The sequence below is a fragment of the Prionailurus viverrinus genome, chromosome C1 (genome assembly GCF_022837055.1).
Source record: "Prionailurus viverrinus isolate Anna chromosome C1, UM_Priviv_1.0, whole genome shotgun sequence".
NCBI classification, from domain to species: domain Eukaryota; kingdom Metazoa; phylum Chordata; class Mammalia; order Carnivora; family Felidae; genus Prionailurus; species Prionailurus viverrinus.
Genome location: NC_062568.1, coordinates 177,179,631 through 177,302,492, shown reverse-complemented (window position 1 = coordinate 177,302,492; position 122,862 = coordinate 177,179,631). Strand labels below are relative to the sequence as shown.

The 122,862-nt window shown below is 42.7% G+C and overlaps 2 protein-coding genes and 2 pseudogenes across 3 annotated transcripts; 1 reads left to right on the top strand and 3 right to left on the bottom strand.

Annotated features, from left to right (window-relative positions):
* Positions 1 to 1,540: 1,540 nt before the first annotated feature.
* Positions 1,541 to 20,434, bottom strand: LOC125172296 (cytochrome P450 4A11-like; annotated as a pseudogene).
* Positions 20,435 to 22,639: 2,205 nt separating this feature from the next.
* LOC125172298 (cytochrome P450 4A11-like) lies at positions 22,640 to 33,070 on the bottom strand. Of its 2 annotated transcripts, none has more exons than XM_047870119.1 (12): positions 32,861 to 33,070; positions 30,063 to 30,204; positions 29,360 to 29,404; positions 28,548 to 28,675; positions 27,506 to 27,630; positions 26,982 to 27,136; positions 26,429 to 26,535; positions 26,152 to 26,342; positions 25,922 to 26,055; positions 24,567 to 24,631; positions 24,342 to 24,418; positions 22,640 to 22,938 (listed from the first exon to the last, which is right to left on the bottom strand). In XM_047870119.1, the coding sequence occupies exons 1-12, from the start codon at positions 33,053 to 33,055 to the stop codon at positions 22,770 to 22,772; spliced, it is 1,533 nt and encodes a 510-aa protein (XP_047726075.1). In that variant the 5' UTR covers positions 33,056 to 33,070; the 3' UTR covers positions 22,640 to 22,769. The 2 variants fall into 2 exon arrangements, with proteins under 2 accessions (XP_047726075.1, XP_047726074.1); XM_047870118.1 differs by having other exon boundaries at positions 26,982 to 27,040; positions 32,861 to 33,055.
* A 6,342-nt stretch (positions 33,071 to 39,412) lies between these two features.
* Positions 39,413 to 43,018, bottom strand: LOC125171761 (cytochrome P450 4A7-like; annotated as a pseudogene).
* Positions 43,019 to 65,041: 22,023 nt separating this feature from the next.
* LOC125172293 (cytochrome P450 4X1-like) lies at positions 65,042 to 115,848 on the top strand. The gene is made up of 13 exons (XM_047870113.1): positions 65,042 to 65,218; positions 73,201 to 73,342; positions 74,796 to 74,840; positions 76,226 to 76,353; positions 78,305 to 78,432; positions 78,516 to 78,670; positions 85,556 to 85,662; positions 86,244 to 86,434; positions 89,629 to 89,762; positions 91,058 to 91,122; positions 93,402 to 93,484; positions 94,294 to 94,476; positions 115,808 to 115,848. Exons 1-12 carry the CDS (start codon positions 65,042 to 65,044, stop codon positions 94,460 to 94,462), a joined length of 1,524 nt encoding a protein of 507 aa, XP_047726069.1. The 3' UTR covers positions 94,463 to 94,476; positions 115,808 to 115,848.
* The last annotated feature ends 7,014 nt before the right edge of the window (positions 115,849 to 122,862 follow it).

Here is a 122,862-nt window from a genome sequence, read left to right as displayed (position 1 = left end):
AGATGGGAGTGGGATAGATACCACTCATTATTACCCTAGTGACCCACTTAGCATCATTTTAGGTACTTGTTGCTGCAACATGTGCACTGCTGGCCTAGTTCTCCAGGTTCCAAAGGCAGGAGTGCTTCCACCAGGACACACAAGATAGACTACATTGAACTGCATGTGAACATATCTCCTGGCCAGTTTGGGCTCCTCATGGGTCTGAATCAAAAGCAGTTATCGTACTGGATTGATCCTGGTTGCCAAGGGGGAAATTGGTAGTTTCCTTACGGATGAAGATGAGAATTATGCTCTGAGTAGAGGAAGTACATGGGGCATCTCTTAGAACTACCATGCCCTGTCATTAAAGTAAACTGAAAAATGCCACTGCCCAGTTGAGGCAGGGCTAGTTATGGCCCGGATCCTTCAAGAAGGAAGGTTTGGGTCACCTTACCAGGCCAAAAACCACAGCTGCCTGGTGTGCTTCCCGAGGGCAAAGAAAATATGGAATGGGTGATGGAAGAAGGTAGTTATAAATACTAGCTATGGTCATGTCACAGGTTGTACAAATGAGTGTATTGTTTCTAGAACTTTTCCTTATTCAGTGGGAATATGATTCTACATGTGTGCACCTGTGTGTCAGATTGTTTTTTTCCTTTTCTTACATCCTCCACATGAAGGGCAACACTTTGTATCATAGTATTCAAGACACAGATTTCAGGGAGAAGAAAAAATACCCTCCAATGACTTTGCTTGGCAGTTGCGAACAAGGGTCAACACACTATCAATTATATGAAGGACACTTGGTGGAAGGGTGACTTTATTACAGCTAGTAGGCAGATTAGGTATGGTATCAGAAAATGTGTGAATGCCAAGTGGACAACAATTGGACTGTGGAGGCTAGTTTTGTAGGTTGACTTGCATTGGCTGTAGTACTAGTAATTCAGTTCAATTAGGTATTGCACAAAAATTTTATAGATATGGTTGACATCTCTAATCAATTGAATTTAAGAAGAGGGTATTTCCTTGATAAATGGGGAGGCCTAATCCCCTCACTGAAAGGCCTTCAGAGCAGACTTTTAGAAGGTGGAAAATGCAAGAGAAGAGGTTCTCCCTAAGAGCTTCTGCAACACCTGGTTGTGGCCCCGTGAGACCCTTTTCAGATTTCTAATCTCCTGAACTACAGGACGATCAATTTGTGCTCTCTTAAGGGATTAAGTTTGTACAATTGGGTAAAGTAGCAAGAGAAAGCCTTACAGGGACAGACCAGCAGACAGGAAGGAAAAATGACAAGAGGGCAGGCATGTTGGGGACAGGTGCATAATCAAGAGTTACACGCACAGTCAGAGCTGCAGCTGGGTAGGAGGAGGGTAGCAGAAAACGAGTAGAAATCTTGGAAAATGGTGAGACAGAGAAGGGCAGACACTCTGATGGGCAAGAGGAGGAGATCATGGAGGCTGGCAGGGGTCCGGACAGAAGACAGGAGATAGGAGAGACAGAGAGGAAGACAGGATGGCAGGCAGGAGGGCCTCAGGGATCATCCCTGTCTGCACATGTTTTAGAGGAGCTTCTTGAGATGCAGGTGGATCCCATTCTTGGACCTCAACACAATTCTTGGCCAGGGAACAGGGACCCTGGAAGGATCTGGTGCCAGCTCAAAGTGGAGCAGGGTCAGGACCACCGCCACCTTCATCTCGCTCATGGCAAACTGCTTCCCGATGCAGTTCCTGGGTCAGGGAGGGAAAAGGAAATGAGAAGTGGCCTCAATCCCCTTGCTGGGAACAGCACATGCAGGGCCCTCCTGCATGGGCCCGGCCCCAATCCCTTTCCTTCCCGGACACACACACATCTCGACCCAAGCCTTGCTTCACACTCTGCCCCTGACCTTTGACAAAGCCGACAGTCTTCCAGGACTCCTACTCCTACCTCTGCTGCCAGCAGGCCTGAAATCCTCTTACAAGGGGGTCAGCTCCCTGAGCCGCCCAGGCAAGTCAAGTGATCACTGCAAGAGGTAATCATAGGTTGTTTGCTTTCTTCATAAGCCATTTTTGGTTTCACAAGGTGGAGGTACTCTAAAGGGAGACTGGGTCACATATCAGGCCCTAACCAGTGGGTGGGGACAGCTATAGGGACCCAGGTCCTCAGAGAAAGGACAAGATGGAATTGTGTAAGGAAGTCAGAATGGCAACAGGGAAACATCCTGGACATGCAAGATCTTAGCAATGCTCAACATGCTACACCATCTGCCTTCCAGTTTGGGTCCAGACTCTAGTCTTCCCCTCGACCCCTCTGTCAACCAGCTGCTGTAGATTCCAATTGTACTGCACAAATGTCCTTGTCCTTGCCTTCCATCTCTCAGCCTCCTCACCTGGGCTTCTCTGTCTCTTGCCTCCCCTTCCCTCTCCTGCAGCCCCATCCAGCTCAGACTCTCCCAGGCCCTCCATCACAGTTACGGCATGTCCACGTGCCTCAGCTGGCATCAAATCCCTCTCTGGCTTGTTGCCTTACTCACCTGTCACCTGTCTCCTGTCCAGCTCCGCCCACCAGCTCAGCTCCTGTTGATTAGATCCTTGAGAATGCCCTCCCCCCACCTCTGCCTGCCACATGCTCAACGCTAAGAGCAATGACAGCCCACCCTCACCCCCTCTGCTGGCTGCACATCTGTACTCATGGACCCAGCATCACACTGGTGTTTTTCACTCAGGAACACATGACTCCAGAACAGGAAAGTGCCAGATACATGTAACGTCACACAGTTTGTTCGATGTCAATGATGGAGTGAAAGAATGAATGAACAAATGATGTCTCCTTTGAGTGGAAGCATTTATCTCTGGTCTGTGGACTCTTGGAGGCCAGGGCAGTACCTTTCCGCTGTGTTCCCAACTCCCAACACAGGACTTGGCACCAGGAGACAGGCTTAATAAGTAGTCTCATAATTGAATGATGTTTATTGAACTGAAAAAATACCTGAATGGAATAAAATATGAGTGACCATTAGGTCTGAGCTAGGAATGAAGCCGTCTAGCCCTCTCCTGTCTCTGCTGGCAGCCACACGTCTTCCTCTAATGTCTAGGCTCAAATCCTGCAGCCAGTATCTGGAAAAATAGTTTGCTTAAAGCCTATTTTGTGAAAGTGGATTTACTATTTGAAGAAAAGAACTTGTGTCTAGGAACTACTTACAAGGTTTATGGAGGTTACTATTTTGAGGACCATTTCAGCAGCATTGGAGGATTTCACAGCAGCCACTCTGGAGAATAGTCACCCAGCTCCACAGCCACTTCAAGTCTGCCTTATGTTTTACACACCAAGAACTTTGCAGATGCCATGTACAAATGTGTCATCGACAAAAGAGTGGCTCCTCAAAAGCAGTGGGTTGTCCTCATTTTATGCTTTTTTTTTTTTTTACCATTTTTGGCTATGTAGGTTCTAGGACTATGACGTATAAATCCAATTCACACAAAGAATTTTGCCAACTGGGAAAGTTGTCATGGTTATGTGAAATCAATGGGCAGTAAACATTTTGTTGGATTAGACTGAAAAAAAAAAGAGAAGACAGGTATTGATGTGGACTGTGTTGAAATGGCTACTCTAAATGTTCATGTATATGATTTAACCACTGAAAACAAGAATCCACGGGTTACCCAAACACAGGCAAACATCACTGATACAGTGAATGGCAGATCAGTGAATTAGGTACACAAGATAGTGGGCTGGACAGACAATATGGGAAGAGAGAAATCATCTTTTGAGATACCAGTAACTGAGAAAAGCAAATATCTGAAATATTTTAATTCTGAGAGGTCATCCTTCTAAAGTGAGGAAAGCACAAGAATACACAAAACTTCGGCACACCAGGACACTGAACTATGGTTGGTATTAAGAGCAGTGGGACAAAGTCACCATGGCAGGCTGTGTTACCACCTTTCTTTTGAACATGGAGACACAACACCTCTTTCCCAAACACACAATCACACAATGCCAATAACGGCAGACACCACAGATGAACAGAAGAGGTCACAACACGAAATACATGCGCAGTGACACCCCCACTCAAGTGCAACTATCTCACCTTGATCCTCCTCGGAAGGGCAAGAGAGCATCGCTGTGTTGAGCAGAACATGGTCCAAACTGCAAGAGTCAAACACCTGCAGAGGGTGCACCAGGGCCAGGACAGGTGTGGTCAAACCCCTCCTTTCTATCAACCAACCACCACACAGACCACCAGAGGTGGGCCAGTGAGATGGAGGTGTCTGGAGAGATCATCCCATCCTCTCCTCCCACGGCCATCCTACCTCTGGATTTGGCCACACCTCTGGGTTGTGGTGAAGGGCATAAATGGAGAGGAAGACTAAGAATCCTATGGGATAGACAACAGAAGACTGACCATACCAATGCCACAAGGAACCATGAGCATGCACAAACAGCTGGGCAGTCACAATGAGAGACACTTCTCATCACTCTGAGTGGATTGACTGTGTTGAAAGGGATGTGGGGCTTACATGGCAAAGCATGTGTGCACAGATTACTAGAAAACCAGGACCAGCCTGGGAAGCAGGAAAGAACTAGTGGCTTACTTTTTGGAGCAACTCAAGTGACAGACAACTCACATTTATCAAATGCAATCTATGAGCCCTTGGGGAACATGCATGAACTTATCCACCCTCACAACAATCATCCAACGAAGGTGCTCATATCCCTTATGTTCTCATGAAGCACATGCACCTCGGATAGGCTAAGCTACTTGCCTATGACCACACAGCTAGAATGTGGCAGGGTTGGAGGATTGGCCTCCAACCATGGCTGAGATCTCAGATATGATCTTCAGCTGCTCTCTGCCATCAACCTGAGGCCTCCCCAGAGACTGGACCGTTTGAACTATGACAGTGAATTCTCTAGTCTCTCTCATTAGCCTAGATCCCATAAGGAAAGACCGCATCTCCCCCTGCCCCACCTGACTGTCTTTCAAGCACTCACATCTCAGGGAATTAGAATATTAGGGCAAAACCCAAAGCCACATTCAGAGGCTGCCATTTGTTTATTGAGCTTCTGCTGGATTTAAACTCTGTGCAAAGCGCATCATATACCTCACCCAAACTGCAAAGGAAGCATTAATTTTGAGGTGGAAACTAGTCTCAAAGACTTTCAGGAACTGTCCTAGGACGTATAGATTTCCGACCTCCCATATGTTCTTATGTAGTGAGTGTGGTGACGTTCATACCTTTGGGTAAGTAGCGTCCATCAGGGAAGGTGATGGGCTTGCTGAGCTCTCTTCTGACGCCTGGAACTGGCGGATAGAGTCGCAATGCCTCATTGATGCACATGGTGGGGTAGGGGATCTGGTCTAGGTGATCCCTGAAACAAAACTATCCTGAAGGACAGGCTAGACCCTGGCAAGCAGGGAATTCTCTAGTTGAGCGGGCAGGGCTCTCCCATCTCATGAGCACTCACCAGGTGATGGAGGTGCCGTCCCCCAGGAGACTCTGGATCTCCTCCCAGCATGTCTCTTGATGCTCAGCGTGTGTGGCCAGGGCATAGAAGCTCCAGGAGATGCCACTGGCTGTGGTGTCATGGCCCCCATACATGAGCGTGTCCACTTTGGCATGGAGGCCCTTATCAGAAAGCTGCTCCCGATGACATGAATAGACACTTTCCCAAAGAAGACATCCAGATGGCCACAGGCACGTGACAAGATGCTCAACATCACTCATCATCAGGGAAATACAAATCAAAATCATACGGAGATACCACCTCACACCTGACAGGGTGGCTAAAATTGACAACTCAGGAAACAACAGATGTTGGTGAGGATATGGAGAATCGGAAACCCTCTTGCACTGTTCTGGGAATGCAAACTGGTGCAGCCATTCTGGAAAACAGTGTGGAGGTTCCTCAAACAAATAAAAATAGAACTACCCTACAACCCAGCAATTGCACTACTAGGAGTTTATCCAAAGCATACAGGAATGCTGATTCATAGCGGCACTTGTACCCCAATGTTTATAGCAGCACTTTCAACAATAGCCAAATATGGAAAGAGCCCAAATGTCCATCAACTAATGAATGGATAAAGAAGATGTGGTTTAGGGGTGCCTCGGTGCCTCAGTCGTTTAAGCATTAGACTTTAGCTCAGGCCATGATCTCACAGTCCGTGAGTTCGAGCCCCGCATCGGACTCTGTGCTGACAGCTCAGAGTCTGGAGCCTGCCTCAGATTCTGTGTCTCCCTCTCTCTCTCTCTACCCTTCCCCTGCTCACACTCTCGCTCTGTCTCTCAAAAATAAATAAATGTTGAGTGTCAGGTCTCGACTGGGGAGGAAGATGGTGGCGTAGGAGGACACTGGGCTCACCGCGTCCTGCTGATCACTTAGATTCCACCCACACCTGCCTAATTAACCCAGAAAATCACCAGAAGACTAGCTAGAAGCTAGAAGAAAACCACTAGAAGACCAGAAGATTCTCCAGAGCCAAGCGTAGACGAGAGGCCCACAGAAGAGGGTAGGAAGGATGGAGAGGTGGTGCGTGCTACACGGACTGGCAGGAGGGAGCCGGGGTGGAGGGGCAGCCCGCCAGCAAAGCAGAGCCCCCGAGTCTGGCTTACAAAAGCAGAGGGGCTGGACGGAGTGTGTTCTGACAGCAAGCGGGACTTAATATCTGGAAGGTTATAAGTTAATGGCTCTGCTCGGAGAGCGGGAGGGCTGGAGGACAACAGGAGGGAGAGTTGTTGAGCCCCGGAGACAGAGCTCAGCTTGGCGGGGAACAAAGACGCTCGCCAGCGCCATCTCCCTCACCCATCCCCCAGGCAAAATCCCAAAGGGGACCATTTCCTGTCAGGGAACTTGCTTGCACCACACAAACACCCAACGCTGTGCTTCTGCGGATCCATCCCTCCGGCGGCAGGTCTGACTCCCTCCCGGTGCTGCAGGGCCCCTCCCGAAGCGGATCACCGAAGAAAAAGCGAGCTGAGCCTACCCCTCCCACCCCTGTGCAACTTGCTGATCCACCCCAGCTAATACGACAGATCCTCAGCACCACAAGCCTGGCAGTGTGCAAGTAGCCCAGATGGGCCACACCACCCCACAGTGAATCCCACTCTTAGGAGAAGGGAAGAGAAGGTACACACCAGTCTGACTGTGGCCCCAGCGGTGGGCTAGGGGCAGACATCAGGTCGGACTGCAGCCCCACCCACCAATGCAAGTTATTCAAGACAGCACAAGAGAAGTGCCCTGCAGTTCTGCACCACTCCAGGGACTATCCAAAATGACGAAACGGAAGAATTCCCCTCAAAAGAATCTCCAGGAAATAACGACAGCTAACGAACTGATCAAAAAGGATTTAAACAATATAACAGAAAGTGAATTTAGAATAATAGTCATAAAATTAATCGCTGGGCTTGAAAACAGTATAGAGGACAGCAGAGAATCTATTGCTACAGAGATCAAGGGACTAAGGAACAGCCAGGGGGAGCTAAAAAATGCTATCAATGAGCTGCAAAATAAATTGGAGACAACCACGGCTCGGATTGAAGAGGCAGAAGAGAGAATAGGTGAACTAGAAGATAAAATTATGGAAAAAGAGGAAGCTGAGAAAAAGAGAGATAAAAAAATCCAGGAGTATGAGGGGAAAATTAGAGAACTAAGTGATGCACTAAAGAAAAATAATCTACGCATAATTGGTATTCCAGAGGAGGAAGAGAGAGGGAAAGGTGCTGAAGGTGTACTTGAAGAAATCATAGCTGAGAACTTCCCTGATCTGGGGAAGGAAAAAGGCATTGAAACCCAAGAGGCACAGAGAACTCCCTTCAGACGTAACTTGAATCGATCTTCTGCACAACATATCATAGTGAAACTGGCAAAATACAAGGATAAAGAGAAAATTCTGAAAGCAGCTAGGGATAAATGTGCTCTAACATATAAAGGGAGACCGATAAGACTCATGACCGATCCCTCTACTGAAACTTGGCAGGCCAGAAAGGAATGGCAGGAGATCTTCAATGTGATGAACAGAAAAAATATGCAGCCGAGAATCCTTTATCCAGCAAATCGGTCATTTACAATAGAAGGAGAGATAAAGGTCTTCCCAAACAAACAAAAACTGAAGGAATTTGTCACCACTAAAGCAGCCCTACAAGAGATCCTAAGGGGGATCCTGTGAGACAAAGTACCAGAGACATCGCTACAAGCATGAAACCTACAGACATCACAATGACTCTAAACTCATATCTTTCTATAATAACACTGAATGTAAAAGGACTAAATGCACCAACCAAAAGACATAGGGTATCAGAATGGATTAAAAAAAAAAAAACAAGACCGATCTATTTGCTGTCTACAAGAGACTCATTTTAGATCTGAGGACACCTTTAGATTGAAAGTGAGGGGATGGAGAACTATTTATCATGCTACTGGAAGTCAAAAGAGAGCTGGAGTAGCCATACTTATATCAGACAAACTAGACTTTATTTTTTTTTTTTTAAATTTTTTTTTCAATGTTTATTTATTTTTGGGACAGAGAGAGACAGAGCATGAACGGGGGAGGGGCCGAGAGAGAGGGAGACACAGAATCGGAAACAGGCTCCAGGTTCTGAGCCATCGGCCCAGAGCCTGATGCGGGGCTCGAACTCACGGACTGCGAGATCGTGACCTGGCTGAAGTCGGACGCTTAACCGACTGCGCCACCCAGGCGCCCCAAACAAACTAGACTTTAAATTAAAGGCTGTAACAAGAGATGAAGAAAGGCATTATATAAGAATCACAGGGTCTATCCATCAGGAAGAGCTAACAATTATAAAAGTCTATGCGCCGAATATGGGAGCCCCCAAATATACAAAACAATTACTCACAAACATAAGCAATCTTATTGATAAGAATGTGGTAATTGCAGGGGACTTTAACACCCCACCCACAACAATGGATAGATCATCTAGACACAGGATCAATAAAGAAACAAGGGCCCTGAATGATACATGATACATTGGATCAGATGGACTTGACAGATATATTTAGAACTCTGCATCCCAAAGCAACAGAATATACTTTTTTCTTGAGTGCACATGGAACATTCTCCAAGATAGATCACATACTGGGTCACAAAACGGCCCTTCAAAAGTATACAAGAATTGAGATCATACTATGCATACTTTCAGACCACAATGCTATGAAGCTTGAAATCAAGCACAGGAAAAAGTCTGGAAAGCCTCCAAAAACATGGAGGGTAAAGAACACCCCACTAAAGAACAAATGGGTCAACCAGGCAATTAGAGAATAAATTAAAAAATATATGGAAACAAACGAAAATGAAAATACAACAATCCAAACGCTTTGGGATGCAGCGAAGGCAGTCCTGAGAGGAAAATACATTGCAATCCAGGCCTATCTCAAGAAACAAGAAAAATCCAAAATACAAAATCTAACAGCACACCTAAAGGAAATAGAAGCAGAACAGCAAAGACATCCTAAACCCAGCAGAAGAAGAGAAATAATAACGATTAGAGCAGAAATAAACAATATAGAATCTAAAAAACTGCAGAGCAGATCAATGAAACCAAGAGTTGGTTTTTTGAAAAAATAAACAAAATTGATAAACCTCTATCCAGGCTTCTCAAAAAGAAAAGGGAGATGACCCAAATGGATAAAATCATGAATGAAAATGGATTATTACAACCAATCCCTCAGAAATACAAGCAATTATCAGGGAATACTATGAAAAACTATATGCCAACAAACTGAACAACCTGGAGGAAATGCACAAATTCCTAAACACCCACACACTTCCAAAACTCAATCAGGAGAAAATAGAAAGCTTGAACAGACCCATAACCAGTGAAGAAATTGAATCAGTTATCAAAAATCTCCTAACAAATAAGAGTCCAGGACCAGGCGGCTTCCCAGGGGAGTTCTACCAGACGTTTAAAGCAGAGGTAATACCTATCCTTCTCAAGCTATTCCAAAAAAATAGAAAGGGAAGGAAAACTTCCAGACTCATTCTATGAAGCCAGTATTACTTTAATTCCTCAACCAGAGACGCAGTAAAAAAAGAGAACTATAGGCCAATATCCCTGATGAATATGGATGCAAAAATTCTCAATAAGATACTAGCAAATTGAATTCAACAGCATATAAAAAGAATTATTCACCATGATCAAGTAGGATTCATTCCTGGGATGCAGGGCTGGTTCAACATTCGCAAATCAATCAACGTGATACATCACATTAATAAAAGAAAAGATAAGAACCATATGATCTTGTCAATCGATGCAGAAAAAGAATTTGACAAAATTCAGCATCCTTTCTTAATAAAAACCTCGAGAAAGTCGGGATAGAAGGAACATAATTAAACATCATAAAAGCCATTCATGAAAAGCCCACAGCTAACATCATTCTCAATGGGGAGAAACTGAGAGCTTTCTCCCTGAGATGAGGAACACGACAGGGGTGTCCACTCTCACCGCTGTTGTTTCACATAGTGTTGGAAGTGCTAGCATCAGCAATCAGACAACAAAAGGAAATCAAAGGCATCCAAATTGGCAAAGATGAAGTTAAGCTTTCACTTTTTGCAGATGACATGATATTATACATGGAAAATCCGATAGACTCCACCAAAAGTCTGCTAGAACTGACACATGAATTCAGCAAAGTCACAGGATATAATATCAATGTACATAAATCAGTTGCATTCTTATACACTAACAATGAAGCAACAGAAAGACAAATAAAGAAACTGATCCCATTCACAATTTCACCAAGAAGCATAGAATACCTAGGAATAAATCTAGCCAAAGATGTACAAGATCTGTATGCTGAAAACTAAAGAAAGCTTATGAAGGAAATTGAAGAAGATATAAAGAAATGGAAAAACATTCCGTGCTCATGGGTTGGAAGAATAAATATTGTCAAAATGTCAATACTACCCAAAGCTATCTACACATTCAATGCAATCCCAATCAAAATTGCACCAGCCTTCTTCTCAAAGCTAGAACAAACAATCCTAAAATTCATATGGAACCACAAAAGGCCCCGAATAGCCAAAGGAATTTTGAAGAAGAAGACCAAAGCAGGAGGCATCACAATCCCAGACTTTAACCTTTACTACAAAGCTGTAATCATCAAGACAGCAATGGTATTGGCACAAAAACAGACACATAGACCAGTGGAATAGAATAGAAACCCCAGAACTAGACCCACAAAAGTATGGCCAACTAATCTTTGACAAAGCAGGAAAGAACATCCAACGGAAAAAAGACAGTCTCTTTAACAAATGGTGCTGGGAGAACTGGACAGCAACATGCAGAAGGTTGAAACTAGACCACTTTCTGACACCATTCACAAAAATAAACTCAAAATGGATAAAGGACCTGAATGTGAGACAGGAAACCATCAAAACCCTAGAGGAGAAAGCAGGAAAAGACCTCTGTGACCTCAGCCGTAGCAATTTCTTACTTGACACAACCCCAAAGGCAAGGGAATTAAAAGCAAAAATGAACTATTGGGACCTCATGAAGATAAAAAGCTTCTGCACAGCAAAGGAAACAACCAACAAAACTAAAAGGCAACCAATGGAATGGGAAAAGATATTTGCAAATGACATATCGGACAAAGGGCTAGTATACAAAATCTATAAAGAGCTCACCAAACTCCACATCCGAAAAACAAATAATCCAGTGAAGAAATGGGCAGAAAACATGAATAGACACTTCTCTAAAGAAGACATGCGGATGGCCAATAGGCACGTGAAAAGATGCTCAACGTCGCTCCTCATCGGGGAAATACAATTCGAAACCACACTCAGATATCACCTCACGCCAGTCAGAGTGGCCAAAATGAACAAATCAGGAGACTATAGATGCTGGAGAGGATGTGGAGAAACGGGAACCCTCTTGCACTGTTGGTGGGAATGCAAACTGGTGCAGCCACTCTGGAAAACAGGAGGTTCCTCAAAAAATTAAAAATAGACCTACCCTATGACCCAGCAATAACACTGCTAGGAATTTACCCAAGGGATACAGGAGTACTGATGCATAGGGGCACTTGTACCCCAATGTTTATAGCAGCATTCTCAACAATAGCCAAATTATGAAAAGAGCCTAAGTGTCCATCAACTGATGAATGGATAAAGAAATTGTGGTTTATATACACAATGGAGTACTACGTGGCAATGAGAAAGGATGAAATATGGCCCTTTGTAGCAATGTGGACAGAACTGGAGAGTGTTATGCTAAGTGAAATAAGCCATCCAGAGAAAGGCAGATAGCATCGTTTTCACTCTTATGTGAATCCTGAGAAACTTAACAGGAACCCATGGGGGAGGGGAAGGAAAAAAAAAGAGAGAGAGAGATTAGAGTGGGAGAGAGCCAAGCATAAGAGACTCTTAAAAAATGAGAACAAACTGAGGGTTGATTGGGGGGTGGGAGGGAGGGGAGGTTGGGTGATGGGTATTGAAGAGGGCATCTTTTGGGATGAGCACTGGGTGTTGTATGGAACCAATTTGACAATAAATTTCATATATTTTAATTAATTAATTAATTAATTAATTAACGTTAAAAATTTTTAAAAAGAAATGTGGTTTATATATACAGTGGAATCCTACTTGGCAATGAGAAAGAATGAAGTCCTGCCACTTGCAACAACATGGATGGAACTCTAGGGTGTTTTGCTAAGTGAAATAAGTCCCTCAGAGAAAGATATCGTATGTTGTCACTCATACGTGGAACTGGAAAAACTTAACAGAAGACCATGGGGGAAGGGAAGGGGAAAAAATAGTTTCAAACAGAGAGGGAGGCAAATCCATAAGAGACTGTTAAATACAGAGAACAAACAGGGTTGATGGGGGTGGGGCGCTGGGGAGAGGGTGAAATGGGTGATGAGCATTGAGGAAGGCACTTGTTGGCATGAGCACTGGGTGTTGTATGTAAACAATGAATCATGGGACTCTACCCCCAAAACCAAGAGCACACTGTATGCACTATATGTTAGCTAACTTGACGATAAATTATATATAAAAGAATTAAAGGAAAGCAGCCTCCATCTTCCATGAGGGAAGGGGAGGTGAAAAGGCAGGGTTTGCCCCACTCCTCCAAGCTTGTGGGCAAAGCCTCAGGCCTCCCCTGTTCACACTCACTTTGGCAAAGAGGAGGATGTCTAGGAAATCCGAGTGCCTCTTGCTCCTGACCTTCTCCAGCTCTCCCTCTTCCTGCAGCTGACCCTCCATCAGCTGGATCACTCAGTCTGTCCCAGAACAGAGTCCCAGGCAGAGCTGAGAGCTCTGGGTGCCCAGACACAGCTACCCCCCTTGGCCCACCTGCCCCCAGCTGTCCCAGCCTGGGTGCCAGCTGGATCAGGAGGAGAGTGGTAATGGGTGTGCATGTCAGGGTGAGAGCTGTAGCACCATATGCTTGCGGTCAGGTCACCCCTCAACAGGAAAGCCCAGGGAGGCTCTGCTTGAATGCTGCTGGCAGGGGGTCTCATTCAATCTTCACCCACGTGCTGACACATGTCAGCTCCTGCACAGCACTGGCATCCTAACACCTGCACCGGGGGGGGCACCCAGTGTGGGTGTGTCCCAGCCCCTGGAGCGGCCGTGGGGCAACAGGGCTCTGCCTGAGTGTTTGGGGCCAGTCCCTTTGGGATGTGTCCGATGAAGTGGGGGAGCTGCCCAGGGATCAGAGTCCAACCTGTGTGTTGGCAGGCCTGCTGGTTCCAGCAGCCTTCAGGCATCAGCTTGTTGATGATGCTATTCTGGTGGAAAGCATTCCTCTTTTGGGGGGTGGGAGGGAGTGGTAAGGTTTCTAACATCCCCAGTTGCCTGGAGGTAGGACTGGGAGATCCTGAATGGGGAGGATACAGAAGGGCCTTGATCGAAGGAGACATCTGCCCTGGAGTGGATTGGGCCTGTAGATGGAGGGTTCCTCAATCAGTGGGACAGGCAACCAGAGGCATTCACCATTACTGTCTTATGCCCTCGAGACCCTCAGTCCTTTATGAGTGATATGGACAGCCAGGCTTCTCCCTATGCCAGGGATCAGGGATCTGTGCCTAATGAAGGCTTGATGTGGGCTGGATTTGACTGTGGCGTGGGGCTTTCTGCAGAATGTGACTGTTTGAGCTGGGAAACACCCAAGCTGCCCTACCTACCTCTCAGGATAAGTCCACACCAGATGGTAGGAAATAGGACCTGGCAGCTGAGAATTTCACTGACCTGTCTGCTTGCTGGCTGCTGTGGTAGCTGAAGGCACACCTCCTAATGGTGTCCAAGGTCATTAAGTAGACATATCCAAAGTTCTCCACATATGAATTCAGTTTGATGAGGTCCTCCCATTTGTCCTGTGGTGGAGGGACCCATTAATCCTCTACTCCTCCAGAAGGCCCATGCTGACAAGGCTAGGCTCTCTCTCTGTCTCTCCAAATATTCTGATGAGATGTCCTCTCTTTCTAAAGTGGATGTATTTTCAGCAAAGTAGGAACTTATAGCAAGTAAGTGTTTGTAATGTGGTGAGTATTTTCTTGGGAATTTTTGTTGTATAATTAATCACAATCTCTTATAACTTAGGAGCAAGTGATGGTGCTAACCACCTTTTTGCAGACCAGAAAACTTTGTTTCCCAGGCACAAAGGGGAAATCTTTTCTGTCCTTTTGATCTAGAGACAAGAAACAAGTGAAGTCCCACATTAGAGAGCAAGTGTCAGGGGAGGAGAAAGGCTAAGAAGCCAGTACTGGTGTTCCTAAGGAAGGGATATCAGGGACCTAGAATCCTTTTGTTCAACAAAAGTCAGCTGAGTACAGTTAGTGAGAAATATGGTCCTGCTCAGAGGCAATATTATGGCATGACCCAGCCCTGGTCTCCATTTCCTTCTATGGAATGTCTAAAACCCATGTAGCAGAAGCCTTCAGCGCTAGCCCAGAGCCCACCTCAGTGACATCCTGGGGTGTTCACCTGCCACTGAAGCTACCACTGCCCAGGCCAGCCAGGGCCACTTGTCCTGTCATCCAGGGAGATCAACTGCTTTTCCTGTGCAAACCAAAGACATGAAATGAGAGAAGGGACCCTGGATCCACCATGGCTCTCTTTTCTGTGGGCAATGAACACAGAGTGGAGGCAAGCTGGTGTCTGGGTACTTTTCTGTCCCATATACTCTTCAGGACCTCTGTCTCATAGTAAGGTATAAGTGCATGATTTCAGGGGCTATGCCTGATGGATGTCTCCAGGACACACCTGCCTGAAAGTGGACTCTGTGATCTGTGCTGTGGGTGTGAGTGTGCAAGTGAGTGAGGGCCGGACTTACCAGCACCATGCAGACACAGTCGGACATGAGCCCCACGTAGGGCTTCAGGATGTCATAGTGGAAGGCTGGGGTCAGCACCCACTAGTGCTGGAACCACCTCTGCCCTTTCAACAGGAGCAAACCGTACCCTGGGCCACAATGGGGGTGTGTGGGCGGAGGTACTCCCAAGAGTTGTCCAGGGAATGTAGGAAGAACACAAGGTGTGAGAAGAAGGGCATCTTGGGCAATGCAGGTAGGCCAGTGTATGTCGGGAAGGTGACTTCACAAATGCTGGCTCACAGCAAGTGGTCATGACAGCTGAGAGATCAAGGTGGAAACTGAGTGGGGTGCCAGTCCTAGAAGGACTATGGTGAAAAGTCAGGCTAAGATCATTCTATCACTGCAAAGTGATGTGGAAGAGGTTGAGCTGCAGGAGGGCTCTCCCCACCATAAGAAAGTGTTTTATCAGCAAGGATCGGAGAGAATGTGGCTCCATTTAGAGTTGAGGGGTGTGAGTGACTGTGGTGCCGGTCAGCTCTTGTTTAATCTGGGCCGAATGGGTAGGTGTTGGCAAACCTAACCAGAAGGTGGACTGTAGTCCTGGTTAAATATACTTACCTATCCAGGGAGCCAGAAATCTGTAATACCTTGACACTTTGGATGAAAGTTAAGAGGGGCATTACAGGAAACTGGAGTGGAACAAGGAAGGCAGCTTGGGCAAGGCCATTGTCACTGGTCCCATCATGAGGATTGTCACCCGGCAGTTTGTGTCCAGCCACCTCCCACATGCCACCCAAACCCAATTCTCTTTCTTTCCTGATAGTCGTTGTGGGCTCAGGTCAGACTCTATGTCCACAGCACAGCCCCCCGGGAACAGGTGGGTGGATTGGGCAAAAACAAAGGCTTTGTTTTGCTGCCAAAGAAAAACCAAATCTCGTTTTTTCTATAAGTTGTGGTGGCTCGCCCATCCCATTACTCACCATAGACAACCGTCAGAGGTGCCAAAGCCAAGTCATCTTGTGTAGGAAATTGTCTTTCACTTCTGAAATCATTAAAGTTTGACTAAGAAAGGAAAGAAAGAATTCTAGAAGATGAGAAGGAAGGAAGGAGGGAAGGAAAGAAGGAAGGAATGAAGGAAGGAAGGGGAGGAGGGAGGGAAGAATAAGAAGAGGAGAGAAGAGAAGAGGAAGAGAAAAAGAAAAGAAAAGAGGAGAGAAGGGAAGGGAAAAGAAGGAAAAGAAGGAGAGGAGAGGAGAGGAGAGGATACTGTTTCAGAGTTCCGTTTCAGTAATTATTGGGCCTCATGCTGTCATGTGCACTGGGTGGATGCTTGGCAGAGGGTCAGGTGTTGATAGCTGACCCTCCAGTCTCTTCTGCAATTTCAAAGACCCAAGGGCATGTATCCAAGAGGCAAGAGCTGCTTCAACAGGTGTAAGGGTGTCTTCTCGCCAGATCACCCCAGGATCACATTCATGTAGTCAGGGTCATAGACCATGAGCTCCACCTATGTTCCCCACAGCCAGTGAGGACAGGCACATGGGAATTTCTCTACCCATTTCTGTAGGCATTGCAGATCATCTTCTTTTTGGAACTGTCACCAAAGGAAAGATAACTCAGTAAACCCTTTCGTCTGGCTCCAGGGTTAGAGTTGGGGTTAAGGGCTGGTGGACACAGGGAGAGAGTTCTGGATCTAGCTGCAGAATGAAGTGTTCAGAACTGTGTCTTATGTGGCACAAAAACCAGACACTCAGATCAACGGAACAGAATAAAGAACCCAGAAATGGACCCACAAACATATGGCCAACTAATCTTTGACAAAGCAGGAAAAAATATCCAATGGAATAAAGACAGCCTCTTCAGCAACTGGTGCTGGGAAAACTGGACAGCGACACGCAGAAAAAAGAACCTGGACCACTTTCTTACCTCATACATAAAAATAAACTCAAAATGGATGAAAGACCTAAATGTAACAGAGGAAGCTATCAAAATCCTTGAGGAGAAAGCAGGCAAAAACCTCTTTGACCTTGGCTGCAGCAACTTCTTACTCATCACGTCTCCAGAGGCAAGGGAAACAAAAACAAAAATGAACTATTGGGACCTCATCAAGATAAAAAGCTTCTGCACAGTGAAGGAACACTCAGCAAAACTAAAAGACAACAGACAGAATGGGAGACGATAGTTGCAAATGACATATCGTATAAAAGGTTAGTATCCAAAATCTATAAAGAACTTAAACTCAACACCCAAAAACCAAATAATCCAGTGAAGAAATGGGCAAAAGACATGAATAGACACTTCTCCAAAGAAGACATTGGATGGCCAACCGACACATAAAAAAATGCTCAACATCACTCATCGTCCGGGAAGTACAAATCAAAACCACAATGAGATACCACCTCACACCTGTCAGAATGGCTAACATTAACAACTCAGACAACAACATATGTGGGCAAGGATGTGGAGAAAGAGGATCTGTTTTGCATTGCTGGTGGGAATGCTAGCCGGTGCAGCCACTCTGGAAAACAACATGGAGGTTCCTCAAAAAATTAAAAATAGAACTACCCTACGACCCAGCAATTGCACTACTAGGTATTTATCCCACGGATACAGGTGTGCTGTTTCAAAGGGGCACGTGCCCCTCAAAGTTTGTAGCTGCACTATCAACAATAGCCAAAGTATGGAAAGAGCCCAAATGTCCATCAATGGATGAATGGATAAAGAAGATGTGGTATATATACACAATGGAGTATTACTTGGCAACCAAAAAGAATGAAATCTTGCCATTTGCATCTACATGAATAGAACTAAAAGATATTATGCTAAGTGAAATTAGTCAGAGAAAGACAGATATCATATGATTTCACTCATCTGAGGACTTTAAGACACAGAACAGATGAACACAAGGGAAGGGAAACAAAAATAATATAAAAACAGGGAGGGGACAAAACATAAGAGACTCTTAAATATGGAGAACAAACAGAGGGTTCCTGGAGGGGTTGTGGGAGGGGGGATGGGCTAAATGGGTAAAGGTCATTAGGAATCTACTCCTGAAATCAATATTGCACTATATGCTAGCTAACTTGGATATAAATTAAAAAAAAAAAAAAAAAGAGCTGTGTCCTATGACCTGGCCTCTGATCCAGACACTGCTGGCTGTCCAAGGTTGGCCCTAAGGCCAGGTTCTGTCCTATTGTCAAGTAGAGTTAGGAGGCCTGACAATGATGTGCCTACAGAAACTTGCCGAGGATTGACTCCATGGTGTACAAAACTTTTGGAAGTCATTGGTACAACATTGGCATGAAAAATATATGACAACTTCTATCACTTGGTAACCAATTTGTCATATCATTATATTATTTGGAGCATGAAATGGTTTATATTTTAAAATTAAATTTATGTATTAACTTTAGTTTGCCATATTACTTTCAATAGTATCCAGCATGCATGTAAATGTTTGTTAGCATTGCATAGTGTTTGGGAGGTATATAGCTAAGTGAAAACTAAATAAATACAAAACTGTGTGCATGATGTAGTTTTACATATTGAATATGCACACAGTTGTTAGGTCTGGATATATAGAGATAAAAATGATACTGTTCTATGGTTTTGATATTTGAGGGTTTTATCTCACTTTCACCTTGTAATAAAAAGAAACTTGTGTGAGCTTCCACCGTCTGCAGTAGTATCCTTCATCTCCTCAGTGGGGATTACAAAAGTCTTTGCTTTCTGACTTCGCTTTCTCTACTTTGCCTCCTGCCACACTGACCATTCCAGCAGCCCTGTTGCTCCTTCCCTGAAGATGCTGTTACTGTTGCTCCTCACACCTGCCCTGCAACACCTGCTTACATTTCCTGTCCTTTGTACACACTCTTTCCTCTACCTGGAGGGCCCTTCTACTTTGCCACAGAGCAACTGCCACTCCTCAGCTCTCAACACTCTGCTTTGCTCTCCACTTCTGGAATTCACATAGGCAATTGTTCCTGGACGTGTTCCCGTAGGCAACTCCCCTTATTTCTACCACATCTATGTAACTCAAGCAACTCTCTGCTACATTGGCATCTAATTTCTGCCTGCTCCCCACTGACAATCAGGATTTCCTAGTGCTGAGGTGACCTGTGCTACTGTAGGGCAGGTTCCTTCACTCAGCACATGTTACCGGAGCATTTACTATGTGCACGGCACTGGTTTAAACACTGAATTAGGATATAGCCATAGATCTTACCTGTTTGAAGCTTCTGCTGTACTTGAGGAGACAGACAGAGTAAGTGGCCATGACAGTAGATTATTAATGTGATAAAGGGAAACCCAAGTGTCTGGGGAAGCTTTGGGCACTCAGAATTGGACATTAGAAAGCCCTTCCTCATGCATTTGCTCGTTCAAGTCATTGACCAACACCGTATTGGGTTACAAAGATGAATTAGAGGTGGTCTCTCCTACAAGGAGCTCACAACTCTGACACTGCAGACAAAAATAGCGGAGTCAGGTCAGCCCTGCTTTATTAGAAGGACAGTCCAGGGGAAAAAGAGTTGTCCTCTCCACTCTTGAGATGCCCAGAAAAACATCTTGGAGGCGGCTTGGGGATGGACTTTGGCAGATGGCCATATGAGGGACAAGATCTATCCAGGGAGAAGGGAAAGTGTGAGCAGAGCCATTGAAGGGGAATGCACAGGCAGGGGGAGACAATGAATGACTAGGGTACAGGAGGAGGTTAGGAAGGAGAAGGGAGAGAGCAGTGTTGGAGCACCAGTATGGCATAGGAACTGTTTCCAGTTCTCCACTTTATGTTCAAGCTACTAGAATGAAGGTGACTCCTTCTCTAAGGAAAGGCAGACATCAGACTCCTACCATTGAACAATCCACAAAACCTTGTTGAGACCCTCACCATGTGGGTCGTTCCTTTGCTCTGGGCACCCTTCACCACCAGCTAGTGCTGTCAGTGCTGGGTGGGTATTGCTGCTCTTGCTGGCCCAGCCTGCCCTCCCATCTCTGGTCCAGCCCCTTCCTACCTCCTGGATGTGCCCAAAGAGCCAGTGGGAAGGAGGGGACGGGAAGCACTAGACCGCTTTGAGCAGCCACTGCCTGGGCAGGTAGAGCTTTGCTGCCTTGAGTAACAGCAGAGCCAGGCTTAGCAGAGAGGCCACTGGCAGGAGCCCAGAGACACTGCCCAGGGGTCTGGTGAGACTCAGCATAGAGACACTCATGGTGCAGGGACTGCTGGATTGCTGGCTGTTCCTGTCTGTCCCTGACAATGTCTGTCTTCCCCTGAGCACCCCAGCCCCATCACTGCAGGGAGGATTGCCCTGCCCACCTGGAGGGAGGGCAAAGGGAGAGGGCAGAGCTTTGACAGAGCTTTCAGAGTTCATTAACTGTGAGGATCCACCTTGGGAAACAGTGGGAGGAAAGCTTTCTCAGCAGACAGTGACGGTGGCTGGCAAACTCCCACTTGCCCTTCTCCCAATTAGTCATCCAATATTTCAGGAGCACCTCCTAAGTGTCAGGTGTACTAAGTGCCACAACACAGCTGCTTGAAAACAGACATGAGCCCTGACAGCAATAAGAGCACAGTCCAGTTACCAAGTTGAGAATGTGTGCCTTGGTTGGATTATTATCCCTTTTCAGAGAGCAGTCTTACAGGGGGCTAATGTGAGATGGCCACAGGAGAACCACTATCAAGAGCGTCAGCTGAGATTAGAATCAGGGGTTCTCCCGACCACTTGCCTCATCTGCCTCAGCAATGTTCCCCATGCTTGTCACTGTCTACCCACCAGTTTTGCCTGGGGCTGACTGTGCTGGCAGACAGAGCACCAGCCTTAGACTCAGATGCCCAACCCTAGGGCACACTCATGATCTAGGAAGCCAGTGACTTAGACTCCCTGAACTTCAGTTTCTCCTTCTGTAATGTGGCATAATCGTCCCTTTCCCAAGTTGCTCCCAGGAATGCACATTCATGCAGTCACTCATGCACTCAGCCAATGTTCTTGAGCTCACAGTCTAAAGGGTAAAAGTAGAGAACTAACATTATAGGAAAACACAATAAAGCCTGTACTGAAAGAGTGAAGTGTAGGCCGGGCCCCACGAGGGAAGGAGAAAAAAAACAGGAGAGTGGGAGCTTTAAGGGTGAATAGGAGTTCACCAGGTGGAGTGCTAGAGAAGGGGATGGGCGCTAAAGGCTCATGGAAAGCCTATGAAAGCATATCTGATGGGGACAACTTAATCTCTTACTTGTTCCTGCTTCTCTTCCCCAAAGTCAACTCTAGGCCCAAAATTCAGAAAAATAAAAACAAAATATCTTCATGAGGATTTCTTTAGAAGGTACCTCCATGAGTCCCCCTTTCCTTCTGCCCTGTTCCTCACCCATCTCACTAACTCCAAAGTCCTTCTCTTTTGCCCAACCTCGTGACAGGAGATTCATTACACAACACACAGCACTGAACTTCTTAGCTCTCTCCCTTAATTCTGGGCTCCTGTCCAAACCCAGGGAGAGGTAACCACTTTACCCATTCCTCTCAACCTTGTCCCAGTTCTCTGTTTACTTCCCATCTCTCTCTGATCCCGGCCCAGAGAATTTGACCCTATTCCTTCCCTTACTTGGCCCTGCACCAGCTTTGCACCTAGCATACCAGGAACTCTTGTGGAGGGAGGTTGGAAGTGGGATACTTGGGGTGGAATTCTGGGCGTCACTCTGTCTTTCCTCCCCGAATCCTCGATTTCCTCTATATAGTTGGGTGCATATACTTGTAAATAGCTAACATTTAGTGAGTGCTTACCATGCTCTAGGCACTGAGCAAAGAACGTTATATATTTAAACGCACAACTACTCTAACACAGTTTTTTTTAATGTTTATTTATTTTTGAAAGAGAGAGAGACAGAGACAGAGAGAGAGAGAAAGCCAGGGCGGGGGAGGCAGAGAAAATGGGAGACAGGATTGGAAGTGTGATCTGCTCTGACAGTAGAGAGCCCGATGTGGGCTTCAAATTCAGGAAACATGAGATCATGATCTGAGCCACAGTCAGATGCTTAACCAGCTGAGCAACCCAGGTGCCCCAACCCGTAACAGATTTTTTCAAATAAATCTCAAAATCTGAACGAGAACACCAAGGCACCCAGAGCTTAGTTGCCTTTCCAGGGTCAATATACTGGTAAGAGGGAGAGCCAGTGTTCAAAGCCAGGCAGTCTGGCCCCAGTCCCTTAAGGGGCTAAGTTTATGTCATTTGGGAAACCAGCTAGACAAACAGTACAGGACAGACCAGCGCACAGGAAGACTAACGACAGGAGAGGCCAGACAGGCTAGAGGACAGGTGCGTAATTGAGAGTTACACGCCCAGTCAGGGCTACAGCCAAGTAGGAGGAGGGTAACAGAAAACTAGTAGGAGTCTTGGAAAAGGGTGAGACAGAGAAGGGCAGACAGTCTGATGGGAAAGAGGGGGAGATCATGGAGGTTGTGAGGGAGGCAGAAGACAGGGGACGGGAGACACAGACAGGAAGACAGGATGGCAGGCAGGAGGTTCTCGGGCTCATCCTTGTCTGCACAGATTTTAGAGGAGCTTCCTGAGATGCAGGTGGATCCCATTCTTGGACCTCAACACAATTCTTGGCCAGGGAACAGGGACCCTGGAAGGATCTGGCGCCAGCTCAAAGCGGAGCAGGGTCAGGGCCACCGCCACCTTCATCTCGTTCATGGCAAACTGCTTCCCGATGCAGTTCCTGGGTCAGGGAGGGAAAAGGAAATGAGAAGTGGCCCCAATCCCCTTGCTGGGAACAGCACATGCAGGGCCCTCCTGCATGGGCCCGGCCCCAATCCCTTTCCTTCCCGGACACACACACATCTCGACCCAAGCCTTGCTTCACACTCTGCCCCTGACCTTTGACAAAGCCGACAGTCTTCCAGGACTAACTCCTACTCCTACCTCTGCTGTCAGCAGGCCTAAGATCCTTTTACAAGAGGGTCACCTCCCTGAGCCACACAGGCAAGTAATGTGATTTCTGGCAGTGTTGTCTGGCCCTCTTCTGTCTCCACTGGCAGCCACACATCTTCCACCAACATCTAAGAGGAAGGACTCATTCCCAGGGAGAAACCAAATCCTAGAGCCAATACCTGCAAACATAATCGGCTCTAAGCCCGTTCTGTGAAAGTGGATTCACTATTTGAAGAATTGATAGATTTATGTATTCAGAAAAAAACTTGTTTCTAGTAACTCTTGGAAAGTTTCCTGAAGTTACTATTTAGAGGACAATTTCAGCAGCATCGGAGGATTTCACAGCAGCCACTCTGGAGAACAGTCACCCAGCTCCACGGCCCCTTCAAGTCTGCTTTATGTTTTATACTCCAGGAAACTTTCAAATACCATGTGTCATGTATGAAACAGAGGCTTTTCTCTCAAAAGCAGTTTAATGTCTTCATTTGCATACATTTGCCCACTCAGCGTTGGACTGAGTGTAATGTTAATGTGTGTAGAGCCCAGACCATATATACTGATTTGACAACTGGGAAAATTGTCAAGTACATGACCATTACCATGTATTCAAGAATTCTTGTGGGTAGATGCAAACATAACAGCCACACAGATTAGTCGAATACTTCATGGAACCCTTAAGAGGCTACAGTAACCATCCCCACGTATGACTTAAATATTTGAGATATGCAAGGCAGCTGAGAATGGACACACAGGCAAAGAAGTCAGTGGTTCAGTGCGGGGACAGAATGGCGAGTTGAGTAGGAAAGGCTGGCTTGAGAATGTGCACAAAAGAAGTCTATTGATTCCATCCAGACTTTGAAATCAACAGCAGTTGAAAATTAACATGTGAGAAAATCTATTGCGCAAAGTCCTACTCATACAGTGAATCAAATACCAGAATGCAGTGAGCTTTGGATCAGCCACTGACACTGAATTGTAGCTACAGGTTAGGTATGAGCGATGGGTCAAAGTCTCCAGGTCATGTGGTGCTTACCAACTTTCTTTTGTAAATAGACAGGGATACACCTTTTTCCTAGCACAGAGACACGCAACGGCATATCTGTAGGCACCCATATTAACATAGGAAGTCACAAACATCAGGTGTATACCCAGAAAACCGCCCCCAATCCCATCTTGGTACAAGTAACTCACCTTGCTCCTCCTGAGAAGGGCAAGAAAGCATGGCTGTGTCGGGCAGAACCCGGTGCAAACCGTGAAGGGTCAAACTCCTGCAGAGGGAGCACCAGGACTAGGACAGGTGTGGTCAAGCCCCTCCTTCCTATCAACCAGCCACCAGATGGACCACCCAGAGATGGGACAGGAGGATGCATTGGTCTGGAGAGCTCATCCCAGCCCCTCCTCCCAAGGCCATCATACCTCTGGGTTTGGCCACACATTCGGGTTGTGGTGAAGGGCATAAATGGAGAGGGACACCTGGAATCCTGTGGGAGACAAGAGAGAAGACGGATCATATCCACGCCACGAGGAGTCATGTGCATGCACAAACAGCCTGGAAGCCACAGTGAAAGCCACTGCTCATCATTGTGAGTGGAATGACTGTGTTGCAAGAGAGATGGGGTGGACCAGGAAAGCACCCGTACACTCATTACGAGGGAACCATGCCTGGGCTGAGAAGTAGGAAAGAACAGGAGGCTTACTTTTTGGAACAACTCAAGTGACAGAAAACTCACATTTATCAAGTAGCATCCATAGGCCCTTGGGTAATATGCACGAACTCATTCAATCCTCACAACAACCCTCCAGTGAAGGCACTCATGTCTCCATTGTCCATATCAGGCACCTAGAGTCTCAGAGAGGCTAAGCTACTTGCCTATATCCACACAGCTAGGATGTGGCAGGCCTGGAGTTCAGATCAGAGGTGAGCCAACGGTGGCCTCCAACCATGACTGGGTTCTCAGATCTGGTCATCAGGTACTCTCTGCCACCAATCTGAGGGCTCCCCACTGACTGGACTGTCAAAATAATGACAGTGGATTCCCTGATCTGCTTCAATGACTCGACCCCACAGGGAAGGAAAAACAGCTCTGTCTGGCCCAGAGGTATTTTCTCTCTAGCCATCAAATCTCTGGATATTAGAAGTTTATGCTAATTTTGAAGCCCCTTGCTGAAGTCAACACCTCCTTTTAGAGAAGATGCAATGTATTGAGTCGTTTTTATTTTAACTGATATGTATATAGTTGTTTGCATTTGTCACAAAGGGGTTATCCAAATGTCATGTCAAATCTTCAGGATACTCAAATAGATACGACAGTGAAGACAGAATTGGTCCATGAGTTTAGACTTGGAGTCAGGAACTGGAGTATGCAGTTTTAAATCAGAGAATGTCAGTGCCTTCAGTGGGAATGCTGTAGCGTCACAAAACAATGGGATCTCATGGTAATAGACTGTTTTTGTTGGATAAGTTTGGAAACTTAGGATTCTGTTCTTTTGAGATCTTAGAATTGAGATGCACCTTACAGGTTATTTGGGAGAATAAACCGAAATAGAATATATTCTCCATAGATAGGAAGGGGAAGTAACCTTTATGACACTTTGGCAGTGCTCTGGCTCTGTGTCAGGCATTTTCTATCCTCATCCAAACTAAAGATTAAGTGTCCATTTATGAATGAAAGATGACCAGAGTGATTGAGAACTGTCACATGACATGTGGACCACTGACGTCCCATGTGTTCCTGCAGAGTGTTGCTGTGTGAGTGTGGTGACCTTCATACCTTTGGGTAAGGAACGTCCATCAGGGAAAGTGATGGGCTTGTTGAGCACTCTGCCAATGCCTGGAATTGGTGGATAGAGTCGCAGTGCCTCTTTAATGCACATGGTGGTGTAAGGCATCTGGTCTAGGTGGTCCCTGAAACGAAGCTACCCTGAAGGACAGGCAAGACTCTGCCAAGCAGGAAATTCTCCAGTTGAGTGGGCTGGGCAATCCCATCTCGTGAGCACTCACCAGGTGATGGAGGTACCATCCCCCAGGAGACTCTGGACTTCCTCCCGGCACCTCTGCTGATGCTCAGGGTGCGTGGCCAGGGCATAGAGGATCCAGGAGATGCCACTGGCTGTGGTGTCATGGCCCTCAAACATGAACGTGTCCACTTCGGCACGGAGGTCCTTGTCAGACAAGCTGCTGCCGTCCTCCATCTGGGAAGACATGGTGACACAGCAGGATTTGTCTCCCTCCGCCAAGCTTGTGGGCAAAGCCTCATGCCTCCCCTGCTCACACTCACTCTGGCAAAGAGGAGGATGTCCAGGAAGTCCAAGTGCCTCTTGCTCCTGACCTTCTCCAGAGCTCCCTCCTCCTGCAGCTGAGCCTTCTTCAGCTTGATCACTCGGTCTGTCCCAGAACAGTGTTCCCTGGCAGAGCTGAGAGCTCTGGGTGCCCAGATACAGCTACCCCCTTGGCCCACCTACCCCCAGCTGTCCCAGCCTGGGTGCCATTTGGATCAGGAGGAGAGTGGTAATAGGTGTACGTGTCAGGGTGAGAGCTGTAGCACCATGTGCTTGCGGGTTGGGTCGCCACTCAACAGCACATCCCAGAGAGACATTGTTTGAATGCCTTTGGCAGGGAGTTTCATTCAACCTTTACCCACATGATGACAAATATCAGCTCAGGCACAGCACTGGCATCCTAAAACCTGCACCAGGGGGGTACCCAGTGTGGGTGTGTCCCAACCTCTGGAGGGGCCTTGGAGGGACAGAGCTCTGCCTGAGTGTTTGGGGCCAATCCCTTTGGGATGTCTCTGAAGAAGGAGGCGAGCTGCCTAGGGGCTAGAGTCCAACCTGTATGTTGATGGGCAATCTGGCAGGCCCGGTGGTTCCAACGGCCTTCAGGGGTCAGCCTATAAATGATGTCATCCTGGTGGAAAACATTCCTCACTCGGGAAAAAAACAGGTTGCTCAGGTCTTGAATGGCCTGGATGTAGGACTGGGAGATCCTGAATGGGAAGGATGCAAAAGGACCTAAATGGTGGCAGGCATCTGCCCTGGAGTGGATTGGGGCTGTGGGTGAGGGTTCCTCAATCAGTGGGACAGGTATCCGAGGCATTCACCATTTCTTTCTTATGCTCTTGAGACCCTCAGCCCTTTGCGAGGGACATAGACAGCCAAGTTTTTCCCTGTGGCAAGGATCAGGGATCTGTGCCTAATGAAGGTGTGGTGTGGGCTGAATTTGACTGTGGCCTGGAGCTCTCTGCACAATGTTGCTGTTGTTGATGGGAAACACCCAAGCTGCCTTACCTACCTCCCAGGATAAGTCCATGCCAGTTGGTAGGAAATAGGGCCTGGTGCCTGAGAATTTCACTGACCTGTCTGCTTGGTGGCTGCCCTGGTAGCTGAAGGCGCACTTCATAATGGTGTCCAAGGTCATCAAGGAGACATGCTCAAAGATCTCCACATATGAGTTCTGTCTGATGAGGTCCTCCCATTTGTCCTGTGATGTAGGGACACATTAATCCTCTACTCCTCCAGAAGGCCCATGCTGACAATGCTAGACTCTCTCTTCTGATGGGATGTCCTCTCTTTCTAAAGTGGCTGTGTTTTTAGCATTTTAGGAAATATAGCAAATAAGTGTTTGTAATGTGATGAGTATTTTCACAGAAACTTTTGCTATGTAATTAATCATGATCTCTCTTAACTTAGGAGCAAGTTATGGCACTAACCACCTTTTAGAAGAACACAAAATGTTTCTAAGGGTCAAAAGGTGGACGTTTTCTGCCGTTTGGTCTACACAAAAGAAACAAGTCAAGTCCCACGTTAGGGAGCAAGCGTCAAGGCAGGAGAAAGGCTAAGGGATCAGTACCAGGATTCCTAAGGAAGGGATATCAGGGACCACATTTCCTTTTGTTCATCAAATGTCAGCTGAGCACAGTTAGTGAGAAATAAGATTCTGCCCAGAGGTGGTATGATGGTGCAACCCAGACCTGGGGGTTGAGACCTGGTCTCCATTTCCCTCCATGGAGTGGCTAAAATCCATGCAGAAACCTTCAGCCCCAGCCCAGAGCCCATGTCAGTGACATCCTGAAGCTGCTACTGCCAGGCCAGCCAGGGTCACTTGTCCTGTTGTCCAGGGGGATTGACTGCTCTTCCTATCCAAGCCAAAGACATCAAGTGGGGAGGAGAATGGACCCTGGATCCACCATGACTCTCTCTTTTGTTGGCAATGAGCACAGAGTGGAGGCAAGCTTGTGCCTGGAACTTTCCTGTCCCATCTACCCTGGGGAGCCCTGTCTCCTAGTAAGATATAAGTGCTGTGCCTGATGGATGTCTGTGGGACACACATGCCTGAGAGTGGGCTCTGAGAACTGTGCTATGGGTGTGAGTGTGCAGGTGAGCGCGGGACAGACTTACCAGCATCACGCGGACAGAGTCATCCATGAGCCCCACGTAGGGCTTCAGGATGCCATAGTGGAAGGCTGGGGTCAGCATCCGCCGGTGTTGGAACCACATCTGACCATTCAACAGGAGCAAACCATACCCTGGGCCACAATGGGGGTGTGTGGGGAGAGGTACTCCCAAGAGTTATCTAGGAATTTGGGAGGAACCCAGGGTGTGAGAAGAAGGGCATCCTGGGCAAGTCTGGGAAGGCCAGTGCATGTCAGGAAGGTGACCACGCAAGTATTGGGTCACAGCAAGTGGTCATGACAGCTGAGAGATCAAGGCTGAAACCGAGCAGGTCGCAGGTCATAGAAGGACTTCAGTGAAAAGTCAGGCTGAGATCATTCTCGAGGACTGTGAAGTGATGTGAAAGAAGCTGAGCTGCAGGAGAGCTCTCCCCACCATTAGGAAGGGGTGAGGGTATTTTTTTGAGAGAGAGAAGGAGAAAAGGGAGAGGGAGAGATGGTGAGCCAGGGAGAGGGGCAGAGAGAGGCAGAAAGAGAGAATCTTAATCAGGTTCCAAGCTAGGTGTGGAGCCCAATGTGGGGCTCAATTCCATGACCCTGGTATCATGACCTGAACCAAAATGAAGAGACATCCTCAACCTACTGAGCCTCCCAGACATCCAGAGGTGAGAGTTGTTTCAGAAGAAGAGAAACGAGGCTCACTTCAGAGTTGAGGGTGTGACTTTGGTGCCGGTCACTACAGTCTTGTTTTATCTGGGCCAAATGGATAGTTGTTGGCAAACAGGAAGGTGGACTATAGTCCTGGTTAAATGTACTTACCTATCCAGGGAGCCAGGAATCTGTAGAGGCCATGAGACTTTGGGTCTGAAAGTTAAGAGGGCATACAGGACTGAGGGGAACATGGAAGGCAGGCTGCCCCCAGGAGGTGCTGTGGTCCAGGCCAGTGGCCCTCATTTCTTCCTGAGGATTGTAAGCTGGCAGTTTGTGATAAGCCACTCCCCAGTTGCCTCCAAGCCCTGACTCACTTCCTTTCCTGATGGTAACTTGGGCTTAGGAGGGCAGATTCAGTGGTCCATAGCACAGCCCCAGTGAGACTGTGATCAGCAAAGAAATATAGAAATCAGGCATTCTATGACCCACCACAGACAGGGATTCTGAATACCAGCCATCACGGACAGCAAATTGACTTTGAGATCTGGGATCATATCAGTGTGGTGAAAGAAAGAAGAAAAGAAAGAAAGAAAGAAAGAAAGAAAGGAGGGAGGGATGAAAGAAAGGAAAGAAAAAGAAAGAAAGAAAGAAAGAAAGAAAGAAAGAAAAAGGAAAATGTAATCCCTCACAGCTGTTTAAGCATTCCATCTAAGTATCTATATTTGGCCTTATACTGGGTTGTGGGCTAGAAGGATGGTTGCTGGAGGGTACTGAAGGCTGAGCCATGACTCTCTTCCTGAATTTCATAGTCCCCAAGGAATATACCCAAGAGGGAAGAGCCATAGCAGAAGACATGCGGGATAGTTCTCACCTGATCGCCCCAGGATCACCTTCATGTAGTCCGGGTCATAGACTATGAGGGTAACTTTGCTCCCCCACAGCCAGCGAGGACTGGCGCACGGGTATTTCTCTGCCCTTTTCTGAAGCCCTTGTAGCTCTTGGCCATCTTGGAACTGTAACCGAGGGAAAGACAAGTCAATAAAGCCTTCCTCTGTAGGTGCACTGCTTAGAGTGGTGGTGGCAGGTAGGCTGGCCACAGGGTGATAGTTCTAGATATCCACAGTGCTTAGGAGTTTGGAACTGTTTCTGATGAGACAGGTTCTGATCTAGATTCCACATTCAGTGAGCTTATGTTCTAGTGTGGGAGTGGAGTCGGGGAAGAGAATCAGGCCTTAGAGCCTGAAGTGTCCTTCAATTACTTAAGGGGCCTGCTCTGTGCTCCCAGGTCATGGCCATCATGGGTTACCCTTCTCCTTAGATCCAGTGCAGTGACCATCCAGTGGGAGCCTCTTACCACAAAGCTATGTTAATTTGTCCTCCAAGATCCCCTCAGACCTGCACAGCAGGGGCCCGGGGTCCTGTTTCTGCCCAGTGACATGCCTCCTTCTGATCACATGCTCTCCTCCTCTAGGAGACCCCAAGGAGCCAAATGGTGCCATGCCCGGCTATTCCCCTCTCTGGGCCATTCTGAGGGCCACTGGTCTCTCAGTTGTCTGGAGAAACACTTGGGGCTGCCATCTGTCCCTGAGCAGGTCTAGCAGAGGCCAGGTGAGACTCTCATAGGTGCCCATGGTGGAGATAGGTGCCCATAGGAGGAGACGGTGCCCCTGGTGGCAGTGGCGGGTACCCTGTTGGCAAACACCTCCAGCCTCCACTAGCCTTCAGGCTGCAGCCACCCACTGCAGGCCATGCTCCACTAATGCTACAGCCATGAAAAATGTCCTGCAAAGGAGACACAAGGATAGAAGGTGGATAGAAACAAAAGAGCAGCACAGACAATGGTCAGGTATTGTGGGCTCTACTGGCTAGCAGTCAACCTGAGACAGGTGAGAGGAAAGATAGGGCTGTTGACTCACCTATTACCCACCCTGCAGTTCCCCTTTCATAGTTCCTGGTGGATTTCACCCCTAGGTAGTACAGTGAGTTTGCAGACCAACAGCATGCTTGTCCTTCATAGGCATTACATCATTTTCATTTTTATCAATTAGAGTGTTACTGTCACCTTTGGTCTGTGCCAGGCAATATTTGCAGATTAGAATGACTTGCTTGAGACTCTAATCATCAGCAGCAGCCTCCCCATTTTACAGAGGAGGAAACAGAGGCATAGAGTATGTGGCAGAGCTAGGATAAAATCTACAGAGCTTGGCTCAGAGACCACATGCTTCCCTGTCCCCATTGTGATTTGTCACCTTGCCTGAAGGTTAGCTTTAACTCACCTCAGGTGGCATTCTAACTCCTGACTTAGCCAATAACAGAGGAATTGAATAAAGGAAGGTTTCAGATAGAATTATAAAAACAAGAAATATTTGGCTACAATATCTGATAGGTCAGCAGGCGATGAGAGATGATTGGGCACCGGGAGTAATATTCGTTATGTAGCAGAACCTGTCTGCTTACAGAGTCTACATACAGTCAGTTAATGGGAAAGTCACTGGAGGAAGTTTTTTAGTTCCTTATGTCAAATCCCAGCTCGGGAAGGTGACAACTACATCTAACAAAAGGTCCCAATTTCTCCACCTGGACAAATAATCTGGAAGTCATTAGTGCAACAATGTGCAGGAAGGAATTGGGCTCTGGCTGTCTCCCTGTGGCTGACATGAAGTTTCCATCTCTGGCGCCACTCGGTTGAAATCGCTCTGCCTCTTTCTCTGAGAAGAGACCGGTCTCCGCTCTCTACAACACCCCACCTCCTAGGCTTGTTCAATCCACACCCCAGTAGTGAGCCCCTCTCCAAGTGCCCCCCTTCCTGTAACCCTCCCTCGGGGACCAGTGCTGACAGAACTGGCTGGGTAGGTGCTGTCTCCCACCCAGTCACCCCAAGCTGCTCCTTCCTCTGTCACTGCACAACCTGAGTCAAGCATTCCTTGGGGTCAGCTCTGAGCTGGCCACCGGGGTACTGGAAGGAGGTGACATCCTCAGCCCATGGATTACATGGTGCCGGGTTTGGGGAATGAGAGCTGATGTGGAAACAGATTCTGTTAATGGTGGAGCTCAGTGTGAGTGCTCTTTACCTGCCCCATCCTGGGAACCTTCTCCTGTGTGCCAGTGGCTTGTTAGGGTTCTAGCACTGACACCACCAGTCTGGAACATCCACAGTCTCAGGCACCCAACCTGGTTGTTCCCTACACCTGACGTGATCCCTGGTCCAGCGGTTGACCCTATTTTCCTGTAATCTGACACCTTCTGGGATTCCTGTCTATGGTCTGCATAGGTTGGGAAACTGCTAATGTCTGAGTCCCAGGCATCTCAGGGCCAGGCTGAGAGGATGGGGTTGAGTGGCTGGGCAGGGAAGCATCAGGAAGCCTGTTCTGAGAGAAGAGGCAGGGCTGCTCAGCCTGAAGGGGAAGACTCTGGAAGGAGCAGCCATTGTCCTCAAAAAGCAAAGCTGCACCACAGCCTGCAGATCTGCCTAAAGAAAGAGGGCACCAGCACAGGCTTCCTTGGACAGGCTGAGCTCCAGGGCTGGTGTGGGGCACCGAGGTCTGAGAGGTAAGCTAGACCCACGTGCTGTCACACAAGAAGCCTGTGGGATGCATCTGCTGACCAGGAGGATACTCTGAGAATTCAGGCCCACTCTGTCCCCCCATTCCCCAACCAGCCCCTTCCTACCTCCTGAATGTGCCCAAAGAGCCAGTGGGAAGGAGGCGACGGGAAGTGCTGGACCGCTTTGAGCAGCCACTGCCTGCGCAGGTAGAGCTGTGCTGCCTTGAGCAACAGCAGAGTGAAGCCTAGCAGGGAGGCCACTTGCAGGAGTCCGGAGACACCGTCCAGGGGTCTGGTGAACCTCAGCACAGAGACACTCATGGTGCACGGACAGCTGGATCCGTTGACTATTCCTGATTGTGGCTGACCTCCCCTGAGCACCGCAGCCTTGTCAGTCCAAGGAAGATTGCCCTGCCCACAGAGAGGGTGGGAAATAGGAGGGGGCAGAGGTTAGACTGGGCCTCCAGAGTTCATTAACTGAGAGGATCCACCTTGGGAACCAGTGGGAGGAAAGCTTTCCCAGCAGACAGCAACAGTGCCTGGCAAACTCCCACTTGGCCTTCTCCCGATTTATCATCCAATATTTCAGGAGCACCCCTAAGTGCCAGGTGTACTGAGTGCCACAGCACAGCTGCCTACAAACAGACATGAGCCCTGACAGCAAGAAGTCCGCAGTCCAGTTACCGAGTTCAGAACGTGTGGTTGGTTGGCTTATTCTCCCTTATCAGAGAGCAGAAGTCTTACAGGGAGCTAGTGTGATGTGGCCACAGGAGCACTGCCATTGAGAGTGCCAGCTGGGATTAGAATCAGGGGTTCTCCCGACCACCTGCTTCAGCTGCCTCAGCATTGTTCCCCATGCTTGTCACTGTCTACCCACCAGTTGTGCCTGGAGCAGACTGTGCTGGCAGACAGAGCACCGGCCTTAGACTCAGATCCCCAGCCCCAGGGCACGCTCATGACATAGGAGGCCAGCAATGTAGACTACTTGAACCTCGGTTTCTCCTTCTGGAAGGTGGGGTAATCGTCCCTTTCCCAAATTACCCCCAAGTTCCTTCCTCCAAAGTCCTCCTTTCTCAACTTCATGACAGAAGATTCATCACACAACCCTTGGACCAGAGTTCTTTCCTGCTTCCCCTAAATCCTGGGCTCCTGTCCAAACCCTAGGGGACATAATCACATTATCCATTCCCCTCATCTTAATATGGTTACCTTCCATCCCTCTGTGGCCCCTGGTCAGAGACTTTGGAGCCAGACAATTTCCCTTACTTGGCCCAGCACCAGCTTTGCAACTAGCATACCAGGAGCAGTTGTGGAGAGAGCCTGGAAGTAGGACAGCCTGGGTGCAATTCTGGGGGTCACTCTGTCTTTGCCTCCCAGAGTCCTCGGTTTCCTCTATACGGTGAGCACATGATGCTTGGTGTAGCTAACATTTAGTGAGCACTTACTATGTTCTAGGCACTGAGAAAGAAACCTTAGAGGTTTTCTCCACAACAACCCTATGGAATAGACTTTTTAACAAAAATCCCCAAGTCGAAGTGAGAAAACCATGGCATAAAGAGCTTAGTTGTCTGTCCAGAGTCACCCTCCTGGTAAGAGGGAGAGCCGGCATTCAGTCCAGGAAGTCCTGCCCCAGAGACTTTGCTGTGAACCATTTGTTGAAAACCAGGCTCCAGCCCGCAGGGGGCAACGCCCAAACGCTGCAGGGGACGTTTCATGCTTGCTTTGTTTGAGCCAGTGTTTCCTGGGAGCAGCAGTGTGTTTCGGGTATCAATCCCACATTTTGGCATAAATGCAAGCCTCACTATGCAGGGCTGTTTTTGTGAGCAAGTGTAGGGCACACCACGTCCGTAGATGTAGCAGTCATTGAAGACGATGCTCACAGAGAATTTTCATGATGTGAGTAAAGCTGATGATAAACTGGTCAAAAGAACGTAGAGCTCTCTGTAGAGAGTTTAAGTCTTACTAAGTTGTGCTGGCATTGTCAACATTATTAAAGAGTCAATATCTGTCCCGTTCATTTGCTATTCAGACACCACAAGCAAGGGTTCTTTGAAGGTTGTAATGGGGCAACCCATGTCTTATGCTTCCTATCGCGTGGGACTGAGGGCTGTGCCTGCTGAGGATACCCAGGGAATACTTACTGATGTGACGAACGAATGAAGCTGGAAATCAGGATAACACTGCACCAGTTAGATCACTGTCTTGAAGAGACTGGGTTTAGTGATGGTTGCCACATTTTAAAGGGAAATGAGTATTTCCTGGCTCTGTGAATAGGCCGCAGAAAGGCAGGTGAATGGGTGCAGTCATTCCCCAAGGCGGAAGCTTGAAGTGATTACTCAAGTGATTACTCATAATACCAGGCACTTGCTGTTTCTGGGGCTGATGGATATTCCTAAATATTGGCTTGCTTTTCCCATCTAAGAGAAGGCTTGAAGCCATCATTTATTTATTTATTTTTGGCTGGGGCATTATGCAGCACCCCTTTCTACCTAGAATGAGATCTAGGGTGATTCTGAGAATGTGAGCGCTCCTTACCCGGTACCATGCATGGTGCTGGCATGGGTAAGCTTCCAAAATATGTCCTCAATATTGGCATAGTGGTTTCCAAAGCACAATCACAACTACTGCTCAATTTATCAATACTAAATTACAGACAAGTAAACTAAGGCCCAGGGAGCTGGTTGACTGTCTCAAGGTCACAAAGCAAGTAAGTGTCAAACTTAGAACAATGACCATAAATGTCGAACTCTAGTTTTGCTAATACCCGAGTGTCACTTATTTTGTGTAATAGTTACATTTGTTGACATGATGCCAATGTTTTCATATATTATCTACCTACATTTTTAAAGCACCCTATCTTAGAACAGATACCAGCCTCTGGATGATCTCTCCAAACTTATCTCAGACGACTGTCCTACCAAGCGGCAGCTTCTGGAAGACACCACACTTCTTCCTGCCCCAGAGCATGTGTGCTTGCTGTTGGTTCTACCGGAATGCTCCTCTCTTACCCTTCACACTGCCAGCACCTTGTCATCCTTCGAGTTTCACTTTGAATGCCCTCTCCAACAAGAGGCCATCCTGGATCTCCCTAAGTAGACTCTCCCTGTTAGTCTCTCTCATAGCACTGTATTTGTTTCCTGTTTTAGATGGACTGCTCTCTGTATTCATTCTACTTACTTGCTTGGTTGAATATTATCAGTCTTCCCCAAGAATGAAAGGGCAGGACCATGTCCGTCCCATCACATGGAGTATCTTGACAGTGCCTTGCACATAGCAGGTCCTCAATGAAAATGTGTCAAATGACATAAGGAACAGAACTGAGCTGACTTCTGCATTGCACAGCAAGCTGGTTTTATCTTTCTTATGAAAAACTTTAATGCTGAACTAAATTTCTTTCTGGGAGTAGTATAGATAGAAGGTTGATGACAGGCAGCATTTGCAAGCAGATTGGCCAGTTTGGGGCTGTTGAGCTAACCCAGGAACAGTAAGAGAGAGGGTGCCTTGGGCTTACAGTGGTGGCTCTGGGACTGGAGAGCAGGTGAGCTCAAAGATATTAAGACTGTGACTGCCTAGGAGAGGCTAGAAGAGGAGTGAAGGACAGAACCTGGACAAAGTTGTAACCTGAGCCCACCCATTCTCCTCAGCCCGCCCACCCTGGCTCGAACAGTTCCTTGGCTTCCTGAACATCTATGAGCCTGACTTCCCTAAAGGTTTGTAGACCTGAGGGGGTTAGTGTTCTCAGGAGAGGGTGAGTTTCCAGAGAACAAAGGGCTCAGGTTCCAGGTGGGGAGGAGTCCTGGGACCTGCATCTCACTTTTAGGAACTGAGGTCCTATTTATCCACATGTCCTGTTTATCCACAAATAAATATCTAGGAATCTCCCAGTCTGTGCTTGACCTGATCATCTTTCTCCTACAGATCCCATGATCACAGATGTGTTTAATTTCTTCTTCCACTGGATTGAGGAGTGGGCACCTGCCTTCCCTGCCTTTCCCCTCCAAGACCATGATCCTTCCCTCTGCATCCTTCCTGTTCTGTCACCACTCACTCAGGCATCCCAACAACTGGACAACCTGGCCCTCTAGTGCCTTTCTTACTTAAGCTGCTCCTTAGGAAGACAGAAGAGAACACAAGCAAGCTACTGTCTGTCCAAAAAATGGGCTCAGACACATTATACCTCTGGGTCTGTTGTTTTCTTTCTAGACAGGCATCCACTTGCCTGGTTTTTGTTTCTCCGGTGCAACTCTGACTAATACAAATTTTGGTAGCAAGAATTTTCTAGAGGAACAGAATCTTAATAAGTTTTTTAAATTCATTCTGGATTTAATGAATGATTTTTCCATTAGGATTCATTGGAAAGACACTGATGACCCTATTGCCAATGGTAAAGAGGACACTGCTAGCCCAGGGCCTGATGTTGCAAAATGCAAAACATCACTATTAGATAATGCTAATCAAATACTTGTAATAGGCAAGGTTTGGTGATGTACATGATGTACATGTAATGGCATGTATTTGATGACATGTTGCATTTTAGTTACCCTAAGGAGCATAAGATTGACTAGTTGTTCCATGCTGTACTGGAAAAGTAGGGAAATAATGATGTGAAGGATTCAAATTCTCAGACCACAAAAGAAATAAATGACTTGAAAGCTTCTATGTCAGCATTGTGCCCTATGTCAGCACCACTGTGCCCTAAAGCCCCAGGCCTTCACCAAGGCTCAGATTTCGGAGAACTAAACCCAGAGCATCATTCTGTGTCACAATTATAAGCAAATTAAATTACATATCTTGTAGGTGTCAAATTATAGTGAGAACACTGAGCATTGGGAACCTGAAAATTGGAATGGGGACATATGGGATATCCCCATGAAGCTAGAGACATCAAACCCCTATAATCTACCGAGTCTTCTTTCATTTGGGGAATACATCCATTCTAGTTATGTATTCCAGAAGCAGAGAAATAACCTCAGGATAAGTTAGGGTATACAGCACTAGCTAGGAGGCAATAACTTGCAGGGTTAAAGGAAGGCTCTTCAAGGGGCTGAATATGCTATAAATCAATGTCAACATATGGTTCTCTTACTCTACAGTCAGGGTTCACCCATCCAGGACTCAAGAGATGGAAATGGGACAGGCACCACACATTGTTACACCTAGTGACCCAATTAGCCACATCATTGGTGCTTATTCCTGTAACATGTGCTCTGTTGGCCTAGTGATCTTAGTTCCAAAGACAGGAGTGCTTCCACCGGGACACACAGGATGATTACGTTGAACTGCATGTGAACATATCTCCTGGCCACTTTGGGCTCCTCATGGGTCTGAATCAAAAGCAATTACTGTACTGAATTTATCCTGATTGCAAAGGGGAAATTAGTAGTTTCCTTACCAATGAAGGTGAGAAGAATTATGCTTGGAATAGAGGAAGTACATGGGGCATCTCTTAGAACTACCATGCCCTGTCATTAAAGTAAACTGAAAAATGCCACTGCCCAGTTGAGGCAGGACTGGTTATGGCCCAGGTACTTCAATAAATAAGGTTTGGGTCACCCCACCAGGCCAAAAACCACAACAGGTATGGTGCTTACTAAGGGTAAAGCAAATATGGAATGGGTAGTGGGAGAAGGTATTTATAAATGCTAGCTTTGGTCATGCCACAGGTTGTAGAAATAAGTAGTATATTGTTTCTAGCACTTTTCTTTATTTGTTGTGAATTGGGTTATATATGTGTGCACCCGTGTGTCAGAGTTTTCTTCCTTGTCTTACATCCTCCAGATAAAAGGTAAGATGTAATTATGTTAAATATATATTATAGTCCTGAAGATATAGGATTTCAGGGAGAAGAAAAAATATGCTCCAATGACTTTGTTTTGTGGCTAGGGACAAGGGTCAACATACTTTCAATTATATTAAGGACACTTGGTGGAAGGGTGACTGTATTCTAGTTAATGGGCAGATCAAGTATGGTTTAAAGAGATGTATGAATGCCAAGTGGACTACAGTTGGACTGTGAAGACTAGTTTTGTGGGTCGACTTGGACTGGATGTAGTACCAGTTATTCAATTAAATAAAAGTCTTGGTCACTAAAAGATTTATAGATATGGTTCAGATCTGTAGTCAATTGAATTTAAGAAAGGGATAGTTCCTTGATTCACAGGGAGGCCCAATCCCCTCATTGAATGGCCTTAAGAGCAGACTTTAAGAAGGTGGAAAATGCAGAAGAGATTCTCCCTTAGAGCTTCTTCAACACCTTGGTTGTGGCCCAGTGAGACCCTTTTCAGATTTCTGGTCTCCTGAACTACAAGATGATCAATTTATGCTCTTTTAAGGGACTAAGTTTTTGTCATTTGGTAGAATGGTAAGAGAAAAGAGTACAGGGAAAGAACATCAGACAGGAATGGAAAACAACAGGAGAAGCCAGACAGGCTGGAGACAGGTGCAGAATCAAGAGTTACACACACAGTCAGAACTAAAGCTGGGTAAGAGAAGGGTAACAGAAAACTAGTAGGAATCCTGGAAAAGGGTGAGACAGAGAAAGGCAGACAGTCTGATGGGCAAGAGGAGGAGATCACAGAGGCTGGCATGAGTGGGGCAGAAAACAGGAGATGAGAGACGGACAGGAAGACAGGATGGCAGGCAGGAGGGCCTCAGGGTTCACACTTGTCTGCACAGGTTTTAGAGGAGCTTCCTGAGATGCAGGTGGATCCCATTCTTGGACCTCAACACAATTCTTGGCCAGGGACAGGGACCCCGGAAGGATCTGGTGCCAGCTCAAAGCGGAGCAGGGTCAGGGCCACCGCCACCTTCATCTCATTCATGGCAAACTGCTTCCCGATGCAGTTCCTGGGTCAGGGAGGGAAAAGGAAATGAGAAGTGGCTTGAACCCCTCACTGGGACCAGCACATTCCGGACCCTCCTGCATGTGCCAGCCCCCATCCCTTTCCTTCCCGGACACACACACATCTCGACCCAAGCCTTGCTTCACACTCTGCCCCTGACCTTTGACAAAACCCACAGTCTTCCAGGACTAACTGCTGCTCCTGCCTCTGCTGTCAGCAGGCCTGAAATCCTCTTACAAGAGAGTCAGCTCCTGAGGCACACAGCCAAGTCAAGTGATCACTACAACAGTTAATCCTTAGGTTGTTTGCTCTCTCCATAAGCCATTTCTGGTTTCACATAGGGAAAGCCAGAATAAGGTACCATAGGGAGCAGGCTGGGTCACATGTCAGGCCCTAACCGTCTGGGGGGCTAGAGGGACTCAGATCCTCAGAGAAAGGACAAGGTGGAATTGTGTAAGGAAGTCAGAATGAACACAGGGAAATATTGTGGTGGGTCAAGGCCTTAACGATGCTCAACGTGCTGCACCATCTCCCTCCCAGTTTGGGTCCAGACTCCAGGCTTCCCTTCAACCCTTCAGTCAACCAGCTGCTATAGACTCCATTTCTACTGCAGAAATGTCCCTGCCTGCCATCCCTCAGTCTCCTCACCCAGGCTTCTCTGTCTCCTGCCTCCCCTCCCTCTCCTGAAGCCCTGCCCAGCTCTGACTCTCCCGGGCCCTCCATCACAGCTAGGTCATGTCCACATGCCTCAGCTGGCATCAAAGTCCTCTCTGGCTTGTTCCCTCACTCACCTGTCACCTGTCCAGCTCCACCCCCCAGCTCAGCTCCTGCTGATGTGATTCCTGAGAATACCTTCCTTCCACGTGCCACATGCTCAAACCTAAGGGCAATGACACCCTCCCCCTCTCTGTTGCCTGTACATCATACCTTGACTCTGAAGTCACTATAGTTATTTTTTTACTAAAGGACATGTTACATGTACAGGACAATGTGAGGTACATGGAACTTCCTATAGTGTATTCAATTAGTAAATGAGTGAGTGGAAGAATGAATGAATACTGTCTCTTTTGAGTGGTGGCATTTATCTCTTCACTGTGATCTCTTGGATGCAAGATCAATATCTTTCCTCTGCATTACCAACTCCTAGCAGAGGATTTGACACACAGAGACAGGCTTGATAAGTAGTCTTAGAATTGAATGATGTTTATTGCCCTGAAAACAAAATCCTGAACGGAATAAAATATGAGTAACCATTAGGTCTGAGCTAGGAATAGAGCTGTCTAGCCCTCTCCTGTCTCTTCTGGCAGCCACGTGTCTTCTGCCGATGTCTAGGAGGAGGAATTTAATCCCAGGGTGAAATCAAATCCTAGGCCAGCATCTGCAAGAATAATTGGCTTAAAGCCCATTCTTGAAAGTGGATTCACTATTTGAAGAATTGATAGATTTATGCATTCCAAAAAAAACTTGTTTCTAGTAACTCTTGGAGAGTTTCCTGAAGTTACTATTTAGAGGACAATTTCAGCAGCACTGGAGGATTTCACAGCAGCCACTCTGGAGAACAGTCATCCAGCTCCACAGCAACTTCAAGTCTGCTTTATGTTTTATACCCCAGGAAACTTTCAAATACCATGTGTCATGTATAAAAGAGTGGCTTTTCTCTCAAAAACAGTTTAGTGTCCTCATTTGCATGTATTTGCCCACTGGTGCAATTGGACTCTAAGTATGATATTAAGGTGTGTACAGGGGTGCCTGAGTGGCCCGGTCAGTTGTGTGTCCAACTTTGGATCAGGTAATGATCTTGTGGCTTGTGGATTTGAGCCCCGCGTTGGCTCTGTGCTGACAGGTCAGAGCCTGGAGCCTGTTTCAGATTCTGTGTCTTCTTCTCTCCCTCTCCTGCTTGTGCTCTATCTCTCTCTCTCAAAATAAATAAACATTAAAAAAAATTTTTTTAAGTGTGTGGAGCCCAGATCATGTGTACTGATTTGACAACTGGGAAAACTGTCAAGTGTATGTGAACATTACCATTACAAATATTTTGGATAGATGCAAACATAATGGCGACACAGATTAGTGGAATACTTCATGAATCCCTTAAGAGGCTACAGTAACTAGGGGCGCCTGGGTGGCTCAGTCGGTTAAGCGTCCGACTTCAGCCAGGTCACGATCTCGCGGTCCGTGAGTTCGAACCCCGCGTCAGGCTCTGGGCTGATGGCTCAGAGCCTGGAGCCTGTTTCCGATTCTGTGTCTCTCTCTCTCTCTGCCCCTCCCCCGTTCATGCTCTGTCTCTCTCTGTCCCAAAAATAAATTTAAAAAAAACGAAAAAAAAAAGAGGCTACAGTAACTATTTCTGTATATGACTTAACTATTTGAGACATGAAAGGCAGCTGAGAATGGAAACAATGCAAAGTGATGCAGTGCAGGGACAGAATGGCGAGTTGAGTAGAAAAGACTGGCTTGAAAATGTGTACAAAAGAAATCTATCAGATTCCATCCAGACTCAAAAATTGACAACACTTGAAATTAACATGTGAGAAAATCGATTGTGCAAAGTCATACTCATACACTGAATCAAACGCTAGAATGCATTGAGCTTTGGAACAGCCACCAACACTGAAGTGTGGCTGGAGATTGGGGAAGAGCAATGGGTCTAAGTCTCTGTCGTGCTGTGCTTACCAACTTTCTCTTGTATGTAGAGACACACACCTCTTTCCCAGCACACAGACATGCAAGAGCGTATCTGTAGACACCCATGTAAACATAAGAAGTCACAAACATTGGATATGCTCCAGGTAAACAGTCCCCCACTCCCATCCTGGTACAAGTAACTCACCTTGCTCCTCCTGAAAAGGGCAAGAAAGCATGACTGTGTCGAACAGAACCCAGTGCAAACCGTGAAGGGTCAAACACCTGCAGAGGGAGCACAAGGTTCAGGACAGGTGTGGTCAAGCCCCTCCTTCCTCCAGCCAACCACCAGACAGAACACCCAGAGGTGGGACAGGAGAATGGGTTTGTCTGGAGAGATCATCCCATCCCCTCCTTCCCAGAACATCACACCTTTGGGTTTGGCCACACCTCTAGGTTGTGGAAAGAAAGAGAGAAAGATAGGAAAGATAGAAAGGAAGGAAGGAAGGAAGGAAGGAAGGAAGGAAGATGCAATGCCTCACAACTGTTGAAGCATCTAAGTATCTATATTTGGCCTTATGCTTGCTTGTGGGCTAGGAAGATGGTTGCTGGAGGGTATTAAAGGCTGAGCCACAAGTCTCTTATGGAATTTCACAGTCCCCAAGGAATGCACCCAAGAAGGAAGAGGCACACCAGCAGATGTGGGTTAGCTCTCACCTAATTGCCCCAGGATCACCTTCATGTAGTCTGGGTCATAGACTGCAAGGGTAACTTGGCTCCCCCATAGCCAGCGAGGACTGGCACACAGGTTCTCTGCCATTTTCTGAAGATTTTGTAGTTCCTGGACCTTTTGGAACAGGGATAGACAAATCAATAAAACCTTCCTCTTTAGGTTCACTGCTTGGAATGGTGGTAGAGAGTAGAATGGCCACAGGGCAATAGTTCTAGATATCATCAGTGATTAGGAGTTTCAAACTGTTTCTGATGTGCCAGACTCTGATCCAGATTCCAGATTCAGTGAACTTATGTTCTAGTGTGGGAGTGGAGGTGGGGAAGACAATCGGGCTTAGAATCTGAAGTATCCTTCAATTAGTTAAGGAGCCTGCTCTGTGCTCCCAGGTCATGGCCATCATTGGGTTGCCATTCTCCTTAGATTCAGTGTAGGGACTGCCCAGTGGGAGCTCTTACTACAAAGCTATGTTACTTTGTCCTCCAGGATCCCCTCATACCTGCGCAGCAGGGGCTCTGTGTCCTGTTTCTTCCTAGAGACATGCCTCCTTTTTCATCACATGCTCTCCTCCTCTAGGGGACCCCAAGGAGCCAAATGGTGCTATGGCTGGCTATTCCCCTCTCTGGGCCATTCTGAGGGCCACTGGTCTGTCAGCTGCCTGGATAAGTAGTAAGGAGCTGCCATATGTCCCTGAGCAGGTCTGGCCAGGGCCAGGTGAGACTCTCGTAGAGGAGATGGTACCCATGGTGGCAGTGGCAGGTACCCTGTCATGAGCACCCAGCATCCACTGGCCTTCAGGATGCGGCCACTCAGTGCAGGCCATGCTCTACTAAAACTGTGACCACCAAAAAATGTCCTCCAAGGGAGGCACAAGGACAGAAGGTGGACAGAAACTAAAGGGGCAGCACAGACAATGGTCAGGTGTTGTGGGCTCTGCTGGCTAGCAGTCAGCCTGAGACAGGTGGGAAGCCCTGGGGAAATAATGAGCCGTTGGGTCATGTATTTCCCACAGTGAAGTTCCCCTTTCATGGTTCCTTGTGGATTTCACCCCTAGGTAGTGCAGCAAGTTGGCTTACCCACAACATGCATGTCCTTCATAGTTATTAACATTATTTTCAATTTTTATCAATTAGAGTATAATTGTCTCCTTGCTCTGTGCCAGGCAACATTCAGAGATTAGAAGAACTAACATGAGACTGTAATCATCATCATTATCCCCATTTTACAGATGAAGAGAGGCATAGAGCAGGTATTTGAAATATGTGGCAAAGATAAGATAGAATCAGCCATGTTGGGTGTAGAGATTAGGTAAAAGTATTATCTTTAATAAAAAATTTTTTGAAGATAGGAGTTAAGATTGTGGAGAAGTAGGGGGACACTAGGCTTTTCTTATCCCTCAAACATAGCTGTATTGGGGTCAGATCACTTACAATACCCAGGAAATTAATCTGTAGAGTGGCAGAAGGATCTCCACACTTGGAGGGAAACAGTTTGGCAGGTGCATGGATGTGAGTTGGGAGAGAGAAAAATAGCCATGCTACAGAGGGGGAGGGAACCCCTTCCATAGACAAAAGGGAAAGAAAGAGAGAGGGGTTGCAATAACGTGGCATCAAATTAGCACAAGAGGAAAACATCTCTGGAGTGAGAAGTACCGAGTCTAGGTTATTATTTTTTTTTGATGTTTTGTTTTGTTTTTGCAATTCAAACTCTCATGATTTGGAAGTGCATGACTTTCTCTGCAAGTGCTCCTGGGAAGGAGGGAGCTGGCCCTGGAGTGCATAGCATGGTGTAGTCATCTCCAGGGTGCACTGGGAGAGAATAGATCTCTTCTTGGAATACTTTGGGAAGAGGGCTTATTGCCTCCCCAAGAACAAAAGACCTGGTAGCTTCCAGCCAAAGGTCTTTCATCAGCAGGGTGGAGAGGCTCTACTCTGGAGGAGGGGAGTGGATCTGTACCACGACAGCTCCTTTAAGACTTGGGCTTTTGAATCCCAGCCCTTGTTCCAAGAAGATGCAGGAGAGCAGAACAAACTGACTTTCCTCACTATTCTATGAGGGCTACTTGAACAGCAGGGGTTGAGATCTCTGGTACAGGGACTAGGGATTGGGGGCACCATTTCCCCCCAACAACAACTCACTGGGACTTCAGAGCAACACAGAGGCCTCCAGTGGAGGTGGGACTTGCTTACACATAACCTTGTCCCTCTGTGCCTGTCAATTGCTTATTTACTGGAGCAAGACTGGCCCGATGCAGCCAGCCTCTCCTCCAGACTAGTACAGCCACCATATCCAGGCATCAACAGAGGCTCTTTTATAATTTGTTTCCTCCTTTTTTTTTTCTTTTGGAATCAGACTCATACTTCCTTTTTTTTTCATCTCCTTTTCTCTCTTTTTCTTTGGTATCAAGATTTTTTATTCTTTTCTTTTTCCTTTTTTCTTTTATTTTTTTAAACTTTTTCCTTTCTTCTTCTTTGAAATCAGCCTTATAGGGTTTTTTGGGGGGATTGTCTGTTTGATTTCCTTTGTTCCTTTCCCTTTCTCTTTTTTTAACATCAGGCTCCCTACCCCCTTTTTTCCCAGGGTTACTTTAACAAATAAAAACACACCTAGCTAAAGGTCCAAACACTCCACCACTGCAAGCAAGAAGGAGCTCTGCAGAGGACTGACCAGTGGGAAAGAGCAGCCAAAACGCAACAGAAGAGTGCACACAACATATACCAGAAACACTTCCTGGAGCGCCAGGCCCTGGACAGTGTATGACCCCTTTTTAATATAGTAGTACTCTCAGGTGCAAGAAAAATAATATGCTTTTAAAACCTGCATGGGGCGCCTGGGTGGTGCAGTCAGTTGAGCATCTGACTTCAGCTCAGGTCATGATCTCACAGTTTGTGAGTTCGAGCCCTGCGTCAGGCTCTGTGCTGACAGCTCGGAGCCTGGAGCCTACTTCAGATTCTGTGTCTCCCTCTCTCTCTACCCCTCCCCTGCTCATACTCTGTCTCTCTCTCTCAAAAATTAATAAACTTAAAAAAAATTAAAAAAAACATGCAAAAGACAGAAGCTTAACCAAAATGACAATACAGAGGAATTCTCCCCAGAAGGAAGGTCAAGAATAAATCACAGCCAGGGACTTGCTCAAAGCATATATAAGCATATATCTGAACAACAGTCATGAGACTACTAGCTGGGCTTGAAAAAAGCATAGAAGACACCAGAGAAACCCTTGATACAGAAATCAAAGCCTAAGAACCAGTCAGGATGAATTAAGAATTGCTAAAGCTGAAATGCAAAATAAACTACATAAAGTGACAGTAAGGATTGAAGAAGCAGAGGAGAGAATAGGTGAAATAAAAGATAAAATTATGGAAAATAATGAAGCTAAAAAAATAAGGAAGGGTAATTACTAGATCACAAAGGGAGACTTAGAGAACTAAGTGATTCCATGAAACAAAACAATATCCATATTATGGGAGTCCCAGAAGAAGAAGAATGAGACAAAGGAACAGAAGGATTATGTGAACAAATTATAACTGAGAACTTTCCTAATCTGGGGAAAAAAATAGGCATCCAAGTCCAAGATGCACAGAAACCTCCCTTCAAAATCAATAAAAATAGACCAACACCATGACATACCATAGTGAAACCTGCAAAATACAAAGATAAAGAGAGAATTTTGAAAGCAGCTAGAGACAAAAGGTTCTTAACCTACAAAGGGTAGACAAATAAGCTTAGTAGCAGACCTGTCCACTGAAACTTGCCAGGCCAGAAGGGAGTGGCAATGTGATAAAGAGGAAAAATATGTAGCCAAGAATCTTTTATCCAGCAAGGCTGTCATACAGAATAAAAGGAGAGATAAAAAAAAAAAAAAAAAAAAAAAAAAAAAAAAAAACCTTCCATGCAAGAAATTTTAAGGGAGATTCTCTGACTGGGGAAAAAAAATGAAGACTAAAGCAATAAAGACTACAAAGTACCAGAGAACATCACCAGAAACACCAAGTCTACAGATAACACAATGGCACTAAATTCATATCTTTGAATAATCACTCTGAATGTAAATGGACTAAATGCTCCAATCAAAAGACACAGGGTATCAGAATGAATAAAAAACAAGAACCATCTATATTCTGCCTACAGGAGACTCATTTTAGACCTAAGGACACCTGCAGATTGAAAGTGAAGGGATGGAGAACCGTCTATTGAGCTAATGGATGTCAAAATAAAGTTGAAGTTGCCATACTTATCTCAGACAAAATAGATTTTAAAACAAAGACTGTAACAAAAGATGAAGGATATTATATCATAATTAAGGGGTTCATCCATCAAGAAGATCTAACAATTGTAAACATCTATGCCCTCAACTTGAAGCACCCAAATCTTTAAATCAAACACAAACATAAAGAAATTCACTGATAATAATACAATAATAGTAGGAGATTTTAACACCCCATTTACAGCAATGGGTAGATCATCTAAGCAGAAAATCAACAAGGAAACAATGGCTTTGAATAACAGACCCACTAGACCAGACGGACTTAACAGATATATTCAGAACATTTCATCCTAAAGCAACAGAATACACATTCTTCTCAAGTACACATCAAACATTCTCCAGAATAGATCACATAGTGGGTCACAAATTAGCCCTCAACAAGTAAAAATGATTGAGAACATGCCATGCGTATTTTCAGATCACAATGCTATGAAACTTGAAATCAACCACAAGAAAAAATTTGGAAAGCCCTCAAATACTTGGAGGTTAAAGAGCATCCTACTAAACAATGAACGGGGGCTCATGTGGTTGGCTCAGTTGGTTAAGTATCCAACTTTGGCTCAGGTCATGATGTCACAGTTTGTGAGTTCAAACCGCATGTCAGGCTCTGTGCTGACAGCTCAGAGCCTGGAGCCTGCTTTGGATTCTGTGTCTACCTCTCTCTGCCCCTCCCCCACTCATGCTCTTTCCCTATCTCCCCAAAATAAAGAAACGTTAAAAATTTTTTAATAAAATAAAAGAATGAATGGGTTAACCAGAAAATTAAAGAAGAAACAAAAAATACATGGAAGCAAATGAAAATGAAAACACAACAATCCAAACCCTTTGGGATGTAGCAAAGGCAGTCCTAAGAGGAAACTACATTGAAATTCAAGACTATCTCAAGAAGCAAAAAGCTCCTAAATACACAACCTAACCTTACACCTAAAGGAGCTAGAAAAGGAGTAGCAAATAAAGCCCAAATCCAGCAGAAGAAGGAAAATAATAAAGATTAGAGCAGAAATAGGGGTGCCTGGGTGGCTCAGTTCAGTTAAGCATCCAACTTTGGCTCAGGTCATGATCTCACAGTTCATGAGTTTGAGACCCATGTTGGCTCTGTGCTGACAGCTTGGAGCCTGGAATCTGCTTCATATTCTCTTTCTCCTCTCTCTCTGCCGCCCCCCACTGGCCCTGCTTGTACTTTCTCTCAAAAATAAATAAACATTTAAAAATAAATACAGATTAAAGCAGAAATAAATGAGATAGAAACAGACAATAAGACAGATCAATAAAAGTAAAAGCTAGTTTCTTTGAAAGAATTAAATAAAATTGATAACCCCCTAGCCAGACTTCTCAAAAAGAAAAGAGAGAGTACTCAAGTAGATAGAATCATGAATGAAAGGAGAGAGATCACAGCTAACACCACAGAAATACAAGCAATTATAATAAGAGAATACTATGAAAGTTATATGCCAACAAACTGGACAATCTGGAAGAAATGGACAAATTCCTAGACATTCACACACTACCAATACTGAAACAGGAAGAAATAGAAAAATTTAACAGGCTCATAACCAGCAAAGAAATTGAACCAGTTATCAAAAATCTCCCAACAAAGAGTCTTGGGCCAGATAACTTCCCAGGGGAATTCTACCAGACATTTATTTTTTTTTTTAATATATGAAATTTATTGTCAAATTGGTTTCCATACAACACCCAGTGCTCATCCCAAAAGGTGCCCTCCTCAATACCCATCACCCACCCTCCCCTCCCTCCCACCCCCCATCAACCTTCAGTTTGTTCTCAGTTTTTAACAGTCTCTTATGTTTTGGCTCTCTCCCACTCTAACCTCTTTTTTTTTTTTTTCCTTCCCTTCCCCCATGGGTTTCTGTTAAGTTTCTTAGGATCCACATAAGAGTGAAACCATATTCTACCAGACATTTAAAGAAGAGTTAATACCTATTCTTCTCAAAATTTTCCAAAAAAAAAAAAAAAAGAAATGAAAATAAAGTTTCCAAACTCATTTTATGAAGCCATCATTACCTTGACTCCAAAACCAAGACCCCACTAAAAAGGAGAATTACAGGTCAATATCCCTGATTAATCTAGTTGCAAAAATTCTCAAGAAGATACTAAAAAATTGAATTCAAAAGTACATTAAAAGAAGTATTCACCATGATCAAGTGGGATTTTTTTCCTGGGCTGTAGGGCTGGTTCACAAACCAATCATTGTGATAAACCACGTTAATAAAAGAAAGGATAAGAACCATATGATCCTTTCAGTAGATGCAGAAAAAACATTTGACAAAATACAGCATCATTTCTTTTATTTATTTATTTATTTAATTTATATCCAAGTTAGTTAGCATATAGTGCAACAATGATTTCAGGAGTAGATTCCTTAATGCCCCTTACTATTTAGCCCATCCCCCCCTCCCACAACCCCTCCAGTAACCCTCTGTTTGTTCTCCCTATTTAAGAGTCTCTCTTTTTTTTAATGTTTATTTATTTTTGAGAGAGAGAGAGAGAGAGAGAGAGTGTGTGTGTGTGTGTGTGTGTGTGAGCAGGGGCAGGGGAGGAGCAGAGAAAGGGAGAGCCACAGAACTCGAAGTGGGCTCCAGGCTCTGTGCTGTCAGCACAGAGCCCAATGCAGGGCTTCAACTCATGAACTGTGGTGAGATCATGACCTGAGCTGAAGTCAGACGCCCAACTGAGTGAGGCACCCAGATGCCCTAAGAGTCTCTTATGTTTTGTCCCCCTCCCTGTTTTTATATTATTTCTGCTTCCCTTCCCTTATGCTCATCTGTTTTGTATCTTAGAGTCCTCCTATGAGTGAAGTCATATGATATTTGTCTTTCTCTGACTGACTAATTTCACTTAGCATAATACCCGCTAGAATTCCATCCATGTAGTTGCAAATGGCAAGATTTCATTCTTTTTGATTCCCAAGTAATACTCCATCATATATATATATATATATATATATATATATATATATATCTCACATCTTCTTTATCCATTCATCCATCGATGGACATGATGGACATTTGGCTCTTTCCATACTTTGGCTATTGTTGATAGTACAACATCTTTTCTTGATAAAAACAATAAAGTAGGGATAAAGGAACATACCTCAACATCATAAAAGCCATATATGAAAGACCCACAGCTAATATCATCCTCAATGGGGGAAAACTGAGAGCTTTGCCCATGAGGTCAGGAACATGACAGGGATGTCCACTTTCACCACTGTTGTTCAACATAGTGCTGGAGATCCTAGCCTCAGCAATTAGACAACAAAAAGAAATAAAAAACATACAAAGCATCAAAGATGAAGTCACTTTCTTCTCAGATGACATGATACTCTACATGGAAAACCTGAAAGACTCCACCTAAAAACTGCTAGAACTGATGCGTGAATTCAGAAAAGTCACAGGATAAAAAATCAACGTACAGAAATCAGTTGCATTTCTACACACAGATAAGGAAGCAGCAGCAGGAGAAATCAAGGAATCTATCCCATTTGCAGTTGCACCCAAACCCATAAAATACCTAGGAATAAACCTAACCAAAGAGGTAAAAGATTTGTACACTGAAAACTATAGAAAGCTTATGAAAGAAATGGAAGAAGACACAAAGAAGTGGAAAAACATTCCATGCTCATGGATTGAAAGAACAAATATTGTTAAAATGTTGATACTACCCAAAGCAACCTACACATTCAATGCAATCCCTATCAAAATAACACCAGCATTCTTCACAGAGCTAGAACAAACAATCCTAAAATTTGTATGAAAACAGAAAAGATCCTGAATAGCCAAAGTAATGTTGAAAAAGAAAACCAAAGCTGGAGGCATCATAATTCCAGACTTCAAGATGTATTACAAAGCTGTAATCATCAAGACTATGGTACTGGCACAAAAACAGACATTCAGACCAATGGAACAGAATAGAGAACCCAGAAATGGATCCACAAACATATGGCCAACTAATCTTTGACAAAGCAGGAAAGAACATCCAATGGAAAAAAGACAGTTTCTTCATCAAATGGTATTGGGAAAACTGGATGGTGACATGCAGAAGGATGAACCTGGACCACTTTCTTACACCATCTGCAAAAATAAACTCAAAACAGATGAAAGACCTAAATGTAAGACAGGAAGCCATCAAAATCCTAGAGGAGAAAACAGACAACAACGTCTTTGACCTCAGCTGCAGCAACTTCTTACTTGACATGTCTCCAGAGGCAAGGGAAACAAAAACAAAAAGGAACTACTGGGACCTCATCAAGATAAAAAGCTTCTGCACAGCGAAGGAAACACTCAGCAAAACTAAAAAGCAATCAACAGAATGGGAGAAGTTATGTGCAAATGGCATATCAAATAAAAGGTTAGTATCCAAAATCTATAAAGAACTTATCCAACTCAACACTGAAAAAACTAACAATCCAGTGAAGAAATGGGAAAAAACATGAACATACACTTATCCAAAGAAGTCATCCACAAAACATGAAACTCTACATCTACCCCAACCTTTCCTTATTTCTTCTAGGTCAAGGTCAGTGACTTCTCTGCAGATCCCAACTTCTCCCTCTTCTAGGAACCGGGTGAAGGGAGATAGGGAGTGGCAGAGAGTCCTTCCTATCCTTATGCTCTTGAATTCCTGTCCCTTTATTGGGGGTAGTGTCCTAATTATCTGCTTTATCATAGCCAAACTTTTTAGAGTTGATAATATTTTCTCCACAGTACTAATTGAATTGCCATCATATTCCTTTTCCAACCCACTTCATTTTGGTTTCTATATCCGTCATTTCAACAACTCCTCCTATGGTTACAACTGACTTCTACATCACTAATTCCAAGAAACACATTTTAAACTTGATCTTTGCTGTCTCAGGAGCACTGAACATCCATCTTTTACTTGAAGTGTTTCAACATTGTCTCCTTGTATCCCATAACACCTCGTGTTCCCCATGCCCCTCAGGTCTCTCTGCTTGCTCCTTTTCCTCCTCTGGAAGCTCACACTTCTCCACCCAGTTTCTAAGATATTGGGATTGCTCAAGGTAACAGACCAACACTGCTAGACACATTTGATGGTTTCCCTGTATCAATGTGGAGATCGGAACAACTGGTATGGCACACAAGCATTAAGGATGAAAGGAGAGAAAACTTTGGAATTCTCAGTATGGAGAGAAGGGGCTCAGGGAAAGCTACTTTTCTGTTTGGGATTTCAGTTCTTGATTCGTAAGACTGGATGAGGTCTAGATAATCCATAGAGCTCTTTCTAATCATAGCAAGTATCCATTGTTCTGTATCTGTCTGTCTTCCACCAGACTGTGAGTTGTCCCAGGGAGAGACCTACTCTGGACCCATTTTTGTATCCTGGCATTTCCCAGGACTGATCGGTGCACAAGAGGCAGCAGTAAGGGAGGAGACTGGTTTTATGCCTCTTTTCTGAACATTTCCATTCTCTTACTCCTGGACTCTTGTGGGAGAAAATACAAAATGGAACCTTGTGGCCTGGGCCCTCTGCATGGAACCTGTTATGTAAATTCCACTGGTTCCTCTGTCTTTTAACAACTGCTCGCCAATGTCCTCAGCATCACTGTAGCTGCCCCAGATTCCCACCCTGCTCAGACATTCAATCCTCTCTGTCCTTGCCAGGACAGAAGATGCCTCAGAATCCTCTGAGAAAATTGAGGTTACCTGGCATGAGAGATGTAATCTGTCCACTCCCTCCCTCTATCCTTCCTCCAATGTCTCTATGTTTGTCTTCCCAGGTGGACCCCTTCAAAACCACAACTACTATGTTGTCAGTTAAGAGCAGACCAAAGTGATGAGGGCCCAGCCTGAATACTTTCATAAAACTATTTGGGACTGGACATCAGTGAAGTTTCTGTGCCCCATCCCATCCAGCTCATTCCTTCTATTCAACACCCCACTCAACCCCTGGCCCTATTTTTCTCTAATAGCCCATCTCTCAGCACCTTCCATTCTTCCTTTCTATCAGCACCGTCTCCCTTCAGAACAAGCACCAAGTTCCCCATTGTGAAAACAGCTGTCACTCTACTTTATTCTTTCTCTCCTCACCTCCCTTCCCACCTCTTACCTTAAGTTTATTCTCTTAGTAGACAAGTCCATTGACCTGGGATGCCTCCATTCCTTTGTTATTCTCTTGCTTTCTAGATCGTACATCTACATCTTATATTCCTCATCCTGCTCTTTCGTAAAAGCCCCCAGTATGTTTCCCTAGTTCAAGTCAATTAAATAACTATTTTTTGAGAGAGAGAGAGCAAGAGCAGTGCACGCAAGCGGGGAAGGGGCAGAAGGAGAGGGAGAGAGAGAATCCCATGCAGGGTCCGCATTGTCAGTGCAGAGCCTGAGGGCTCAAACTCAGGAACAGTGAGATCATGACCTGAGTTGAAATCAGGAGTCAGACATTTAACTGACTGAGCCACCCAGGTGCCCCAGGAGAGAGACAATATTAAGCAGGCTTCACACCCAGCACAGAGCCAGAGGCGGGGCTTGATCTCATAACCATGAATCAAGAGTCAGAGACTTAACTGACTGAGCCACCCAGGCGCCCCTAAACAACTATTTCTAAAGCAACTGCTATGCACCCAGCCTGGATGGGCTCCAAGAAAATCCAAGATTAAAAAAAATAAATCCTTCATCACCATGGAGTTTCCAGACCTAATGAGGAAGATAAGTTGAACATAAAAAGAGATACATAATGAGGCTGCATAGGACTGCTGACTATGGAATGGGTCATAAATGAAAACATAAACAAATGAAGTATCAAATGAGAGGTATGAAAATGAGTACTTTAATTGTTCACAGGCTGGGTGGTTAGAGAAGCATTCGTAGGGGAGGTAATTCTTGATGGTGGGCTCAAGAAGAACAGAAGACACTTGGGATGGGACATGTTGGGGACAAGGGGGAAAGGTGATTCTTCTTGCTCTGTTTTTCTCAATGAAGAGAAACATAGGGATCATCCTATATGTCTTCCTTACTGCGTTCACATCCAGTCAGCTATCAACTCCATCAAAAACACTCTACAGGGCACGACACCTGAGTAGCTTTGCAGGGTAAGCATCGAACTCTTGATTTTGGCTCAGGTCATGATCTTACAGTTCATGAGTTCAAACCCCATGTGGGGCTCCCCACTGACAGTACAGAGCCTACTTGGGATTCTCTCTTTCTCTCTCTGCCCTTCTCTGCATGCATACATGCACTCTCTCTCTCTTTCTTTCAAAAAAATAAAATTAAAAAAAAAACATTCTCCAATATTTCTCCCACTCATTCTGCCTCTCTGTCCCATGGCACTCCCCCTTGCCAGGCCACCATCACATCTTATCTGAATATTGCAACAGCAAGAGAAATGGTCTTCTAGAGCCAGTCTTTCAACCACCCCCACCCATACACACACATATACATCATCTAAGAATCTAAGACCTGGATTCTTGAGGCAGACTGGATTCAAATCCCGATCCCCCTTTCTCACCCTTTGATGTCCTGGGAAAACTGCATTAGTTCCTCTATATATACCATGGAGAAAATGGTAATGTCTACCTCAAATTTTTATTATAAAGATTAAAGGAGTTACTATATGTAAATCACTTTAATATAGTACTTGACACTTAGTAAGCACACAACAAACATTTACCTATTATTATCTCCCAAATAGCTGTCAGAGTAATCTATCTAACCAGGTCACTTTCCATTTTAAATCCCTTGGGTGGGGGAGGAGCCAAGATGGCAGAACAGCATGGAAGTTTTTTGTGTGTTTCGCATCCATGAAATAACAGCCAGACCAACACTAAACCATCCTGCACACCTAGAAAACTGATTGGAGGATTAACACAACAATCTGCACAACCTGAACCATAGAATTCAGCAGGTATGCAGCACGGAGAGGTGAACTTGGGGAGCGAGAAGCCATGGGAAGGGAGGTGCTTTCGTGTGCAGAGAGAGAACGGAGATGGGGGGGAGAATATGGGAAAAGCACCCCTCCCCAAAAGTAGCTGGAGAGAAAGTGGAAAATTTGGAAACAGCCACAGGGACTAAACTAAAAAAGGAGAAAGGAGAAAGGAGAGGGTTTAAATTCCATTAAGACTGTAAACAAGGGGAGCACAAAGTCTGCAACTCTGCACCTCGATACCTGGCAGTGCTCTGGTGGGAAGGGCAAATCCCCAGGAACAGAATGGGGTCCGAGAGGTTCTTGGGCCACACGGGGAAAAGCAGTTCCACTGCTGGAAGGACATTTGGTAGAGATTGTTGAGGCCACCTGGTCCCAGCAGACCCCAGAAAACGGCCACATTCGCTGGTGCTGGAACAAGGTCATTAAGGGTGAAGCCTGGTGCCAGATGTGTGTTGTGATTTTCCATAATCCCTGAAAAGCTGCTGCTACACTATCTCATGAACTTTTTCTGGGGCGGGCTGGCGCCTGGCCGCAGTCTCAGGGCACCAGCAGCAGCAGGGTCTCATGAACGTTCCTGGGTGCGGCCAGCACCTGGCCATTGCTCAGTGAGACCCTCCGCAGGGGCAAAATGGGTCAAAGCCACAGTCCTTCAGAAGTAAGGAGCTGGGGAAAACAGCCACATCTAAGATGAAACTCGGGAGAGAGGTACTGCCTGGGGCCTGGTCACGGGCAGTGAAAAAACGGGGAGTGGATGAAAGCTGAAGACAGAGGATGGATGCATGATTGCTATTCCAGGAGAACAGAGTTCTGATACTGGAGACTGGGTAGCTGGGTGATGCCGTTTCACCACTCCCACGCATGTGCATATGCACCTAGGAGCGCGTAACAAGCCACCCCAGTGGGGCTAGCAGTGCCATCTAGTGGGGAACGGAGCCATTACACTGAGCCCCACCCAACTGGGCCAACCTCGCTCTTCGAACACAAGTCTCACTGCCTGCCTAGTTTATGGACTATAAAGCACTACATAGTCTGACTTCTATGGGAAAACAGAGTAATTCCAGTCCTATTTCATTCTGTTAGCAGGTCCATCTATTCAATTTTCTTTCTTTCTTTCTTTTACACTTATTTTCTTTTTCTTGAATACAGAAAGAGAAAAAATTCATTTTTATTTTCAATTTTTATTAAAAATATTTTTTTCAAATTTTTTACTATATTTTTTACTTTTGTGTACATTTTTTAAAATTCTATTTTACTTCCATCATCTTATTTTAGTCTACTTCAGTGTATTAACTTTTTGAAATTTTCAAACAATTTCCTTTTCTTTTTTCTTTTTTGTTTATTTTCTTTTTCTTGAATGCAAAAAGAGAAAAACTTCATTTTTACTTGCAATTTCTATTAAAAATATTTTTCTTTAATTTTTTTACTATATATTTTTTTGCTTTTATGTAATTTTTTTTCAAATTCTATTTTACTTCCATCACTTCATTTTAGTCTACTACAGTGTATTCACTTTTTTAAATTTTCAAATGATTTCCTTCTTTTTTCCCTCTCTGTTTTCTCTTTTTGTTTCTTTTCTTTTTCTTGAATACAGAGAGAGGAAAAAATCCATTTTTATTTTTAATTTTTATTGAAAATATTTTTCTTTAATTTTTTTCTACTATATTCTTCACTTCTGTGTAATTGTTTTCAAATTCTATTTTACTCCCATCATCTCATTTTAGTCTACTTCAGTGTATTCATTTTTTCAAATTCTCAAACGATTTCCTTTTTTTCCTCCCTTTTTTTTCTTTAAAAAAGGGTTTCTGTCAAACCACTTTCAACACACAGATCAAAACACACTTAGGATCTAGCATCATTTATTCGATTATTTTGTGTGTGTGTTTTTAATTTTGAATATTTTTTTTAATTTTAATTTTTTTAATTTTAATTTTTCTACTTCATTAATTCCTTTTCTCCCTTCAAAATGACAAAATGAAGGAATTCACCTCAAAAGAAAGAGCATGAAAAAACGACAGCCAGGGATTTAACCAACACAGATACAAGCAAGATGTCTGAACCAGAATTTAGAATCATGATAATAAGAATACTAGCTGGAGTTGAAAATAGATCTGAATGCCTTTCTGCAAAGATAAAAGAAGTAAAAAGTAGTCAGAATGAAATTTAAAATTCTATAACTGAGCTGCAATCACAGATGGATGCCACAGCGGCAAGGATGGATGAGGCAGAACAAACCATCAGAAATATAGAGGACAAACTTATAAAGAATAATAAAGCAGAAAAAAAGAGGGAGATTAAGGCAAAAGAGCACGACTTAAGAATTAGAGAAATCAGAGGTGCCTGGGTGGTTTTGTCAGTTGAGCTTCCAACTTCGGCTCAGGTCATGATCTCACGGTCTGTGAGTTCGAGCCCCACATCAGGCTCTGTGCTGACAGCTCAGAGCCTGGAGCCTGCCTCAGATTCTGTGTCTCCCTCTCTCTCTGACCCTCCCCCATTCATGCTCTGTCTCTCTCTGTCTCAAAAATAAATAAACATTAAAAAATAATAAATTAGAGAAATCAGTGACTCATTAAAAAGGAACAACATCAGAATCATAAGGGTCCCAGAAAAGGAAGAGAGAGAAATAGGGGTAGAAGTGTTATGGGAGCACGTCATAGCAGAAAATGTTCCTAACCTGGGGAAAAACACAGACATCCAAATCCAGGAAGCACAGAGGACCCCCATTAGATTCAACAAAAACTGACCATCAACAAGGCATATCATAGTCAAATTCACAAAATACTCAGGCAAAGAGAGAATCATGAAAGCAGCAAGGGAAAAAAGTCCCTAACCTACAAGGGAAGACAGATCAGGTTTGCAGCAGACCTATCCACAGAAACTTGGCAGGCCAGAAAGGAGTGGCAGGATATATTCAATGTGCTCAATCAGAAAAATATTCAACAAGAATTCTTTATCCAGCAAGGCTGTGATTCAAAATAGAAGAAGAGATAAAAAGTTTCCCAGGTAAACAACAACTAAAGGAGTTTGTGGCCACTAAACCAGCCCTGCAAGAAATTTTAAGGAGGACTCTCTGAGGGGAGAAAAGATGAAAAAATATATATACAGAGAGAGAGAGAGAGAGAGAGAGAGAGAGAGAGAGAGAAATAAATAAATACCAAAAGCAACAAAGATTAGAAAGGACCAGAGAACACCACCAGAAACTCCAACTCTACAAGCATCATAATGGCAATAAATTCATATCTTTCAGTTCTCACTTTAAACGTCAATGGACTCAGTGCTCCAATCAAAAGACATAGGGTAACATAATGGATAAGAAAACAAGATCCATCTATATGCTGTTTACAAGAGACCCACTTTAGACCTAAAGACACCTTCAGATTGAAAATAAGGGGATGGAGAACCATGTATCATGCTAATGGTCAACAAAAGAAAGCTGGAGTAGCCATACTTACATCAGACAATCTACACTTTATTTTTTTTAATGTTTATTTATTTTTGAGACAGAGAGAGACAGAGAATGAATGGGGGAGGGTCAGAGAGAGGGAGACACAGAATCTAAAGCAGGCTCCAGGCTCTGAGCTGTCAGCACAGAGCCGGATGTCGGGCTCAGACTCACAGACCATGAGATCATGACCTGAGCCGAAGTCAGATGCTCAACCAACTGAGTCACCCAGGCGCCCCAATCTAGACTTTAAAATAAAGACTGTATCAAGAGATTCAGAAAGGCATTATATCATAATCAAGGGGTCTATCCACCAAGAAGACCTAACAATTGTAAATATTTATGCACCAAATGTGGAACACCCAAGTATATAAATCAATTAATCACAAACAAGGAAACTCATCGATAGTATTACCATAATAGTAGGAGACTTCAACACCCCACTCACAGCGATGGACGGATCATCTAATCAAAAAATCAACAAGGAAACAATGGCTTTGAATGACACATTGGACCAGATGGACTTAACAGATATAATCAGAGCATTTCATCCTAAAGCAGCAGAATATACATTCTTCTCCAGTGCACATGGAACGTTCTCCAGAATAGACCACATACTGGGACACAAATCAGCCCTAAGTAAGTACAAAAAGATAGAGATCATACTGTGCATATTTTCAGACCACAACGCTATGAAACTCGAAATCAACCACAAGAAAAAATTTGGAAAGCTAACAAATACTTAGAAACTGACGAACATCCTACTAAAGAATGAATGGGCTAACCAAGAAGTTAAAGAGGAAATTAAAAAGTATATGGAAGTCAATGAAAATGATAACACCACAACCCCAAACCTCTGGGACACAGCAAAGGCAGTCATAAGAGGAAAGTATATAGCAATCCAGGCCTTCCTAAAGAAGGAAGAAAGATTCTCAGATACACAACTTAACTTTACGCCTTAAGGAGCTGGGAAAAGAACAGCAAATAAAACCCAAAACAAGCAGAAGACAGGAAATAATAAAGATTAGAGCAGAAATTAATGCTATCAAAACCATAAAAAAACAATAGAACAGATCAATGAAACCAGAAGCTGGCTCTTTGAAAGAATTAACAAAATTGATAAACCACTAGCCAATTTGATCAAAAAGAAAAAGGAAAGGACCCAAGTAAATAAAATCAAAAATGAAAGAGGAGAGATCACAACCAACACAACAGAAATAAAAACAATAATAAGAGAATATTATGAACAATTATATGCCAATAAAGCGGGAAATCTGGAAGAAATGGACAAATTCCTAGAAACATATACACTACCAAAACTGAAACAGGAAGAAATAGAATATTTGAATAGATCCATAACCAGTAAGGAAGTCGAATTAGTAATCAAAAATCTGCCAAAAAACAAGAGTCCAGGGCCAGATGGCTTTCCAGGGGAATTCTACCAAACATTTAAGGAAGAGTTAACACCTATTCTCTTTAAGCTGTTCCAAAAAAATAGAAATGGAAAGAAAACTTCCAAAGTCTTTCTATGAAGCCAGCATTACCTTGATTCCAAAACCAGACAGAGACCCCACTAAAAAGGAGAACTATAGACCAATTTCCCTGATGAACATGGATGCAAAAATCCTCAACAAGATATTAGCCAACCGGATCCAACAATACATTTAAAAATTTTTTCACCATGACCAAGTGGGATTTATACCTGGGATGCAGGGCTGGTTCAATATCCACAAAACAATTAAGGTGATTCATCACATCAATAAAAGAAAGGACAAGAACCATATGATCCTCTCAATAGATGCAGAGAAAACATTTGACAAAATACAGCATCCTTTCTTGATAAAAACCCTCAAGAAAGTAGGGATAGAAGGAGCATACCTTGAGATCATAAAAGCCATATATGAACGACCCAATGCTAATATCATCCACAATGGGGAAAAACTGAGAGCTTTCCCCCTAAGGTCAGGAACAAGACAGGGATGTCCACTCTCACCACTGTTATTCAACATAGTATTGGAAGTCTTCACCTCTGCAATCAGACAACACAAAGAAATAAAAGGCATCCAAATCGGCCAGAAGGAGGTCAAACTTTCACTCTTTGCAGATGACATGATACTCTATATGGAAAACCCAGAAGATTCCACCAAAAAACTGCTAGAACTGATTCATGAATTCAGCAAAGTTGCAGTATATAAAATCAATGCACATAAATTGGTTGCATTCCTATTCACCAACAATGAAACAACAGAAAGAGAAATCAGGAATCGATCCCATTTACAATTGCACCAAAAAACCATAAAAAAGCTAGGAATAAATCTAACCAAAGAAGTGAAAAATCTATACACTGAAAACTATAGAAAGCTTATGAAAGAAATTGAAGAAGACACAAAAAAATGGAAAAAGATTCCATGCTTCTGGATAGGAAGAACAAATATTGTTAAAATGTCGATATTACCCAAAGCAATCTGCATATTCAATGCAATCCCTATCAAAGTAATACCAGCATTCTTCACAGAGCTAGAACACATAATTCTAGAATTTGTATGGAACCAGAAAAGACCCTGAATAGCCAAAGCAATCTTGAAAAAGAAAACCAAAGCAGGAGGCACCACATTCCCAGACTTCAAGCTATACTACAAAGCTGTAATAATCAAGACAATATGGTATTGGCACAAGAACAGACACTCAGATCAATGGACCAGAATAGAGAACCCAGAAATGGACCCACAAATGTATGGCCAACTAATCTTTGACAAAGCAGGAAAGAATATCCAATGGAATAAAGACAGTCTCTTCAGCAAGTGGTGCTGGGAAAATTGGACAGCAACATGCAGAAGAATGAACCTGGACCACTTTCTTACACCATACACAAAAATAAACTCAAAATGGATGAAAGACCTAAATGTAAGACAGGAAGCCATCAAAATCCTCGAGGAGAAAGCAGGCAAGACCTCTTTGACCTTTGCCGCAGCAACTTATTACTCAACACGTCTCTGGAGGCAAGGGAAACAAAAGCAAAAATGAACTACTGGGACCTCATCAAAATAAAGAGCCTCTGCACAGTGAAGGAAACAATCAGCAAAACTAAAAGGCAACCAACAGAATGGGAGAAGATATTTGCAAATGACATATCAGATAAAAGGTTATCATCCAAAATCTATAAAGAACTTATCAAACTCAACCCCCAAAAACCAAATAATCCAGTAAAGAAATGAGCAAAAGACATGAGTAGACACTTCTCCAAAGAAGACATCCAGATGGCCAACTGACACATGAAATAATGCTCAACATCACTCATCATCATGGAAATACAAATCAAAACCACCATGAGATACCACCTCATACCTGTCAGAATGGCTAACATTGACAACTCAGGCAACAATAGATGTTGACGAGGATGCAGAGAAAGAGGATCTCTTTTGCATCGTTGGTGGGAATTCAAGCCGGTGCAGCCACTCTGGAAAACAGTATAGAGGTTCCTCAAAAAACTAAAAATAGAACTATCCTATGACCCAGCAATTGCACTATTAGGCATTTATCCACGGGATACAGGTGTGCTGTTTCGAAGGGACACATGGACCCCCATGTTTATAGCAGCACTATCAACAATAGCCAAAGTGTGGAAAGAGCCCAAATGTCCATCAATGGATGAATGGATAAAGATGTGAAATATATATATATATATATATATATATATATATATATATAATGAAGTATGACTCGGCAATCAAAAAGAATGAAATCTTGTTATTTGCAACTACCTGAATGGAACTGGAGGGTATTATGCTAAGTGAAATTAGTCAGTCAGAGAAAGACAAAAATCATATGACTTCACTCATATGAGGACTTTAAGAGACAAAACAGATGAACATAAGGGAAGGGAAACAAAAATAATATAAATTAGAGAGGGGGACAAAACAGAAGAAACTCATAAATATGGAGAACAAACAGAGGGTTACTAGAGGGGTTGTGGGAAGGGGGATGGGCTAAATGGGTAAGGGGCACTAAGGAATCTACTCCTGAAATCATTGTTGCACTATATGCTAACTAATTTGGATGTAAATTTTTTAAATTTAATTTAATTTAAAAAATATCCCTTGGGTGGATTCCCATGGCCTTTTGTAAAGTCTGAAATCCTTACCTGGGCTGACCAGGCATCATTATGCTGCTGGAGCTTTTTCAGTGTCCTATCCCCGTACTACAGCCAAGGAAATTCAATTCAGTGGACATTTGCAAAGGAATACCAAGAGAAAGAAAAAGAAAGAGAAAGACCAAATGCTCTGCTTTTGGTCTCCAAAATGGGATTTTTGAGTTGTATCTGGCCAGAATAAATAATTTTCTAACTTCCTGTATCTCCCATTAGCATGTCCTGTTGGAGTAGGCTGTAGATTTCCAGTCTCAATCAGGAGTAGAGAGGACACAGACTGGATCATAAGGAAAGTTTCTACTACATTAAATGAAGGTTGTGAAAAAACCCACCTCTTCCAGCCTGGCAGACTAGGGTAAGAATTAGCATGCTTTCTAATGATTTTAGTGACACAGAACAGAAGAGAATAAAAATAAATAAACAATATATGTAAAAAAAATAATAAGCATTTTAAAAAAGAATAGCAGAGGTGGCGAGGCCAGGGGTCAGGAGAGCATTTGATTTTTCCCCTCTAGGCTAAAATTCCAAAAGTCAGGATTTGGATAGATTTTGCCTTGCTCCTTTTGGAGAGGAGACAAAGTGAAAATGGCAGTGAAGCAGATAAATGGTTTGAGTAAGCAGCCTCAAGACTCTCTTAGGCTCCTGGGTATAGTGCAAAAAGTCCCAAAGTTCTTTGCTTTGCAAGGAAAGATATGAAATGCAGCTGAAGGACTGGCCAGGTCTCAGAAGGGGTTAACATCTCCAGCAAGAACCTGAGTAAGAGTGAGTCAGTTAAGGAGTCCCCAGGCCCTGACCCTGCTGAAAGAACTAACTAGAAGTTCACCAACCACACTCGGCAATTTGTCAGTCAGCCCAGAGGACCCCAGGACCAGACTCATGAAGCTGAGACTAGCCTGGATCCTGAAGGCACAGCATGGAAATGAGGTCCTCAGACCAATCACCACAATGTGTTCATATGAAGGCTACCATACACTTATCAAGGTACAGAGGAAGAATCTGGAAAACTAAAACACCATGAGTTACCCAGAGGAAAGTTTATAAACTGGAAGATCCTGAGACATGGCCAAATAACAACTTCTAGATGAGGAATGGAGATAGTCAGGAGGTGGGAAGGCCTTGAGAAGAAGGAGCTGAAACATTTAATGTGTGACACATAATAGAACATTCCAGGGGCTGGTACTTGGTCCAGATGAAGGTATCACCACTAGAATCTGTCTTAACTATTAACCTACCAAATAAAACCTGGCAATGGAGACTGGAGTAAGGGCTTGAGGAGTGGAGGCAGTGACAGGGAGAAGAATAGGAAGCTGTAGCAGAGATTGAGTTTATTGTTCAAGGCTGTAAATCCAACACCTAAAATGTGCCTTTCTTAGCATAAATAATTGAATGAATAAATGAATTTTGGGCAATGCCTATAAAGAAGGTTGGGAGTGGAGGACAGCAGCTTGGGCAGCCAGGTCTGTTGGATCCTAGTTTACCAACTAATAGGTAATAAATACCAAAACACATTACTTTCTAATTATTTCACTACATTTTCCTCTTATCTATGCTCTCCAGATTATTTATGCCTCTGGTATCCAGGGCTGGCTCCATGGGCATGGAACAGGGCCCCGTACTCAGAAGGTGGCAAGCTTGGTTTACTGCTTTCCTGTCATCATCTTGAAATTGTTAACAACTTTTTAATGAGGGGCCCCACATTTTCATATTGCGCTGGGATCCACAAATTACTTAAGTAATTTGGGACCTGATTGTATCTGTAGTGTCTTCTGCAGCTTGATAGCACGGGGTGGACATTGGCAAACGCTGGAAATCCGAGTGAGAACCAATTGTAAAATGTGTACCACCAGACAAGCCACACTATATAAGTATAATGATTACACATGCCCACACCCAACCCCCGTGGGTTTTGATAGAATTTCAGAGTAGGAAAGAAGGTTTTTGGGTTTTTTGTTTTTGTTTTTGTTTTTTTGTTTTAAACGTAGCACTTTAACATTTATTTGTGGCAAAGAAGAAAAACAGTGGCCTCAGCCTTGGTATTATTTCAAAACCTAAATTCAGATATCCCATGATTGCAAACTGTCACAGATGAAGTGTGACACTCCAGAAGGGCGGTAAGAAGTCTCCCTGAATGAAGAAGGTTCGCATCAATTGGTGAAAGGTTAGAAATCCGAGAACTCGCGCCTGCCTCCTCTGGCCAAGCCTTAGCTGTCACTCCCAGCGCTCTTCCTCCTCCGCGGGGAAGCCGGGAGCTCGCCAGAGTGTACGGAGACGCGGTAGGCTGGGCGACCCTCTCCAGGCGCGGGGCGGAGAAAGCCCACCCGCCTCCGGAGCCCCACAGACTTGTCTGCGACCCGCACAGCGATGGAGCCCTCCTGGCTGGAGATGCGCTGGGCGCGGCCCTTGTACCTGGCCTTCGTGTTCTGCCTGGCCCTGGGGCTGCTGCAGGCCATCAAGCTCTACCTGCGGAGGCAGCGGCTGCAGCGAGACCTGTGCCCTTTCCCCGCGCCCCCCACCCACTGGTTCTACGGGCACCAGAAGGTAATGGAAGGGAGGGGCGGAGAAGGATGCTGCCAAGGGAACCCGGCGAGCGGAGAGGAGGCTGCTTGCGCACCTTTCTCCCATCGCTGCATCCTGCACAGCTGGCCCACCCTGTGGCTCACAGCACCGCAGGGAAAGGAAAAGAGCCTGGAGCCTCTAGGGTGGAAGCTCCGGGAGGGCTGGGAGGGCCATGTAGAGACTGAGTACAGAAAAAGAACGTGCTGTAGTTCAGGGCGGGCTCTAATTGCTTCACCAATCTCTTGCATTTATGTACTGCATTTTAAAAATCCTACATGGATCGCTAAAAAATAGTTATGTTATTCTAGATAATGCAAATTAATTGCAGAAAATATGCAAAATTGAGCACAATTAATTGCCACCCTCAGTCCGTTACAACCAGAGAAAATGAACTTTCTTTTCCCAAGATTCTTTTGAAGTAGAGAGCAGCCCCAGCAAATCGCTCAAAAACGGTTGGCGAATTTACATTTTGGTCTCTCTTGTTCTCCAAATCCTCTCTCACTCCTGATTACCTTGTTTTATTCATTCAGCCAGCTTTGAGTGGAATTGTGTGATGGGTGCTAGCATTACAAAGAGCAGACCCCCGTACCTGCCCTCAGAGGGCCAAACCAGATGCATATTTAGAGCACAAAGAGATGATGCAAATACAGTAGTGAGTGCTTTGATAGAGGCCCAGGAACAAGGCATCTAGGAAATAGGTGTCTGTACCTAGGGGAGGAAGGAAAGTCTCTGAAAGGCTGGGAAGAATTCTAAAGGGTGGGTGGGTTGGGAAGGGTGTCTCCAGCAGAGCTACTGCGGAATTCTTTGGCTTGCCCACTCCTGGTCCTTCCCTAAAGCAACCACTCTCAACTGTTTTACCTGTTTATTTTCATCCTTATTGCTAAATTAATATTACTATGTTACATTTCTTAATTCAATCATTTTAGATATCCATTTACTAGCTACTTTATGATGAGTAACCAGTTATACCTCATCTTTTGCTGTCCCAATATAGTTATATTGTATTTTTTGGTTAAATAGAAAAATTAGTATTTATATTATTTTTATTATGTAAATGTTTACTTACCGCTGATCTAATGGTTGATTTTGTTTCTTTTCTTATGGAACATTTTTTCTTCCACAGTGTTTCTCATATGCTTAGTTTTTCAAAATCTGTCACTGTTTTTTTTCCTCCAAATGTTTTAATAGATAGATCTGTCAAACACATCTCAAGAATCTTTCCAAGTATTAAAACATATCAAACAACCTGTCAATTTTTATGCTTTTCTGGAGGCATTTCTCCCAAAGACCTCTCCTCCTCTTCTAAGCTGGACTGGTTGGTTCTTCTCTAGGTCTGATACATAGATATTGTGCCATCCTGTGTCATATCTTCGATTTCCTGGATACTATGTCTTCTATTTTTCTTGATTTATTTAATCATTTTTATGGGTAGCTCCTTGAGATTGAGTGAAAAGAATGTCAGGTGAATTTTTTGAGCTCTTGAATAGCTGAAAATGTCTATTAAAATTCATTAATGAATTTTAATTCATTAAAATTCATGACTGATAATTTGGCTGGGTATAGAATTATACTTTGGAAATAATTTTCTCTCGGAATTTTGAAGACATCATGCCATTGTCTTCTAGCTTTCGGGATAACTGTTGAAAATTCTGATACCTTTCTGACTTTTTCCCCAAAATCTTTACTGTGGTAAAATGCCCCAAATATAAAATTTGCCATCTTCACCATTTTTAAAAGTGTACAGTTCAGTGACATTAAATACATTCATAATGCTGTGCAACCACTAGCACTATCCACCTCCATAACACTTTGCATCTTGTAAAACTGAAACTGTATACCCATTCAACAACAGTTCCCCATTTTTGTCTCTCCTCAGCCCCTGGCAACCACCATTCTATTTTCTGTTTCTACAGTTTTAGCTACTCTACATATCTCCTATAAGTGGAATCATGTAGTATCTTTTTGTGACTAGATTATTTCACTTAGCATAATGTCCTTAGGGTTCTTCCATATTGTAGCATGTGTCAGAATTCCCTTCCTTTTTAAAACTGAATAATATTTCTCTGTGCCTCTATACCACATTTTGTTTATCTGTTCATCCTGTCAGTGGACACTTGGGTTGTATTCTACATTTTAGCTATTGTGAACATGAGTGTAAAAATCTGTTTGACACCCAGCTTTCGATTGGATATATACCCAGAAGTGGAATTACTATATCATATGGTAATTCTATTTTTAATTTTTTGAGGAGCAACCATACTGTTTTCTGCAATGGCTGCACCATTTTACACTTCCACCAGAAGTGCACAGGGGTTCCAATTTCTCCACATTCTTAACAACACTTGTTGTTTTCTGGCTTTTGCTTTTTTCTGATAGTAGTCATCCTAATGAGTGTGAGGTAGTATCTTATACTTTTGATTTGAATTTCCCTAATGATTAGTGATGTTGAGCATCTTTTCATGTGCTCAATGCCATTTGTATATCTTCTTTGGAGGAATGGCCAGTTAAGTCCTTTACCCATATTTGGATCAGGTTGTTTGTTTTTTGATGTTGAGTTTTAATATTTCTCTATGTATTCTGGATATTAATTCCTTATCAGATATATTATTTGTAAATATTTCTCCAATTCTGTGGGGTTTTTTTACTTTTCCTGTTACACTGTCTTTTCACACACATTTTTTTTAAATTTTTGTAAAGTCCAATTTATGTATTTTTTTCTTTTTTCCTGTGCCTTTGGTGTCATAATCAAGAAATCATTGCCAGATCCAATGTTGTGAAGAATTTACCCTGTGTTTTCTGCTAAGAGTTTTATAGTTTTAGTTGTTACTTTTAGGTCTTTGAGCCATTTTTGGTTAATTTTTGTATATGGTGTTAGATAAGGAAGGACCCAACTTTATTCTGTTGCATGTGGATATTCGGTTTTCCCAACAACATTTGTTGAAAAAACTGCCCTTTTCCCTTTTTTTTTCAGGGTACAAAGCTAGTTTTTTTGGACAAAGTTTTTCACATACACAGAAAAGCTCAATATGCATTTCCAGCCACCCAATCCCAAGCACTTAGTAATTACAGCCAAAGGTTCAGAAACTTACTGAAGATACAGACCCTGTTTACATGTCCTTTTCCCATTGAATGATTCTATCCCCTTTGTCAAAAATCATTTGACCATATATTTGAGGGTTATTTCTAGGCTTTCTATTTTATTCCATTTGCCTATATGTCTGTCTCTGTGCCAGAACCATGCTGTTTTTTGATTACTGTAGCTTTGTAGCAAGTTTTGAAATCAAGAAAATGAGTCCTTCAGCTTTGTTCTTCTTATTAAAGATTTTTTTGGCTATTCAAGGTCCCCTGAGATTTCATATAAATTTTACGATAGACTTTTCTATTTCTACAGAAAACATCATCGGGATTTTGTTAGGCATTACATTGAATTTGTAAAACTCTTTGAGTAGTATTGGAATCTTAATAATAATGTCTTCCAATTTGTGAACATGGGATGTGTTTCCATTTATTTATGTTTTTTAAATACATAAATATTGTTTCTTCAGCAATGTTGTTTAGTTTTCACTGTACAAGTCTTTCACCTTGTTGGTTGGAAATACTTGGTTTTCCAATTCTTGATTTCACCTCCTAAATATTTTATTCTTTTTGATGCTATTGTAAATGGGCTTGTTTTTGTCATTTTCTTTTCAGATTGTTTATTGTTAGTGTACAGAAATGTAACTGGTTTTTGTGTAGAAAATGTAGATTTTCTACATTTTAATGTAGAAATATAGCTAGCTTTGCCAAATCTAAGGTTAATTCCTTATCTTTTCTTATAAGAGTTTTATAGTTTTAGCTCTTTCATTTAGAACTTTGATCCATTAAGTTAATTTTTGTACATTGCATAAGGTGGGGGTCCAACTTTATCCTATTTTTTTGTGAATATCCAGTTATCCCAGCACCATTTGTTGAAAAGACGATACTTTGCCCCCATTAAATTGTTTTGACACCTGAGTAGGAAAAACCCAGTTCTCTCCCTGTGGAGACCCCACAGATTAAGGGTTCAGCCCCACAAGATTACCCCAACTCCATTTCAGATGCCAATTGCAAGTCCAGGTTGTTACTGTGCTTCTGACCAATCAGCTATAAGTTGGAGGCTCCCATGACCTTCTCCTCAGGTTTGATTAATATGCTAGAACAGCTCACAGAACTCAGGAAACAGTTGATTTACTGTTTACCAGTTTGTTATAAAAGGATATGATAAAGGATACAGATGAACATGCAGTTGGAAGTGATGCAAAGGACAAGTATGTGGGAAGGGGCATAGAGCTTCCACAGAGCCCTCTCCAGATGCATCACTCTACCAGCACCTCCATGTGTTCACCAAACCAGGTCTCCAAACCCTGTACTTTTGGAATTATTATGGAGGCTTCATCACGTAGATACGATTGAACATTAACTCCATTTCCAGTTCATCTCCTTCTCTGGAGAATGAGAAGTGAGACTGAAGATTCCAAACTTCTAATTATAACTTGGTCTATCTGGTGACCAGCCCCCATCCGAGAGCCCACCAAGAGTCACCTCATTGGAACAAAAGACATTGCTATCAGTTGACTGTAAACATGAAGTTTATTTATGGATTCTCAATTCTATTCTTATAGAATAGAATTATTCTTATTGTCTATACTTATGCTGATACCACACTGTCTTAATTATTTTTGCTTTGTAGTAAGTTTTGAAATTAGGAAGCATGAGTCCTCCTGCTTTGTTCTTTTTCAAGATTACTTGGGCTATTTTGGATACCTCTGGTTTCCATATAAGTTTTAGAATCAGCTTGTCAATGCCTACAAAGAAGCCAGCTGTGATTCTGATGGGGATTGCACTGAATCTGTAGATTAGTTTGGGAAATACTGCCATTTTAACAATATGAAGTTTTCTGCTCCATGAACATGAAATGTCTTTAAATTTATATAAGTCTTTTTAAATTTCTTTCAACAATGTTTTGTAGTTTTCAGTAACCTTTACATTTATCCTATTAAATTTGTTTCTGAATGTTTTATTCTTTCTGATACTGTTGTCAAAGGATGGTTTTATTTTCAGTCAGATTGTTTATTGCGATCATGTTTTAAAGTCCATATCTCTCTTGACTGCCACTAAATTATTTTTTTGTGTGTTTTAGAGAGGCCTCTATCAGAGTTTTGCAGATGAGAGATGGCTGATATATCAAGCTGGCTAATATTACCAACTCTACCTATTTACCTTTTTTTTTTGCCCTTTATGTTTCTTTTGACAATTCATCACTCAGATAGTCACAAGGAAGAGCTAGAACTATTATACTTAACCTTCCTAAGGCTCAGTTTCCTCATCTGTAAAATGTAGGTTCTAATCATATCTGCTTCATAGGGTTCTTGGTATAGAGATTAAACAATATACATCATGGAGGGGAGCTTGGGTGGCTCAATTGCTTAAGCATCCGTCTTCAGCTCAGGTCATGACCTCATGGCTCGTGGTTCAAGCCCCATGTTGGGCTCTGTGCTGACAGCTCAGAACCTGGAGTCTGCTTCAGATTCTGTGTCTCCTTCTCCATCTGCCCCTCCCCCACTCACGTTTTGTCTCTGTCTCTCAAAATGAATAAATGTTTTTAAAAAGTTTAAAAATATATATAAAACATGGAAAGTAACTTGGCAACATCTAGCTCATAGTAGTGCTTTGTAAATGTTAGCCATTACTATTTCTTTGAGAACTAAGCATTTTCTGATTATTTCTGAACAGTGTTTCCTAAATATGTGTAAGACATATTTTCAAATGTATTAAGATACTGCTATGGATGAAGAAATGTAAATTCATATATTACAGGAGTCACAATGGCTTTCTATCCTTTTTGTCCAGAAAGGAGTTACTAAAAGTATGACCAAATGCTTTTGGCTGAAGGTGTCCATGACAATTTTTAACTTAAAAAAATAATCCTCATACTAGGCTATAATTTCCATGAGGACAAAGACTTTGTCTGTCTTATGTTTCTCTGCATCTCTATTGCCTGGAATATATAGTAGGCACTTAATAAATTCTCATTTGTTTATTGTTTGCAAATGAATGAAGGAAGGAACATTTGTTTTGTTAGGGTACATCATTGGCATTGTCAGTGGGTACTTGTCACTGACTTGGTTGTGGAAGTGTTAGGAAAAATGAGTCTGCACCATTTCAGGAGGTAGAGTTCAAGAATCTCAATCTGTTAGGGGCCCTACACTTTCCAGGGAACACTTCATGGGATAAAAGGTGCTAGCTTGTAACAGAGGATATTGGGAGCCAAAGTTTGCCAACTTTTCTGAGGATAGCAAATTCTGTATGACTGGTCACATAAGGGAGAACTTGCCAACCTTGGTTTCCTTGCAAGTCAGGACCCCTACAATCATGTATCACTGGGCACCCCCAGACACACATATACAGGTGCCCGCCACACTCCCACTTTATACAAGAAGTTAATGAATCTTCTTGTCAGTGATTTAGAGGAACTATTTAAATGAGCCATTAGTGGTAGAAGACATGAACAGACAATTTTCCAAAGTAGACATCCAGATGACTAACAGACACATGAAAAGATGTTCAACACCACTCATCATTAGGGAAATACAAATAAAAACCACAATCAGATATCACCTCACATCTGTCACAATGGCTAAAATTAACAGCACAGGGAAAAAACAAATGTTGGTGAGGATGTGGAGAAAGAACCCTTTTGCGCTGTTGGTGCAGATGCAAATAGGTGCAGCCACTCTGGAAAGCAGTATGGAGATTCCTCAAAAAATTTAAAATAGAACTACCCTATGACCCAGTAATTGCTATACTAGGAATCTATCCAAAGGATACAAAGATGCTGATTTAAAGGGAAAATGTACCCCAATGTTTATAGCAGCACTATCAACAATAGCTAAATTAGGGGAAAAGCCCAAATGTCCATTGATTGATGAATGGATAAAGGAGATGTGGTGTATATACACAATGGAATATTACTTGGCCACCAAAAAGAATGAAATCTTGCCATATGCAACAACATGGATGGAACTAGAGTGTATTATGCTAAGTCAGTCAGAGAAAGACAAATATCATATGACTTTACTCATAAGAAATACAACAGATGAACATAGGGGAAAGGAAGAAAAAATAAGATAAAAACAAGGAGGGAGGCAAACCATAAGAGATTCTTAAATATAGAGAACAAACTGAGGGTTACTGGAGGGGAGGCAGGTGGGGAGTGTGGGCTAAATGGGTGATGGGCATTAAGAAGGACACTTGTTGGGATGAGTTCTGGGTGTTACATGTAAGTGATGAACCACTGAATTCTACTCCTGAAACCAATACTACACTATATGTTAACTAACTTGGATTTAAATAAATACAAAATAATAATAATAAATGAGCCATTAGTAACCTGCTTATCAAGGCAAAAGTTCATCTCTGATGGTAGTAAGGGAAAAGAACAGGGTTTTCTTTGTAGATGGAGTGGGCAGGTTTTTGGGGAGAAGCTTTAACTATGAATTCCCAAAAAGGATCATTCCTCAATTAGTAATAATCAGAGAGGAGAAAAGGAAGAGGGAATGGTGAGCTAGATTGTGGGTCATGTTCAATCTACTACCAGTTAGCTTCCCACATAGGAAAAAAACTTTCAGCTTCCAGAGTCCACTCCTAAAAAGTGTGTGACTTTAGCAGGTGAGGCAGACTCAGCTCGCTTCACCCTCTCAGTTGGGAAAATGGCTCATGGTAGATGTCAATTGACAGAGATTTATTCTGGGGATTCAACATGCATTTAGATGGGGAAGTTAAGTACACTGATATTGGTTAGAAAATTATACTCCAAGCTTAGAAATGCTGAGGAGAGCATGTCTGTGCTACCTTATCCGGGCCCTAGATTCGGATCACATCTGTAGGAGGGGATGAGTCCAGATTGGCTGGCTTCTTTAACTTCCTTCACTCATTTTTCACTGCAGCTACTTCAGGATGGTGAAATGGAGAAACTTGAGGAGCTTGTTGGAAAATACCCTTGTGCCTTTCCTTGCTGGGTTGGGCCCTTTCAGGTATTCTTCTATATCTATGACCCAGACTATGCAAAGGCATTTCTGAGCAGAACAGGTAAGAAAAGGGATGAATCTTGGGAACCTATCCTCCTAGGAGGGATATGCACAACTCACAGGCAGGATTCTAAAGGAATCCTGAAGCAAAGATTAATATCAGGCCTTTATTAAGAGACCTGGAGACAAACTGACGGTTACCAGAGTCAGGCGGCAGGGGGCGGAGGGTGAAATATGTGATGGGGATTAAGGAGCGCACTTGTGATAAGTACTGAGTGATGTATGGAAGTGTTGAATCACTACATTTACACCTGAAACTAATATAACACTGTATGTTAACTATACTGGGGTTAAAACAAAGCAAGAGAGGTCTGGCCTGGAGAAAGCCAAGAGAGTTTCTGAGCAATGCTGAAAGGGATTCCCACATCCCCCAAGTCCCTTGTCAGGCTAAGACTCCCATGAACCCTTTAGGGTGTAACATAAAGCCCCGCTGGCACCACCAGATCACCAAGGCCTTCCTTTACGTCTCGGTTTTGTGATGTCAGTAATACTCCCCATCCCCCAGCCCCTTACTTGCCGAATGAGTCTTCAGGGGAATTCAGAAGTAGCTCTGCCTCTGCTGGTTTTGTACCTGAACCTGGGTGCTAGATCATTAATTTACCAGTATAACCTCTTGGCTGCAGTCCAGATATTTTTGTTTTCTTCATATTTCTCAACTGTGTTCCCTTTTGGAACACGAGTCATCTAACTCCCCCATCCAAGCCTTTTCAAAGACGTCTGTGGCAGATTATCTCATCGCACAAAATTAAAACGTCCAGTTTGGGAGCACCTGGGGTGGCTCAGTCGGTTAAGTGTCCGACGAAGCCCCACGCTGGTCTCCACGTTGGGCGTGAAGCCTACTTAAAAAAAAAATGTCCAGGTTTTGCTCCATCATCTTTGTAAAACTAAGATCTTACATTCTAATCTTTCTTCTCTATCCATTGTCTCCATTACTTTTAGTAAAACCTAATAAAAGAAAACAGCCTTTCCCTGAAAGTCTCCATTTTTCCCAATCCCCCAGCCCTGATTTGTTTCCTGCTCACTTCTTAAAGGACAAGAGCTGTAAAACACTCCCACATTAGAGGTCATGAGAACCCCCAGAGGCATTTGATCCCCACTCTCTGTGGTCTGCCAGCTCCTGCTGTAAACACTAATCTACTTTCCAAGAAGGATATAATATATTGTCCCAAATCCTGTTCTCGAAACTTGGTCACCCTTGGGCAATCTGTTTCTATAGGAGAAAGTATAAGCAAGGGAAGAATCTGGGTTTGTGTACCTGTCTGCCTCCTGGGGTTTATTGTTCTCTGGCTCCTTAACCAAACTTATGGTTTGCCTGGGCATGCCATGGTTTTCCATGCCATGCCTGGGCTCCTTCTTGCTATTTGTGGTTAGCACAGGCAAATGAAGAGAAACTTCACCGACTTTGGTAATTTTCCCCTAATGCTGTTGTTTGTTTCCTCTGCTTGACTCTACAGATCCCAAGTCCAAGTACCTGTACAAGTTCTTGATTCCGTGTCTTGGTATGTATGTGCCAGAGAGACAGGTGATTCACTCTCTCGCTTGAGGTCCCCTTGGTATAGTAAAGCATTCCAAAGAAACAAGTCAGAATGCTCAAAACAATTAAGAGGATGGACAATCTATGCTGCAAGTTATCTAGGGGAAAAATCAAGAGGGAGTGCTAAGATCAACCCAGCACAACTTCCTAAGAACCCTCCTTATCCATTTCTCTCTCCAAAGTCTCATTCTCAAGGCAGCATGTGTGTGAATCTGTCCCATCTCTGTCTTTAAAACTGCAGCCACACATCTGTATTCTTTATTTTGTCCTTTCTTTTCTCTTGTTTTCTTGGATCTTCCACTTCCTTTTTGGAGTCCATATATTTCCATATGCAAACCACTACAGTTTTGCTCTGAAGTATAGTTTGGTAGTATTCCATGAGCAGATGAATTAGGCCTTCTGATCATGTAATTGGTATTCATGTTAGACAAAGAAGGAATTACATGAAAAAACTGTTGATTTGAGGTTCAGAGCTACTTGGATTTGAATACTGCCTCCCACTAGCTAGTTGCATGTGATTCTGGGGAAATCTTCTGATGAGAGTTACATCTCTAGGCCATTGTGGGGATTAAATGAAACACGTATTTTCAGCACTTACTGTAGTGGCTGGCATGGTACCAGCACCAGACCATACATCTCAAGCCTGACATGTTGTAAGCACCCAATGAATGATGGAAGTTACTTATTAATAAATGTTAAAGTCGTTTTAAAGCCAAATCTTTAATAACCTTTCTTGCAACCAAAGACTGTAAAGCACTGATCTTGATGAGTGCTTGCACTCCATATCATTTATAAGTGTGAATCACCAACTAAGGCCCAAGGAGGAGATATCTGGGGACAGAGTGGACACTTACGTCTAGTTCCTTATAAATTTTGTGTTCGCAGTGTAGTTTATGGATTGGTTTGGAGTCAAAAGGAGATGAATATTTGTTATGCTTCTACTGTGAGCTAGAGACCAGGCTAGGTGCTTCATGTATGTGCTTTCATTTAATCTTCACAGCAACACAGTGAGGTAGATGTTTATTATCACACTTTATCATTGAGTAAACCAAGCCTCAGGAAGATTAGGTGACTTACTCAGTTTTGACATAGGTAGTGACTGGTGACTTCAGGATCAGCATTCTCATCAGGTTTCAAACCCTGGGGTCTTCCTCACAATGTTAAATACATCCATCCCAGATTAAGAAACAAATCTCACTTCCATCAAAATATATAAACACTACTCTGATTTCCACTCTATTATGACTACATGTGTGTCATGCTCACTCCCTGATGTCTCTGTTCCTCACCTCTCCTTCCTCATCTCATATAATAAAATGGCATGAGGTTTTGTCCCCTTTCTTTCTCAAGGAAAAGGACTAGTGAGTCTAGAAGGACCCAAATGGTTCCAGCACCGTCACCTACTAACTCCTGGATTCAATTTTAACATCTTGAAATCATATGTTGAGGTGATGGCCCATTCAGTGAACACAATGCTGGTAAGTGAAAGGACAAAAAGTTCTCTGGTGTGTTGCAGAATGTTTCCAACAGGGAATGAATTAGACATGTGTGATGGGTAGTAAAATTCAAAGGGGGATGGCTCTTAGAAATTAACCAGTGTACATTTACCAACTGAGCAATAGGTGTCCATGTAAGCCTTTGCTATCATTCTTTGTTTGGGTGACAAAAAATGATGAAGTTCTGGTCATCTAGCTCAGGTATATTTTGAGACCCTATGGCAGTAAACTAAGTACCAAGTAGTGAGATTCAGATGGTCAGTGCTGTAACTGACAGGTGAGGAAATGAGGAATAGCTATAGTAGCTTCAGATTCAGAGGAGACTCATTTTTACCAGCAAATATGAGCCAGACTTGCTTATGTGGATAATACAGATGAGTGAATTCTAGGCAGAGTGAGTTAGCATAAGCAAAGGTATGGAAGTTAGAGCGAATTTGCCTGATGGTCACAAAGAACCTAGCAAAAGATAAGTGTTTACGTTAAAGCCACAGGGTGTGAGTTTCCTCTTGTAGATAGTAGTGGATCATTTTGAGCTGACTTGTGCCTTTTCAAAGGGGCAGGAGGATGTTGGCAGAGGAATATTCCTAAGGGTGGTCCTTGATTTATAAATGAGTTCCATTCTAAAACTCCACTGGTTTGTGGTATATTTTTAATTTTTAAATTGTGATTGTTTAAAAATGAGACAAGTAATTCATTAATACAAGTTTCATGATAAACACTTCAAACTCCACCAATGAAGCCAAAGTTTCCCTCCATTTTCATTTGCAAACCCATCCCTTTGCCCAGGAGAGAACCACTGTTACCAACCAATTGGCTGAGTTCTCACAGAAGTGGATTTAACCTGAGTTAAGGTGAAAATACCCATGGCCCACTCTTGGCAGAAAGCCTCACGTACAGGCTGGAGAGGGAAGGAGCAGTCTCCTTCCATTCTGGTGCCATGCTGCTTTGTACACAATGACAAATTAGCCAGTGGTGGTACTGAGTTTATCTCTGTTTCAGTAAACAACTTGTGTCTTCCTCGTTTCTCAGCCCCACCTGAACCTGAGACTCCACTCATAGCTTTCCCCTCTGCTGAACTGTGCCCTAGTGCTTCCAGCTTGAGCTTCCCCTTCGCTGCCATTTCTCCTAAATTTACTTTTTTTACACAGTAAAACTTACATTATTCAAGATGAAAGCAATTGAATAAACAATGGACATTGGGATAAAAGCTTTAAAAAAAATATCTGGCTCCAAATGTGTACCAGCCCCTACCTATGGCATTAGGTGCTCAATAGGTTGATCTGACTTTAAACATTTAGATTTCTTTGTGTTTAACACAAAGAATGCTTATCATGACATATTCATTTTCAACAGGGAACATTTCAGGTAGTGTGAGCAGGTCACCTGGAGGGGAGAAGTAAATTGGGCACAAACAGCGCTTGGCAGGGGGTCAGCTGGAAGCTGCTCCTACCCATGGCTTCTCTCTGTCCCACACTTCTGAATTGAAAAGGCTTCTTACAATGTTCCAAGTTTATTTTAAGTGTGGCTATGGTGGTTGGCAGTAGTGATGGGGTAGGGTGTCTAGCAATTTGGGGGCTGAAGATGGAGGAAGCCCTGGGGAGACCCCTTGTAATTAGAGGTCTTGTAGAAGAGATTGTCTGTTTTACTGGAACTCTGATCTGTCGTAAAGCAGAGTTATGGTAATGACTGAAAGGCCAAAAATACTTAACTCAGCCATTTACAAGATACCCGGCTTGCTCCATGCTCTTTCTCACTCAGCTAGGTGTGGCTTTCCCTTCCTCATGCCAAGTAAGCACTTGGCTTATTTACATATACAACCTATGGCTCCTCCTAGGTCTGGATTGTCTACCTTACAGCCTAAGGGCAGGGTCAGGGAGGAGCTTTCAGGTAAAGGCAGTTTGATGATGCTGTTGGTCTTGACCTCCTATGCCAGGGTAAGTGGGAGAAGATCTGTGGCCCCCAGGACACAATTGTGGAGGTCTTTGAGCACATCACCTTGATGACCCTGGACATACTTATGAAGTGTGTTTTGAGCCAGGAGACCAACTGCCAGACAAGCAGGTCAGTGACAGAAAAGCAAAAAGACACTTGTTCGTCATTATCTAAGTCATGCATTGACATATTGTCCCCACTTTCTCTTCTAGCACCCATGATCTTTATGTTAAAGCGACATTTGAAGCCAGCAAAATCATCTTTCACCGCTTATACAATTTCTTACATCACCTTGACATAATTTTCAAATTCAGCCCTCAGGGCCACCGCTTACAGGAGATGGTCAAAATTCAACATCAGTACACAGGTATTGCTTGTGTTTGGATTGCCTAAGTCCATACACCGTCATCATTGTACTGTGCCTGTCTAGAAGAATAGGCCTCGGTGTGAAAAAAAAAAAATTCTTGTTCTTAACAGAGCTTTTATATGGACAGTGCTCCTTTAGAAGAGTGTGCTAGATCCATAGTAGTAGTTCTCTACTACTTCAGAAGTTTTCTATGTATTATATCATGTTTATTATTATTTCCAATTGTTGGGGCGCCTGGGTGGCTCAGTTGGTTAAGCATCCGACTTCAGCTCAGGTCCTGATCTCATGGTTTGTGAGTTCGAGCCCCACATCGGGCTCTGTGCTGATGGCTCAGAACCTGGAGCCTGCTTCAGATTCTGTGTCTCCTTCTCTCTCTGCCCCTCCCCCAACTTGTGCTCTGTCTCTCTCTGTCTCTAAAAATAAATTAAAAAAATATTTCCAATTGTTATTAATACAAATATAACAAGGGTCATTTAATATCTCAAAGCACACAAGGGCATATGGCTTTTTACACAGTGTTTGCAGTAGTCGCGAAGGAATAACAACAAACTAAAAACATTCATGCAACATGGGAATGAATATGAGAACAGAGAGCACACGGACATGCATTCAAAAGGAGGGGGGACGGGGAGTTGTTCAGTAGGTAGAAAGTTTCAGTTACACAAAATGAACAAGTTCTAGAGATCTGCCTACAGTTAACAGTGCTATACTGGGCATGGAAAAACTTGTTAAGTGGGTAGATCTCTGGTTAAGTGTTCTTACCACAATAAAAAAATAAAAGAAGCTCAGTTCAAAAATAGTTTTGGCAAAACATAAACATAAAAGTTGAAATAGATTAAGCTCTTTAAGCAATTCAACATTACTTTTCATCAACACCCGAATAGAGAATATTTATAAAGCAGTTAATGAATCCTTCCTCAGCTATGACTTCGGGCAAGTTACTCACTGCTTTGTCTCAATGTCAGCTGTAAAATGGGGACAAAAAGGAACCTATCTCCCAGGTTTGTGGTGATGATTCACTATGTTAATATACATAAAGCACTTGGGAAAGTGCCTGGTACTAAATAAATGTTAATCATAAAATACAGTTACTTTAGCAAATATATTTGCCTCAAGGAAATTTGCAAGACACACCCACACAGGCACAGGCACAGTCAGGCACCCATAAACACACATGAATGTAGTGTATAAGGAGGACAGTCAGAAGCAGGTTAGGTTAACGATTTAAGATACAGATGGGCATTATGCAAATTATGGAAAGAACCTAAATGTCCATCAACTGATGAATGGATAAAGAAATTGTGGTTTATATACACAATGGAGTACTACAGGGCAATGAGAAAGAATGAAATATGGTCCTTTGTAGCAACGTGGATGGAACTGGAGCGTGTTATGCTAAGTGAAATAAGTCATAGAGAGAAAGACAGATACCATATGTTTTCACTCTTATGTGGATCCTGAGAAACTTAACAGAAACCCATGGAGGAGGGGAAGGGAAAAAAAAAAAAAAGAGGTTAGAGTGGGAGAGAGCCAAAGCATAAGAGACTCTTAAAAACTGAGAACAAACTGAGGGTTGATGGGGGGTGGGAGGGAGGGGAGGGTGGGTGATGGCTATTGAGGAGGGCACCTTTTGGGATGAGCACTGAGTGTTGTATGGAAACCAATTTGACAATAAATTTCATATATTGAAAAAAAAAAAAAAGATGGGTATTATATACCAGTAGTTCCAAACCGGTTCACATCATGGCCCACACAGAAAATGCTAATATTTGTATGGCTCACTAGAGTGAATCTGGGGCATCTACAAAAGGTTATTGAAAGAACTCTTTACTATTTCTTTATATTACATAATTATGATGAGAAAACAAAATGCAAATATTAGGGAAAAATAAATGCTAAATTTATTCAAAATAAAACCTTTTCAAAAATTTTATATTTATTTAGTCAAATTTACAAATATTATTTGTTCCTTTTTATTTTTTATTATTTTTTAAAATGTATTTTCAAGTCAGTTAACATACAGTGTAGTCTTAGCTTCAGGATTAGAACCCAGAGATTCATCTCTTACATATGACACCCACTGCTCATCCCAAAAAGTGCCCTTCTTAATGCCTATCACCCATTTAACCCAGCAATCCTCAGTTTGTTCTCTGTATTTAAGAGTCTCTTATGGTTTGCCTTCCCCCTCGTTTTTATCTTATTTTTTCCTTCCCTTCCTCTATGTTCATCTGTTGAATTTCTCAAACTCCACATATGAGTAAATCTTATGGCGTCTGTCTTATTTTGCTTAGCACAACACCCTTCAGTTCCATCCATGTTGTTGCAAATGGCATGATTTCATTTATTTTTCATCACCAAGTAATATTCCATTGTATATATACCACATCTTCTTTATCCATTTATCAGTTAATGGACATTTGAGCTCTTTCCATAATTTGGCTGTTGATAGCATTGCTATAAGCATTGGGGTGCATGTGCCCCTTTAAATCAGCATTTTTGTAACCTTTGCAGAAATTCCTAGTAGTGCGATTGCTGGGTCATAGAGTAGTTCTATTTTTAATTTTTTGAGGAAACTCCATACTGTTTTCCAGAGTGGTTGTACCAGTTTGCATTCCCACCAACAATGCAAAAGGGTTCCTCTTTCTCCACATCCCCACCAACATCTGTTGTTTCCTGTGTTGTTAATTTTAGCCATCTGAACAGTGTGAGGTGGTATTTCATTATGGTTTAGATTTGTGTTTGAGTGATGTTGAGCATCTTTTGATGTGTCTGTTTCCCACATGGATGTCTTCTTTGGAAAAGTGTCTGTTTATGTCTTCTGTCCATTTCTCTACTGGATTATTTGTTGTTTGGGTGTTGAGTTTGGTAAGTTCTTTATAGATTTTGGATATTAATGCTTTATCCATTGGAAAAAACCCAAAGCTGGAGGCATCACAATCCCAGACTTTAACCTGTATTACAAAGCTGTAATCATCAAGATAGTATGGTATTGGTGCAAAAACACATAGATCAATGGAATAGAATAGAGAACCTAGAAATGGACCCACAACTATATAGCCAGCTAATCTTTGACAAAGCAGGAAAGAGTATCTAATGGAATAAAGACAGTCTCTTTAGCAATTGGTGCTAGGAGAACTGGACAGCAACATGCAGAAGAGTGAACCTGGACCACTTTCTTACATCATACACAAAAATATATTCAAAATGAATTAAAGACCTAAATGTGAGACAGGAAACCATCAAAATTCTACGAGAGAAAGCAGGTAATGACCTCTTTGACCTAAGCCACAGCAACTTCTTACTTAACATGTTTCCAGAGGCAAGGGAAATAAAAATAAACCATTGGTGCCTTGTCAAGATAAAAAGCTTCTGCACAGCAAAGGGAACAATCAACAAAACTAAAAGGCAACTGACAGAATAGGAGAAGATATTTGCAGATGACATATCAATTATTTTTATTACATCTGGATTTTAAGTAGTAGACAGTAGCCATCCCCTATTTTAGGGTATTTCAACCCTTGCTCTAATGACATTTTAGTTTGGGTAAGTCTTTGTTATGTGGGGAGGTGTCCTGTGCATTGTAGGATGTTTAGTTCCATCCCTGACATCTATCCACTCAATACCAGTAGGACTCTGACAGTTGTGGCAACTGAAAATGTCTACATTGATGAATGTCCCCTGGGGTCAAAATTATCTCCATCTGAGAACCACTGCCCTGTACCCAAATTGTAGAGACATTCATCCGTGTTTTTCTTCTAGTGCTTGTGTGGTTTTGTTCTTGCAGTTAGATCTCTGATTCATTTAGGGTTTATTCTTATGCATGGTGCGAAGTGTTGACCTAACTTTTCCAAATGGTTATCCAGTTGTCTCATCACCATTTATTAAAAAGATGGTATATCTATGCAATGGTATGGTACTCAGCCATAAAAAAGAATGCGATCTTGCCATTTGCAACAACATGGATGGACCTAGAGGGTATTATATTATGCTAAGTGAAATAAGTCAGATAGAGAAAGACAAATACCATTCAATCTCACTCATATTTTTTCATTTAAGAAACAAAATGAAGAAAGAAAAAAGAAACAAACAAAAACAAATTGGTGGTGCAGAGGGCAGGTGGGTAGGGGGATGAGTGAAATAAAGAGGATTAAGAGTATACTTAACATGATGAACATAGAGTAATATATAGAATTGTTGAATCATTACACTGTACACCTGAAACGAATATAATGCTGTATGTTAATTATACTTCAATTAAAAATTTAATTTAATTTAATTTAAAAGTTCCATGTGTTCCAGTAATTGAGATAACCATTTTTATATACTAAATTGACATATGTACTTGAACCTATTTCTGGACTTTCTTTTCTGTTCCATTCATCTGTCTATTTATTCATGTACTGGAATCACACTGATTCTTTTAAAGAGATTTTGTAGTATTTTTTTTAATTAACAAACTATTTTTAGACAGTTTTAAGTATACAGAAAAATTAAGTAGAAAGCGTAGACAGTTCCCATATACTTTCTCACCTCCACCTTCTTACGCAGTTTCTCCTCATCACATCTTGCTTTAGTGAGATACATTTGTTACAATTGAGCCAATATTGACACATTATTAACTAAAGTCCATAGTTTACTTTAGGATTCATTATTTATATTGTACACTCTATGGGTTTTGACACATGTGTTATGATATGTATCCCCCTCTATTCCTAGTTTCCTGAGGGATTTTTTTTTTCTTAATTGTGAATGGGTGTTAGATTGTGTCAGATCTTTTTTCTGTGTCTTTTAATATGGCCATATGATTTTTCTTCTTTAACTTATTGATGCGATAGATTACATTAATTGATTTTTTGATGTTGAACCAGATTTGCATATCTGGAATAAATCCTACTTGGTAATGGTGTATAATTCCTTTTGTGCATTGTTGGATTCTTTTGGCTAATATTTTATTGAGGATTTTAGCATTTATTTCATGAGAGATATTTGGTTTGTAGTTGTCCTTTCTTGTAATGTCTTTGTCTGGTTTGGGTATTAGGATAATGTCTGGCCTCATAAAATAGATTAGGGAATATTCCCTCTGCTATTCTCTGGAATATATTGTAAAGAATTGATGTGATTTCTTTCTCAAATGTTTGAAAGAATAAACCACTGAAATCATCTAGACCTGTTTTTGGAAGGTCATTATTATTGATTTAATTTATTTAATATATATAGGTCTATTCAGATTATCTGTTTCTCTGGATGAATGTTGATAGACCGTGTCTTTCAAGAATTTGGTCCATTTCACCTAGGTTATCAGATTTATGGGCATATATTTGTTCATAATATTCCTTTATTATCTTTTTAATGCTCATAGAATCAATAGTGATGTTCCCTTTTTATTCCTGATATTAGTAATTTTTATCTTCTCTCTTTTTTTCTTAATTAACCTGGCTAGAGATTTATCAATTTTACAGATCTTTTCAAAGAATCAACTTTTGGGTTCATTGATTTTTTTTTCCCCTTGGTTTCTTATTTTCAATTTCACTGCTTTCTGCTCTAATTTTTATTATTTCACTTCTTCCACTATGGATTTAATGGGTTCTCTTTACAGTTTCCTGAGGTCAAAGATTAGATTAGGATTTGAGATTTTTCTTCTTTTCTAGTATATCCACTCAATGCTACAAATTTCCCTCTAAGTATTGCTTTCACTGTGTTCCACAAATTTTATTAGCTGTATTTTTAATTTTCATTTAGTTCAAAATATTTTTAAAATTTCCCTTGAGATTTCTTTGGCCCATGTGTTATTTAGAAAAGTGTGGTTTACTCTCCAACTATTTTGGAGTTTTCAAACTATCTTTCTGTTATTGATTTCTATTCCATTGTGGTCTGAGAGCATACTTTGTATGATTTATGTTCTTTTAAAGTTTGTGCTTTATGGCCCAAATGTGGTCTATTTCAGTGAATGTTCTCTGTGAGCTTGAAAAGGAGGTGTATTCTGCTGGTGTTGGATGACGTATTCTATAGGGGTCAAATAGATCCAGTTGATTGATGATATTGTTCAGTTCAACTACATCCTTGCTGGTTTTCTGCCTGCTGGATCTGTCCATTACTGACAGGGAAGTGTTGAAGTCTCCAACTATAAAAGTAGATTCATCTATTTCTCCTTGGAGTCCTGTTGTTTTTTGCCTTATATGTTTTGACACTCTGTTGTTAGGTGCATTCACACAAAAGATTGTTTTATTATTGGAGAATTGACCCCCTTATCATTATATAATACCATTTTAATCCCTATTAATTTTTTCCCTACTAATTTTACTTGCTTGGAAATCTGTTCTGCTGAAATTAATATAGTTACTCCAACTTTCTCTTTGTTAGTTAGCATGGCATATCTTTCTCTACTCCTTTACTTTTAATCTATACATATCTTTATGTATTTAAAGTGGGTTTCTTGTAGATGACATATAGCTTGGGTTTTTTTCATCCATTCAGAAGTCTCTGTCTTTTAGTTGTTGTATTTATACCATCGATGCTTAATGTGATTATTGATATATTTGGATTAATAGCGACCATATTTGTTACTTCTTACTGTTCATTGCCTTTTTTTGTCTTTCACTCTTTTTCTGCTTTCTCTGGTTTTAATTGAGCATTTTATATGATTCCATTTTTCTCCTCTCTTAGCATATAAATTATACCTGTTTTTACCTTTTTTTAGATGTTGCCCATGAGTTTGTTTTATATATATATATATGTATACATATATATGTGTATATATATATACACATATATATACATATATATGTTGTTATATATATGTATATATATATACATATATATATATATATATGTATATATATATATTTGCTATCACTTTGGTAATCAGAAATTGTTATTCTATCCCAGAAAAGATAATCCAGGATAGAAAAAAATTGCTCAAGAATGAGAAGAAGTATGGTAACACTCAGAAGCGGAAGTACCAGGATTTTCTGGATATTATCCTTTCTGCCCAGGTAAGTCTCAAATGTCTGAGGCTGCTCATATAGTTAATTGTGTGGGTAGCTGGATGATTGAGGAGGAGGATAGACAAAAGCAACATTGATCAACTAAATTTAACAACACTTTTGATGGTTGGCTCCATACAGTTTGAGATCAAGACAGAAATCTATAATTCTGTTACTAGAAGGAATTAGGTAAGGCCAAATTTTTTACTAATATGACAGGATTTGGTGATTATTGCAAAGATACATGATAGTTTAGGGAAACATGGGGAAAGAGTCACAGCGTAAACTGGTAAAATGATGATGATGAGGTGCTGGGAAGTCTGAATGAATCTGGTAGGATGATTGGAAGAACTCTTTGCAAGGTCTGCTTTCCTTGTCTAACATTGGTTCTCCTTTATGCTCTGGTCAAAGTATGGCCTCTATTATGTATTTGATGAACTATATTAAAATTGAAACTCTCATTTGAAACTCTAATTTATTTCCCTAAAACCATTATCTTGATTGGGGCTCCAAAGATCTGTAAATTGACATTGCATAAAAAATTCTCTATTTTATCCGTTGCATAAAAACAGCTCTGTTTTACCTTTCAGGCTGAAAATGACAACAACTTCTCAGATACTGACCTACAGTCCGAGGTGAACACATTCATGTTGGCAGGGCAAGACACCATGGCAGGGGGCATTTCCTGGCTCCTCTATCACCTGGCTCTGAATCCTGAGCACCAGGAGAGATGTCGGGAGGAGATCAGGGGCATCCTGGGGGACGGGTCTTCTATCACCTGGTAAGATCTGCATTCCTAAACATTTCATCCTGGTTCCCCTCCTTGGGTTTTGCTTTATTTTTACCTGTGGTATCTTGGTGACTGTTATTGCTTTAAGATATGTGCCTGTAAAAACAGAATAAGCAAGCTACTATTCTGCTCTTTTTCTAAAGGAACCAAAATTATCCCTTTATCTTCTGCTAAAGAAGTTCACTCATCCACAACTTATCTGTTTTGTTGTGTTTCTAATCAGTGGTGTGTAATGTCTCATTTCTTTCTTTCACCTAGGCTCCAGTGCACTGAAAATGGGGCTTGATCCCTAGACTTGCATTTAGAGCTTAAATGGTAGGGCTTAAGTGGGGTTCCTCTTCCGATACCTGATATGCATATCCATATCATTTCAGCCTCATTGTAGTCATTGTCTCCCATTTCTTTGTTCACTCCTCAGGACTGGCTTTGGACTTTGAACATAGTACCAAATGATATACACTTTAGTTGAGTCTGCGGATTATGGACTTACGACATTTTAAATACTGAGGTACTTAAAAAATGTCCAAGGTTTGATTGGGCTCACACCTGGTACAGGAGACAGACCTCCATACAAATAATTGCCATATAACCTGGTAAGGGTAGCGAGAGAGAGAGATGTGCAGGTTACTACAGAGATTTAGAAGACAAGCACCTAACCTGGTATAGGGGACTCCAGAGGACTTCCTGGGAGATCTGACATGCTAGCTGCCTCTTTTAGGATGGGTAGGAATCAGCCAGGTAGAAAACTTCAACACCGTTGTGCAAGACTTTGAGCTTATCTTGCTGTTAATGATGCCCATGTTATGGATTTGCCCCCTCAGACATAATCTCTGATAGAAAAACAAACACATGTCTCCAATATAAACCACATTCTTTACCCTAGTTAGATATTTCACTTATCCTTGTTTTGCTGGTCAAAGGGACAGAAAGATAGAAATACTAAGGGCCACATGACCTCATGACTAAGGGGAAAACACCGTATTTCAAATGCAAAGGTCAGCTCAGAACATTTGTAAGGGACAATTTGAATTTATATAGATGTAGTAGAGGTCTTACTTTTTATAAGGAAATAATATTTCCTACCATAAATTAAAGGTTTAATTTGTATAGCACAAAATATAATATTGATTAATCATTTTTTACTCATGCATTAACATTAATCGGATAACCTGTTTAGGGTGGATATATATGTATATATATATATATATCCAACCCAAATATTCACCTTCCTTATTCTTGTTTGGCCTATGTGAAATGTGAAAACAATAAAGAAATTTTTGCCAGGTGAGAAGAAAAAGTCCAAAGGATCTGTTAACTTTCATTTTAATGAGAGAAATGAAAATAATTTTATAAACAATAAGATATGTTTTTATTCCATAGTATGACCTTATACTTACATTTAGTGAAATTTTTCCATAGCATTCTGGAAATTTATACTTCTTTTAGACAGATAGTAAAACCACACTGCAAAGAGCAATTTCCAAAAAAGCTGGGAAGTTATTCAATGTCTCCATTTGGCTCCTCATCAGCCATTTCTGCATTGGTTTAAAATTCCTCTCTTCTTCTTGCACCAGGGCTAAGATGGACAACATTGTGTTTCTTAAATATGCAAAGTGCCAGACTAAGCAGAATTACTCTTTTTATTCTGGGCTTGAGGAGGAAAGAGTTCAAAATTAAAATTTCACAGGGCACCTGGGTGGCTCAGTCGGTTGGGCATCCAACTTCGGCCCAGGTCATAATCTCATGGTTTTGTGGGTTTGAGCCCCACTTCGGGCTCTGTGCTGACAGCTCAGAGCCTGGAGTCTACTTTGAATTCTGTGTCCCCCTCTCTCTCTGCCCCTTCCTTACTCACACTCTGTCTCGCTCTGTCTCTCAAAAATAAGTAAACATTGAAAAAATTTTAACAAAAAAATTAAAATTTCACACCACCGAATGGCCAAAGCCTGCATTCAAAATAAGTAATCAGAAAAGCAAACAAATACAATAAAACAAATAGACTGAATATATGCAGTCATTTTATGACTAGCTGACTATCTAGGATGCAAGTAAAAAACTTTATTCTTCTCCCTCTGATACTTGTATAGGGCAAGTTCTTTTCATCTCCAGAGTGAAATCTTACCCGGATCTCAGAGAGTTCCCATCCATTTAATTCACAAGAGCAGTCTCATTCAGTAATTAAGCTGTCTGGTCCAGTGGAATAATACAAAGTGTAAATTCGCATCCACTGGGACCATCTTTCTCCATCCCAGATCAGCATTTCTTTGGGTCTGGAAGCCAGTGGTGACTGAGGGGGTTGTGGTTGACTTCTTACTGACCAGTTCCTCCCCTACCCAGTAGCTGCTGCTTCTGGCCTTTCCATAACTGGTCCCAGGAGGAAGTGAGGATAAGGAGAAAGGGGTGGTAATATGGTGATCCTGCCCTCTAAGCTTAGTAGCTATTCAGTGCTTCCTTTTATTCTCAGTGGGTGCATCTCTGGGTTTTTTGGAGATTCCCTCACTGTAGCTTTGCCATGGTGATCCATGGGGCAAGGAAATTCTTGTCCTCAGAGCTCCTTTCAAGCTGGTTCCAGAGCTCTCCCTCTTGCCAGTTCATTGGCCCATAGAACACAATGGACCACTCCTAACTTGTCCCTGTTGCCCTCCCCTCACTCCCTGCCTGTTCTGAGTCACAGCGTTTCCTATCAGCCCTGTTTCCCAAACTCCAGGGAGCACATTTCAGGTCATCTCAGTGACCCCAGAGGGCTTCTTTGCCTAACATGGTTTGGGGGCACTCCTCCATTCTCCACAGTACTCTGGCATTCCAACAATTCTCCTTAAAGATTTTTTTTTTCCTATCAAAACTCTTCAGCCTCTTCTTTTTAGTCCTTAGTCATTCCTTACACATTCTTGAGCTAAGTGTTGCAAAACTGGTTTCAGAAACTCCCCTAGCAAATCCTTTACTGGTAGATTAGCATCTTGCTTTATCATGAAGATATCTGGCACTTTTTTGGTCCCTCTTTCTCTGGAACCTCAGCTGATCCTGAGGCAGAAAGAGTCTCAACATTCTGTTACATAAACCAACTGCAAAATAACTTTGACCTAGAGATGGTATTTACCAAGAATAAACACCAAAGAGGAAAAGAACATCAATATTTATAAACTGGATATGGAGTCTGAGTTCCCTACCCTCCTTCCTTGTCCTCACAGGGACCAGCTGGGTGAGATGTCATACACTACAATGTGCATCAAGGAGTCACTCCGACTGGCCCCTCCAGTCCCATCCATTTCCAGAGAGCTCAGCAAGCCCATTACCTTCCCAGATGGACGCTCCTTGCCTGCAGGTCTTTGTATTCTTTTCCTAAGCAGTTCTTAGAGACCATGGGATCCTGGGTGACAAAGTGACAATGACAAAGACTGGCTTGTTTCTCAACTGTTAGAGTCAAAATACAATCCTAAGGATGTCTAGCTTAGGATTGGGTGCCTATTAAGAATTCAGTGGGAAATTCCTTGATCAAATGTGGCTTCCAGACTTTCTCAAAGGTATATAACCATTTGAAGCAAAGCTCTGTGCCCAGAACCTGGATTACCAGAATCCCAACCCAGGGTTTCTTTCATTGGAGGACATTGTTCCTAAGATTATCCTTATTTGGCTTAGTTTGAGACCCAGGTGAGACTTCGTGGGAAATGAGCATCATCATCTTTATCTAGATGACCCCGTGGGTTTTTGGCTTCATCATCATAATAATGTCACTCTTGTAAGTGTACAGCACTTAATAGTTTACATAGAGCCTTCAAACACATTATCTCATTTTTCCCCTTGGAAATGATCTTAGCAGGCATTTATATGGTGCTTCTCAGTTTACAAAGCACTTTCAAATGCTTTTGGTGTAGCCAAAAACCCACCAGAGACCCCAAAGTGCAGATGAGCAGAACTAAAACTCACACAGCATCCCAACGCCTGGAGCCCTGTGCTCTTCAGAGCACAGGTTTCCAAGCATGGCAGGTGAGAGGCAGAGGGGTGTCATGTGAGACACCCTTCACTTATCTGCTTCAGTGTTCTGTGAATTCTTGCCCTTAGATACAAGCTGATAAGACTGCTTGTAGCAAACACCAACAGCTTGTCACTTACTGTGACTTTGTGGACAGATCCAGAATTAATTTACCAGAATTTTTATGGTAATCAAATAATCCTCAAAATCTCTCTCCCCTGTGTTTTTTTTTAAGCCCCAAACCACATGGATATTTGCTAAAATTTCCTCCCTTCCACTTATGAACAGAGCCAGCAGAAACTTGTCACTGGACCTCCATGATGGAATTGTGATTCTGTTCTTTTCTACCCAAACTGTCTCTGGTGGGTGCTGTATAGTCCACTAACAGATATCATTTTGACATGATACCAATAGCTCCTTAAGATAGAAGCATGTATTAAATAAGTCATTGCTTTGAAATCTAAGGTGTCACCCAGGCCTCATCTTCCCATGGGTCCTTGACTGCTGGCATCAGCTACAGTGCACAGAACTCTGCCAAGAGCTAGCTCTTTCCCTTCAAGAAGAAAAGTCTTATCGAAGAATGGTGTAACAGTAGCCCACAACTTGCTGTATCTTCTGCAATCTTTTTTATTTCTTTCTTTTCACAGGAATAACCGTGGTTCTCAGTATTTGGGGCCTTCATCATAACCCTGCCATCTGGGAAAACCCAAAGGTACGACTGTCTTGCACATAAATCCTTCAAAGAACTAATGCTGTGTAGCTCACTTTTTGTTAGCTATGCATGGAAGTGGCAAATGACTCAAGGCAAACAAAATAAACTTAAAGACCAAAAATGTTCAACCTTTCCCCCAAAGGAAAGCTATCTGTCCCCTTCCCCTATTCCTACTTTATGTTCGCTTTGCATGAACATATGGATATAATGCCACACAATCTGTTTGAAATTGCCCACAGTCTATACCACAGCTGTTTACTTAGCAAGCTCTATCAAGAACTCACCTAGATGCCTGCAGGAGTATAGACTACTCATGCAGTCATGCAGGCAACTCAGACTCTTTTTGGCTGGATGTAACAATCAGGATTCTGGCAGAAACCCAATGACACACTCAACTTGAGCACTTGGAGGAGAGTTTTATAAAGCAACTATTTACAAAGGTATGGGTAGGCTTTAGAAAAACAGAATGGAGCAAATAACTGCTGAAGTGCTTACCACGTCTGGGCCAGGCAGGAAAGAGGATTACAAAGCCTGGAGAGAGATTACTGTGCTGGGAAGTGTCCTGGGCAGGAGTTGGACCTTCACTGGAGTGTGCAGCCAGCCAGAGGCAGCCTGGTAGGGTGGGGCCCAGGGAATAAATAACCCAAAAGCTCTCTCTGCCCACCCTCCAGATCGCCAATGTCTTTTATCAGCCAACCTCAAAAGAAACCATGTGGGTCAGCTTCTTGGAGCCCAGAGCAGGGCAGGAAAGGGAGGAGAGACTGCACGCAGAGGCAAAAAGAAGACATATAGCTTACCTGAGCGCTTGATTCAACGTTCTTAAACTCTCAACACTCACAACACCTACAGATACTTTCACATAAGTGGCTAGGATTTAAGATCTCTTATGTGTAATGGGAGGTGGTCTACATGTCTCAGTAATCATTGATCACATAAGCACTTTGGCTTGACTTCTAAGTGGGCGCATTCTTTTTTTTTATGTTCAAATCAATTTTATTTGAGTGTAGTTGACATACAATTACATTACATTAGTTACATTAGTTTCAGGTGCACAACTTAGTGATTTGACAAGTTTATACATTATGCTGTGTTCCCCACAAGTGTAGCTACCGTCTGTCCCATTACATCGCTATTACAGTATTATTGACCATGTTCCTTATGCTATGTCTTTTATTCCTGTGACTTACTCATTTTGTAACTGGAAGCCTGTATCTCCCCTCTCCTCTTCACCCATTTTGTCCAAACTTCCCCCACAACCATCAGTTTGTTCTCTGTATTTTTGGTCTAATTCTGCTTTTTGTTTTTTTATGCACTTGTTTTTCATTGTTTTTTTTTTTTAGATTCCACCCATGAATGGAATAATATAGTATTTATCTTTCTCAGTCTGACTTATTTTACTTAGCATACTGCCCTCTAGGTATATCCATGTTGTCTCAAATGGCATGATCTCGTCCTTTTTATGGCCATGTAATATTCCATCCCATCCACCACATCCTCTTTATACATTCATTTGTGGATGGACACTTAGGCTGCTTCCATATCTTAACTATTGTAAATAATGCTGCCGTATTGCACATACCAGGTGCATATATCTTTTCAAATTAGTGTTTTCATTTTCTTTGGGTAAATTAGGTTGGGACATTCTTACTTCCAGAATGAAAATAATATTACACCCTAGTGTTTCTGCTTTCTCCTTATGTGTCTGGGTAGCAGATTTGTCAATGAAGAGGCCAGACAAGGGCTGCACCTCTTGAATTGCACTGTCCAGTGTGGTAGCTACTAGTCACATGTGGTTACTGGGAATTTGAAATGTAGCTAATGGGAAATGAGATGTGCTGGAAATGTGTACTCAGTGTGTATCACTGGATTTTGAAGACATAGTACAAAAATGTGAAATATTTCCTTAATAATTATTTATATTGAGTACATGTTGGAATGATAATATTTTCTGCAAAATAAATTCTATTGTTAAAATTACTTTCACCTTTTAAAAAAGTGACTACGAGAATGTTTGAAATTACATATGTGGGGGTGCCTAGGTGGCTCAGTCAGTTAAGCGTCTGACTCTTGATCTCGGCTCAGGTCTTGATCTCAGGGTCATGAGTTCGAGCCCTGCATTGGGCTCCATGCTGGGTGTGAAACCTGCTTAAAAAAAGAAGAAGAAAAAAAATTACATATGTAGCTCATTATAGATTTCTGTTGATCAGTGCTAAGCAGTAGCTTAAAAAATGTGCTAATGGTGTTTTGGGGATGGTGGTGGGGTTGCCTTGTCATTTCAGGTCTTTGACCCCTCGCGATTCTCTCAGGAAAATTCGGATCAGAGACACCCCCACTCCTTCTTACCATTCTCAGCCGGACCAAGGTGAGGACAATTTGAAGTTGTTGAAAATGGACAGAAGTGTTTTATTTGGAAACAGCATTCTTCCTTTGGTATCTCAGGTGTATATATTCTTCCATGGAACCCCATCTTCTCACCAGATTATGAGGTAGATATTGGTACCTATTTGAGCCCCTGAAAAGACCAGTTAGTTTCACAAAAGACAAAGCCCTTTTCTATCACATCTTATACAGCCATGCCTCAGAAAGCTCTCCCACAATGCAAACTTGCTCATCAGCCATGCAGCCCACCCCTGACACAGGAGAAACAATTCTTCTTTTTTCTTAATTTCAAATTTATTGAGATATAGCTGACATGTGAAATTGTAAGATATTTAAAATGTGTATCATTGTGATTTGATATCTGTACAGATCATGAAAGGACTCTTCCCCATCTAGTTATTACCACATCCTCCATCTCACAAATTTATCTCTTTGTGTGTGTGTGTGCACGCGCACGCGCACGTGAGGACATTTAAATTCTGCTTTATTAGCAAATGTCAATGACACAATACTCTGTTACCCACTATAGTCACCCAGTTTGACATTTATATCCTCACAGGAGAAACAATTCTATAAGCAATTCCAAGTGCCACCTTGTTTAGGGCAGGCATCACATTGCAGCCTCCCGGTTCACATTCTTACAGGGAACAATAGACATTCAAAAGTTTCTGTGGCATATGGTGTGTAAATGCAGCTTTACTGTGACTATCAGATTAATTATGCTAGCATCTTATGCAAGAGTCAGAAAAAACTACCATTTCTTCAAGTATCTCTTTCCCTCTGTGTCTGCAGAAACTGTATCGGGCAGCAGTTTGCCATGATTGAGTTAAAGGTGGCCATTGCCTTGATCCTGCTCCGCTTCAAGGTGTCTCCAGATCCCACCAGACCTCTTGTCTTCTTGCCCCAGATTGTCCTCAAACCCAAGAATGGGGTCTACTTGCACCTGAAGAAACTCCCCTAATGTTACAGCCCAGGGTACAACGATTATATATATATATATGTGTGTGTGTGTGTGTGTGTGTGTGTGTGTATAATTTTAAAGTTAAATTACAGGACCACCTGGGTGCTCAGTCAGTTGAGCGTCGAACTCTTGATCTTGTCTCAGGGCTTGATCTCACCATTCATGAGTTTGAGTCTCGGGTCAGGCTCCACTTCCATGCTAACAGTGTGGAGCTTCTCTCTCTCTCTCTCTCTCTCTCTCTCTCTCTCTGTCTCTCTCAAAATAAATAAACATTTAAAAAAATAAAGTTAAATTACAGCTAATGGGCCAAAAAAATGGTAAAGAATCAAGGTACAGTGGGAAGGTTAGGGGTAGGTGTGATGGGGGTCTCTGTGTAACTGCACATTATCCAAAGGTACACAGGTGATACCCTGTGTCACTTAGATCTGTTTCGGTATGATTTGGGGAGATTTTCCAATCATTACTGTTTGATTCTGTCTTCTATTAATGCTGTATACCAAGAATTTTGCTAGGTGACTTCCATGTTTTCTGCTTTTTAGAAATAGTTTTTGGAATTTCACAAGTAATAAGTGAATAAATGCTCACAGTAAAAGATTTCCAACACTAGAAAAGCATGTAAAGTAAAAAGTAAAAATCCCACTTCACATACGCTACACGTCTCTGCCCTGACCCATGCCCTGACACATCTACACATTTTCCTAAAAACAGAATAGTTTGGTGTGCATTCTTTCAGAGTTTTTCCTATACATTTCATATATGTATGTATACATTTCATACATATGTAAGTATGCATTCTTATAGATGGAATCATATCCATATTATTCTTGTTTTTTTCACTTAATAAAAAATACATCTTGTTCCTAATCAATGGATTCATAATATTTTATAACATGGATATACTATAACTTATTGAACTATTTTCTTATTATTGGATATTTACACTATTTATAGTTTTAAAAACATGCTTATTGGCCATTTGTGATTATCTTTGTTTTGTTGTCTGTGATTCATACATCATCTATGCTTATTTTCCAATGAGGTTGTTTGTCTTTTTCTTACTGATTCGTATGAGTTCTTTAATATTGTGGATAATAGCCCTTGATTGTAACTTTTCTTTATAATTTTCCCCATTCTTGCATTTTTATAGGAATACATTTATGGTATCTTTTATCATACAGAAATTCAAAATTTTCATGAATTAAGATAAATAAACTTTTCTTTTTGGTTTCTGGGATTTGAATCTTAGATAAGAAAACCTTCATTTGGAATATTATCAAGATAGTCTACAGAGAAAGACAGATACCGTATGTGGTTTTCATTCTAATGTAGATCCTGAGAAACTTAACAGAAGACCATCGGGGAGGGGGAGGGAAAGGAAAAAAAAAGTTAGGGAGAGAGGCAAACCATAAGAGACTCTTAAAAACTGAGAACAAACTGAGGGTTGATGGGGGGAGGGAGGGAGGGGAAAGTGGGTGATGGGCACTGAGGAGGGCACCTGTTGGGATGAGCACTGGGTGTTGTATGGAAACCAATTTGACAATAAGTTTCATATTTTAAAAAATTTTTTTAAATAAATTAATATTAATAATTTTTTTAAAAGATAGTCTACAGATTTCCCTGGTGGTAACAATGCTTGTGAAACCTGAGCAGGAATTTTTAATAATTTCCAAATAATAACCATAATAATAATAATTTCCAGATTCATTGCTCATTTGATGTTTATGTGTCCACTGCATGTCAGATATTATGATAAGCATTCAGTGAATGCACAGTTATGATCCCTGCCCTCATGGAACTTGTATCCTTTTTAAAATTTTTTTAAATTTGTTTATTTTGAGAGAGAAAGAGAGAATGAACAGGGAGGGACAGAGAGCGTAGGGGACAGAGGATCTGAAGCAGGCTTTGTGCCCACAACAGAGAGCCTAATGTGGGACTCAAACTCATGAACCATGAGGTTATGACCTGAGCTGAAATCAGACACTCGACCTACTGAGCCAGGTAGGAGATTGTTTCCTAAAGTGCAAGTTGGGTAACAAATCATTATGAATTTCACTAAGTGCCATGAAGAAAATAAGTGGGCCGAGCAAGACAGTAATGAAGGGGCACTTACTTTAGATTGGGTTGTTTAGAAAGCCCTCCTTAAGAAAGGGACATATAAATTGAGGCCTCAGAGGGGTGGAAGCTGCTTCTGTCCTTTCTCAGATGTCCCCCAGCAGCAAAATTATGGGCAATGAACTGGACAATTTAGCCCTGAAACACTTCCAGTCACAAAATGAATAAATCATGGGAAGAAAAGGCACAGTATAGGGAATATAGTAAATGATACTGTAATACTGTTGTATGGTGGCAGGTGGTAGCTACACTTGTGGGGAGCATAGCATAGCAAAACATATAGAGAAGTTGGATCACTATGTTGTACACCTGAAACTAATGTAACATTGTGTGTCAACTATACTAAAAAAAATGTTTTTAATAGCCCTGAAACAAACAGTAGTATATTGTCCTCGCCAAGTGAAAGCAAACTGACTTTGACTATCCGGATGGATAAGAAATGAAAATAAAGTACTGGTCACATCCAATAACAGCTCACTACAACAGAAGTATGCCCAAATAGAGGAGCTTAAACAAGATAAAAATTCCTTTTTCTCTCACATGAAATTGAGGAAATAGGTGGTCCAGAAATAGTAGGGTAGTTCGCTGTACAAGGTCACCAGGTATCCAGGCTCTGTGTATCTTGTTCTCCATCTTCAACACATGGTTTTCAATAAATGACCTAAGATGGCTGCTAGCTCCTGCCACCACACCTGTCTTCAAGTGGGAGGAGGTAAAAGGGAATGGGAAGGCAATCACCTTTCCTCTTTAAGATATTAGCTGGAGGGGCACCTGGGTGGCTCAGTTAAGCGTCCAGCTCTTGGTTTCGGCTCAGGTCATGATCTCACAGTTTGTGGGTTCGAGTCCTGCGTTGGTCTCCATGCTGACAGTGTGGAGCCTGCCTGGGATTCTCTCTCTCTCCCTCCCTCCCTCTCTCTCTGTTCCTCCCCTGATCATGGTCTCTCTCTCTCTCTCTCTCTCAATCTCAAAATAAATAAATAAACCTAAAAAAAAAAAAGATATTAGCTGGAAGTTGTACTTATCACTCTGTTCACTGCTCTGCCAAAAACCCAGTCCCTCCCAAAGCTGAAAGGGAAACTGGAAAATGTGGTCTTTAGCTGGCAACCACATACTCAGCTAAATCTTCTATTTCTGTGAAATTGGAGAAAGGATGCAGAAGGAACACCAAGCCACAGACAGCCTATCATTTAAGCACGGACTGGAGCAAATCCTTGAAAATAGGAACAATATCAAGGATAGTGCTGACCATGAAGGTGTCATAACATTTAGGTTTAGTTATCAAGAGCCAGCACTCAGCAGGCCATACAGGTAAATACTCAGTCCCAAGCCAGGAATGGATGGGGTGGGCAAGCATCCTGAAGAAGTCACATAGGCTTGGAAAAAATACTCGGATTCTCTCTTCTTGTCCCCTCAACTGAAAGACAGCACACACACAAAAACATATGCTCAGTTTCTTCAACACTAATATTAAAGTCTACAAAGGATAATACACTCAACAGAATTGTAAGTAATATCAAGTATCATGTTTTTATTCTTTACCTTTTGTGACTCATTGGCCTTTTTACAAATCTAAAGAAAATTGTGGATCTTCTCCAGAAATATGTATGTACTTCAAGCACCAACAGAGTTTGTGATTTCAAGATATTTGTGGACTCCTTGAGCCCAGGCCTGGACCCAGTTGATAGCCCTTCCTCTATCTTCACATCCTTAAGAACCTTATCAGATGGCTGTATCTAGTAATGGAGGCACCCATTAGTTCAGGAAGCAAGTCACTTCATCCCTAGGCAGCTATTACTAACTGTTTCAGGATTTTGAACGAAAACCTTCCTTCTTGTAACTTTCGCCCATTGATACAGCTCAAAATTTCTTTATCAATATGTAGTTTTCAGAGGCCTTTTACCACCATTACATAATTAGATCTTTATCCCCCCCGTTGTGATGTACACATGCGTTATTATCATATTCATTTTCCCAATGAAGAAAAGGAAGTCCAGCAAGATCAGGTAACATACCCAATGTCTCTTGGTTACTGAATAGCAGACCTAGAACTCTGGAGCCTTGGCAATTCTTTAGGTATTTAGAGATAGTTCTCATGACTTTCCAAGCCCTCATGTGTTTCAGCTCTATAGTTTTAACAAATCAGATGTGGGCTTGCACTAGCATCCACTGCCATGAAGTCAAGATGCATAGAACTGATGGTATTCATGGCAATCATCCTGGAACTTTCTTCTGTACCTACTCTAATCTGGCACCCATTTAGGCTCTGGCATGTTTTCTCTCTCATTTACAATTCCATTTCTGGTATTTTGATTTGACATTTGCATTTTGGATTATCTCTCCAACTCCTGACTCTCCTTTTCTTCTCAAAGAGGAGGCTTGAACTACACTTTCCCTCAGGTCTCATTAACCATTCAATGACCCAGCTAGGTGCTGGCTAGTGCTTCAAGCAGGCCCATCTTATCCCCCCATGAATGGGGATTCAGACCTCTAACTCTGTCTACTTTTCTTCATGCAACATCATCCTCATATCCAACACTTTCCTGGTTTGTCTCTTCTTAACTCAAACTAGTTGGACAACATCCTTCTTAAAACATGATGCCCGTACATGGACAAAATAATCCAAGATGTTATAAGTTTCTTTCTCCTGACATCCAAGACTGCCTCATGTGGGGACACCAGTGATATTTGGTGAAACCAGAATGCATGTTTAGTCAACACTCCAGGAACCAGAGTCTTCTTGAGAACAACTGTAAAAGCTGAAGAAAATGGTCCACAGCTCTCTGGAGAGCCTGCAAAAATTGAGGCCTCACCACTGTAAATCCATTTAGAATAAAATGTGAGTATCTCCCCTGAATGGATCAGTATAGCTTCCCTGGCAATCTCTAAAATATATAACAAGAACACTGATCTCTTCCTTACTTCTCCCCACAACAACCCATTGTTGTATGAACTACTTTGCTAGCCACCCATAAAGGCCTCCATCCCTAAAGAATGCTCTCAGATGCACCTTCTAGGCTAGAAACAGGCTGTGCTGAACCACCCACATTCCCTTTCTTTTTCTCACCTGAGACTAGTGACGTTTGTTTATGGAATACGGAGCTATAGCTGCCTAACTAAATCTAACTATGGATTGGCCCCAGCTGTAGCCTTCATAACTCTGGATACCCTACTACATGGTAGACACCCAAGACGTATTTGTTTAACGAATGAATGAATTCATGGACAGATGAATGAACAAATGAACTATGACCACAAGGTGATCTCTCTCCCCAGCCATCATACTGACTGGCTAGCCAACGAAAGTTATTTATGTTCTGGGAAAATAAATGTTGCAGCTCTGATTCAATTATGCCATCAGCCTCAGCCGCAGTTTGGAGAGATACTATGTGGCTTTGTGTGGTTCCTTCCCACTGCAGGCACATGCTTCAGTCTGCCCTTACTCTTCGCTCATGAATACTTATTGAACACCTGTGTGCCAGGTGCTGTTCTAGCCACTAGAGACATTGTAATGAATAAACAGACAAAGACTGAACTCTTGACACTTATATTCTAGAGAGGGCACAGAGAATTAGAAAATAGATGAATAAATCAATACATTTGTTAGGTTTAGTCTAGTTTGTAAAAATCATCAAACCCCCAAATTGAAGTGGCTTACCACAACACAATAAAGGAAGTTTATTTTTCACTTACATAATTGATCAATATAGGTGTTCCTCATGGGCTGGCAGGCTTTCACACTGAGATTTGGGGGGCCAGTCTCTTTTCATCCATGGATCTGCTATCCCCTTGAGTTTTGGAGTTCTCTGTATCCATCCAGCAGAGAAACAGAGTGTGGAGAAAGTACACCTGTTTCTTCCTTGCCTTGTCTCAGATGTGATACACATCACTTCTGAGTATGTTGTATTACTGAGGACACGTCACAAGGATGAGAGAATTGGAAATGTGGCCCCTGATTGGACAACTCTACATTACGGAAGAAGAAACACAAACATTGTCCCTCTCTGTGCCAGTCTATCCCTTTGGCCACCAAATATCTGGTTTATTTTATTCTCAAATACAGAGTACATTTACTCCCTCTGTGAGGATGACAACAAAAGTCCTATCTTGCTGGATATTCAAAATCTCTGGGTGATGCTCATTTCTCTTCATTAGGCCTGGATGGGACTTGTTGTGTTCCTGGGGTCTATGAACTAAAAGATAAGTTCTCTTTACTTAATGGTGGAGCAGAGACAGGAAAACGGTCAACTCTCAACCCTATCCCAATAAGACTATATTTCCTGGATGTTCTTGCTATTAGGTGTGGTTGTGTGACTTAGTTTAGGCCAGTGGGATATGAGCAAAATTGACGTGTGCAACTCTTGCATCATGCCATATTGTAAAACCAAGCTGCTTGCCCTAGATCTCTTCTCCCCTTCCCAAGGGTTGGAAGGATTTGGGTTGATTTTGATAACTGACCGTTTGGGCCACTTGTTTTTTTTCTGCTCCCATACTTTAAATTCTACCCTTTAAATTTGACTCCTATATAAAGTGGAATTCACACAAAAAAGAGAGTGAGCCTAAGAAACCCTAGGCACATACCCTCAACCCCAATAAAAGCAGAATACTAGGCCCACTAGTGCTCTTTCTCTTTACCTGCATCCTTGCTATGTGGCCTGAGCTATGCTATGTAAGTTACAGGTCTTGTAAGTAATAAACCTTTATTTTTTTTAAGTCCCATGATAGTTGTTGCAGAAGAGTATTTTGCAATCATAAGAACCACAAGGGCTGGTCCAGCCACAACATCGGTTATTGATAGGCTGAGACCAGCACAAAACACTCCCATACTTCTGGGGCACCTGGCTGGCTCAATCAGTAGACTCTTGATCTCAGGATTGTGAATTCAAGTCCCATGTTGGTGTATAGCTTACTTTAAAAAAAGTTAACAAACTACTAAAACAATAAAACACTATGATATTTCTTTTTTTTAATATAATTTATTGTCAAATTGGCTAACATTCAGTGTGTACAGTGTGCTCTTGGTTTGGGGGGTAGATTCCCGTGATTCATCACTTACATACAACACCCAGAGCTCATCCAACAAGTGCCCTCCTCAATGCCAATCACCCATTTTCCCCTCCCCTCCACCCCCTCATCAACCCTCAGTTTGTTCTCTGTATTTAAGAGTCTCTTATGGTTTGCCTCCCTCCCTCTCTGTAACTATTTTTCCCCTTCCCTTTCCCGATGGTCTTCTGTTAAGTTTCTCAGGTTCCACATATGAGTGAAAATGTATGATATCTGTCTTTCTCTGACTGACTTATTTCACTCAGCATAATATCCTCCAGTTCCATCCATGTTGCTGCAAATGGCATGATTTCATTCTTTCTCATTGCCAAGTAGTATTCCATTATATATATAAACCACATCTTCTTTCTCCATTCATCAGTTGATGGACACTTAGGCTCTTTCCATAATTTGGCTATTGTTGAAAGCACTGATATAAACAATGGGGTATATGTGCCCCTATGAATCAGCACTCCTGTATACTTTGGATAAATTCCTAGTAGTGCTATTGCTGGGTCATAGAGTAGTTTTATTTTTAATTTTTTGAGGAACCTCCACACTGTTTTCCAGAGTGGCTGCACCAGTTTGCATTCCCACCAACAGTGCAAGAGGGTTCCCATTACTCCACATCCTCACCAGCATCTGTTGTTTCCTGAGTTGTTAATTTTAGCCACTCTGACTGCTGGGAGGTGATATCTCAGTGTGGTTTCGATTTGTATTTCCATGATGATGAATGATGTTGAGCATCTTTTCATGTGTCTGTTGGCCATCTGGACGTCTTCTTTGGAAAAGTGTCTATTCATGTCTTCTGCCCATTTCTTCACTGGATTATTGCTTTTCAGGTGTTGAGTTTGGTAAGTTCTTTATAAATTTTGGATACTAACCCTTTATCCAATATGTCATTTGCAAATATCTTTTCCCATTCCATCTGTTGCCTTTTAGTTTTGTTGATTATTTCCTTGGCAGTGCAGAAGTTTTTTTATCTTGATAAGGTCCCAATAGTTCATTTTTGCTTTTAATTCCCTTGCCTTTGGAGATGTGTCAAGCAAGAAATTGATGTGGCTGAGGCCAAAAAGGTTGTTGCCTGTTTTCTTCTCTAGGATTTTGGTGGTTTCCTGTCTCACATTTAGGTCTTTCATCCATTTTGAGTTTATTTTTAACACTACCATAGTTCTATGTTCTTCTTTATCCTCCCCCCAAACAAAACAAACTTACATTAACTGTATTAATGATCTAACAACCACCCAATTACTAAAGCCAGAGAGCCATCTACTTTCCTCCTGTCCTCATTCATCACACTCATTCACAAAGTCTACTTCCTAATTTTCTCTCAAATTCAACCACTTTTCTCCATTTTTATTATCAACACATTCATTCACTGATTCATTTGTTGACTCTACTGTGGGCTAGGAATCTAGAAAACTGAAGATATCAAAGATAATTAGGCATGGTTTTTGACAGAGAAGAGTTTTCAGTATAGTGAGGAAAAAGGTAATAAAACAATGCTTATAATACACTGTGAAAATCCTGTTCCTCAGATTTGCCGAGGGTGCAATGGAAGCATTGGGAAGTGGTTGCTAATCAGCCATGTGGTGATGGTGAGGGTAAGTCAAGTAGTACATGCTTCTCAAAGGATGTGATGCCTATTTTTGTAGACCCATACTATCAGGCTGGGCTCTTTCATGAACATGTCAAGCAGCAATATTACTTAGAATTAAGGAAATAATTTTCTGTGAGACCTCATGTTGCTAAGTGATCATCTCAACTAATCCAACATTACTTTACTGAAAAAAACTCGTACATAAAGGATGCAAGAGGGAGAATTGCCATTAACACTGATTCCAAAATGGTCAGAGAACAATCCTCCATCAAATGCCCTTAAGGGACACTCTAAGTAGTTAAGTGCTAGTAACATCTCTAAAGATAAGTTTTAGCATCACCATGGAAACGACTCCCCTCAAATATACTAATGAGATGACAATGAAGACAGCTGTTGTATAATGAACACAATATGGACAGAAGCAAAATTACCAAAAGAATGATCTAGGAAGAGACCAAGAAAATTTTTCAGCCATAGGCTTCTTGAGATAGAATGGAAAAGGACCTATAAAATTCTCATATGGAGTTTGAGTACTGTCTGTAAAGTTCTCGTAGTATCCAGCCACCGCTATGTACCATAAATTGGGTTTTGATTATGCCGTCTAGTTTCTCAGCTGACACTTCTAGTGCTTGTGCAGACCTCAGGGAGCTCACAAACATCAACCAAAGATCGTTAAAAATCTTTAGAATTGTTTTCCCTCCTAATATATTGGAGAGTGTAGAGGAACACTGTAAATGACTGGAAACTTTCCATGAGGGCAACAATTTTAGAAGTCCCAACATTTACAATTAATATTTTATTACTTGATCCCCCCAAAAGTTCATTAAATGAAACCTGTAGCTTTTGGTCCGTTAGCCTTTCTCTCTATTGTTCTACAGCTTTTGCTTTCTTTTCTCTATTTCCTGCCATCTCCTTCCTTGCATCTGGCTTCCTTCTCCTTTCCTTCTTTCACCTGTGCCCTCTCTCTTCAATTGCTTTCCTTCAAGAGTTGGTTTTATCTGTTTGAAGACTGAATTAAGATTCTTTTCTACTAAGTCACACTACCAGGAAGATAATTTCCTCCAACAGACTTTTGACTATAGTCACATATTCTTGGCACATTCTTTCCCCAAGTTTATTGCATATTGGTTGCTGAATGTGATGGTTAACTTTATATGTCAACTTAACTAAGCCTCAGGGTCCCAGACATTTGCCCAGACATTATTCTGAGTGCGTTTGTGACGATGCTTCTGAATGAGCTTAATGCCTGAATCAGTAGACTGATTGAAACAGATTGCCCTCCCCAATGTAGGTGGGCTTCATTCAATCAGCTGGAAACCTGAATAGAACAAAGAAGCTGAATGAGAGCAAGCACTTCCTGCCTGACTGCTGGCCTGGGAAATTAGTCATTTCCAGCCTTCACACTTGGACTGAAACATTGGTTCTTCTTGAGTCCTAAGCCTGCTGGCTTTTGGACCAGAAGTATACCATCAGCTCCTTTGTTCTCAGGCCTTCAGATTCAAGCTGGAACTACACCTTGCCTCTCCTGGGTCTCCAAGTTGCTGACAGCATATCTTAAGACTTTTCAGACTGGGAGATCCTGGGAAGATGGCGGCGTAGGAGATCGCAGGGCTCACCACGTGTCCTGCTGATCACTTAGATTCCACCCACACCTGCCTAAATAACCCAGAAAACCACCAGAAGACTAGCAGAACGGAGTCTCCAGAGCCAAGCACAGATGAGAGGCCCACAGAAGAGGGTAGGAAGGGCGGCGAGGCAGTGCGCGCTACACAGGCTGGCAGGAGGGAGCTGGGCGGAGGGGCGGCCGCCGGCCAAGCAGAGCCCCTGAGTCTGGCTTGCAAAAGTGGAGGGGCTGGACAGAGTGTGTTCTGATAGCAAGCAGGACTTGACATCTGGAAGTTTATAAGCTAACAGCTCTGCTCGGAGAATGGGAGGGCTGGAGGACAACGGGAGAGTTGTTGAGCCCCGGATGACAGATCTCAGCTTGGCGGGGAACAAAGGCACTCACCAGCGCCATCTCCCTCACCCATCCCCCAGCCAAAATCCCAAAGGGAACCAGTTCCTGCCAGGGAACTTGCTTGCACCGCTCAAACACCCAATGCTGTGCTTCTGTGGATCCATCCCTCCGGCGGGTCTGACTCCCTCCTGGTGCCACAGGGCCCCTCCCGAAGTGGATCTCCGAAGGAAAAGGAGCTGAGCCTGCCCCTCCCGCCCCTGTGCACCTTGCCGATCCACCCCAGCTAATACACCAGATCCCCAGCACCACAAGCCTGGCAGTGTGCAAGTAGCCCAGATGGGCCACGCCTAGTGGCCTCCTAGTGAATCCCGCCCCTAGGAGAGGGGAAGAGAAGGCACACACCAGTCTGACGGTGGCCCCAGCGGTGTGCTGGGGGCAAACATCAGGTCTCACTGTGGCCCCGCCCACCAACACAAGTTATTCAAGACAGCACAGGGGAAGTGCCCTGCAGTTCCACACCACTCCAGGGACTATCCAAAATGACGAAACGGAAGAATTCCCCTCAAAGAAAGTCCAGGAAATAACAACAGCTAATGAACTGATCAAAAACAATTTAAACAATATAACACAAAGTGAATTTAGAATAATAGTCATAAAATTAATCACTGGGCTTGAGAACAGTATAAAGGACAGCAGAGAATCTATTGCTACAGAGATCAAGGGACTAAGGAACAGTCAGGAGGAGCTAAAAAATGCTATCAATGAGCTGCAAAATAAAATGGAGACAACCACGGCTCGGATTGAAGAGGCAGAGGAGAGAATATGTGAACTAGAAGATAAAATTATGGAAAAAGAGGAAGCTGAGAAAAAGAGAGATAAAAAAAAATCCAGGAGTATGAGGGGAAAATTAGAGAACTAAGTGATGCACTAAAGAGAAATAATCTACGCCTGACTGGTATTCCAGAGGAGGAAGAGAGAGGGAAAGGTGCTGAAGGTGTACTTGAAGAAATCATAGCTGATAACTTCCCTGATCTGGGGAAGGAAAAAGGCATTGAAATCCAAGAGGCACAGAGAACTCCCTTCAGACGTAACTTGAATTGATCTTCTGCACGACATATCATAGTGAAACTGGCAAAATATAAGGATAAAAGAAAATTCTGAAAGCAGCTAGAGATAAACGTGCTCTAACATATAAAGGGAGACCTATAAGACTCATGACCAATCTCCCTGCTGAAACTTGGCAGGCCAGAAAGGAATGGCAGGAGATCTTCAATGTGATGAACAGAAAAAAATATGCAGCCGAGAATCCTTTATCCAGCAAGTCTGTCATTTAGAATAGAAGGAGAGATAAATGTCTTCCCAAACAGATAAAAACTGAAGGAATTCATCACCACTAAACCAGCCCTACAAGAGATCCTAAGGGGGATCCTGTGAGACAAAGTACCAGAGACATCGCTACAAGCATGAAACCTACAGACATCACAATGACTTTAAACCCATAACTTTCTATAATAACACTGAATGTAAAAGTACTAAATGCGCCAACCAAAAGACATAGGGTATCAGAATGGATTAAAAAAAAAGACCCATGTATTTGCTGTCTACAAGAGACTCATTTTAGACCTGAGGACACCTTCAGATTGAGAGTGAGGGGATGGAGAACTATTTATCATGCCACTGGAAGTCAAAAGAAAGCTGGAGTAGCCATACTTATATCAGACAAACTAGACTTTAAATTAAAGGCTGTAACAAGAGATGAAGAAGGGCATTAGATAATAATCACAGGGTCTATCCATCAGGAAGAGCTAACAATTATAAAAGTCTATGCGCCAAATACGGGAGCCTCCAAATATATAAAACAATTACTCACAAACATAAGCAATCTTATTGATAAGAATGTGGTAATTGCAGGGGACCTTAACACCCCACTCACAACAATGGATAGATCATCTAGACACACGGTCAATAAAGAAACAAGGGCCCTGAATGATACATTGGGTCAGATGGACTTGACAGATATATTTAGAACTCTGCATCCCAGAGCAACAGAATATACTTTCTTCTCGAGTGCACATGGAACATTCTCCAAGATAGATCACATACTGGGTCACAAAAAAGCCCTTCATAAGTATACAAGAATTGAGATCATACCATGCATACTTTCAGACCACAATGCTATGAAGCTTGAAATCAAGCACAGGAAAAAGTCTGGAAAGCCTCCAAAAGCATGGAGGTTAAAGAACACCCTACTAAAGGATGAATGTGTCAGGGCGCCTGGATGGCTCAGTCGGTTAAGTGGCCGACTTCAGTCGAGATCAGGTCATGATCTCATGGTCTGTAAGTTTGAGCCCCGCATCGGGCTCTGTGCGGACAGCTCAGAGCCTGGATCCTGTTTTGGATTCTGTGTCTCCCTCTCTCTGACCCTCCCCCGTTCATGCTCTGTCTCTCTCTGTCTCAAAAATAAATAAATGTTAAAAAAAAAATTTAAAAAAAATGAATGGGTCAACCAGGCAATTAGGGAAGAAATTAAAAAATATATGGAAACAAACAAAAATGAAAATACAACAATCCAAATGCTTTGGGATGCAGCGAAGGCAGTCCTGAGAGGAAAATACATTGCAATCCAGGCCTATCTCAAGAAACAAGAAAAATCCCAAATACAAAATCTAACAGCACACCTAAAGGAAATAGAAGCAGAACAGCAAAGACACCCCAAACCCAGCAGAATAAAAGAAATAATAAAGATCAGAGCAGAAATAAACAATATAGAATCTAAAAAAACTGTAGAGCAGATCAACAAAACCAAGAGGTGGTTTTTTGAAAAAATAAACAAAATCGATAAACCTCTAGCCAGGCTTCTCAAAAAGAAAAGGGAGATGACCCACATAGATAAAATCATGAATGAAAACGGATTATTACAACCAATCCCTCAGAGATACAAGCAATTATCAGGGAATACTATGAAAAATTATATGCCAACAAACTGGACAACCTGGAAGAAATTGACAAATTCCTAAACACCCACACACTTCCAAAACTCAATCAGGAGGAAATAGAAAGCTTGAACAGACCCATAACCAGTGAAGAAATCGAATCAGTCATCAAAAATCTCCCAACAAATAAGAGTCCAGGACCAGATGGCTTCCCAGGGGAGTTCTACCAGACGTTTAAAGCAGAGGTAATACCTATCCTTCTCAAGCTATTCCAAAAAATAGAAAGGGAAGGAAAACTTCCAGACTCATTCTATGAAGCCAGTATTACTTTGATTCCTACACCAGACAGAGACTCAGTAAAAAAAGAGAACTACAGGACAATATGCTTGATGAATATGGATGCAAAAATTCTCAATAAGATACTAACAAATCGAATTCAATGGCATATAAAAAGAATTATTCACCATGATCAAGTGGGATTCATTCCTGGGATGCAGGGCTGGTTCAACATTCGCAAATCAATCAACGTGATACATCACATTAATAAAAGAAAAGAACCATATGATCCTGTCAATCGATGCAGAAAAGGCATTTGAGAAAATTCAGCATACTTCTTTAATAAAAACCCTCGAGAAAGTCGGGATAGAAGGAATATACTTAAAGATCATAAAAAGCCATTTATGAAAAGCCCACAGCTAACATCATCCTCAATGGGGAAAAACTGAGAGCTTTTCCCCTGAGATCAGGAACACGACAGGGATGTCCACTCTCACCGCTGTTGTTTAACATAGTGCTGGAAGTGCTAGCATCAGCAATCAGACAACAAAAGGAAATCACAGGCATCAAAATCGGCAAAGATGAAGTCAAGCTTTCACTTTTTGCAGATGACATGATATTATACATGGAAAATCTGATAGACTCCACCAAAAGTCTGCTAGAACTGATACATGAATTTAGCAAAGTTGCAGGATACAAAATCAATGTATAGAAATCAGTTGCATTCTTATACACTAATAACGAAGCAACAGAAAGACAAATAAAGAAACTGATCCCATTCACAATTGCACCAAGAAGCATAAAATACCTAGGAATATATCTAACCAAAGATGTACAAGATCTGTATGCTGAAAACTATAGAAAGCTTATGAAGGAAATTAAAGAAGATATAAAGAAATGGAAAAACATTGCGTGCTCATGGGTTGGAAGAATAAATATTGTCAAAATGTCAATACTATCCGAAGCTATCTACACATTCAATGCAATCCCAATCAAAATTGCACCAGCATTTTTCTCGAAACTAGAACAAGCAATCCTAAAATTCATATGGAACCACAAAAGGCCCTGAATAGCCAAAGTAATTTTGAAGAAGAAGACCAAAGCAGGAGGCATCACAATCCCAGACTTTAGCCTCTACTACAAAGCTGTAATCATCAAGATATCATGGTATTGGCACAAAAACAGACACATAGACCAGTGGAATAGAATAGAAACCCCAGAACTAGACCCACAAACGTATGGCCAACTCATCTTTGACAAAGCAGGAAAGAACATCCAATGGAAAAAAGACAGTCTATTTAACAAATGGTGCTGGGAGAACTGGGCAGCAACATGCAGAAGATTGAAACTGGACCACTTTCTGACACCATTCACAAAAATAAACTCAAAATGGATAAAGGACCTGAATGTGAGACGGGAAACCATCAAAACCCTAGAGGAGAAAGCAGGAAAAGACCTCTGTGACCTCAGCCGTAGCAATTTCTTACTTGACACAACCCCAAAGGCAAGGGAATTAAAAGCAAAAATGAACTACTGGGACCTTATGAAGATAAAAACTTCTGTACAGCAAAGGAAACAACCAACAAAACTAAAAGGCAACCAATGGAATGGGAAAAGATATTTGCAAATGACATATCGGACAAAGGGCTAGTATCCAAAATCTATAAAGAGCTCACCAAACTCCACATCCGAAAAACAAATAACCCAGTGAAGAAATGGGCAGAAAACATGAATAGACACTTCTCTAAAGAAGACATCCGGATGGCCAGCAGGCACATGAAAAGATGCTCAACGTCACTCCTCATCAGGGAAATACAAATCGAAACCACACTCAGATATCACCTCACGCCAGTCAGAGTGGCCAAAATGAACAAATCAGGAGACTATAGATGCTGGAGAGGATGTGGAGAAACGGGAACCCTCTTGCACTGTTGGTGGGAATGCAAACTGGTGCAGCCACTCTGGAAAACAGTGAGGAGGTTCCTCAAAAAATTAAAAATAGACCTACCCTATGACCCAGCAATAGCACTGCTAGGAATTTACTCAAGAGATACAAGAGTACTGATGCATAGGGGCACTTGTACCCCAATGTTTATAGCAGCACTCTCAACAATAGCCAAATTATGGAAAGAGCCTAAATGTCCATCACCTGATGAATGGATAAAGAAATTGTGGTTTATATACACAATGGAGTACTACGTGGCAATGAGAAAGAATGAAATATGGCCCTGTGTAGCAACATGGATGGAAGTGGAGAGTGTGATGCTAAGTGAAATAAGCCATACAGAGAAAGACAGATACCTATGTGTCCACTCTTATGTGGATCCTGAGAAACTTAACAGAAACCCATGGGGGAGGGGAAGGAAAAAAAAAAGGAGGTTAGAGTGGGAGAGAGCCAAAGCATAAGAGACTCTTAAAAACTGAGGGTTGATGGGGGGTGGGAGGGTGGGGAGGGTGGGTGATGGGTATTGAGGAGGGCACCTTTTGGGATGAGCACTGAGTGTTTTATGGAAACCAATTTGACAATAAACTTCATATATTGAAAAAAAAAAGACTTCTCAGCCTCCATAATCGCAAGAACTAATTCCTTATTTTTTATGTATAGACATAGATATGGATATATAAGCACACAAAAAATGTTATAGAATATTATATATATAGTGAGATATCTATATCCATATCTATATCTATATCTATATCATCTATATCGTGTTGGTTCCGTTTCTCTGGAGAACCCTGAAAAATACACTGGATTAGAACTTCAAATCTGAGTTTTCATTTGTCTAATTGTTCAGTTTAACCAAAGACTAACCAAATTGTCTGTCTACCACTTTCTCTCAGCTTTAACTGCCAAGGTAACCAAGACCCTACAGAATCAGACTAAAGTTGTAGTCAGGGTCAGGAGTTCCTGAAAAGACAAAGCTGAGGCTTTTCAGGCATCTGTCTTTCAACAGGAAGTAAGTCCTTCTGCTATGACTCCTCCTTCACTTATGTGATCATAATCAAGAAATTCTGAGCATACTTACATAACCTGTTTAATACTTCCTACCCTTCAATACAAGTCTCAAGAAATGGTCAAACAAAAGACTCTGGATCAAGGAGATGCTGCCAATGTCTCCCTTGCCTGCTCTAGCATCTTCCTCCGGGAATCTCTCTGAAGCTGGCAACCTTTCAGATTTCCCTATCCCAGGGTCATTCTCTCATCTGCTAGTGTTGGTCTTTTCTGTTCCTACACACATCTCTCCCATTGCTCACTCTTGTGTGAATGCTGATATATTAAGAATGACTTCTTAACATGAGGAAGACGGTTTCTTCTTCATGATCATCAAGTAGTAACACAAGCACTGATAAAGATTCTCCATTGATCTGATTGGTTTTGACCAGGTGCCTTTGGGAATATATAGCATAACTCTGCCTACATCTTCTGTTAATGTTGGTTATGCCTAATTTGATCTACTTCCAAATCTATAATCTGATTCCACTGTTGGCCACTAAACCAAGGCTTTATTCTAAAGTGCAGTTAAATTACTCAGAGACAGTTTGATCCTTTAAAGTCTTGCTTTCATGCTCTGTCATTCCAAAGCAGCATTAAGTCTAGGTCTCATTTTGCCCTACTACTGTGACAAAAATCCCTTCATTACTTGATGGCTTATGAATTCTGAGGTTTTTCACTCTTGCTGATGGAAACACAAAATATCCCCAGATTATGAGCCTTCAGCTTTGTTCCAAGATTTTCCGGTGTGCTTTACAAGCCTTGGGTAACTTCCTATGTGCTGAGTAAGCTTCTTTTAAAGGAATGAAATCCCTTCCTCCCACTAAAAACATATTGTCTCATCTTGCCTGTTCTTAATTATTTCACCAAAAGATAATGACAGAGCCAAAACCTTACTTGGTTCTGAAGCAAATGAACTTACTGGGTGAGACCCACCAGAAGCCTTCCATCTCCTGAATCAGGGTATCACAATTTTTCTCTATGAAATAAATTGGCTCAAAGCACTTCATTTTCTTTAAATATTTTGACTTGTGCTTCAAAGTTGTGTTCACAGTTGAATAACATTATTTTAATTCATAGGGAATTATTTTTATTTTTTAGTTTGTTGGCTCAAAGTATCATGTTTCACTTTTAAAATGGTGTTATTGTATGGGCGCCTGGGTGGCTCAGTTGGTTAAGCATCTGACTTCAGCTCAGGTCATGATCTCATGGTTTGTGAGTTTAGCCCTGTCCCAGAACCTGGAGCCTGGAGCCCAATTTGGATTCTGTGTCTCCCTTTTCCTCTGCTCCTCCCTTTCTTGTGCTCTGTCTCTCTCCTTCAAAAATAAATAAACATTCAAAAGAAAAAATTCTTTTTAATGGTGTTATTGTAGAGGCCCCTGGGTGGCTCAGTTGGTTAAGCATCCGACTCTTGATTTCAGCTCAGGTCATGATCTCACAGTTCGAGCCCTGTATCGGGTTCTGCACTGACATCACGGAGACTGCTTGGGATTCTGTCTCCTTCTCTCTGCCCCCCACCACTCACTTTCTATTTCTCTCTCTCAAAATAAATAAAAATCTTATAAGAAAATTAATTAATCAATAATAAAATAAAATAAAATAAAATAAAATAATGTTATTGTTCCAATCTACAAAGGAAAAACTTGTCCAGTGGGGACTTGGGTTCGGTGGTTTGCTAGGCATGACTCCATGACCAGAATTTCCTGGATCCCCTATGTTCTGGTTAAGCTAAGAAGTGCTCTTAAGTCATCCTTGATCACCATATTAGCTTGTGAGTATTTTTTTAAGTTTATTCATTTATTTTGAGAGAGAGAGAGAGAGAGAGAAAGCACATGCACATGTGACTGGGGTAAAAGCAGAAACAGACAGAGAGAATCCCAAGCAGACTCCATGCTGCCAGCATGGAGCCCAATGTGGGGCTTGAACCCATGAACTGTGAGATCATAACCCAAGACAAAATCAAGAGTCAGATGCTCAACTGACTGAGCCACCCAGTCACCCTGTCTTGTGAGTATTTTAAAATTCACTCTAGAATAGTACTTTATAAGTTGGAGTGGCTTAATAGTACCTCTGATGTGGTGAAAATGTCTTTAGTCTTTTTCTCAATAACCTGTGATCTAGTCTTATCACAAGAGAAATATCAAATTCCAATAATGAGGCATCTTAAAAAATACCTGACCCATACTCACCCAAACTATCAAATGCATCAGAAATAAGGAAAGTCCATGAAACTCCCACAGCCAAGAGAAGCCAAAGGAGATGTGACAACTAAATTCAACACGGTATCCTGAATAGGATCTTGGAACAGAAAAAGGACATTAGACAAAAACCAAGATAATATGAATATAAACTATTGACAATAGTTAATAATAATCTATCAATATTGGTTCATTAATTGTAACAAATGTATCACATTTATGTAACATGTCAATAATAGGAGAAACTGGGTGTGGTGTAGTATATGGGAATTCTATATTACCTTGTCAATTTCTCTATAATTATAAAACTGCTCTAAAAATAAAGTCAATTAAAAAATCCTAGGGTAACTATAAAAAAAAACTACCAAACTAGTAACTAAGTTGGGAAGTTTGAAAAATAGAAGGTTGCACGCTAAAGAATTAACTCATCAGGCTTGAGATGTTCAAACCCTACACATGCCAGAAAACAGACTGGCTTTTGACAGACTCTGGGGAAATAAGCTCTAAGTTCTTAGAATCTCTTGCCTGATGAGTGTCTTTGTTGAAGAGTATCAGTCTGGAGTACTCTCTTGTCCAGAAAGAGAGCAGTACAGAATTGAATACAAGAGAGGCTAATGTCCAGGAGGGGACAAGAGCCCAAACAGGGGTTTTCTCTCTGCATTTATTGAGCTCACAAAATATTACCCACGTGGTGAACATGAAGAAAACAAGATCTTACACACGTGGTCCTGGAGGAAATAATCAAACAGTAATCATTAACTTGTGTGTGTCAGAAGCAAAAGATCTGGGGGGCAAGTGGAGTTTGTGATCGAAGTACAATAGTATATTGGTGTCAGATGGAAAGTAATTTCTTGCAGGTGATAAAACAAGTTTCTCATCATCCCATTACAATATCTCACTAACTAACCTCAGGTGCTTTTGCCCCCATGGTGGCAGCTTTCCACCCTAAACTTTTTTCTAACCCATTTATGTAAGTAGAACCTACATCACCACATGTCCTTGTACACCTGGGGCCTTGGGCCACACAAGAGAGTTTCTGCTAATAAAGTAATTTATGGTAGATGGGGTACCTGGGTGGCTCAGTTGGTTAAGCATCCAACTTCGGCTCAGGTCATGATCTCACAGGTTGTGAGTTTGTGCCCCACATCGGGCTCTGTGCTGATAGCCCAGAGCCTGGAGCCTGCTTTGGATTCTGTGTCTCCCTCCATCTCTGCCCCTTCCCCACTCACGTTCTCTCTCTCTCTCTCTCTCTCTCTCTCTCTCAAGAATAAACATTTTTAAAAAAGATTTATGGTAGAGACCTTAGGCCACGCTGTATCATTTCCACCTCTGGAGAGACTGGAAAGATTGAGTAACTATGGTCATTCACATTCTCCATTCTTACATTACTGACTCCCAAGAAATAAATCCTGGACACCAAGGCTTACGTGAGCTCCTTTGGTGGGCCATTCTTTGTACGTGTTGTCACATGTCATTGCTGGGAGAATCAAGTTCTGTTCATTGGTTCCACTGGAAGAAGAGAGCATGAATCTCGCTTCTAGTCTCTACCTGCCTTTTCCTTTGCTGATTTCAATGTATGTCCTTTCACCGCAATAAACTGTAATGGTGAGTAGAATTGCTTTTCTAACATAGACCCAAACTACAAAAGTGAGCTAAATAATTCTAGAATTTCCATTTCATTCTCTTTTTTTCATTTCACTCTTTTTTATAGATTAAATGATTTGATTCCATTTTTTCTTCTATATTCTAAAACTCATTAGTCATAGTTATTTCAATATCTCTCTCTGGCCACTCAATATCTGGATCATTCATGGGACTATTTCTGTTGTCTGAGGTTATTCTCCTTTGCTTTTTGATCAATTAGACTGTTTCTTGGCATTTCTACTGAGTGTTTATTAAATGAACATTGTGTGCAATGAATTGTAGAGGCTCTGGTTAGTTCGCTAAAGAGTTAATTGTCTTTTGGAAGTCAAATAGTATATTGGCAACCTCATGATGCAGTTAGTGGGAAGTAGACAATTTGGACACAACATTTCCTTTCAGTGTTTGTGGGTTGCTTTGCTTTATAATACTTGTAATTATACTGTACTTTTATTTTCTCTCCATTTCTCTCTACTTTAGAATCTAAAGAAGCTGTAAAGTCACCATAAAATTTGAGAATTAAGGACATGTAGAAAAAGGGACCAATAGACACTGATAGGCATTTTGTATGATGTGATCTTCATCTCTCTTTCCAGGACATATGTGAGAGGCTCATTACCCAGGACCCATATCTGAACTTCTTTGAACACATTTCCTAATGACCCTGGACACCATTATGAAGCGTGTCTTCAGTCACCAGAGTGGTGCCTAGGTGAACAGGTCAGTGACTAAAAGGGGCTAAACTCATTCGCTATCACCTATTTAATCCATTAGCATGCTGCCCCATCTTTTCTCTTCTAATATCTCCAAATTCTGCCTGGAAGCAGTGTTTAACAAAAGCAAAATCATCCCCCTTGGAAAGCACACTTTCCTGCATCACCATGCCTGGTTTATAAATTCAGCCATCAAAACCTCCATTTTAGGGATGCCAGGATAGTTCAGTCAGTTAAGCATGTGACTCTGATTTGGGCTTAGGTCATGATCTCATGGTTCCTGAGATCAAGTTCCAAGGGGGGTTCTGTACTGACAGCGTGGAGCCTGCTTGGACTCTTTCTCTCTCTCTCTCTCTCTCTCTCTCTCTCTCTCTTTCCCCTGCTTGCTCTTTCTCTATAAAAATAAACATTTTTTAAAAACCTCCATTTTAATAAATATTCTCTAGTGGCCAATGAGCACACAGGTTTGTCTTGGGCTTTGCATTGCCTGAAACTTGCATAAAACAACCAGTTGCCATAATGATGATACATAAATGCCAATGATGGATGCTTCTTCAGTGATGGTTGGACAAAAAGTAGCAGACAGGTGGTTCTCAAGAAATAAATGGTATCTGGGGTACCTGGGTGGCTCAGTTGGTTAAGCATCTGACTTCAGCTGAGGTCATGATCTCACCATTCATGAGTCCAAGCCCCACATCAGGCTTGGGCAGAGCTGGCTTCCTATCTTCTGTCTCCCTCTCTCTCTACCCCTTCCCCTCACACACTCTCTTTCCCCAAAATAAAATAAAACATTAGAGTTAAAAAAAAAAAAAAAAGAAGAAGAAGAAGTTCATCTGGGTGGCTCAGCCAGTTAAGCATCTGACTTCCACTAAGGTAATGATCTCATGGCTCATGGGTTAGAGCCCTGAGTGGCGCTCTGTGCTGACAGCTCAGAGCCTGGAACCTACTTCGGATTCTGCACCCCCTCCTCTTTTTGTGCCTCCCCTGCTCACATTCTGTCTCTCTCAAAAATAAATAAACACTTAAAAAAATTAAAGAAATGGTAGCTAAACTTGAGGCAGAGTAGGGCCAGTTGTAGAATCCCAAACTCCTGAACTCCAGCCAGGTTTCTATCCATTAGGGCCACCCCCATGTCTCCTCAGGAATCCCCTGGATCCCATCAATGGTCACTCCACTCAGACCCCCAGGCTGAGCAGACTTCTCTTTCTCAGGAAAAGGAGAGTTGCTGGTCCAGCACCCATCTTCCCAGGGACTGTGGAAGCTTTGCCATCTGGTGGCAATTCAAGATATTACAAGCAATAGGGAGCCGATAACAGGAACAGACATTTGCAAAAAGAAAGCACTGTATTTTGTGAATGAACTTCTGGAAAATGGGCTCAAAGCAAACTGGAATCTTCTCTATCCTCTTATGGTTTACACTGTGGTAGAACTGAGAAATGTAAATGGATTCAACCCTTAGGGAAACTAATAGAAAGCATGTGCCTTTCAAGAGCCTTAGAAATGTTCATGTTCTTTGATGGAGTCATTCCACTCCTGGGAGTTTATCCTAAGGAAGGGTTATTGCTTCAGGGGTTTGATGAAAAAGGCACAATGACTAGGGTCATCCAGATAGAGAGAAGTCAGAGTGCAGAGATCCATGGGAATAGCTGGAAACCAGACCTTTGGCCCCACTGCAGACTGAGCTGGGACATCAGGAACGGGTGGACAGAGAAAGAGACCTGGGAACATGGTCTTCTGGGATGCACAGTTGGGTTTCAGAGACTGGGAGACTAGGCTATTCTTTTCAGGCAAATGGGAGCCCACTGGACTCAGTTGATCTGTCGACCAAGCCTAGGTCTGCCCAGCCCAGCTGGCTTGCAGACTAATTCCAGACCCTATTTGGTAAATAAAGACCTTTGGGAAGAGGTAAAACCATTTTTAATACCCTCAATTGGGCCAGGTGAAAAGAGTGAGCATAGGGTGAGCAATAGCTGGTAGGCAGTGGGAATAGGTGGTGAGTGATTGGCAGATGGCTGTGCATGGTGACCGTAGACTACAGCATGCCAGGTCTTATGCCAGGGCCTTACACTGGACTCTCACTACAAATATGAAGTAGATCCTCTTTTTAATGTCCATTTAAAGAAAAGAAAATGGAGTCCTAGAGAGGTGAAGTGATTTGCTCAAGGTCATGCAATAGATTTAATTGATCTGGGACTAGCTGACATATTCAGCCCATTCCACAAACACCAACCACTTGCTCTGTGCAGGGACTGTGCCAGATGTCCTGGGGGTGTCCTGCCCTCCAGGAGCTCACAGACATAGAGTGTGGTGAGGGAAAGAGGTGTCAGAGAGCCATCCTGAGGGGACATGAGGCTGGCAGAAGGAAAACTATGAGCCCTGCACATGAACAACACAGGCACTAAGATGTGGAGCAGCGTGACAGGGGAGGGAACTGGAGAACTTCAAGAAGTGTAAAGTATGTGGCAAGAGGGGGAGACCGGAAGCTGGAGAGGTAGAAGGAAGCCAAGTCACAGAGGACCCTCAGTGTGGCCATCTACTGGCTGCTCAAGATATTGCGGGCACAACAGAAAGGAAAATTATAATGGCTGTTGCTTTGAATATTTACTATATGCTTTCTGTACATATATTAACTCATTTACTTTTCACCACAACCCTGTATGATGGGAATTGTACCCTAGATTTTCAGCTTCAGACACTGAGGTGCCTTTGTTATGAACTTGCCCAATATCACACTAATATAAAGTTGACAGGGAGGGATTTGCTCAGGAAAGTCTGGCTTCAAGCTCATGCCCATAACCATTAAGCGGCACCTGCCTGGAGCCGTGGAGTTCGTCTCACAGGTGTAAAGGGCTGGGTCCCAGTTGGCTCTGTGTTTGGGACAAGTCTCTCTAGTGGTAGTGTGGAGGCTGGTTTGAGCATGCAGCAAGATTGAAAACAGGAACATAGGAAAAATGGCTGCAAACATCCAGGTGAGCTGGAGACCTGAAACAAGGGAGCTGGAGTGAGGCTGAAAGAGGGAAATCCGGTGTGAATCCTGTCGCTGTCTTGGGTGGATGAGTAGTGGTGCCACTAACAAGAACAGGGGACTCAGGTTGGTGAAAGATCAGGATTCCACTTGGACCTGAGGCACCTAAGGAGTGGTGCAGGAGGCAAGTGGGTACCAGATGGAAGGGTTGATCTGGAAGTTGATACTTCATGGGCAGTAATGGGAATGAACTGAATGCATGAGATCCCCATGTCATTCTTTCAACAAACATGTACTGGAGACCCCCAGTTTTCTGGGCCTGTGCTGGACATTCAGACACTACAATAAACAAGACAGATGTGGTCTCTGCCTCACAGTTCCACGTTCACAGAGAGCAACGCCAATGACCCAACATGAACCAACAGGCCTGTGGGAACCTGGTGAACTGAGGACACGTGATCAGGAGCCAGGAGGCTGCAGAGAAAATGGCCATGATCCCATTATGTTGTGAGCAGAAGGATCACCTTGCAACAAGAAAATGGGACTCTAATGCACTTGGTGAGGGCAGTTCAGCAGTGCTGCGGCTGAAATTGAGGCTACAAAGTTGAGGAGCAGGTAGGAAGGATGGAGACAGAACTGGCAAATGTGGACCACTCTTCTTAGACACTTGAAGGGATCCCTTTCCACCTGCCCAGATGCATCTTTCCAAACGCAGTTAGCTCTGCAATGGCAAACACTGTTTTCTTCAGCTTCCGATGTCACACACACACGCACACATACACACACACACACACAACAGAGAACTCTAAGATAGGGGACAATTAGCAATGGACTTAAAGCCAAAAGACTAGGGGCACCTAGGCGGCTCAGTCAGTTAAGCACCCAACTCTTGATTTCAGGTCAGGTCATGATCTCACAGTTGGTTCGTGGGTTCGAGCCCCACATTGGGCTCTGCACTGACAGCACGGAGCCTGCTTGGGATTCTCTCTCTCCCTCTCTTTGCCCCTCCCCAGCTTTGCTTCCCCTCTCTCTCTCTCTCAAAATAAATAAGTAAACTTCAAAAAATTTTTAAAAATAAAGTCAAAAGACCAGAGCCCAATACCAATAACTAGGCCAATGTCGCTAAAGCCACCTCCCTTTCTGTGTCTGCATTTTCTCCTCGAGAAAATGGGCCCAGTTATATCCACCTGGTAGGTGATAAGAATGAGGCTCCAATCAGAAAGTGTCCTCTCTGCTATATAGTAACCCTCAGTTTCCATGTAAAAACCAGCAGTGCCACCACCATCACTGTGTTTGGATTTGAGGGAAGGCTCTTCCCGGTCTCTTGCTCCAGCTTGTTAGCTTTTGGGGTCTGGAAGATGCTTCCCTCAGCTTCTCCCCATCTCTCCCTCTCCTCCTCCCCCCTGACCCTTTCCCCACTTTGTCAGTACCTGTCCTCACCACCCCCATCCCACATGCCCAAGTTCATGGCCAGAACCGGTCAAGAGTCTGGTTATTCATTTGCAAAGTCCATGTGCAGAACTGTACCGGCCTCAGCGATGCAGAACAAAGCCACATAACCAGCTCCATTATGCCGGTGCCTCCAGAAGTCCAGAAGGGCAGCTGGGTCCAGCATGTTCTGTACTCACTAGCCAGGCATGTACTCATTAGCTACCTCTCACCCCAATTCGGTACATGATCTCAGGCTTCAGATTCCACAGTACAATATTAGCAAACTGGGCTAAATCATTCTAAATACTTTGCTAGCTCTGACACACTGTGGTCTTGCATGCAATTCCTCATCCTGTAATGATAGTAGAAATAAAAACAACAGCTAACATTTATTGCACACTAAATGTGGGCTAGGCGCTAGTCTATGTGTCTTACGTGCACCGTTTCTATTAACCTTTACATCTGTTATTAGATAGATACCATTTACTGCCTCCAATTTTACAGATGAGTAAACTGAGCTTAGTGAGTTGAGTTCACTCATCCAAGATGTCTTGGTATTAAGTGTCCAAGCAGTGCCGTATCTAGGCTGCCTGATCCAGACCTGGGGTCTTAACCTCCCAGTGGGCATCCAACTGGAAAAGGCAAAATGTCTGGCTCAACTACTAACTGCTCACCTGAGCTTCAGACCTGAACTGTGTACCCACCTTGCCCTCTAGTCCATCCCCAGATTCCACTGCCAATAAATGCAACCTTACCCCCACATGCACTCTTGCCTGTCTCCTCCCTGGCACCTGCCATTCCCAGCGCCATTCACTAGCCTGTATGGTGCCTTTGTGAGAATTGGAAAAAAGCACCCTTCCCTGCAGGCAGACACAGGCCCAAACCAGCTTGCAGGGCCCGGTTAGTAGAGACACAGCCTGTATAACCCAGGGCAATGTCCCAGCCTCCCCCACCTTGCACCTTGCTCAGGACAATACTGGAACTTGTCCTTGACTTCTGTCTCTCACACTTTCTCCTCTCTCTCTCTGTCTCTCTCTCACACACATCAAGCTTCCTCTTTTCTGCTTTTCCAGGGGGTCTCCCAGGAACATATCCAAGAACCTTTGTCATCCCTTGTCCTCTGGAGTAGCACCCCAGGGCAGAAGCCACTGGGCTCCTATACCATTTCTGAGAGAAGAGGATGTGTGTCATCAGGACGAAGCCCCCAAGAGCCTGGCCCCCACCAGTAGTGCTTACAACCTAAGGGACTCACAGTCTTGGCCTTTGGGACCACAAGGAGGGGAGCACTGGAGGCCGGTGCCCTTGAAGCCTACAGGAAGTTGAGGACGTTGCTGGCACAACCTGTGGGGCTGTGGGGTCCCTGGAGCCATGCCCTGGGAAAGCCTCCAGTACAGCAGTAAGGAGGAAGAGCCCTGCCTGACGCTCAAGTTCAAAAGCTCTGCTGAATCTTCCTTCCTGTTGAGTGTGCAGCCACCAGATGGCAGCCGAGGCTATAGGCAGACAGACTTGGCTGGGTGGAGCATGGATGTTCAGGGGGGCTGGCTCATCACTGACCCCACAACCTCCAATCAGAAACCGTGAAAGAGTGAGTGCATGTGTGTGCAGTGTGTCTGCACCTATACGAGCTGAAGGGTATGGACAGACATACACCTGGATGGAAAACTAGGCTTAGCCCCTTCCTTTGGGTTTCCTCAGCACACCTAGGGGTTCCCTTCCCCTGAGTCCAGCCCTGTCCAAGGTGCCGGTGATGCAGAGGGAAGTGACCCTGTTCTTGTGCTCGAGGAGCAACCAGGCCTCACAATTAAACAGGCCACAGGGTGGTGTGTGCAGAAGTGGCTGGAAAGGCCCAGGGGAATGCCCAGCCCCGGGGTGGGGAAGGACTTTCTGCTGCACCTAGGGGGCTTTCTGGCAAATGACAGCTGCAATAATAGCATATATTATCTCTGTTTCCTCCCAGCAGCCCTGCAGGGAAGACACAACAGAACCAATCCTACTGGCAAGCCAGTGGGCACTAAAGGTGCTAGGTGGTCCACAAGCAGTGAGGAACAGAGATGGAATTTGAACCAGAGTCTGCATGATTCTCAAGCTCAAGCTCTTGGCCGCTGTGTGTACTTCTGGGGACTAGAAATGGAGAGGACACCCAGCTGGGGGCTCCAGGCCCTAGGACAGACTTGGAGGGGGATAGATGCCTCCCACATTGGTCCCAGAGCAGGTTCTGACAGCTTCAACTGTGTGGTTCACCTGTGAACTTGGTTCAAGGGGACAAGACAGTGTGTGTGTGTGTGTGTGTGTGTGTGTGTGTGACTAGGGTCACTCCTGGAGTGCCACTCTGCATCCCCAACCCCACCTGTACCCTAAGCTGGGGGAGGAATCCCTGGTGAGCAGTAGTCTTGATCTGATGGCTCCTGTATTTCTACTCATGTTACACTGAGCGTAAGGGAAGCAATCTTGAAAATCATTCCAACCACCTGGCACTCTGTCCCATAACGGGTGACACTCGAGATAGATTTCCACAGCCTTTTTTTTTTGACACCAACTTCAG

What these genes read in the sequence shown, in the direction of transcription:
- LOC125172298 (XM_047870119.1), bottom strand. Translation starts at nt 33,055, where the DNA reads ATGAGTGTCTCTGTGCTGAGGTTCACCAGACCCCTGGACGGTGTCTCC. An exon ending in ATTCCTGGCTCCCTGGATAG is followed by an intron (nt 28,676 to 29,359) that starts GTAAGTACATTT and finishes ATTGTGGCCCAG; the next exon opens with GGTATGGTTTGCTCCTGTTG. An exon ending in CCCTTCTCAGGAGGAGCAAG is followed by an intron (nt 22,939 to 24,341) that starts GTGAGTTACTTG and finishes TCCCTGACCCAG; the next exon opens with GAACTGCATCGGGAAGCAGT.
- LOC125172293 (XM_047870113.1), top strand. Translation starts at nt 65,042, where the DNA reads ATGGAGCCCTCCTGGCTGGAGATGCGCTGGGCGCGGCCCTTGTACCTG. An exon ending in ATATTATCCTTTCTGCCCAG is followed by an intron (nt 85,663 to 86,243) that starts GTAAGTCTCAAA and finishes TTTACCTTTCAG; the next exon opens with GCTGAAAATGACAACAACTT. An exon ending in GACGGGTCTTCTATCACCTG is followed by an intron (nt 86,435 to 89,628) that starts GTAAGATCTGCA and finishes TTGTCCTCACAG; the next exon opens with GGACCAGCTGGGTGAGATGT.